Raw genomic sequence first — 144,179 nt, 5'->3', positions numbered from 1 at the left:
TGGCCATTCGACCCCCAAAGGGGTCGCGACCCCCAGGTTGAGAACCACTGATCTAGATTATACAATTATTTATTAGAATTCAATAGGGCGGAAGAGGTAGTAAAAGAGCCAATGATAGCGTGGGCCAAAAATATTGGACATAATATAAATTTGGATGAATGGGAGATGATTTGGAATAGTAACTATAAATTAACAAAAGCGGCAACATACAAAGAAAGCCAATATAAAATGCTATACAGATGGCACCTAGCACCTGCGAGATTAGCAAAAATCTATCCAAATGTAAGCCCCAAATGTTGGAAATGTGGATGTCACCAAGGTACCTTCTTTCACATGTGGTGGTCCTGTCCCGAAGTGATGAGGTATTGGAGAAAAATTCAAAATTGGCTATAAGAATCAACCAATGAAAAAATCAAATTGTACCTGAAACATTCCTCCTGGGAATACTAAAGACAAAATATCGGGGGGGGGAGATATCTAATCATACATATATTCACTGCAGCAAGAATAGCGTATGCCCAATATTGGAAAGGAAAGGACACACCACCAGAGGAACATATTATTTAGAATTACATTATATTACGATGAAAAGTAAAAGAATCAATCTAACCTGTGTAGAAAAATAACACTGTCTGACTGATTGTACTGTATTGTATTATAATAAATTTCAATAAATTTTTTTTAAAAAAGATTTAAGGAATTAGATCTGGTAGACAGAGTGCCTAAAGAACTATGGACAGAGGTTTGCAACATTGTACAAGAGGTAGCAACTCCATCCCAAAGAAAAAGAAATGCAAGAAAGCATTTCTGAGGAAGCTTTGCAAATACAGTAGCTGAGGAAAGAAGGAAAGCGAAAGGCAAGGGAGAAAAAGAAAGATACACCAAATTGAATGCAGAATTCCAGATAATAGCTAGAAGAGATGAGAATGCCTTCTTAGATGAACAGTGCAAAGAAATAGAAGTAAACAATAGAATAGGGAGGACCAGAGATTTCTTCAAGAAAATTGGAGATATGAAGGGAACGTTTCATGCAAAGATGGGCTTGATAAAGGACCAAAATGCCAGGGACCTAAAAGGAGTCAGAAGAGATTAAGAAGAGCTGGCAAAATTACACAGAAAAACTATACAAGAATGAGTTTAATGTCCCTGATAACCACGATGGGGTGGTCACTGACCTCGAGCCAGACATCCTGGAATGTGAAGTCAAATGGGCCTTAGGAAGTCTGAGCAGCAATAAAGCTAGTGGAGGTGACAGTATTCCAGCTGAGCTATTCAAAAAATAAATTTATAACAAAAACTTGAAAGATGATGCAATAAAAATGCTATACTCAATTTGCCAGCAAATCTGGAAAACTCAACAGTGGCCACAGGATTGGAAAAGGTCAGTTTACATTTCAATTCCAAAGAAGGGCAATGCCAAAGAATGTTCAAACTACCGCACCATTGCACTCATTTCACATGCTAGCAAAGTTATGCTCAAAATCCTACAAGCTAGGCTCCAGCAGTATGTGGACCAAGAGCTACCAGAAGTACAGGCAGGATTTCGAAGAGGCAGAAGAAATAGAGATCAAATTGCCAACATACGCTGGATCATGGAGAAAGCTAGGGAGTTCCAGAAAAACATCTGCTTCTGCTTCATTGACTATGCTAAAGCCTTTGACTGTGTGAATCACAAAAATTGTGGCAAGTTCTTAAAGAGATGGGAGTACCAGACCATCTTATTTGTCTCTTGAGAAACCTATATGTGGGTCAAGAAGCAACAGTGAGAACTGGACACAGAATCACTGATTGGTTCAAAATTGGGAAAGGAGTTCGGCAAGGGTGTATATTGCCACCCTGTCTATTTAACTTATATGCAGAGCACATCATGAGAAAGGTGGGGCTAGATGAATCACAAATTGGAATTAAGATTTCTGGAAGAAATATCAACAACTTCAGATATGCAGATGATACCATTCTAATGACAGAAAGTGAAGAGGAACTAAAGAGCCTCTTGATGCGGGTAAAGGAGGAGAGTGCAAAAGTTGGCTTGAAACTCAACATTAAGAAAACTAAGATCATGGCATCCAGCCAGTGGTGGGATTCTGGGGGTTCTAGGGGGTTCAGCCGAACCCTTTGTTAAATTGCTGGCTCGCCCCGCCCCTTGCCTCGCCCCTCCGCACTACTATTTATTCCCAATAAATGGGGCGAGCGAGCCAGCAATTTAACAAACGGTTCGGTGTTTTTTTTGTAATTTATTGGCCCCACAGCACACCGAACCATTTGTTAAATTGCTGGCTCGCCCGCCCCTTGCCCCGCCCCGCCTCCCACCCATGCGGGCCAGCCTACCATAGCCAGGGGTAGGCAATTGTGGCTCTTTTACAACCTGTGGACTTCAGCTTGGCTGTCTCAGGAATTCTGGGAGTTGAAGGCCACAGGTTGTAAAAGAGCCACAATTGCCCACCCCTTCCCTAGCCTGAGTTCCGCTGCCTGGGATCCACGTGGGCTGCCACGTGGTTCCCCACCGGCTCCGGAGGCAAGAGAGCAGGATGGAGAAAGCAGCTTGCCGGAGAAGGGCTCCATGTTGTTGTGGAAGAAGGAATTTAAAGAAACATCCCTTCAAGGCAGACAGAATCAGTTTATTTATTTATTGCAATAAAGGATCAGACCTGGTATCGTTACCAAAGGAAGTCTGAACGAAAGCATGAAACGAACATCTCAGTTTTTATACATGGTCAGACAAAGGATTCTGTGAAGTCAGCATTTCTTATTATCACAAGACATTTGTTACACAAAATGACATACCTTAATTACTGAGTTTGTTACTATCTTTGCCAAACAGTTATAATTCTTTTTAGAAGTTACTGAAGCATAGATTTAAATTATCTTCTTGTTGAAACAATAATATGGTCATCTCCGTTTCTCTGACCTTCAAAGTGTAAATCAGCAGACTGTCTTTATCTGTGACAACTGAGGGGCCACTGAGGGGCCTCTCCTCACTGATTCTACATCAAAAAAGGAATGTGTCTGCCTTTTATTTCAACTGGATACATTTGCAAGCACAATTTCTCTTCTACAATACTATGAACAAAGAGGGCCCATCAATGATCATCTAGTTGGACCCGCTTTTACTTTATTTATTACTTTATTTATTACTTTACTACTTTAATGTGGTCTGCAAGTCAGTGGCTGCTGCTTCTGTCCCCTGCTGCTTCTTGCCTGGGAGAGAAAAACTTCCAGAGCATTAAACAAAGGTAAAAGGGAAGCAGGGGAGGGGGGGAGAGAAGGAGAGAAAGAGGCTTTAATTTGCTTCACATCGGAGGCTGGAGGCACTGTGTGTTCCTCTTTCATGCAAAAAAAAAAACAAAAACCGATCTGATCTGGAGCCGAATGTCATTAGAAGCAATGCTGTCAGCTTGGAGCATTTCATTTCAGTCTTCCAACCGGGCAATGAATTGAACCTCCTCCCCTAAAACAGATGCAATGTGGGTTGTTTGTTTCTTTTAGCAACGTGGATTGTTTTCCTAGGGCAGGGGTTTCCAACCTTGGCAACTTTAAGATTTGTGGACTTCAACTCCCAGAGTTCCTCAGCCAGCTTTGGTTTGCTTTGCTTTGCTGGCTGAGGATTTCTGGGAGTTGAAGTCCACAAGTCTAAAAGTTGCCAAGATTGGGGACCTCTGCCCTAGACCATTTTAGGAGCAAAGTAGTGGGTTTTGCTGGCATTTAAGGAGGAAAGGAGGGAGGAAGAGAGAGAGAGAAAAAGAAAGAAAAAGAAAGAAAGGAAGGAAGGAAGGAGGGAAGAAAGGAAGGAAGGAGTGAGAAAGAAAGAAAGAAAGAAAGAAAGAAAGAAAGAAAGAAAGAAAGAAAGAAAGAAAGAAAGAAAGAAAGAAAGAAAGAAAGAAAGAAGAGAAAGGCAGGAAGGAAGGACCACAAACCATGGCACTAGACGTGGTTTCAGAAGATGCTTTGAAACAGGATAGCAATCTAGGGCTGGAAGGGACCTTGGAGGCCATCTAGTCCAACCCCCTGCTCCAGCAGGAAACCTTATATCATCTAGATTGTTTTGGTGCCTCCAACAGAGAGGAAAATTGCCAGAAAGGAAAAGGAGTTTACTAGGACAAGGCTGCCATGCGGAGGAAGGCAGAGATAGTCCTTGACTTATGACCACAATTGAGCACAAAATTTTCGTTGCTAAACAAGAGCGTTGTTAAGTGAGTTTCACCACATTTTACTCAATCCATGACCTCTCCTGGCTCTAACAGTCATGTGCAAGCTAGATAGGGAAGAATATCTGAAGGTATGTGTAATGTTCTAAATGTATAGAAGTTATAGTTAAATGTGTGGCAGAAAGTGGATTCTGGGTGTGTTTTTCCAAATGTAGGCATGCCCACCCAGTCACATTACCCACAGAACCGGTAGTAAATGGACTACTCAGGGGCTGAAAAAGTTATTTTTGACCAGTCCTCGCACTTTTGACCAGTCCTTGAACTTACGACTGTCCTCACATTTTACATTTTGCGCCCTATCTTGTCACCGTGGTGAAGAGAAGTAGTGGTGAAATGACTGACACGGTTGTTAAGAATGCTGCACGGGCATAAATGTGAGGATGGTCATAAGTGTGAGGACCAGTCAGAAATGACTTTTTTCAGCCCTCTGAGTAGTCCCTATGCACATAGCCATGCCCACCCGGTCACATGACCAGTTAGCCATGCCTACACAGTCACATGACCAGCTAGACATGCCCACCCAGTCACATGATTGCTAAGTCACACCCCCAACTAAGCCACGCCCACAGAACCTGTTGTTAAAAAAATTGAATCCCACCACTGCATCCAGCCCTCTCAATTCATGGCAAATGGATGGGGAAAAAATGGAGGTAGTGACAGATTTTATTTTCCTGGGCTCCAAAATCACCACAGATGGGGACTACAGCCAAGAAATTAAAAGACGTTTGCTCATGGGGAGGAAAGCTATGACAAATCTAGACAGCATGCTAAAAAGCAGACATCACTCTGCCAACAAAAGTGTGTATAATCAAGGCTTTGGTTGTATTATTTACAATGCTTTTGTGATGTCCTCCCTTCTAAATTGCATTGTTAGTTAAAAATAATTCAATAAATAAATAATATATACAAAAATGGTCACTTCTGAAGGCACACTTACTGCCATGAAAGAACAAACCAAAGCTATTCTATTTCTTCCTCAGAACTCTTTGAATTTTTTAAAATGTTTAATTCAGAAAGATGGACTAAGTGAAAAAAAAATTACAATTAGAACTACAACCAGGTACTTAAGCAGGATTCATATGCAGAACATTTGATTTGATTCTATCAGACTTATAAGTGACTTTTTATTACTCTGCAGCTGATAGTTTCCAAATTATTATTATCTGGGGAGAAGAATAAAATTAGTCTTACAGCAAAAGACATCTGTTTTCTCAGAGAGATTGCATTATTGAACCTCCCCCCCAAAAACCCTTCAATCTTCTTGCAACTTCTAGTCATATTAAATTTCACAGCAGCAAACAGTCAAATGAAGTAAATGTGTTTCATGACTTCTCTACCTGCTGGGCTGCTGGCATATTGTTCAAAGTCAGTTCAAAAGAAAAAGTCCTCTTATGCTATTAAACTTTTCTGGTTTTTTAAAAAATATTTTTCCTACAAATATGTATTATTGTATTTAAAACAATAAACCAGTGGTAGACTTCAATTATGTATATTTAAATTGATGTGATCATATTTTAAAAACAAAAATATGCAAGTGGTTGTTCTGAAACACCTGGAAATGTCATACACTACTTAATATGTAATACCTATGCTCCAGACACTTGAAGTTGCCAAAAAAGCTTCAAAGTCTCCAGAAACTACATATTGGAGATATCTATAAGGAAATTAATAGAACAATGGTCAAGAGAAAAAGTTAGATATTGCTAAAACGTAAGCTTGGGAACCTAATCCTATGAGGCAAAAACAGCTCTTAGTACATATTGAAAAATGGTTTTGAACTAAGAGATCTGTCCATTAATACCAGCTCCATTTTAACAACTTTATTATCAACTTATTAGCTTTACTTACTCTCATTACCTTTCACATCTGAATCTAACAATGAAGGACAACAGAGTTAGATATACTTGACCCACTGATGACATACCACAGGATATTCTTCTTCTCTTGTAAAATTTCAGCCACACAGAAACAAAACATAATAATGTTGAACACAATAACACACATTCATGAACATTATTATCTCTTGGTTCCTCTTTCAGAAACTAATCAACTTAAGAAAATTTAGACCTTTGGTCATATTTGTATTAAATTTCTATCAAATCCCACTGAAAATAATTGATCCAGTAGTAGCATATTTTATATGGTTAACTGACCAGAGAATTTCTTAAGGCACATTTTCCTTGTCTATTTCCTAGCCCAAGTTATTTATAAGATTGATTAGAGAAATTATTGAGAGAGGTTTGATGTTCATACCAAAAGGTCAGTGATATAATTTCTTACATATAGACATTCTCAAATGTTGGCAATAGACAGATATATCTTGAAGAATTATAGAATACCATCTAAATTTCTGATTTTTTTTTTTTACTCTTTATAATTTATTCAGTAAAATATTTGAAGGAACAGAATTAATAACTGCAAAAAAGAAGAAAAATAGACTTCATGGGTAAATATTAAAATATTAGTCAATGAATATGAAGTTTACAATTATACCAAATTATAAATGAAATTATTTCATTAAAGGTTTCTGATTCTCAATAGTGTCAGTAGAGACACTAAAATGATTCTTTATCCCCACACAAGCAATGTTCCTAAATGATATGGCTACCATAAAGAAACCCTGAATATCCACATAGATGACATTTTGATTCAAGAAATTAATTGATAAGGAAAGATTCAACCAGCCCCACTCAAAGATAACAATATATGAGGACAACATCAACATGCTGGAAATGCAACCACCAGAAAGGCACCTATTACCATATGTGGTGGACCTGCCCAATGGCGAAACAATATTGGCAAAGGATCAAAATACAAATAGAGGAAATAACACACCAAAAGATAGAACTAAGACCAGAAAGCTTCTTACTAGGCATAGTGAATGGATACTACGAAAAAGAAACAACATATTTAATTATACATATGATAACAGCAGCACGAATATTATACGCACAACACTGAAAGAGTAGTGATATACCAACACCAGATAAAGTAATCAATAAAATTATGGAATGTGCGGAATTAGATAGACTCACAAAGGAATTACAAAATAGGGAAGAACATGACTTTTACTTAGTATGGGAAAAGTGGTATAGTTGGTTGAAAGATAGGAAAGAGATGAAGCAATAGGAAGTAAACAAAACGACCAAATATATTATGATGGAAACAAAGAACAGACATAGGTCAACAAAGATCAATAGTAGATAGACAAAAGAGAAGGACCAAATAAGGAAGAGTCAAAATACAAAGAGAAATGTATATTACAGTTGCGACAAACTGGAAATGTATTGAAATGGATGTTTATATGTTTTTATATTTTGTACGTTTCATTGTTCTGTTTAGTTTGTACTTATAAATAAAAATTAAATAAATAAAATAAAAAAAAAATAAAAGCAAAAAAAAAAACAACCCAATATATGAGGACAAATGGAGATTGGGACTTGCAATCCTGCTTTTTGGTCATTTGGTTGGTTCTACCTCTTTGTGATTTTAGAAGCATCATTTTGAAGACTGTCTGTCATTAAATAGCTTCTTTAAATTCTTGTAAATTTATCTGAATAATAGCTTCTGTCTTCTGTTGGTAAAGACAGTTTGCCTTAATTTTTTCCATATGTTAGAGTCTTCTCAAATAACTCTAGCTTTCTCACTATATATTCAAAATATGTATCCTTTAGGTAAATGTACTTCAAGCTTTCATTATTATATCTGGCTGTGTTAGAAATGAAGCATATATTCATGATATTTTTTTTAAAAAAAAACATGGAGTTGGTAATATATATTTCATGTGGAACCCAGGTCTGGATTAGGACTATTAATGTATAATACAGATTCTACTACAGTATCCTACTCTTATAAGACTTTACCTATTTATTTTAAAGTAAGGGAGAAAAATGCACCTAGCTATATTTTAATATCTTTGATGTTGAATGTATGTATTTAGTAAGAAACTATACTTCATTAATTTCACCCTGATGTCTTGTCATTCTTCTTTAAATTATTTACCAATAATTTTTCAAATATTTTATTACTCTGATTTTCAATTTATATTTGGACATTTTGCTTTCTTGTATAAACCTGTGAGGTGAAATTATAGCAGGTAGTTTACATTTGACATTTGGTCAATGCATAATTCAATTTGATCAAAAAGAATAGAAAAGGGTTTCGCCATTGACTAAACATTTGCCAAATATTTTAGTCATTGCAGTCATTGATTTACAAAGGGGAAAGAACTACAATGAAAAATATAAAATCAACCTTAGTCTTCTTTAAGACTTAACTATTCTATACTGTTGATTTAACTCTTGTTTTGAAAGCTCACTTATTAGAGTTCTTGGAGCATGAAGATTTCTTTATTTTTATGTTATTTAGTGCTTTTGATATTTAATAATGTTAATTCTGTTTTGGAGGAACTAACAGGATGCAAGTCCAGCAGAGGGCATTGGTATATAGTTCTTCTGTATGAAAACTTCCAATTTTTTGGCTCTATGAAAGCTATTTCAACAAAGACTAAATGCTGATTTTATTTTTCAGAGGACAAACAAAATAAAATTTTCCGTAGTGCTATTTCTATCATTATCTTCAAGAAACTTCATTACTAGCACAGCAGTTGTATGAAATATCATTTTCCCCATCTCTTATGTTTTATTTGATGTACAGAATCTAGGAATTCATTATTAAGATGAAGTAAATGGAGAAGAACAAGTACTGTTAATGATTCATAACAAATACATGTATGAGTGATAAAAGCTTTTCAATTATAGTGCTTTTGTTCTACCATTGTGCTGAATATTAAGAAGTATGTCCTAATAAATATAAAAGGTGATCCTTGATATGGCTTAAAAAAATTAACAAAATGTAACTGCCACACAACCAATATCTACTATAGCTAACTTTGGAAAAATCCAAGCATACTCAAGTCTGTCAAAGTGGCTTTTTCAGCAATTGTTGGGATAATGGCTAGACTTCCTGTGTCCATTATAGCAGCGGTTCTCAACCTGGGGGTCGTGACCCCTTTGGGGGTCGAACGGCCATTTCCCAGGGGTCGCCAAAGCCCTCTCTCACCCCCCCCCCCCGCCTTCACTCACCCTCTGCCTCTGCTGGATCGCCCGGTCGCCGTTCGCTTACCCCGCCCACTCCCAATCTATTGCTGCTCCGGAGTCCCAGCTGGTGGCTAGAGGGAAAAAAACTTGAAATTCTTGCCGCGGGGCTTCAAAGAGCTAGCTGCAAAGAGGTAAATTCTTGGAGCAAGTTTTTTTCCCCCTAGCTATACTGAAAAGAGAAAGCGAAAGCAGGGTCTTAGCTGCAACGTGACAAAATGAGGCAGAGAGGTTTCTTTTTCTTTTTCCTCACCAAAAAAGGTAGGTACAAAACTGCAAACAATGGGAAATTTAGGGCAAGAGGAGGTTCAAGATTTTAAAACACAAAAGAAAAAAAGCTCTATTTAACTAGGAAATTGTAATAATTGAGATACTATTAATTGTATATTGTGTTGAAAGCAGAAATGGTTAAGTTGTGGTTTGGAGGAATATATGGGGGAAATTATTTGGTTTATTATTATTGGTAAATATAATTAATTGATTTGTAAGAAATTGGATTGCATGGAAATAATTGGAATATTCATGTTCATATTGATAAATATACAAAAAAGATAGTTATATAACTAATTGATTTATATTAAAATGTTGAATTTGTATTAAACAACTGTATTACATAATTAACCAATGTGAGGATGGATATAAAAATAGATGACAATGCAAAGGGGTATAATATAGAATAGAAGGGAAAAATTGAATTTGATTAAGATTAGAGATGAGGATGAAGGGTAATATTGGTTTTTTTAAAAAATAGTTGAGGAATAAATATGGTAAAAAGGAAATATAGAAATTGTAAATTTAATTGAAATGACTAAATACTGTGTTGGAAGAAATATCCTTCTGGGTTCTGCTCCAAGTGGGGAAAAAGACACTGGAAACATGGAGACTGTTTGGAAAGATGTTTTAATAGTGGACAGGATCACATGGCTTGATGGGGCCCATTGTGTTAGTTTCTGTTGCTATTGTGTTGCAAATGTCCTTTGACAAAGGATTGACTTTCTGCCTCTGGCCCATTAACAAAGGGTGGGGGGCAGGAAGGTGGGAGCTGCTTTGTCTGTAAAATATGCTTCTCCATTTCTCATCCAGGGAAATATAATATTCTGCCTTTTTAATATTTCCCATTAGAGATTAGAGATGAGGATGAAGGGTAATATTGGTTTTTTAAAAAAATAGATGAGGAATAAATATGGCAAAAAGGAAATATAGAAATTGTAAATTTAATTGAAATGACTAAACACTGTTTAAATTTGTGGACCGGCCAAATACTCTGTTCAAAGAAAATATGTTGTATGTTTGTATGTGTGTTTCTAATTATTGCTATTTATTCCTATTTGTTCTCTTTTATTCTTTAAAGTTTAACAATTCATTCTTTATCTTAATATCTTTATATTTGTTTGGGGTTGGCTTTCTTCCCTTTCATCTTTTTTATTGTACAGCAATCTTTCTCCTCAAACCTACCACCTTTGTCTTTTCTTTCTTACTTACGTTCTCTTCCCCCCCTCTTCTTCTTCTCCCTACTTCCTCTTTCTCCTTCTCCTCCTCTCTTCCTCCCTCTCTTACCTTCACTCCTATTCTAATTTCCCTTCCCTTCCTTCATCCCTCTCTATTGCTGTATCCTTTTATGCATATGGACTACTCAGAGGGCTGAAAAAGTTATTTTTGACTGGTTCTCGCACTTTTGACCAGTCCTCGAACTTACGACTGTCCTCACATTTTACGTTTTTGCCCTATCTTGTCACCATGGTGAAGAGAAGCAGTTGTGAAATGAGTGACATGGTTGTTAAGAATGCTACAATGGGCATAAATGATGACCAGTCATAAGTGCGAAGACCGGTCAAAAGTGCGAGGACCTGTCAGAAATCACATTTTTCAGCCCTCTGGGTAGTCCTTTTGTGCACAGGGACTACTCAGAGGGCTGAAAAAGTTATTTTTGACTGGTCCTCACACTTTTGACCAGTCCTCGAATTTACGACTGTCCTCACATTTTACATTTTTTGCCCTATCTTATACCATGTTGAAGAGAAGCAGTTGTGAAATGAGTGACATGGTTGTTAAGAATGCTGCACAGGCATAAATGTGAGGATGGTCATAAGTGTGAGGACCAGTCAAAAGTGCGAGGATCTGTCAGAAATGACTTTTTTTCAGCCCTCTGAGTAGTCCCTATACACATAGCCATGGCCACCCGGTCACATGACCAGCTAGCCACGCCCACTCAGTCACATGACCTCCAAGCCACGCCCACAAAATAAGCCACGCCCACAGAACCGGTAGTAAAAAAAATTTAGAACCCACCCCTGGTTGGGGGTCACCACAACATGAGGAACTGTATTAAAGGGTCGCGGCATTAGGAAGGTTGAGAACCACTGCATTATAGGCATCCATGAGTTGAGCAACGCAGGCAAATAATAAAATGCATGTCACAACACAACCAAATGATTTAGGTTCATGTGTCTGACATCAAAACACACCTATGAAACTCTGCGGTTTTGTATTGTGTGTCACAATTCATGTTTTAGTTATTTCAATATCATAATTTGTATCATATGCTTTGCCTGAAAGAATGAACATAGTAAACATGTTCATTCATTGTTTTGCTGGCAAGAATGAACATAGTAAAACATAAAGTCAAGTGTAACATTGTAAACTACTCTTTTACTGATGAGTACTATTGCTTCATCCAATTGATCCCCAGAGTTCATTTGTACCTTTTATGTGAGAAAATAAGAAGTTGGTTGTCTGGTTATATCTAGTGGAAAGTTGCTAAAGCAACTGGCACTTTCAGTGCTTTATGGAGCAGAACATGATAACCTGAGAGTTTCTATAAATGAAAGATCCTAAGGAGCATCTACAGTGGCCAGCTCCAAAACTGGCAACTGTAAATGTAAATATCCTAAGGCAGAACTGCTATGAGGTCCTCCATGGCAAATGAAAGAGTTAGTCATAGATTAAACAAAATCCATGATAAAATGTACATTTCATAACTGAAAGAAGAAAGCACATAGTTTTACAAGGATTAAAAACTACCTCATATATTTATTATTTTATTTCTTAGCTTGTTTATGTATTTATTTTAGTTCAAATACTGCCAATCTGACACATAGTGATTTACAATGGTATACAACTGTAACCTCCAAATTGTAGGCCAGTACTCGGAGCTCAGAAGGTACCCCATAACTTTTTTTGGCCCCAAGGCATGTAGTTCTATTGATTATTTTTGTGTCTCTCACAGCCTAGTAGCAGAGGCAACTTCGGTCTTGACGTTACCAAGGCCAGAAAGTGATCACCTTCCGATTGTGACGTCCCTGGCAATCCCTTCAGATTTAAGGAAAAGGAATCAAACAATCCAACAAATAGGCCTCAACTTTGAAATAGCTCAAGAGAGAAGATTAACATGGAAGAGGGTTGATAGCAAAGCAGTGACTGAATTCATGATTTCACCATGTATGGAAGCCTTAGCGCATATATGCGCAAACAGTACGGGTAAACACGAGCCTATAGTTTGTTTTGCGGAAATATGCCATAAATTGAAGCATTTTTCCATGACTACCAAGCCAATGGGCCAGTCTGATTCTAGTAACTCAACATGGTTTGACAATGACTGTAAGGAAAAGAAAAAACAGCTTAGGAAATCACTTAGGAGATACTTAAGCAGCCCAAACATGGAACTACAGAAGGAGTATATTACCATAAGGCATAAATATAAGCAGCTACTGAAGAGAAAAAAGGCCTCCTATATCAACAATTTATGGGCTGGTCTAGAACAGGCAGCAAAGCTGGCCTCACCCACACTATTCTGGTTGGAGGTCTCAAAAATTATTAGAGATAGAAAACTAATAAGTGACCCAAACATTAGTGCAGAAAGATGGGAGAAGCATTTGGCCATGCCAGCAGCAGCGGAAAGCTCTGATGAGCTTATATCCTCTCCGAGCTTGATACAGGAATATGAAGCCTTACCGCAGTGGGAAGAAGTGTCAATCACGGAGGTGAGGAGTTTAATCTCCTCCCTGAAGACAAACAAAGCTCCAGGACAGGATGCGCTCCCGGCTTCATTATTTAAAGATAACATAGCCTGGTGGGCGCCCATCCTGGTGGGTCTCTTTACTTTTATCAATAGAACAGGGCAAATTCCTGCTAGTTGGCGTTCATCAATAATTATCCCCTTACATAAAAAAGACTCTAGAGATAACCCAGATAATTTTTGATTAATTAGTCTAATCGATATTTCAGCAAAAATTTATGCTAAGCACTTGCTCCATAAATTAGAGGATTGGATAATGAGAAATAACATTTTAGCTGAAGGGCAGTCAGGTTTCAGGAGCGGAAGATCTACTATGGATAATTGTTTTGTGCTGGACCATCTAATAACAAAGTTTAAATTTTGGAAAAAACCTCTGTATGTGGCATTCATAGATTTGAAGGCAGCCTTTGATACAATTGATAGAAAAATTTTATGGGATAAATTAGAGGCTATGGGAATAGAAAAGAAATTGTTATATTTAATTCAACTGTTATACACGGAAACCCAAGTAAGAGTTCGAGTGAATAGGTCAGGATCAGTAACAAATGCAATCCCATTAAAAAAGGGCGTCAGACAAGGTTGCATTTTAGCCCCAATACTTTTTAACTTATATTTAAATGACCTCCCAAAATGTCTGGAAGATACATCACTCCATGGGCCTAGTATAGGAACAAGACAGGTCAATTGCTTGTTATATGCCGATAATATAATTTTGTCGGCCTCACAGGTGGGGCTACGAAGGTCACTTGGGAGGTTGGCAGCATATTGTATAAAAAATATTGCACAGGTAACAGCAGTAAAAGTTTGCCCCTGGTTATCAGCCAATAAACAAATTTTCAAAATAGAAAAATATTTAGCTGTGCCTTTGTTTCCCGTCCTGAGAAGATTCTTTACAAAATTGAGATTGGATCAACTTGGAACAAATATGCTCTGGGGTAGATATAAAGGTATTCCTGTAAGGGAAAGGGTCTGTCTATGTGGGACGGGGGAAGTCGAAACAACGTCCCACGTAATTTTTGATTGCCCCCTATATTCAGACCTGAGGGAACATCAACTGGGCAGGATCTTTTATACCAGCACCTCTAAGTCTAAAGAGCACTTTTTGCGATATTGTTTGTTAGGTTCCAACTTGCAGTTGATAAAATGGATTGCTAAATTTGTGGTAAAGTTGATGGGAAGGAGGACAAAGTTGGTGCAGCAAAATGTGGTAGATTGTAAGAATGACCACTTGATCTAACAATGTAATTTTAATAGCAGTTAACACTGATTGGGTAGATGCAGGGGCGACATTATAATATAATTTAAATTATATTTAAATGGTACTTTAAATTATTGTATTTTATCCCAATTTTATTTTAGATCGTATTTTATTCTAATTGTATTTTAATTGCGAGTTATTTCAATCTTACTTAATTTGTTTTACCAAACCTTCGTAATGATTTGTCTTTGTAATTCTGCACTTGATATGGCCCAAAGGGCTAATCAATAAATAAAATTAAAAAAAAAAACATAGTGATTTACAGTAATAAATTAAAGCAAAAGCTATATAAAAGTCAAAATCAATAAGAGACAATATAGATATAATTCAATAAAAGCATTATCAAATCCAGCCATATCTGCTCTGTACCATGAGGGTAAAAGACCTTAAATCCTTGAAATTCTATGAAACACCATAATTTTCACTGCTATGCAAAATGATGCTAAATGTACAATGTTATAGCTTGGGGGGAAGAGCAGGAACAGCTGTGGGGAGCAATGTGGGGGGGGGGCAAAATTGAGAGAGAGCACCCTGGGTCCCCACTGACATAACTTCTTTGGCACTGAACATAGAGAGTCTTCCCAGCTCAGATGAGATCATTGGATAGGATGCATTTACTCAGAGAAGTAATCTATGCCTAGTTAAAAGGTCAAAACCATCCTGAATTTATTCAGATTCAATTGACAACCAATAAAGTACTTCAATATAGATATAATATGACTGAAGTGACTTCACTGACCAGCATACAGAGAGCTTAATTTTGCACTTTGATAGTAGTTCTCAAAGGCAGCCCTATGAATTAAACATTGCAGCAGTTTCTTTTGCTGGTGTTAAAAATTTGAGTTCCTGTTATAAGCCTTCTCAGCTCAGATAGGACTCCAACTGGAATGCCAGCTGAAGCAGGATGAAGGTCCTCCTGGCTATGACCTTTAATTGCCCAGAATTTTTAAAGGCAGTCATGGGTCCAGGATATCGTCAAAACTGAAAACCTACTTCTGAGGAATTTGCTATAATATCTAAGGTTAAAGTGGAATAGAAAATCAGTTGGGGTTTGTACAAACTTCAACCCAGAGCATCACACAACTGGCCAAGAGTTCCACAGCATCTTTGGCTCAACCTGCAATGGCAATTACTGATGTCTGCATACAATAACAGCAAGATACATCGTGATTGATAGATAAATGAATACAAACCTAAGCATCATCACTAAATAACAGATTACAGTTCCCAGAGTTTGGGGGAGAAGAGAGAATAAAACCTTGTGAAACTTCAGAAGGAAGATCCTGTTGAACCAAGCTCACCTTCCTATTACAACCTCTTGGAATTGCCTTTCAGGAAGAAGTGGAACTATTGTTAAGTAACTATTGGGAATTTCATCTGTGAAAGACGTTGGATCCATGATTTCTCTCTAATTCATTGAGATGTATCTTAATTTGTCTCTCTAGCTCTCTAACTCTCTCTAACTCTCAGTAAAGCCCAGAAATCTAGTTTATAATCAATTGGATAATGAGTGCATTAGTGTAACATAGAGGAAGAAGGGGGTAAAAGAACAAAAGAACACTCCATGGCTTAGGGCCCGGGTATTTACGAGACCGCCTTCTGCTACCAATAGCCTCCCACCGGCCAGTACGCTTGCACAGAGTGGGCCTCCTCAGGGTGCCGTCCGCCAGACAGTGTCAGCTGGCGACCCCCAGGGGGAGAGCCTTCTCTGTGGCAGCGCCCGCCCTCTGGAACAACCTCCCCCCAGAGATACGTACAATATCAGACCTCCGGATTTTTCATTGGGCCCTCAAAACTTATTTATTTCAACTAGCCGGGCTGGCTTGATCCCACAGTTTTGGGTTAAATTTAATTGATTTTAAATTGGGTTTGTTTTAAACTGCGGCCAAAAATATTTAATTATTTTAAATTGTTTTTAAATTTTGTATGTTCTGTTTTTATTCTGGCTGTTCACCGCCCTGAGTCCTGTTGGAGAAGGGCGGTATACAAATTGAAACAAATAAATAAAATAAGTAACTTCTACTCAAGAATGAGCCACCTAATTCTGATCTGTATCATTTAAGAAGCTAGTTGCATTAACTTCAAAAGGAAGACTTTACCACAAGAGGGCACTGATGCTTATTAAATATGTTTTGTCATAATGCTAGTGTCAGCGTTCCAAATTAGGCTTTCTTCCAGCGCTGACATAACAAGTTGAAGCAGAAAGAGCGGAAGCTTGATTTATTGCTGAGATGAACTTTTACCTAGTTTTGTATGTATAGATAGGGTTTCCTGGGAGACGAGGATGGGGGCTGCATTCCTGTGAAAAGAACGTGCCGGGATGTAGAGATGGATCTGTATGATGGCCAATGGGACGTTGGGGTTGGAGAGCGGAAGAGGAGGGGGTTGGAAGGAGGGGCCAGTTTGGCTGCAATTTGAGTCAGAAATGTCGGATTCTGCTATTCTTAAAAATAAAATGATTCACTAGACAGCTTGCGCTTGAGAATGAAGTTTATTCAAGATAGCACCGAAACCTGACAGACAGCCAAACTCTCCTCCAAATCCAGGCTGGCTGCGTTTAAATCATCCCATTCCCTCCCAGACATCTGGTCCGAGGGACTATGGCTGAAGCCAAGCTATCGGAGGAAAGCCTGCTTCAAGAAACGGGAGGAGCAGAAGCGGTCGTGATTCCAGCCAACTTGGAAAATACAAAGGTTCAACTTTCTTCACCTTCCCTCCCCGCAGAACTTCAAGCAAAGAAACGTGAAGCAGATAAGTACCTGGGGACTGTGCCAAAAGCTTTAGAGACGGAATCCCCTTTTGCAAAGGTAAAAGATAAAGAAAAACCCCTAAGTGAATTGGGAAGGGCGAGCTGGGGATGGGAATGGCAGCGAAGCCCAGACAAGGCAGCACCTCCCCACCCCAGGATGAGAGACGAGGCAGAGGACTATCAACACCAGGGCTGGCCCTCCAGAGCTCAGCACAGAGAGGAGAGGGCAGAGAGGGAGGAGCCACCCCAGTTCAGAGGGAAGTTCGATGGTGACCCAGACAACCTCGCCCAATTCCTCGATTCAGCTGAGATATACATAGAGCGGTTCGGACACCTCTACCCTTTCCCCAGAGCCCTAGTGAATGCTATCTCGGAAGGGCTGGAGGGAGAAGCAAAGAGGTGGTCAGCATCACTCTACAAATACAGGGCTCCCCAGCTACAAAATGCGGATGGGTTCTTGCAACTATTGAGAGCCCGTTATGAGGAGGAGGAGGACGACCCCTATGTGGAAGACGAGCTTAGAAACCTAATGCAGAGGGGGAAGCCTATCAGAGAGCATATCCGTGAATTCAGGAGAGTCATTGGGACACTGCCTCCCCTACCAGAGCGATTGCTGGTGTATTTTTTTAGAACAAGCCTAGATAAAAGAATTTCCCAAGTGACTGCCTATCGTGACATCCCAAACCGACTCGCTGAATGGTTCCGGGTAGCGATAAAAGTCGACAGAGGGCTGCGGGCGAGTGACACGTCAAAACCACCAGAGGAAAAGGAGAGAGGCCGACCAGACCAGGGGCCACTCAACAGACGAGAAACCCCAACATCACAGCCCTCCTACAGACCAACTGCCCCACGGAGCCCACTGAAATGCTACAGATGTGGAGGAAGCGGCCACATAGCAGCAAGGTGTAGAACGCCTAGACCGGGACCAGCTCCACCGCCCAAAGCACGACCGGAACGAGGGCCCAAGCGCGTCACCCACGTACCGCAGGAAGCTCCCCAAATCCCTGAGTTTTTCGCTCATCTGACCGAAACCAGAGGAATCCCAGATGAGGGAGATCAGTTCCCTGAACCCTATGACACGGAAGACGAAGGCGAGGATGACCCGATGGTGAGTGGACCCGTCCATCCTTTTCTTTTCCCCATACGCCTAACAGCCCCCAAAACAGGGGCCCAAGAGACTTTCCAAGCCCTAATAGACTCGGGTAGCACACGGTGCCTAATCAACCTACCCACAGTTCTAAAATTGGGAATCCGAACTAAACAGCTCAAACAACCAATTCGCTTTGAGCAAGTTGATGGGTCCCTAGTGGGAGGAACGTACGCCACACACTTGACTGAACCCGTGAGACTAGAACTCGCAGATCACTGGGAGACAATCCGCTTCATAATAGCCCCCAAGATGACAGAACCAGTCATATTGGGACTCTCATGGCTCGACAAATGGGGCCCAATCATTTGGTGGCAAGAGGGAACCCGCAGGCTGAGAATAGCAAAGGGGCCCCAACCCCTGCCGCCCCGACCAGAAGAATTCCCTCCCATGCTGAAACCCCAAAGCAGCCCTCCACTACAGAAGAAAACACCACCAACACAAGGGTCCCTCCCAGAAGGTGCAGCAAAGCAATTGGCAGCCGCACCCACCACCGCTTGTAACGCAAACCAGATCCCAAGGGAGTACCAAGACCTTGCAGGGGTATTCAGCGAGGCCGAGTGTGACATTCTGCCCCCCCACCGTGAGACCGATTGTGCCATCGAGATTATCCCAGGAGCGAAACTACCCAAACCTAAAATGTATGCCATGACGCCCCGAGAAATGCAGGAAATGCGGGACTACATAGACAAAAACTTACAAAGGGGATTTATTGAGCCAGTGAAACCAAGGGTAGCAGCGCCGGTCATGTTTAAAGAGAAAAAGGACGGCTCCATGAGACTGGTGGTCGACTTTCGAAGTATCAACGCTGTTTGCGTACACAACTTGTACCCCCTTCCCCTCATGAAAGACATGTTAGCCCACCTAGCTAAAGGGAAGGTTTTCACCAAACTAGACCTTCGAGAAGCTTATTACCGAGTACGCATAAGGGCAGGAGATGAATGGAAAACAGCATTCAACTGCCCCCTGGGTAGTTTCCAGTTTAAAGTAATGCCTTTTGGATTGCAAGGAGCCCCGGCAGTGTTCATGCAGTTAATAAACGAAGTCTTACATGAACACCTTTACAAAGGGGTCCTCGTCTACCTGGACGACATTCTTATCTACACGGAGACCATAGACGAACATATACCCCTCATCCGCCAAGTACTGGAAAAACTGCTACGGGCAAACCTATATGTCAAACTGCCAAAATGCGATTTCCACCAATCACGGCTAGACTACCTGGGCTACCGAGTATCAAATGAGGGGATAGAGATGGACCCAGCCAAGGTCCAATCAGTTCTACAATGGCAGCCCCCTCGCACCCGCAGACAACTGCAAAGTTTTCTAGGCTTTGCGAATTTCTACAGACAATTCATCCCCTCGTTCGCGAAGATTGCCAAACCTTTGACAGATCTCCTAAAGACAGGAAGCCCAGCGATGAAACCTCGCCCGGGACAACCCCTACAGTGGGACCTGACCTGCCAACAGGCATTTGAGACGCTAAAAGGACTGTTCGCAAAAGAACCTGTCTTAAGACACCCGGATCCAGAACAGCCTTTTGTCATCCAAGCAGATGCAAGTGATGTGGCAGTAGGAGCCGTGTTACTCCAAAAGAACAACCAAGGTGATCTACAACCCTGCGCCTACACTGCGCATAAACTCACCGATACGGAGAGGCGATGGGCAGCGTGGGAGAAGGAAGCGTTTGCAGTAAGGTGGGCCTTGTTGACCTGGCGGCACCTTCTAGAGGGAGGCCAGAAACCATTTGAAGTCTGGACTGATCATAAAAACCTAGAGGCCCTAAAAACCCCACGAAAACTGTCGCCCAGGCAAGTGCGGTGGGCACAATACTTCAATCGTTTCAATTTCGAGCTTAAGCACATCCCAGGTGGGAGAAATTTCCTGGCTGATGCCCTCTCCCGGATGCCCCAATACAACAGTGAGCGGGAGCAGGTAGTGAATGCCATCATCCCCTCCACCCAAGCTGCGGCCCAAGTGGTAACCAGACGGCAACGACGTGACCAGCAAGGCCAACTTGCAAGTGACTTAACTGCGAAATTAAAAAATGAAATGCTGACAGACCCCTGGTATCGGGACAATCAACATCTCTTGACAAAAAGAGATGAACTAGCATGGAGGGGGACAAAGCTCTATGTCCCACAGAGTTTACGCATCCTGATTCTCAAGAGGAGCCACGATGTTAAACCAGCAGGACACTTCGGGTTCCTAAAGACTCTGCACCTAGTACGAAGGCAGTTCTGGTGGCCACATATGAGAAAGGACATAGACAGTTATGTAAAAAGCTGCACCATTTGTGCCACGATGAAGACAAGGCCAGGGTGCCCGCCTGGATTGTTGCAACCAGTAGCTGAGCCAACAAGACCATGGGAGGAGATTGCAATGGACTTTATAGTAGACCTACCGAGGAGCAGTGGAAATACAGTGATCTGGACTGTAATAGACTTATTCTCCAAACAGGCACACTTCATTCCTTGTAGTGGACTGCCTTCAGCCTGTCAGTTATCCAAACTGTTCCTGAAACACATTTACCGCCTACATGGAGTCCCCAGGAGAATCATTTCCGACAGAGGGGTCCAGTTCACAGCAAAGTTCTGGAGGGAGTTTCTACGGTCCATAGGTTCATCCCAAGGGCTCAGCTCAGCATTTCACCCGAGCACCAATGGGGGGGCAGAAAGACTGAACGCTATGATAGAACAGTATTTAAGATGCTACGTCGACTACCAGCAGTCCAATTGGGCAGACCTCCTATCTTTTGCGGAGGTTGCATATAATAATGCTGTCCACAGCAGCACAGGGCTAACCCCGTTCAAAATAGTGAGTGGCATGGATTTTGTTCCCATGCCAGAATACCCGAGGGAGCCCCCTTCCTCAGTCAGTCTGACCGACTGGATGGCAATGTTGAGACAAACTTGGGAAAATGTTAAGAGGGCGCTGGCAAAGGCGGCTCAATCTTATAAGGACCAAGCAGACAAGCACCGAACTCCCCAAAGACCATTTCAGCTGGGAGAGAAAGTTTACCTCTCCACCAAGTACCTGAGGCTTAGACTCCCGAGCAGGAAATTGGGCCCAAAATTTATAGGACCATTTCCTATAATAAAAATAATCAACCCCGTTACAGTGCAATTGCAGTTGCCACGGCTTTTGGGGAAAATTCACCCCGTTTTTCACAGTAGCCTTCTAAAACCTGTAGTGGGGTCTACTTTAAGGCCAACGCCACATGAACCCCCTGGGCCCCTGGTTGTTGGGGGCCAAACGCACTACGAAGTGCAGCGGATTCTTGATTCAAGATGGCACAGGGGGCGCCTTCAGTACTTAATTAAATGGAAGGGTTACCAATTGTCAGAGGCTTCCTGGGTGAAGAGCGCAAACATCCAAGCTGATCGCCTTATAGCAAAATTCCATGCAGACCACCCGGGAAAGCCGGGAGGGGGGGTGCACAGCCAGGGAGGGGCTGATGAGACTAATCTTGTTGTGTTTTCCCTATGGAATAGGTGATGTCGCAGAAGTGAAGGGAGAGGGGCCGGATGTCAGCGTTCCAAATTAGGCTTTCTTCCAGCGCTGACATAACAAGTTGAAGCAGAAAGAGCGGAAGCTTGATTTATTGCTGAGATGAACTTTTACCTAGTTTTATATGTATAGATAGGGTTTCCTGGGAGACGAGGATGGGGGCTGCATTCCTGTGAAAAGAACGTGCCGGGATGTAGAGATGGATCTGTATGATGGCCAATGGGACGTTGGGGTTGGAGAGCGGAAGAGGAGGGGGTTGGAAGGAGGGGCCAGTTTGGCTGCAATTTGAGTCAGAAATGTCGGATTCTGCTATTCTTAAAAATAAAATGATTCACTAGACAGCTTGCGCTTGAGAATGAAGTTTATTCAAGATAGCACCGAAACCTGACAGCTAGGATAGTGATGGCTAACCTTTTTGCCATCGCGTGCCAGGAGAGGGGGGGGCGGGGGAGGGTCATGCGCGCACCTGCCCATGCGCATGTGTGCACAACCCCCTCCCCCTCCCCCCACTCCTGGCACATGATGGCATGGTAGGCCCGTTTTTCTTTCTTACCTGGTTCCAGATCCTCTCTGTGTATCTGGGAACGGCGAAAACAGCCTTTCCCACTCCCTTGGAGGCCCTACGGAGGCTGAAAAAGCCCATTTCCCAACTCCCGGTGGGGCAGGAAGTGACATTTTTTGCTGTCCCCAGCCTCCAGAACCTCTCTAGGAGTCTGTAGGAGCCTCTCTAGGAGTCTCTGGAGGCTGGGGACAGGAAGAAACGTCACTTCCTGTCCCACCGGGAGTGGGGAAATGGGCCCTTTGAGCCTCCATAGGGCCTCCAAGGAAGTGGGAAAGGCTGTTTTCGCCATTCCCAGATACACAGAGAGGATCTGGAGCCAGGTAAGAAAAAAAAAACGGGCCTTCCCCACCCCCCCAGGCCCTCCAGAGGCAGGAAACAGCCTGTTTCCCTACTTCTGGTGGGCCCAGAAGGCCCGAAAATCAGCTGGCCGGCGCGCGCATGCACCCCAGAGCTGAGCTGGCGTGCCCACTAATATGGCTCCGCGTGCCACCTGTGGCACGCGTGCCATAGGTTCGCCATCACGGTGCTAGGATTTTCTTTCAAGAAAATCTTACTTTTGCACACATAAATGCATGCATTTTCTATCATTTCTTGCTTTATCACACATTATTTTTTCTTCTTCTGATGAATCATGTCTTATTCTCGGAGGTTAATTGGACACTCCTCTGTAGTTTTCTTGCAAGGTTTTTCAGTAGTTATCTGCCATTGCTATCTTTCTAGGCCTGAGAGAAAATGACAAGAGAAAAGTCACCCAGTTGGCTTTTATCCAAGGCAGGACTAGAACTCACAGAATCTCAATTTCTAGCCTGATGCTTTAACCACTACACCAAACTGGCTGTCAATTTTTTTGTTACATTACTGTAAAGTATAAGCAACATTATGCAAAATGTAAGAAAAGGAGAATAATAAATAAGGTTATTAAATTATACCAACCCCATATTCTAACCTTGCAAACCGTTCTTGCTTCAAACATTACATCATATATTGCTTTTGCTTTTGACTTCTCTTTCTGAGAAGTAAAAAGGATCTCATCAACTCCATCCAATGATTTTTCTTGGTCATTCCTTATTATCTACCCATTTACTCTTTCTTTATGTAATTGCTTTGCAATTGGTTCCACATTCATTCTCTCTATATGACGAAACTGCTTCAACATAATTCTTTCATACAGAATTCAATACTTTTGAATTCAATCTTCCTGTTAATTTTCTATCAGTTCTTGCTTTATCACACATTCTTTTTAAGTAACCCATTTCCACTGCATTCATGGTACAATTTTAATATACATAATGAATTATTTCTTCTTTATAGCAAAATGAGCAAAAGCACGCTCTTATGTGTGACTATTTTAATATCTGTTGACAAACATGCATTTTTGTCAATAGGCCACAGGCCACATTGTATCATTTCTCATTTTTATTTAGTAAACAGTCTATCAAAGTACACAGATTCAAATCCTTGTCTTAATTTTTCCCATGTGCAATCATTCACTTTTGTTGCTAGATCCAACTATTTTAGCCTTTAATGCATTCCATTTCAGATATGCATATATTTCTCATTATATTATACAATGTATCTAACAAGAAATGTGGTGATGCAATGGTTAGAATGCAGTAATTCTGCTGATTGCCGGCTGCCAGTAGTTCAGCAGTTTGACTCTTACCAGCTCACAGTTGACTCAGCCTTCCATTCTTCCAAGGTCAGTAAAATGAGGACCCAGATTGTTGGGGCAATATGCTGATTCTGTAAACCACTAAGAGAGGGCTATAAAGCACTGTGAAGTGGTATATTGTGTTTCTCTGAAAATAAGACCCAGTCATATTTTTTTTTGCTCCAAAAGATGCATTGGGCCTTATTTTCAGGAAAACACAGTATCAGGGTGATCAGCCCGGCTGTGGGCCTCATCCCCCAAGCATGCACACAAGAGGCGGCGAGCGCATGGGGGCTGATAGTGTCCAGCAGCAGCTGCAGCCCACCAGCACTTTGGCCGGCGCACTCTGGGATTGTGCAGCCCACACAGCACAGGTGAGTCCAAATGCTGCAACTGCTGTGCTGTTCTTCCAAGCAGAGGCAGAGGCATGGGGGAAGAGAGGCACATGATCTGGCCTGCTGGACTTTCTGCCACCTGCCCCATCATGGCAGTGGGCAAGCAAAGACAAACAGTGGGGTGGAATGGGCAGGCAGCCATGGGAAGCTCATCTCGCATGTGTGGCGGAGCTGAAGGATTGTTGTGACTCTGATCCCCGAGCCCGTCTTATTGGAGGGAGAAGTCTCCGAAAATGAAGGAGAGGAGTTGGCCAGGCCTCCCTCTCCAGGGCCCTCCTCTCTGGCAATGCCTCAGGTGTCTCCTGAAGGAGAAGAGATTGGCCAGGAGCCAGGTATCACCGAGCAGTCACAGTCGGACAGTGACGAAGATAAGTCTTGGCTGGATCCAGCGTCGGAGAGACAAGCACACGCAGCAGAAAAGGAGGCGTGCCAGAGATTAAGCTGAGTCACTGGACCACAGTGTGGTGGCCATTCAGGCTCTGTGACGGACAAAACTAAACAACTAGTGAGTCTCATTGTATCTCTGAAACTACGTTATCTGCCTGCCTTGGATTTAATACGGACTGGACTTGACAATTCTGTGGCTTTCTGTATTTGTTTTGATTCTCTGTGAGTAAAGTTCTTGGCAAGCAGCTACTGGGTTGCTGCCAATCCTGTTATCGAAGGAATTTATTGTCTGCAAGTTTTATTTAACTCCTGGCTGACTGTTTGTGTGCGTGTGTGAGACGGGGACAGAACAAGGATGACTTTGGAAGGCAGGGGCTGAATGCGCAGAAGCCATGGCATGGCATCATCCCCGCCCCGCTACTTGCTTCATGTCGGGGCACGAGCAGCAGGTGGAGATAGTGGCACAGGGGGAGGCACGTGATCCAGCAAGCCGGATGCACTGCATGGCCGCCTGCGTGTTGCAGCTGCAGGCAAGCAAAGAGGAAAGGCGCTGTTGGATATAACCACTCAGCAATAGGGGTTTCCTGCTCCTGTGCTGAGTTGCCAGCACAGCCATGGGGAATATTATAGAGGTGACTTCATTTTACAGGCTGTCTCTCCCCCTTCCTCTCTCTCTCCAGGAATGCAGTTTCTGCCCTTCAATACAAGCAACAGGCTGATGTACAGGATCTCCCTGCTTCTCCCTGGAGCAGTTCCCTTTCATTGTTAAAACTGGGAAACCACCCACTCCCCCCTCTTGCCCACCTCCACAGCCTCCAATTGGCTCACCACCACCACCCCACAAGGCTTCAAGAGGGGTTGCAGGGTTGCAAAAGTGGGGTGGGGGTGGTGCCATACCACAACCCCTGTGACCTGGTCCCCCACCATCTGGGGTTGTCCTACAGCTCCACTGCATATGCAGGATGAGCCTCATGTGGCTGCCCACCCACTCTGTCCCATCATCTGTCTTTGGTTGCCTGCAGTTGTTACAGGGTAGGTGGCTGCACAGCGCATTTGGTGGGCTGGATCATGTGTCTGCCCCCATGCCTCTGCCTTTGCCTGCTGCTTAGAGGGCCAACCTGGTGGTCGCAGCCCTCGGACTCCCCTGCGCTGTGTGGGCTGTGGCTCTTGCCGGACACCATCGGCCTACATGCTTGCCACCTCCTCTGCTGGTGACACCTCCCCCCCAGGGCTGATTATCTTAACTGGGGTATTAGTTAATATTATTATGAATATGAGTATCAACATTTACTAGTATCAACTTGATCCTTGAAAATCAACATTGACCACAGAACAGAACAGAATCATCAGAACAGAAACTGATGATTAGTGATTTAGTGATTATCCAATCTCTTTTATATAATGTTCCATTCATAAACATATCAGAAATGAATGTAATATAAATGAATTTTTAAAAATGTGTAATAAATATGAGTTATTTGATACAGAGTAATCAAACCATACACTTTTCTAAGTATCTTATCTCATTAGGTTCATATTTTGTGTTGGAAGTTCAGATCAATCACCATCCTAGCTCATCAGCATCTAATGATCTACAGACCACAAAAGGGCTACAAGGTAGAGAGAAACTTAATGATTTCCTCTGTATTCTTTCTTTGTCTATTATTTTGCCTACTCTTTATCTAACAGATTGCTAATCTGAGGATATTTCTTATGACTTGTTCCTAAACACTTGGCCTTTCTCCTTGTAGCTGCTAAGTTTTGTCTGTGCACACATGATGTAATTCATGTAAATAAATCTCCTTTTTGTTATAATTATGCAATCTTATTTACTAATTCTTGTTCAAGTTAAATTCTAGGAATCCTCATATGCACACATGAAATGCTTCAGTCTCTAACACATTGGGTTAAGACAAAATATGCTTTGATTTGGCTTTTTATGTGAATCCACTCTGGTGCTCAGTCCAGTTTAATAAAAGAAGAAAATAACCATGGAGCAGCATATCTACTGTATCTCTCCAAAACTATTCCACTGAAAGTATTCTGAATTTTCAGCTGCCAAATCAGTTGATGATCTGCAAGCTCTAATTAGCAATACATTCAGAAGACATCAGATTATGGAGTGACATAGAAATATAATAAAGAGTGACATAGAAATATAATAAAAAGAGTTATTTGAACTTCTATTTTATTACCCTGAAGAGATATTCAAGATTAGCCTTGCTTGGTAATTCAGTGCATATAGTGAATAAAAAAAAGCTTTTCTTTACTACAGTGCATGTAGTACATGTAGTGAAAAAAGAATGAGGTATTTTGCACACACTTCTAAAATCTATTCAACAAACTGGAATGAGCTGTCAGCTTTTTAAAAGGTATAAGTGGCATTTATTGTATTTGTTATTTTTTCTTAGTGTAAAGTTAGTATGGGGAAGCTGATATAGATTGGGAACCTTTAGCCTCATGTTTAAACAGCATACCATCTGGCCATCTATTACAATCCAGAATTCTGTGCCACACTATATCATGGTTCACTTAATTATGATTAATTAAACACAATTACACATGCCAAACAAACCATACCATACAATGATTAGGATTATACTAGAAAAATAGGACTTTGTGTGTAGGGTGTAGAAGCAATGTAACCTGCCTCAGTTAAGCAACATCTGCAGGATTTTCTCATCTTGTACAACTCAGTATTCAGGCTAACTTTATGCACTGTGTTGGGATAATGTGCTTAGTTTTGTTTCAACTCAGTGTGTGACCCATGCACTGTGACTAATAAACTATGTCCTGTGCCTTGAAGTACTCTATGAACCCAACCAACCATGCCTTATTCAACAAATCATGACTAAAAAACATGGTTTCACATGTTATGACATCCAATCTGGAATTTTGATCAGTGATGTTCCCAGCATGGATATGAATAGGAGCTCCCATTGGATCTTTCTATTTGATGGGGGCATCTCAGGATAAAGCTAACAAGGAAAGGAGGATTTGGGACTACATTAAGGTGGGTAGATTATTTGGGAACAATTAGACTTTTATTACACAAATAAGTTCCATGTCTTTGTATTCTAACATAGTTTGGATTGAATTGTAACATTAGTTGAATCTGAACACTGGAGACTGGGCTACACCAAATACTGCAAAGACAAGTTCCAGGTTATTACTAAAATGAAATATATTGATGTGGAAAGACTTCAGTTAACTCATAAACAATTTAGAAACTTAAGTATACAGTAGAGTATGATTAAAGGTTTAAACTTTTATATTCATTTGGCAATACAATGTTTCAGTGTTCCCAAAATTATATTTTTTTAAAAAAAATTGAAATGTACATGGTAAGTGTTGTGCAAAAATCCCAATCTTTTTACAGTTTTACAATCTTACACGTCTACTATTTTCATATTAAAACCCACTGAATGGACCAAGATTTGCTTCTAGATATAAGGCTGCAATCTCAGCCAATTAAAACTGCAAATTACATTCTTCAGGGTATCTGTTGTGTGTTATATTTTAAGGTTCACATTTTATTCTAGCATCAATTTCTTTTACCAGAACAGAAATACTTCAATGTGTTGGTAAATCCATTGACAGACAAATTAAGATTAATATGAATAATGATAAAAAATAATTATGGCTAACTGAGCTAACAACCAAACACTGGTTTTACAATTATTTTCCATTTGTTATGCCAATTTGCTGCATATGAAACTTTGCAATTATCACTAATGGGAAGAATAGTGTTAATTAAAATGAACATAGTACCAAGAATCTTGTTTTTTTCCCAAACAATACCGATAAAGTTGGAGAAAAAATATTTTGAGAATTTGAACAAAAGGATGTGGAAATATGTATGGCAAGGGAAAAAAGCAAGAATTAAACTTAAACTGCTTCAAGATTCTAGAACTAGAGGCAGGTTTGGACTACTAAATTGGGAACTATACTATCAAGTGGTGACGTTAACCTGGGTTAAAGAAAGGATTTTATTGAGAAATATGAGAATATTGACTCTGGAAGGACATGATTTGCAACTAGGGTGGCATGCTTTTCTTTGGTATGGAAAACATAGGATACATGGGTATTTTCAGAGACATTACATAAGGAATGGTTTGCTAACAACATGGGAAAGAGTGAAAGAAAGACATTATATGAAGATACCAATGTAGCTTTCAACAATAGAAGCTTTGACACATCCAAATATTATTAACATGAAAAATATTGTGAGATATAAGGATATTTCAACAGAGAAGGGAGAACTAAAACAGAAACAAGAACTAGAAAAACAAGGGATTGAGACAGATTGGTATATATGACTGCAAATACAATCAAGATATGATAAAGATTTGAAACAGTATGGTTTTAATTTGGAAAAATCATAATTGGACAAGATATTGACTGGGACAGATGAAAAAATGATTAAGAAATTGTATAATTATTTATTGCAAATCAGATTAGAAGAGGAAGAAATAAAAGACAATGATAACATGGGCAAAAAACTTTGGTTATATGATAGAACTAGAGATATGGCAACAACTATGGGAAAGGAATGATAAATTAACAATGGCAACTGCATATAAAGAAAATTTATATAAAATATTTTATAGATGGCATATGTCACCAGAAAGATTAGCAAAAATGTTTAAGGATAAATCAGCTAAATGTTGGAAATGTTTTCAATTGCCGGGATAGTGTTATCATATGTAGTGGACATGTACAGAAGCAAAAAATTATTGGGTTAGAATACAGGCATGGTTAGAAGAAATGTTGCACCAGCGTATAGAGTTAAAACCAGAGGCATTTTTATTGGGTACCGGGAAAATATAGCAAAGAAGATACATATTTGATTATTCATATAATAACAGTGGCAAGAATTGTATTTGCACAAAAGTGGAACACAGAAAAAATCCCATCAGAAGGAGAGGTAATAAAGAAGATTTTAGAATGTGCAGAAATGAATCAGTTAACATTGAGAATAAAAGATAAAGAAGGATCGGTGTATTTCAAGACATGAGGATGATTTTATGTATGGTTAGAAAAGAAATATGAATAAAAGATTATAGAGAAATAAATTAGATAAGGTATGAGTAAATGAGTAAATGAGAGACAAAAAAGAAATAGAAACCCAACCCTGTGTAAATGGAAAAGGGGAAAAGGGGGGGGGGAGAGAAGGAAAATGTTATTATATAAATGTACATTTATGATGATATGTGTGAATTTAGTAAAATGAAAAAGTAATTGAAAAGAAAGTAAAAAATCGAGATTACTTGAATACCACCTTGGAAAATATTAAATTGAAAATGAATACAACAATAGAGAGAGAATGGAGAGGGATAGAGGAGAGGAGAGAGAATGGAGAGAGAGGGAAAGAAGAAAGGGAAAAGGAGATGAAGAAAGAGAGGGGAAACAAGAGTAGGAGAGAAGGTTAGAAGGAAGGAAGAAGGAGGTGTAGGGGAAAGGAAGAGGAAGTACAGAAGAAAAAGGAGAGGAGGAAAGAAGAAAGTAGGAAAGTAGATGGAAGAAGGGAGGGAAAGGAAAGAGAGGTGAGGGAGAAGAAGGATTGTTGTAAAACAAGGGAGATGAAATGGTAGAAGAGCAACCCCGAATATAATTAAATTGTTTAGGATGAAGATTGTATTAGTATGAAAGTTAAAATAAAATATGTATGTTAGATAAGAAATTGTACATTTAAGATATGTTTATGAGAAAAATAAAAAATAAAAAAACTTTTTCAAAAAAAACCCCCTCTGAGACAAAAAAAAAGACCCCTTGGAAAATGAATTACTGTAAGCACATGGAATTTCCATTGTATTATGGAATAAAAATATTAAGACTGACCACCTTGGAAGGCATGAAATATCTTCTTTGTTATTATGTTCATTATTTGTACTGACTTAGTCCAGCAATATGGGCTTTCATTGGCATTCCATGAAATGATGAACAATTCAATGTATTTTTACAGAATATTTTATAACATTCATTACTGAATGATTCCAAGTTAAGTAAAATATTATGGGCATATACTGTATATGGTCCAGCACAGAAGAGTAGATCTAAGTATCCTTTCTCACATCATAAAAAAGGAGAATGAAAAAAAAATATTCCCTACTCATTTGTCTACCCACAAAATTATTGACTATTCCTATAATAATTTATCTTCCTGGCATTATAAATGCAGTCCCTTATACCCTCACTTGAATTCAGTGTGATGGTAGAAAATGGTTAATTCAAATAAAGTTTAAACAATTTTTGAAGTGAGGTTGTATCATTTACATCAGCCACTTTTGTTATCTTAACTAGATTTTGAGATAGGTAATAAAGTAATCTGCCTGAATTACTATGTGTTCTTTCTTAAGATTTTGAAATTTCAGGTATGTTGTTGTCAGGTATATATATAATTAAATCTGTTCCTTCTCTATATTTGCATTTATAAATATTTCTTGGCACGTATTTGAATCAAGAAATTAATGGGGATATTACATACGATGAAGAATGGTTCTGAACTACTGAGTTAGCTTTGCTATTCATTTAAATTAAATCTGTATAATGTTTACTTTGTAAGATGCATTATGAAATGCCTAGATCCATGATGGTGAACCTATGGCATGGGTGCCACAGGTGGCACATGGAGCCATATTGGTGGACATGAGAACTCAGCTCTGGCACGCATGCGTGACCCAGCCAGTTGATTTTCAAGCCTTCTTGGCCCACCAGAAGTCAGGAAACACGTGTTTCCAGCCTCCGGAGGGCCTCGGGAGGGGGGAGGCCATTTTTGCCCTCCCCAGGCTCCTAGAAAGGCTCTGGAGCCTGGGGAGAGTGAAAAATGGGCCGACTGGGCCTACCGTGCCATCGTGTGCCAAAACCAGAGGGAGCATGGGGGGGGGGGTGCATAGAATTATGAACATGGGCACACATGCATGTGACACTCCCCCCACGCTCCCCTCGCTTTTGGCACGCGATGGCAAAAAGTTTAGCCATCACTGGCCTAGATCCTGAACTCACCTGTAATAAATAGGTGTATTAAACAGGATCCAATTAAGTTTTTTTTATCCCAGATTCCATTCTTTACACAGGTTTAGAGAAGTTTGTTGCATATTTTAAATTAGATCTTCAATTGTATATACACTTGTCCTTCCTGTACTACCATTCCAAAATGGTTGTACAAGCTGCAACCTACAAAATATGAGAAATGAATTGCATTATGATGACTGAGTTCATGCATTGTCTTAAACTATGGTTTGTTAACTATGGTTTGTTTATTTTATTTTATTTTATTTTATTTATTTGTTTAGGGAATTTATATGACTGCCCACTCACTTACAGTGACTCTATTTTTGCTTTTATTGTAGAATAAAATATTTTGTTTGTTTATTGTAGAAAGTATAACAGCTTATTTCAGCTATAGTCCAATGCTAAGATGTAAAGCATGATCACTAATCACAGCAGTTAGCAGATATTACTCTATCAAAATCCAAACCAACCATCTAACATGTAGCTCCTTTTCACTTTGAGCTCTGGCATTTAGATTGCTGAACAAAATCATATTGCTGTTTCTAAAAGGAAATCAGTTCTAACATAAATGTGCATTATTATAGGACAAAGAAACAAACCATAACATGAGTACAGAAAACTGGAAATTCCTATTGTTTGCTGCTCCTTATTTAAGGACTGAGTCAGTCTTGATTCCTGCCTTGACCCCAAACTTTTCTTGGCAGTATTTTCAGAAATGAGTTGTTCTTGCCTGCTCCCCAAGACTGAGAGAGAAGCTCTAAGTCACCCAGCTGGTTTCATAGCTAAAGTAGGGATCTAGCCCTGTGCCTTAACCACTATACCAAACTGGCTCTTTTGAGGACTTGATATGGATGTATAAAATTAAAGGTTTATTTTAGCCCAGGACTAATCCCAAGTCTTAGATCATCTTATGTTTTGTTTCTTGTTGCTAAGCAATCTGCCCCAACCCTGACTTTGCAGATGAAGACACAGAAGCAGTACCTCCAACATTTCATTTCTGCTCCAAGTTTGCATTACATTCTAATACTGGGTGGCCATTGTGTAGCCGCTAGAATTTACTGGACCATCATTCTTTACTACTGATACTTTAACCTCGTGTCATTTGACATTCAACAGCTATAGGATTGCTCTTATTTATGAAAGCTGTATCTTAATCTTCCTTCCTTCCTTCCTTCCTTCCTTCCTTCCTTCCTTCCTTCCTTCCTTCCTTCCTTCCTTCCAGAAGCCTTTCCTTTCCTTTCCTTTCCTTTCCTTTCCTTTCCTTTCCTTTCCTTTCCTTTCCTTGACATATTGCTAATATTGTTTTTCTCAGGAGGAATAGCCCAGGCAGGTTTGCAATTTGCTAAATCATTTTTCAGGAGACCACAGAAATATGTTAATGATGTACACATCACATATCTCTGGATTAAGTTGAGCTTCATGACAGAGCCAGAGTAGATTAACAAGACCATCTGCTGAAAAGCTTTCCATATTTCTGAACCAAGCAAAAGTTTAATTAGGGTTAATGAGTACATTCCCATGGCATGAACTATTAAGCACTAAAAATGTTCTTCTCCTTGTGGGCTTGCAACATCTGATACCACCTCATTTTGTTCATCTTGGTGAAATGCCTTTTTATTAGAGAACAAAACAAATATTGGCAATGTTAATACTTTTTGCTTTGTGATGGTGAACAAACACAGTTGTTATTTGATGGTGCTTTCCAAATAAATATGTCTAGAGACTATTGAAGAGACAGAATTAGATGTTTCATGTTCTGGCACCAAGCAAATTTCACAAAATCATCCTTTTTAAAGAAGGTTTATCTGGTTTGCTGGTTCTCATTGCCTTTTTTAATGGCTCAGGAAATTATAGCTATTATTTTTTTTTAAGTTTAGAATTTCCCCAAAGCCTTATTTTTCTCAGTTTTCAGCCATTTCAAATCTTGTTAGTAAATACTCTAAAGTATGAGATACATGGAAATCTGGGGCTGTAGATTCTGAATTTGATTTTTGCACTTCTCTTGAATGTCTTTGATGGTGCTATTTTAAAGTGGAAAATGCAATGAAATAATCCTAAAATAAATTTGCTACATTTTTAAAAACAAAGTAAAATTCTGTAATACTCCACAATCTTCCTAAAGGAACCAATAAATCTAACCATGTTTTATTTTACTTTGCTTCATTGCTTGGTTCATCATCACTATAAAAAAATTGAAAGCCTGCTTCTGTAAGCATTTGTAAAAATGCCCAGCATAGATTTGAAAAGCAGTCATTTGAAGTACAGGTAGTCCTCGAATTACAAATGTAATGGAGCCTGCCCATTCCATTCGTAACCCAAGAATTCGTAGGAGTGAATTGCATAAGTTGAACACAATCACTCCCTCCTTTTACCCACGCATTTGCTACTCAAATGCATGGCTCGCTAAGTGCACATGTGGTATCAGGATGGGGAAGGCCATGGGGGGCCTAGTGATGGAACAGGTCACCTGCTTCAGAACACCCAAAGCCTCCTCTGACCCACTGAGATACCTCATTTTCCCTCCACTGGGGTTCCCATGATTGCTCCCCCTCCATCCTGCCACACCAGATCACTTACCTTGTGAAGATCTGTCTCCTCTCCAGCCTCTCTGTTGCTTTGCCTGCTTCCAGCAAGCAGAGAGAGCAGAGGGAGAGCAGGATGAGCACGCCAAGGCTGCCTGCCACTTCTGGAGCAGTGGGCAGCCTCAGTGAGTCTCCTTCAAAGGCTTCCGGGATTGGCGTGGAAAAGCGTTTTCATATGAAGGGAGGTTTGGGGCAGCAAAATCACATTGCTTCAAGCTTCCCATTGGCAAACACTTTTAGTGCACAGACTGGAAACTTCTGGATTCCCTAATCTCATGAGACTTCAGGCACCCATTCTCTGCAAAAGCAGATGGGTGCCTGAAGTTGCAAGAGATCATGACTCCTAGAAGCCTTTGGCCTCTGGCCAAAAAGTGTTTATGTGCCTATGGGGTACCACTTCAAATAACCCTATAGGTAAGGTGACCAGAGGTCCCGCTTTTGGCGGGACAGTCCCGATTTTTAGCAATTTGTCCTGCGTCCTGTGGCGTTTTAAAAAAGTCCCGATTTTTCATTCTGCCTCCTGAGTCTGGGCTGCCTCCTGAGTCCCAGCTGATGGCTACAGGAAAAAAAACTGTTTAAACTCTTGCCGCGGGGCTTCAAAGGGCCGACCTACAGCTGATCAGTGTTAAAAGAAAACACCCATGCCTGCAAAAATAGAAAAAAAAGCCCCTTACAGCTTCCGCATAGGTTAATTGGCTGCAAAGAGTTCCTGGAGCAGATTTTTTTCCCCCTAGCTAAACTGAAAAAGCGAAAGCGAAAGTAAAGCTGCAACGTGACAAAATGAGGCAGAGAGAGATTTCTTTTTCTTCATCAAAAAAGGTAGGTGTAAACAATGGGAAATTTAGGGCAAAAGAGGAGAGTTCAAGATTTTAAAACACAAAAGAGAAAAAGCTCTATTTAACTAGGGAATTGTAATAATTGAGATACTATTAATAATTGTATATTGTGTTGAAAGCAGAAATGGTTAAGTTGTGGTTTGGAGGAATATATGGGGAAATTATTTGGTTTATTATTATTGGTAAATATAATTAATTGATTTGTAAGAAATTGGATTGCATGGAAATAATTGGAATATTCATGTTCATATTGATTAATATACAAAAAAGATAGTTATATAACTAATTGATTTATATTAAAATGCTGAATTTGTATTAAACAACTGTATTACATAATTACATAATTAAACAATGTGAGGATAGATATAAAAATAGATGACAATGGGAAGGGGTATAATATAGAATAGAAGGGAAAAATTGAATTTGATTAAGATTAGAGATGAGGATGAAGGGTAATATTGGTTTTTTAAAAAAATAGATGAGGAATAAATATGGCAAAAAGGAAATATAGAAATTGTAAATTTAATTGAAATGACTAAACACTGTTTAAATTTGTGAACCAGCCAAATATTCTGTTCAAAGAAAATACATTGTATGTTTGTATGTGTGTTTCTAATTATTGCTATTTATTTATATTTGTTCTCTTTTATTTTTTAAAGTTTAACAATTCATTCTTTATCTTAATATCTTTATATTTGCTTGGGGTTGGCTTTCTTCCCTTTCATCTTTTTTATTGTACAGCAATCTTTCTCCTCAAACGTACCACCTCTCTCTTTTCTTTCCTTCTTACTTTCTCTTCCCTCCCTCTTCTTCTTCCTACTTCCTCTTTCTTTCTCCTTCTCCTCCTCTCTTCCTCCCTCTCTTACCCTCACTCCTACTCTAATTTCCCTTCCCTTCCTTCATCCCTCTCTATTGCTGTATCCTTTAATGCATATGGACTACTCAGAGGGTTGAAAAAGTTATTTTTGACTGGTCCTCGCACTTTTGACCAGTCCTCAAACTTACGACTGTCCTTACATTTTTTGCCCTATCTTATCACCATGGTGAAGAGAAGCAGTTGTGAAATGAGTGACATGGTTGTTAAGAATGCTGCACGGGCATAAATGTGAGGATGGGCATAAATGTGAGGACCAGTCAAAAGTGCGAGGACCATCAGAAATGACTTTTTTCAGCCCTCTGGTTAGTCCTTTTGCGCATATGGACTACTCAGAGGGCTGAAAAAGTTATTTTTGACTGGTCCTCGCACTTTTGACCAGTCCTCAAACTTACGACTGTCCTCACATTTTACATTTTTGCCCTATCTTGTCATCATGGTGAAGAGAAGCAGTTGTGAAATGAGTAGCATGGTTGTTAAGAATGCTGCACAGGCATAAATGTGAGGATGGTCATAAGTGTAAGGACCAGTCAAAAGTGCGAGGACCTGTCAGAAATGACTTTTTTCAGCCCTCTGAGTAGTCCCTATACACATAGCCATGGCCACCCGGTCACATGACCAGCTAGCCACGCCCACCAGTCACATGACCTCCAAGCCACGCCCACAAAATAAGCCATGCCCACAATGGTGTCCCTCTTTACCAATGTTAAAATCTGGTCACCTTACCTATAGGGCTTGAGGAGGTTTTGCTGAAGAGAATGGTGTCCCCGGAGGGAGCACATGCCACTCCAGGGCTCCATTTTCGCCAGGAAAGGCCTTTCGTCAAGGTCTTTCCCAAAGAGAATGGAGCCCCCAGAGGGAGTGCGCATCGCTCTGGGGCTGTTTTTGCCAGGAAAGGCCTTTCCTCAAGGCCTTTTCCAAAGAGAATGGAGCCCCTGGAAGGAGTGCACGGAGCAAAAACGGAGCCCCAGAATGACATGCGCTCCCTCCAGGGGCTCCCTTCTGTTCAGCAAAAGCCTTGAGGAAAGGCCGTTCCAGGCAAAAATGGAGTCCCAGTGCAATGCATATGACCGTCCCTGCCTAAGTTCTCTGCAGCAAAGGCTTTTTGCAAAGATGGCAAAAGGCTTTGCAAACAGAGAGAAAGTTTCAATGTTTCAGACCTTCTCTCCATTTGTAAACTCTTTTGCTGCAGATCTCGCCCAGGCCTCCATTTAAAGTGCCATGAGATCACATGAGATCAGTAGTACGAGATCTCATGCTAGTGATCTCGCTGTCAGGGTTCCAAGGAACACCCCCAACAAAATAAAGCTCTGAGGCCTGAGGTTCCTCAAAGTTCCAATTTATTAGAGATGTCATGTTGGCACATCTGGGAAAACCTGAATCTGAAAGCTTCCAGGTTTCCATCCCCAAGCTAAGAGTTCACAGCCCTGCCCCACACCCACAAGTTCATCACATTGTCCAATCAACTCTTCACACTCCACTGGATACAATCTTCATGCAGTCTACATCAGAGGCAGGCAAAAGTCCTTGAGTACAGAATGTTGTTATGACTAACTTTCTACTGCTCCAACAACAACCCCCTCCCAACTTCCCCAGCTAAAATATTTGGCAGTTTAGAAGCAAAAATAAAATTGTCTTCCAAAACTGACACTCGCATCATCTTACGGTACTTTAGGCCTCCAGTCTCTGCATATATACCGAAGACTTGAAGTGCTGAAACAGACCAAGAAAACGAAGGCTCTCTAGATCTTCGCAAGATGAGTAACCACAGGCCTGGTGCCTATGGAGACCCAGCGTGAGGGAGGGGAAATAGGCAGGGCAAATGTTGTAGAGCCTCTGCAGTCATTCGTAGGGGCAAACAACTGCCATGGAGATGCAACATTCATAATTTCGGAACTTGTTCATAAACACAAGGGGGCATTTATCATGTAACTTAGAACATTCACTAATAACTAATAACTAATAACTATGGACCTTTGGTCCAAAAAATAAAAGAAGATTTGTAAAAATGGGGGAAATTAAAATTGTAATTGTTGGGGAGAATCACAGCGATAAAATCAAATATACTGCCAAAACTCCTTTATTTATTCCAAACAATCCCAATAAAATTAAATAAGAAATTCTTTAGTAATTTGGACAAAATAACTACAAAATTTGTGTGGGAGGGGGAAAAAAATCAAGAATTAAATTAAGTATACTACAAGACGACAAAACTAGAGGCAGATTTGGACTCCCGGCATGGGAAAAATATTATAAAGCCTCAAGCTTAACATGGATTAGAGAATGGGTAACCCTGGAAAATCAAAGATTATTACATTTAGAAGGTCACGATTTAATGAAGGGATGGCATGCCTTTTTATGGAGCCCTAGAAATAAAATATACAAACATTTTAATAACCATATTATTAGGAAATCATTAATTGGCATATGGCAAGAGATAAAAAGCAAACACTACATGAAAGTTCCCGGCTGATTATCAATGATAGAAGCAATAACATACCCCAACATATTAGCAAAACAAAAACAGTTAAGATACAGAGAAATATTAGATTCACAAGGAGTATTGAAAACAAGGGAAGAACTCAATGAACAAGGAATATCAATAGACTGGTGGCCCTATTCACAAATAAAAATAAGATACAGAAAAGATCAAGAGGAGGGAGGAATAGACCCAAAACCAAACAGATTAACAAATTATTAGAATCCAAAGAAGGAAAACTAATTTCAAAAATTTATAGATACTTACTAGAATTTGATTTGGCAGAAAAACTGGTTAAAGGACAGATGATAGCATGGGCAAAGAACATCGGGCACAGCATACAGATAGAAGAATGGGAAAGGGTATGGGAAAACAATTACAGTATGACAAAATTGGTAGCATATAAGGAGAATCATTATAAGATGTGGTACAGATGGTATCTGGCTCCTTCGAGGCTAGAGAAAATGTACCTGAATGTAAATCCTGTTTGTTGGAAATGTAAACCAGCCCAGGGTACTTTCTTCCATGCTTGGTGGCTTTGCCCAGAAATAAAAAAATATTGGAAAAAAATAAAAACATGGATAGTAGAAATAATAGACCAAGAAATTGAATTAGAACCAGAAGTTTTCTTATTAGGCATGATTAAAGGGAATATTAGAAAAGACGTAAAATATTTAACACTACATATAATTATGGCAGCTAGACTGGCACTAGCACAATTGTGGAAAATAGATCGTTTGCCAACAGATCAGGAAGTAATTCAAAAAATTTATACATGTGCAGAAATGGATAAATTAACTTTAGAATTAAAAGACAAGGAAGACTCAAAATATTTTGTAGTATGGAATAGATGGTACAAGTGGATAAATCAAAGGAAAAAAGGGTAAAGACAAAAATTAGGGGAAATTAACGTAACAAAGAAGCACCGTCAAATAAATAGAATAGGTAATAAGTCACTGTTTGTTTATATGTGTATATATAATCACATATATTTAGTTTGTTTGTGGTGTTGTGTATTGATTATGTAATTTTATGATTGAGAAAATTTGTATATTTTTTTCTTTTTTAATATTTTTAAATTTAATAAAGTTTGTTTTTAAAATTAAAAAAAAAGAACATTCACTAAAGGAAAGTTCGTAACTTTGGGATTACCTGTATAATAAATAAAATGGCTTCAAGCAACTAAGTAGACCAGACAAATAAATTGAGATTAGAGAATGACTATCAAAGTCAGCTATTTTATAAACATGTTCTATATACTTGCCAATATTCATCTTTATTGTTGTCCATTTTTCACATATCTGTTAAATAAATTTTAAGCACAAACAAGACAATATTAATAAATGGAATGTTCTTTAAATAACTCTGGAGAAATTATTTGGTTAAATAAAGTGATTGTACAGTGTTTCAAATTCTAAGGTAAGTTGTGGGACTCCAAGAAAAAAAATAAAGTTGCCTTAAGAAGTTAAAGGCAGCAGCTTTGTTTGTCCACTCCAAAGCCTATGATTTCATAGGTAGAAGAAATACAGATGAAACAATTTCACCTTTGAATCCAAAGGGCTGCAGAGACTAGTGATGAAGTCAGAGAGGAACAGCACAAAAAATATGATGCTAGATAGATTCCTTGTGTTATCTGCAAATCAGAGGTGGGTTGCTACCGGTTCAGACCGGTTCAGGAGAACCGTCAGTGGAAATTTGGCACATTTTCCTGAACCGTTAGTGACCTTTGGCTGGCCACGCCCCTGAATTGGTTCCTGCTCACTCACCCTGCCCGCCTGATGCTCGCCCGCCCTGCCCAACCACTACTTGCAGAATCTTCATACCCCCATACTTCTGCTCATCGCTGCTGGCAAAGATAAGGCTGAAGGGCATGGGTGGCCAGGGGAGAGAGAGCTGGTGGAGGGTGATGCACGCGCAGGGAGGGAGGGGAATGCACGGGAGATCGCAGCATCACAGCTCTTCCCATGCGTTTCCCCCAACCGGCCTGGCCTACGAGGGAAGCATGTGGAGATCCTAGTTGCAGTTTACTCATGAGCAACATTGACTGGGAGAGGCAGGGAGAAAGGCCAATGGTGCTCACGAGTAAACTGAGGCTCCTAAGAGGGGGTCGAATCTCCCCGCCCACAACATCTTCACCTGAGGGCATCGCTGGCAGCCACTTCCTGCGCCTCCCATCCTGTGCTCTTCCTGTTGCTGCTCAGCCTCCTCGATGCATGGAGGCAGTAGGCAGCAGTTTCTTTTGCTGCCTGTGAGCTGCTGGCTGTCTCTAATCTGCAGTTTACTCATGAGCGTGGTGCTCACGAGTAAACTGCAGATTACAGGAAGCCGGCAGATCACTGGCTTACTCGCTCTGCTGCTCACCTGGCAGAGTGCAGACTGTCAACTCCAGGTCATCTCTCAGCCGTTGTGTGCAGGGAAAAACCTTGCAAAGTAAAGGAAAACTTCTCCTGAGTGCAAGAATTAATTGCCTTGCACTCCCTGCATTCAATGGCTGAGAGATACCCAGAGCTGCCACTCTCCGGTAAAATGTGCATCTCAAAGTGGGGCGCAATTTGGGGTGGCAGGTGGGCAGCGGATGGTGGGGAGCTCGGCAAGCTTTGCTTTGCTTTGCTTTGCTCCTCTCTCCCTGCCAGTCAGTGGCATCGCATGCAGCCATTGCACTGGGACTGATAGGGGCAGCAGCAGCCCTCTCCTGTCTTTCTCCAGTTGGGTGGAGAAAAAAAGGAGGGGGACTTCACAAATAAAAGTGAATTCCCTCTTTTGGCACCGGAGCCAAAGCTAAAAGAAACTGGTGGGGAGAAAAAGAGGGAGGGTAGGAACAGGTGAAGGGCATTTTTTTTCATTGTTTTAACTCCGTAGCAACATCCTTCCCAGCTACTGCTTTCTCTGCTCAGCAGCAGAGCTTTCTTTTTTGTTTAAAGTTAGTCCCCTTCTTCCTGGGAGAGAGAAGAGCGGGGGCAGGGAAAGAAAAAGAGGCAGTGTGGGATGGTGGAGGGTGGGGGCGGGGGTCTTCTTAGTCCTGGCTGGATGCTGCTTCCTTGGGTCCCCTCAACTTTTCAGTCTCAGAAAGTGGCTGAAAAATGCCCTCCTGTTTTGCAGCCATGCACCATTTTCTGTCCTTGCCTCCTTCCCATTTTTATTTGGTTTTCCCTCCCACCCTGAAAGGAGTTTCAAGCAAAAGAAAGCGGGGGGGGGGGGGGGAGAAGAAAGATCCAGGAGTGGAAAGGGAAGGGATTGGGAAGAATGAGAATAAAGAGGGCTTCCCAGCTCAGGAAAGGCTTGGAGTCTGGAATCCAGAGTGTGCCTTTCCCCTTTTCTCTTGCTGCGCTTTTATTTCCAAAGCCCCCCCACCAGTCCACTCTCTTTCCCTAAAAATGGAGCTCTTGATCTGAAGCGGGCAGTGTGTAACAAAAGCAAAATTTAAAGGAAAGCTAGTTTGTAAGGAAAACAAGTACTGTCAAGGTTCAGTGCAAGCCATACTAGTATTCCAAACTAATGAGTCTTAATGTCTGTTTAAAAGGCGAGGCACCCCTTGACGTGAGTGACATTGAGTTGGCTATGCCCAGCCAGTCATATGACCATCAAGCCACGCCCACTGTCACATGACCATCAAGCCATGCCCACAAAATAAGCCATGCCCACAGAACTGGTAGTAAAAGAAATTAGAACCCATCCCTGCTGTAAATGTGATTAATAGTATCCCACTGCTTGTCTCAATGAGGCAATTTACACTATTGAAATAATATGACTCTTCCCTGGGAAGAAGGTGACATGGTTCTTGTGGACAAGATATTGTGACTACTCTTCCAGGTATGGAACTTTTGGAGGAAAGCTCAGAAAAAATATGGAGTCAGACAATTCCTTTACTTTAGAAATTAGATCATGCTGGTTTTATAAAGCTTATTTGTTTATTTGAATTGATTAGTTCAAAGTAATTTAATTTGAACGGTTTCATGATATAACATTTTTTGAAATTCAAGTAGCCTTTGAAACAGGCCTATGAAGCCATCCATCTGCATCCTCACTTTTTAAAAAAAGCAGCTAAGTTTTGCTGGGTAGAGTCTTGAATGATCTTCCATCTAAAATCTTCTTCCAAAGTTTCATATAAAGCTATTAAGGCGTGGTCTTCTAGATTTGCCTAATAATAGAATTGTTTCATCTCTATTTTACCTACCTGTCAAATGAAAAGCAACATGTTTGGAAAAGCTTTGCAAAATCAATGTATACAGTACATCTAAAATGTCCCTGTGCTCTGCCATGTCAGTAATTGAGAAAGAGAAGAATAGTGTTGATATATTATTTTCTAAATGAGATGATAAAATGCAGCATAGTATAAGCTACCACAATATAAGTGGAAGAGGCTGAGATTTTCTGTTTTCTGTTAGTTTGGGTTCATCTCTTTTTCAAAACTACATTGTGACTATTATAGGGCATAACTACATTTTTATTCTGTTTCCTTTCTTTAGTGTCAGTTTCAGCAACCATAGTCAGAGATAGCATGGGGAACTATAGAAATGGATCCAAGAGTCATATATGGAATTGTGGCTACCACTTTATGTGTTTTAGTTGCTCACTGTGTAACATTAATATCAGTCATACAATAGAAATTTAGCTCATATTTAGCTTACAAGGTGATTGGAGATACCAGATCTAAACTGCAGAAATCTAGTGGATTACCATTAGATGTTGACAAAGAGTTAGAATAATTGTTCAATGTCATGAATTGATTGTTCAGATTTTTGCAGCCCAGATCTGGTAGCTCTGGGGTAGATATCTTTTTATTTCATCGTTGGTTGATATCAGTCTTGTAAGGTAGACCAGACTAAGAATCAGGCACTGTGTAGACTTTTATTTATTAGAATATCTATAATAACATGATCTTGAAAGTCTGAATATGCGTCCCTTCCTCCCTATCTTCAGCTAGGGTTAGAGATTGTCTGGAACATTTTTACAAAGTACTTTCTTGGCCTATGTCCAAGCTTCATTTATTTGATTGTTGCCTTGGTAACAAATCTCTCTGTCCTTCAAAGCCATCCTCCATATTCACTACAACTAATAAGTAAGGTTGATATGTAGCTCTCTATGTAAAGATATATTAAAGACAACTGCAGCTCTGAAGACAAGGCTAAATCTAGCAAAAGCAAAGTTACAAAATTTCAGAGAAAATACAAATGCACGCAAGATCCAGATTCACAATTCATAATATTTCTTACATTAATTAAGTCTATATAAACTATAAACCAGGCGTGAAATTCAGCAGGTTCTGACAGGTTCTGGAGAACCAGTAGCGGAAATTTTGAATAGTTTGGAGAACCGGCAAATACCACCTCTAGCTGGGCCCAGAATGGGGTGGGAATGGAGATTTTGCAATATCCTACCCCCAGGAGTGGGGAGGGAATGGGGATTTTGCAGTATCCTTCCCCTGGAGTGGGGTGGGAATGGAGATTTTGCAGTATCCTTCCCCTGGAGCGGGGTGGGAATGGAGATTTTGCAGTATCCTTCTTCTGCCATGCCCACCAAGCCACACCCACTAAGCCACACCACGTCCACCAAGCCATACCCATAGAACCAGTAGTAAAAAAAAATGAATTTCACCACTGTTATAAACTATGTTGGGAATATGAACAGTAGCTTTGAGCTTGTTCTACCTCTAGATATTCAACATTGCTAGATTTTATTATACCATCAGTGCAAATCCAAATGTTTTAAAAGTACTATTCAATGTATATTTTAGTTAGATAGTAATACTGACATAATTTTAAAGTTAGGGACAGTAAAGTTTGGCCTCAATGTTTATCCCTAGAACTTAAAATATCCATCAAGCTATACTGCTGAAAGAGCATTTTAAAGAACTTCCTTCCTTCCTTCCTTCCTTCCTTCCTTCCTTCCTTCCTTCCTTCCTTCCTTCCTTCCTTCCTTCCTTCCTTCCTTCCTTTTCTACATCTGTTTAGTGTAAAATTATAAATGATGGTAATTCATGTTGTCAGATTTTCCTGACATATTCTAGGAGTCAGGAGAATCTAAACACAGCACAGTTGTTCCAGTATTTTTGCCTGGAGCAAATTTTCTTCAAGGGTTTGGACTGGTATCTCTGAACTGGCTTGCAGCTACTATCAATCAACAGCAAGTTCTATGTCAACTGACTTATTTAACTTTGTAGCTTTTCTGGACATCTAGTAATGAAATTCGGTACTGAAATTACTCGCTTATAAAAAAATAATCTCATAACTGCATGAAAAGTAAAAATATAGGTAGAAAACTATAACATTTATACTACTAATGTTCTGTTTATTTGTTTAAGAAAGAACCAGGCACTTTCCAGCCAAGGATGTCTGCAGAGAAAGAGTGCTTGAAAAAAATCTAAGATGACAGCTATAACTATGCAATTGAACTGAAGTTCTGCCCCTTCTATTTTCTGCTTTATGGGCCTGGGCTTTGGTTGTACTGTTGCACCCAGCATCTTGGCGTGTTTTATCTCTCTAGGTGCCCCTATATCCAGCCTCTGTGTGTCATATGATCCCAGTATTTCATTGATCTGAAGGCCAGTAATACAGTATTATAATAATTAGTGGCAAATATATAAATTACAGTAGCACAATTTTCATATTTTTACGTTATTAAAAGATATACTGAAAAAAAAATAAGCTAAACTGCAAAAATTACAGTCAGTTACATATATACGGTCTGGTGATGCTAATCTATCAAAATAAATGTCAGGTATAAATGCCTTGCCTCAGATTCAGGGTTAGAGGCAGAGGGGCTGGACAAGCCAGCCCCCAAGGTTCACCCTAACCCAATAACCCCTCCTTACCTTAGCCACGCCCAGGGGGTACTTAAGGGTCAGCCATGCGGTCCTGCTTCAGTTCCAGACTTGTACCTGTAATGATAAGATGCTTAATTAATAAACAATATCTGATTTAATGAATACCTGCTTATGGAGTTATTGGGCACGATCCTTGAACACATTTAACAATAAATCTGTTCATGTTTTTGTTTTTTTCTATTTGATTTATATGCCGCCCTTCTCCGGAGACTCAGGGCGGCTTACAATGTGCTAAGCAATAGCCTTCATCCTTTTGTATATTTATACAAAGTCAGCTTATTGCCCCCACAACTGGGTCCTCAATTTACCTACCTTAGAAAGGATGGAAGGCTGAGTCAATCTTGAGCCTGGCAAGATTCGAACCTGCAGTAATTGCAGGCAGCTGGTCTTAATAACAGGGTGCTTTAGACCACTATACTACCAAGGCTCCTAATGTTGTACCTAGATTTGTGGGGTTCTTTGATACAATCTGTAAACATTGATTATATATTCTTTTAAAACATGTATTGTTAGTATCAGTGTTAACAAGATTATATTTCTGTAATTTGGAATAATTGACCCCCAGATAACTCATGACATTTCAAATTCTTCAAATTTCAAATTCTTACCCCAAATAACTTTTGAATATATTATTTCTCCTCCCCTACCTCGTAGAGTTGCCAGGTGTCCACTATTTGAGCGGACAGTCCACTTTTTTCACATTATGTTCACTATTTTTTTTCACAAAATAGTGGACATATTTTTTATTCAAAAGCTTTATGATGAAATGGTACGTAATCTAAAGCTGTACAGTCTAAGAGAATAAGGATAGGAGAATCGTGTTTTGTCTTTTTTTTCATAAATTAGAATGAGACAAAGATCGAATATCCAATAGTTAATGGTAGTCTCACAGAAACTTTTAAAATTGAGAAAGGAACAAGACAGGGATGTCCCTTGTCTCCACTATTGTTTATTTTAACTTTGGAAGTATTGCTGAATAAAATACGGGACTCGGATAACATACAGGGTATTAAGATCAGGCAACATGATTATAGATTACGAGCATTTATTTATTTATTTATTTGTTTCAATTTGTATATCGCCCTTCTCCAACAGGACTCAGGGCAGTGAACAGCCAAAATAAAAGCAAAACATACAAAATTTAAAAAAACAGTTTAAAATAATTAAATATTTTTGGCCGCAATTTAAAACAAACCCAATTTAAAATCAATTAAAATTTAACCCAAAACTGTGGGATCAAGCCAGCCCGGCTAGTTGAAATAAATAAGTTTTCAGGGCCCAACGAAAAATCCGGAGGTCTGATATTGTACGTATCTCTGGGGGAGGTTGTTCCAGAGGGCGGGCGCCGCCACATAGAAGGCTCTCCCCCTGGGGGTCGCCAGCCGACATTGTCTGGCGGACGGCACCCTGAGGAGGCCCACTCTGTGTGAGCGTACTGGCCGGTGGGAGGCTATTGGTGGCAGAAGGCGGTCTCGTAGATACCCCGGCCCTAAGCCATGGAGCGCTTTAAAGGTGGTCACCAACACCTTGAAGCGCACCCGGAATACCACAGGGAGCCAGTGTAGCTCGCGCAGGAGAGGTGTCACATGGGAGCGCCCCGTCACTCCCATAATCCCCCGCACGGCCGCATTCTGGACCAGCTGGAGCCTCCGGGTGCACCCCAGGGGGAGCCCCATGTAGAGAGCGTTGCAGTAGTCCAGGCGGGAGGTGACGAGTGCCTGAGTGACCGTGCATAGGGAGTCCCGATCTAGAAAGGGGCACAACTGGCATATCAGGTGAACCTGATAAAAAGCCCCCCTGGCCACGGCCGTCAAATGATCTTCTAAAGACAGCCGTGCATCCAGGAGGACGCCCAAGTTGCAAGCCCTCTCCGTGGGGGCGAGTGATTCGCCCCCAATAGCCAGCGATGGCACCAGCTAGCTATATTGGGACGCCGGAAGCCACAGCCACTCGGTCTTGGAAGGGTTGAGTCGGAGCCTGTTTCTCCCCATCCAGGCCCGCATGGCCTCCAGGCACCGGGACATCACTTCAAGGGCATCATTGGGGTGGCCTGGGGTGGAGATGTACAGCTGGGTGTCGTCAGCGTACTGATGGAACTCCACCCCGAAGCCACGGATGATCTCACCCAGCGGCTTTACATAAATGTTGAACAGAAGGGGCGAGAAGACCGACCCTTGTGGCACCCCACAAGCAAGGTGCCTCGGGGTCGACCGCTGCCCCCTGTCAACACAGATTGTGACTGGTCAGAGAAGTAGGAGGAGAACCACCGCAGAACGGTGCCCCCCACCCCCAGCCCCTCCAACCGGTGCAACATGATACCATGGTCGATGGTATCAAAAGCCGCTGAGAGATCTAACAGGACCAGGATAGAGGAGCAACCCCTATCCCGAGCCCTCCAGAGATCATCCACCAACGCGACCAATGCCGTTTCCATGCTGTGCCCAGGCCGGAAGCCGGACTGGAGCGGGTCTAGATAGACAGCTTCATCCAGGTACCGGGGAAGCTGCTGCTCCAACACACTCTCAACAACCTTCGCAATGAAGCGAAGGTTGGAGACTGGATGATAGTTAGCCAAAACAGCCGGATCCAGAGAGGGCTTCTTGAGGAGGGGCCTCACCACCGCTTCTTTCAAAGCGGCCGGCAGGACCCCCTCACTCAGAGAAGCATTAACAATCCTCTGGAGCCAGCCTTGTGTAACCTCCCGGGAAGCCCATTTGAAGATGATTTGGTTGTAACTTTAACCCAACCAGTAAACTCAGTTACAGGTTTGATGGATATAATCAGGCAATATGGTCAAGTGTCAGGGTTTAAAATAAATACAGGGAAAACAAAGATGATAGCTAAGAATATGAATACAAATCAAAAAGAAGAATTGGAAAGAGTAATAGGATGCAAGATAGTGAAAAAGGTTAAGTACTTAGGAATCTTTATTACAATGTCAAATGGGAAATTATACAAGTATAATTATGAATTGTTATAGCATAAAATACAGATAGAGATGGATAAATGGAAAAAATTACAACTGTCTTTGTTGGGAAGAATAGCAGCAGCTAAAATGAATGTTCTGCCCAAGTTTCTATTTCTCTTTCAAATGATACCAATACTTAAAAAGGATGCAAATTTGGAGGAATGGCAGAAAGGCATTAATAACTTTGTTTGGGTAGGGAAGAGACCGAGAGTTAAATTAAAAATAATGCAGGATATACGTGAAAGAGGAGGTTTGAAATTGCCCAATCTAAAATTGTACTATGAAGCAGCTATTTTGTCAGCAATTAGTGACTGGATTAATTTAACAGATGAAAGAATATTGAATATTGAAGGATATGATTTGCTATATGGTTGGCATGCCTACTTAGTTTATGAGAAGAAGGTGGATAGGACTTTTAAAAGTCACATATTAAGGAATGCCCTCCTGCGTGTTTGGAAAAAATACCAATATAAATTGAATGGCAAGATACCCATGTGGGTAGTACCCAGACATGCGATAAAAAATATAACTATAGAACAAAGATTACTTGAATGGAATGGATCTAGATATGTTGTTTCATCCAGGTACTGGGGGAGCTGTCTCACAACCACACTCTCAACAACCTTCGCCACAAAGCGAAGATTGGAGACTGGATGATAGTTAGCCAATACTGCTGGGTCCAGGGAAGGCTTCTTGAGGAGAGGTCTCACCACCACCTCTTTCAAGGTGGCGGGAAAGACACCCTCACCCAATGAAGCATTTATAATCCCCTGGAGCCAGGGACATCACCTCCCGGGAAGCCAGCACTAACCAGGAGGGGCACGGGTCCAACAAACATTCAGTCTACCCAGAATCCTGTCCACGTCCTCAGGGGTCACAGGATCAAACTCATCCCAGATAACATTCTCAGGACCTGCCTCCGTCATCCCCGCTGGACCTACCCAGTCGGAGTCCAGATCTTCCCGAATCTGAGTTATTTTGTCATACAGATACTGAACAAAATCCTCGGCTCTTACCTCCAAGGGGTCCTCCCTAGCTTCCTGGTGGAGCAGGGAGCGGGTCACCCTAAACAGGGCAGCCGGGCGATTATCCGATGATGAAATAAGAGCAGTGAAATGGGTGTATTTTGTTGCTTTTATCGCCACTAGGTAATTCTTAATATGAGATCTTACCAGTGTCCGGCCAGATTCAGCACGACTGGCCCTCCAACTACTCTCTAGGCATCTTTTCCGGTGCTTCATCTCCCTCAGCTCCTCGGTGAACCAAGGAGCCAGGTGAGATCAGCGCCAGGTCAGAGGCCGCAAAGGCACAACTCGATCCAGAGCTCCAGCGGCCGCCCTATCCCAGGTGGCCACTAGGTCTCCAGTCGAGGCGTGAGCCAGAACCTCGGGGATTGGCCCAAGATCCATCTGGAACCTATCAGGTTCCATCAGGTGCCTGGGGTGGTACCATCTTATTGGTTCTGCCTCCCTGTGGTGGGGTGCAGCGGTTCGAAGGTCAAGGCGAAGGAGAGAGTGATCCAACCATGACAAGGGCTCAATGACTATATCCCCTATCTCGAGATCACTCAGCCACTGTCCAGAGACAAAAACCAAGTCCAGTGTGTGTGCCCCCATGTGCATAGGGCCATGAATTAGCTGGGTCAGGTCCATAGCCGTCATGGAAGCCATGAACTCCCGAGCCACCTCAGACGCCTCACCCACGGACGGCAGGTTAAAATCCCCCATGACCATAAGTCTGGGGGTATCAACCACCACCACGGCGATAACATTGAGTAGCTCGGACAGGGCTGCTGCCACGTGGCAGGATCAGCAAACCCATCTGAACCCCATGACCCCACTTCAAAAGGAGGGTCTCACAGCCGGCTGTCTGAGGAACAATGGCCTTCCTCGGCCTAAGGCTTTCTCTAATAATAACCACTACTCCCCCGCACCTCCCCTGTGACCTCAGCTGATGGAATGCCTGGAAGCCTGGTGGGCACATTTCTACCAGAGGGACCCCTCCTTCCGGGCCCAACCAGGTCTCTGTAATACCCGCCAGGTCCGCTCCCCCCTCCTGAACAAGATCACAGATGAGGGGGGCTTTATTTACTACTGACCTGGCGTTGCACAACATCAGTCGAAGGCCTGGGCCCTGAGGGTCTGTGCAACCTGGAAAACGAGTGGAGCTTTGGGGGCCAGAGCACGGTACCGCTTGAAGACAGGGGGTGCGCGCTCCCTTAACATGATATGGCCCCCTGCTTCCGCCATATCTACCCCTCCCACTCACAGTACCGATGGTAAAAACACAATCTGGACAAGCTCAACCCCCCCATTACCTCTGGATTCCCCACCCCCTCCACCGCGCATAGTGGCCAGGCCCGACCCTCACCTTGGTGAGTTATCCCCCAAACCCACGATCCTAATTCCAATTTTACCCTTCCCCCGGGACCCCTTAAAAGTTTAACCAAAAATTTACATTAAAAAACCCCTCAACCCCCTCTTCGCAGCATGAATGATCAGAGATTTTATAAAGTACTTAAATTTAGTTTAGTAAAAGGGAAGTTAAAAGTTCAAGAGGGGGATAGGAGGCTATAGATAATTAGCTTATGTTAGCTTATGATTGTCAAATGTTATACCCTGTATTTTGCTCTGGGAAGTGGGGGGGGGAGGGAGGGGAAGGGGAGGAGGTAGGGGGAAGGGGAAATGTCTGTAAAACTTTTTAAAACTTTTCAATAAAAAAAAAAGTAATGGCTGAAATGCCACTACAGACTACAAACGATAATCTCTCTACTGTCCCCAGAACAGCTAGTTCAAGACATGATTTGGGAAATAGGAATAGAAATCTCCAACACCAAGGATTTCCCCCATTGTTACCTTTGTGAATAGCAAATAAACCTTTGTAATCACTAAATCCAACTCTTTCCTTGATGCAGCTATTATATGTCACTTATGGCTATTATATATCACTTATGGCTATTCAGACTTTGCTGAAATGTAAGTATCTTTATCAGAGAAGAATACAGGTAGTCCTCGACTTACAACAGTTCATTTAGTGACTGTTCAAAGTTACAACAGCACGGAAATATGTGATTTATGACTGTTTTTCACGGTTACGACCTTTACAGCATCCTCATGATCATCTGATCAAAATTCAGATGCTTGACAACTGGTTCATACTTATGACCATTGCTGTGTCCCAAGGTTATATGATCACCTTTTGCGACCTCACAAGCAAAGTCAATGGGGAAGCCAGGTTCACTTAACAACCGGGTTACTAACTTATCAGCTGCACTGATTCAATTAACAACTATGGCAAGAAAAGTCGTAAAATGGGCAAAACTCAGTTAACAAATGTCTCACTTAGCAACAGAACTTTTGGGCTCAATTGTGGTCATAAGTTGAGGACTACTTGTACACCAACTCCTGCTTTATAACTGACTCCACTAGGATGTTGATCATATGTTCATTGAGATGGAAGAAATCATTTATTTCTATTTTTCTTCTTGTCAAAATATTTTCTTGTCTTAATTATTTCAATGATATAGGCCATTCTTCCTAACTGTGTGTCATGGGTTCATCTATATAAATAAAAATGTAAATGTCCGTTTGTACATAACCGCACATCTCCGAAAGTTCTTCACCGATTGCTTTCAAATTTGGACACAATGTTGCATTCGACTACGGGCGTGTTTTTATATACCTATATTATATACATGTCATACCTGTGACAGGTAAAAACATGAAAAACATTGGAAAACATTGAAAGACAGTGACATTGAAAAACTTGAAAAACAGTGCCATCTGCTGGATGTAAAACCAACATGGCAGCCTCCCAGCCCTGATTACGCTCAACAGATTTCTGCTGCTTATATTTAGACTCCATATTACTTCCAAGAAATTGCACATTTGGAAGGCAGAGACGCCTGAGGGCCATATCCTGCCACCAGGCTCACCCAGCCCGACCTCCCCCTTCCCCGGCCACCCCATGAACTAGACTCTCCCGCCGCTGCTGCCCATCTCCCTCGCCAGCCGAGATCGGAGCTCCCTCCAAAGAACACCTGGCAACGAGGCTGCCTGGGTCCGCCAAGCGGGAACCCTCCGTCCCTTACCTGGCCCGAATCACACCTGGCCCAATGCTACCATGGGCCCCGAGGTCAGAAAGACCAGCCGCTAACCGGCGCTATGCGAATCCGGTCGATGAGCGGGAGATGGAGGCAACTGGAGCCTCGGGGTCACCTTTGACCAGCATTGCTTTGATTCCCAGGTGATCGCTCTGGCAGTTCATGGAGCCTACACGAAAATTTCGGCCTCTGGCAGAAAGGGGGCTCCGGGGAGACTTCGGGAGGTGGAAACGGGCAGGAGGGAGGATGGCCGGCCCTCCTTCGTTTCGCCTGGAAGAGTGGGGGATTTAATCATTCCTCTGCCCTTGGCAGGTGGGGGAGGAGAACTGCACAGCAGGGGTCCAGTGGGATGTGCGTGGCTCCTGGCTTTGCCACTTTCTTCCTTTGGGCAGGAAGCCCCAACCCAGCCTTGAGCCCCTGCCGCACCCCCTCCCTCCCTCCCTTCCCTTCCCTTCCCTGCTATGTGTCTCCCCATCGAACCCCCAGAGAACATCTGTAGGGAGGATGGAAGGGGCCCCGAGTTTCTGCTGTGGTGCGGAGAGCTGCGAAGGCCTGGCCTGAAAAGGTAAGGGCGATGGCGGGAGATGCAGAAGAGGCCAGGCCAGAGACAGAGATAAACAGAGAGAGAGGGAGAGAGAGACATAGAGAAATACAGAGAGATGGGGGGAGAGAGACACATACAGAGATACAGAGAGAGAGGGTGGGAGAGAGAGAGAGAGAGAGAGCAATACAGAGAGAGGGGGGAGAGAGAGACATAGAGATACAGAGAGGGGGAGAGAGAGAGAGACATAGAGAGATACGGGGGGAGAGAGAAAGACAGAGAGATATAGAGAGAGGGGGAGAGAGAGACACATAGAGAGATACAGAGGGGGGAGAGAGAGACATAGAGAGATACAGAAGGGGGAGAGAGAGACATAGAGAGACACAGACGAGGGGAGAGAGACATAGAGAGATACAAAGAGAGATGGGGAGACAGAGAGGGAGGATTTTGTGGTTCCCATTGTTTTTTAGCAACCGGTTCTCTGCCCTAATCACCAGCTGGGTAAGCATGGCTCGGGGGTTGTCATGTGACTGATGAAAGTGAGTGACGTCGAGTTGGCCACGCCCACCAAATGTTCGTGGAGACTTTGGAACTTCAGCTTCGCTCTTTTAGCCCAGCACCAGACTGGGCCACAGCAATGCGTGGCCGGGTACAGCTAGTATTTAAATAAATTTCTAGGAAATCCTTTTTTGTGTTTCTTATTATAGACATAATTGACTCTATTTCTTGGGGCACTCATCATAATTGCATTAATGTTTCTTCAGTCCTTTTTGAGAGTATTATTGAGCAATAGATGGACTTTGTCGTCACTGATTAGTGCTAAGAATCACTATCATTTTACTTTCCCTGCAGTTTTCCAGGACACCTGACAATAGCACTACTTTGGATCATTATGGGAAATATAAAATGTGACTATACCTATCTACCACAGAAGCACAGAGCCACTGACTACACCAGTGAACTTTGCCAGAAGAAATAATGCCACAAGACACATTATGTGTAATAAATGTATGTGACAATCCAGGCCAATGAGTTTAATAATTTTCCAATTAATTGGCAGTCTGCACAAGCAGAAAGAAGTCCAGTTTGGAAGGATGATTATTAAAAGGATCTGGAGTGAACGGTATATTTAATCCCTTCCTTTCTCTGTGCTTGTAAAAAGCAATGTTTTCTGATGCTTGTACTTTCAGACTACTTTCCAGTTCAGAAGAAAACACGGAAACTGAAAATTACTTTGTATTGATTCATTTGGCCTATCAACCATTTGTCTCAGGTCTTTGAGACAAATTTTTTGAGACAATTTGTCTTGAGACAAATGTTGACAATTAAGGCTATGTAAAACTTTGAAGGAGTATTTTACTTCAATGAAGATTTTATTAAAGCACACCCTCAAAGCTGTTCCACAAAAGGATATGGCCTTGCTTCTAAGAACAAAGTTATGAGACCACTTAATTTTGTTTTCCTCCACAGCACTACAGTTCCATTTTTTTTCCAGTTCCAGTTTTGAGGAGGGCTCACTGGGGAATGCAGAGGGGAACTGCTGGGCATATTCTCTGATCAGCCTTCTCTAGCAGCATTTGCCAAAGTTAGAAGACTTGGCCTTTAGTAAAGCACTAATTCAGAAGCTTCTGCAACTAACAGTAGGATATTGAGCAGCTGAGATAATTACTTTGTTAGTTTTCTGAAAAAACTAACAGTCTCCTCCATGGCATGACCACTGAACCAAATTTGAGTCATTTCACATGGGTGTGTTGTCTCTCTTGACATACCTGGTCAAAGGCAGAGATTTTTTCAGCCACACCTGGAAATACCAGAGATAGAAATAACATATTTCTACTTATAATAATGGGCTGCAGAACATTCAAAGGTAATTAATTATTGATCCATATAAGTTAGTATAATATATTAGCCATGCTGGGGGTGCTTCAGGTTGGGAAAACTGGTCTTTGGTACCCATGTAGCAGCTCTCCCACATTTTATACAGGAGTCTTTTCCAGCTCTTTTTCATGCATTCATCATTACTATCTTTCCTAACTCAAAACTATATAACTGAATAATTCATTTCTCTCATATGCCTTTGTCTTCAGCAATAATATTCCAGTTTTAGTTGCTTCCAAACTAATTGCCTAGTCTGTACTTTTATCATATCAAATCTAGAATTACATCCATGCTGCTTGGGTCAAAATCTATTTTGCTCAGTATTTAAGAATGCCTTTAAAGAATAGAACAACATTACTAACCATGGAATATTCCCTTCACTTAGAATTCTTTAAAACATTTCACTAAATATAAGTAAATGCATTGGAATTATGTAAATTCCAGTTTTTTAGGGAGACTCTTGCACAACATTTATTGCACAGCATGGATTGAACTGAAATAATAAAGTGTGAATACATTTTTCATAGAGTGCTTTTCTCCCTTCATGGCTTCATGTGGTGTCATGTTGCAAAACAAGAGAACATGCTGTGACCCAGCATGAGAGACAAGAAGATAATGCATCATAAATGAGAAATAAAACTGCTTCAAAATGTGCTATGTTCATATAGATAGTTTGTATCTACTGTGACAATGCTGCCATTGATCTTCCGCCCCAGTTATTTTGGAGAAGTGCAAAACTGTTTTTCCTAGCTTTTTCTGTTCCTTTTCCTTACTCTGCCATTTTTCAGCCCCAAAATGTCTTGTTTTAATTTCTCTTACATAGAAGTAAATAGTTTTCTTATCACATTAACCATATTAACAATAACAGCAGAACTTGGTTATTGTCAGATTGGCTTCAACTACTCCCTAGGAAAGAAGGACCCTTGACTCCAGAGGTTTCAGAGAAAATGTACTTTTACTAGAGATGCTGAGTGCAACGTGGATGAGACAAGCTCTGAAGAAAAACTGCACAAAAATCATATATTGAAAGCAATCCCCAATGTCCCAAACCCTCCCCCCTGGAAGAGCAGTCCAATCAGATCTTGCTCCAATGTTTTGGGAACTTGGTGCCTCAGGAGCTGGTGTAAATTCCTTTCCCAGGACTGGTGTCCTTGAAACTCAGCAGATGGCTCAGTTTGGCACCTCTGGTTCCTGTTAGTGTCCATACTCCCCAAATTCCCATAACTTTCTTTCATACCTCTAGCAGTCTTCCCTCCCAGATGCCCCTTCCCCCATGGTTATGGCAGTTGCTAACAAACTTAAAGAAAGTGAAGCAGCTGACATTTGGGGGGGGGCTTTGCAAAGGTGTTAGCCCTAAAAAAGAAAAGAAAAGAGAAGTTTAAGTATTCAATTGAGGTCTGATATTTCTTTCACCTCAAAGTGTTGTTCCCCTTCTATGAAAATAGGAAGGGGTGATGTGCGAGGAGATGGCCAAAGGGGAGAAGTTACAGGCCATAATGAAATACAGGTGAATTATTTTTAGATTTTTGGGCAATTCCAGTTGTACCATGACTGAGTTGATAATTTTGTTAATTGGGAAGAAACCAATGTATTTAGGGCCCAGTTTTTTGGATTGTTGGGTACACTGTGTGTATTTTGTAGAGAGGTATACTCTGTCTCCCACTTTAAATTCCTTTGTTTTGGCACTTGTTTTTTTATCGCCTGCCATTTGTAGGCTTCCAACAATTGATAACAAAAAATAAGCAAAAAATCCATAAAGTGGAAGAAAAAGCAGAACAAATAGAAAAAAAAGTAGAGGATATATATTATAAATTGATGCAAGCAAATAAAGAGCTAGAAAATACCGTGATAATGTTGGAATCAGAAAAAGCTGCCCATTACCTGAGATTCCAGAACATAGAAGAGGAGAAAGGAGATGACTTACTAGAGATAATGGAAGAGTTGCTGGCGAAGGTGCTAGGAATAGACAAGCAGGAAATGGAAATAGAAATCGATGAAACTTTAAAAATTTACCCAAACTATGCAAGAAGATGTAAACTGCGTAGAGAAGTACACATAAGGTTTGTAAAAAAAATTGATAAGAGACAAGATACTCAACAAGGCGAGAGATGAACCATTGGAATATAAGGGGAAACAATTGGTTGTCTTGAAACAGACTTCTAGGAGAGTAAGGGAACTTCGAAAAAAATACCATTTCTTGACTACTGTGCTGATCAAATACAATGTAAACTTCAGATAGTTGATACCTGAAGGCGTATTAGTTACCTGGCAGGAAAAAAGACATAGACTAGACTCACTTGACAAAACAATGGAATTTTATGATAACTACTTTAACTCGGAAGAGGAACAGGAAATAAGAGGAGAAATAGTGCAGAAAGGCCAAGAAGTACCAATGGCAGTGTCACTGCGTTAAGTGTTTGCCAGCTGAGCTTCCATTCTAAGATTTATGGTAGCCTGGCCAGAGAACAGAGGTTTTCTTTCTTTGAGAAAATACACCATGGAAAACAAGATCCATTCATCTCTAATTAATTACAGTTTCCCCAGGGGGCGAATGAGGCTGATTCATGCTTCGACAAGCAGAAGGAAAATATTTACAGCAAGATGAGAGTGGAAAGGAGAAAAAAAAACGTACAGAACAAGAAGGAGCAATAGCAAAAGAACCCAGAGAAATAAGAGCAACTAGGAGTATAAGACCTAGATATAAGTAAAGGAATGCAAGAAGAAATAAAGATATTATCAGTCAATATAAACAGGCTGAACTCCCCTATGAAAATAAAAATATATTTTCAAAACTACAAAGACAAAAATTGGACATAATATCACTTCAAGAAGTACATATTAAGAAATACCATTATAAACTACTGGAATATCCTAAACTGGGAAAATTATTTCATTCACTATCGCAACAAAAAAGAAGAGGGGTGGTACTATATGTTAAAGAGACATATAGTAAACATATATTTATTGGCAATAAATGCCAAACAAATCTTCAGAGATGAAGAACAGAAAATTTTGATGCTGAAGATGACTTTAAATCAAAAACAGACACTCTTTTTAGTACTTCTAATTTTTTGGGCTAGTTCTTCTTTTTCCAGTAACTCCATTTTATGTTTTATTGTATCCATTTTCATTTTGACATCTTTTTTATGTGGACATTTCTGGAGGTCTTTTTCAAATCTCTTATAATCATCTTCCAATATTTTATATGTTTGTCTTTTCCTGATATTTCTCTTCCTTGTATAGTCCATTATCAAACCTCTAGCATAGGCCTTCATCGTATCCCAAAGATTTTGCATCGATGTCTCCTCTTTCCTATTCTTCTTGAAAAAGAAAGCCAATTCTTTCTCCATTTTCTGCACAAAGTCCTTTTCTTTTAATATAGTGTTATTTAAAGTCCATCTAAATCTTCTCCTTTGTCCTTTCCATTTCACTGTCACTGGATTATGATCTGCCCACATATTTGCTTTTATCTCAATTTTTTCTATATTCAAAGTCCATTGTTGTCCATATCATATCTAATCTAGACCAAGATGAATGTCTGTCAGAATAAAAAGTATATTGTCTGTTTTTTCCATTTCTATCTCTCCACGCATCTTTTAAATTTACTTCCTCAGTCATCTTAAAAAAAGACTTCGGTAGTATCTTTCTGCTGTGCCTTATTGTTTTATGTGTTTTATAGTCAATTTCTCATCCACTATACCACTAAAAACTCCCATCATACAGATATTATCATATTCCAATTCAATTATTTTCATGTGCAATTTTCGGTAGAAGTCACCTTGGTTGTTATTTGGAGCATATAGTGCTACTAAAAGGATTTTCATATTATTATCTGTTATTTCCACCATCAGAATTCTTCCTTCATCATCTGCATATATTTGCTCCGCTGGTATTGCATTTCTAATATATAAGACAACTGCTCTTTTTTTTTTACATTGTGGCAATGATGTAAAAATTTTCCCTAATTTTGAATGCGCCAATAACTGTTCATGTTGCTTTTTAATATGTACCTCTTGTAAACAAATTATATCAAATTTTAATTTGTGAAATACCTTTCTTTTTTTAACAGCTGAATTAAGTCCATTTATGTATATTGAAATCAATTTTTTCTCTTCCATGTTCATACTTTATAGGTAGGATTTGCTGCTCCAGTTGTTCTCGGTTCACGCTGTTCTTTGTACTCCACAATCCCACCTATTGCTCCTTCTGTTTTTTCAATCATTGGTCTTCTTCTTGCAGTTCTATTGGTACTACTGTCGTTTGCAGTTCCATTTCCATTTCCTTCTGTTTAAAGAATTCTGCATAAAATGTTTTAGCTTTGTCTATTGTATCTATTCTGTATCTTTGCAGTTGCCACGTTAACACTAATCCTTCTGGAATCAGCCATCTATAGTTCACACCTTTATGAAGTAGTATTTTAGTCAGAAATTGGTATTCTCTCCTCATCTCCCTCACTTTTCTTGGTATTTGCTTCAGAACCACAATTTCTTTCTCCTTGTACTTCAATGCTTTTTCTCTGGCAATCTGCAGTACTTGTGCTTTGATCGATTTCTTAGTAAACCTTATATGTACTTCTCGTGGTAGTTTGTTGCGCATTGCATACCTAGTATAAACTTGATATATTTCATCAATGGCATCCATCATCTTCTCCTTGGTAATTTCCAGTGCTTCTGCCAAAATTCCTATCATTATTTCTGTCAAATTCTCACCTTTCTCTTCTTCTACATTTTGAAATCTAAGATAAAATTCTGATCTGTCCATCTCCCATCCAATTAATCCACTCCTGTCACGTTCAACTTCTCCCAATCTAAAATAAAATCGGGATAAAATACAATAATTAAAAGTACCATTTAAATATAATTTAAATTATATTATAATGTCGCCCCTGCATCTACCCAATCAGTGTTAACTGCTATTAAAATTACATTGTTAGATCAAGTGGTCATTCTTACAATCTACCGCATTTTGCTGCACCAACTTTGTCCTCCTTCCCATCAACTTTACCACAAATTTAGCAATCCATTTTACCAACTGCAAGTTGGAACCTAACAAACAATATCGCAAAAAGTGCTCTTTAGACTTAGGGGTGCTGGTATAAAAGATCCTGCCCAGTTGATGTTCCCTCAGGTCTGAATATAGGGGGCAATCCAAAATTACGTGGGACGTTGTTTCGACTTCCCCCGTCCCACATAGACAGACCCTTTCCCTTTTTTTTTTTAATTTGATTTATATGCCGCCCTTCTCCGGAGACTCAGGGTGGCTTACAATGCGTTAAGCAATAGCCTTCATTCTTTTGTATATTTTATACAAAGTCAGCTTATTGCCCCCACAATCTGGGTCCTCATTTCACCTACCTTAGAAAGGATGGAAGGCTGAGTCAACCTTGAGCCTTGGAGAGATTCGAACCAGCAGAAATTGCAGGCAGCTGTGTTAATAACAGGGTGCACTAAACCCCTGTACTATCAAGGCTCTTACAGGAATACCCTTATATCTACCCCAGAGCTTATTTGTTCCAAGTTGGTCCAACCTCAATTTTGTAAAGAATCTTCTCAGGATGGGAAACAAAGGCACAGCTAAATATTTTTCTATTTTGAAAATTTGTTTATTGGCTGATAACCAGGGGCAAACTTTTACTGCTGTTACCTGTGCAATATCCGATTGGGCACTTATGTCCTTAAATCTCTGTGCAATCCAATTTCGGATCTGCCTATAGTCGTACTGCTGCCAATTTAAAGAGATACCAGAGCTAGATACTTGCTTCAGAACTCTTGATAACCAGTTATTTTTATTACTTGAGATAATCTGCTCCATTAGCACTAATTTTGGTAACCTCCCTTCCTCCATCTCGATTATTCTCAACCAATAATAAACAGTCTTCAACAAGGCCCTAGTGCCAGTCGCATGGACTCCTGTTTCTGCCCTTACTACACATGCTGGGGTTCCGGGGGACACTGCCAAAATTCTCCTCAGGAACTTATTTTGATGGGTTTCCAGCCCAGGCAGCTTAACTGACCCCCTTATTTCTGCCCCATAGGTAAGTACTGGTTCGATTTTCGCCTGGAAGACCTTTAGCACTGGGATTAATGAAGATGGAGTTTTCTCTAAAATAAGTTTGTTTAATTGAGCCATCCGAGCCATGGCCTTCCGAGCTCTGGCTTTTACCTGTTTATTCCATTTGCCATTTGTCTGAAATACTAGCCCTAAATAGGTAAATGACTGAACTTGTTCTATTCTTCATTTAAAACCCATCTCCTTATATTTTGTTGCCTGCTAAATATCATTACCTTTTATTTCTCTATATTAATTGTCAGGCAATTTTTTATACAATATGCTGCCAACCTCCCAAGTGACCTTCGTAGCCCCACCTATGAGGCCGACAACAAAATTATATCATCGGCATATTACAAGCAATTGACCTGTCTTGTTCCTATACTAGGCCCATGGAGTGATGTATCTTCCAGACATTTTGGGAGGTCATTTAAATATAAGTTAAAAAGTGTTGGGGCTAAAATGCAACCTTATCTGACGCCCTTTTTTTTTTAATTGAAAAAGTTTTTCAAGTACAATTTTTCCCCCTTTCCCCCCCGCTCCCTAACCCCCCTCCCCCTCCCCTCCCCCCATAGCTTCTACAAGATGAAATCCAAATTAATATCACATTATATAATACTTTACCACCCTTTTACACCACCCCCTATGTGCTAAACATTTATTTCTAACATTATTATTATGTCCCCCATATACTATATGTTTCAAAACAACATTTGGCTATGAAGCTATATAATAAATCCTAATTTGGCATTTATTCTACTCATAATCTACCCCCATACGTATATCTCTTAATTCAAATCTTTTAAGTATATTAATTTCTAGACATAACATCCCTTTTGCTAAACTAAGCAATCAGTAACGTTACCTATCACCTTGTACCATATCAATTTTATTTCACCCACTTTCCTACAGGTCTACCATACATAATATATTTAATATCTTTATTCTTCTGCCCATATCACTAAAAGATATTTCCATATATAGGTAAAACCCTCAAATGACTTTAAATTTGTATTCCATGTAGTATCTTCTGTAATGTCTTTCAACTAGATTGTTAATTCCATCGACCATGTTAGGGTAACATCAAGTCGTGCTCCAACATTCAGTATCTCATTCAGTATCTTCAATTACCATCTGCCCCCATCATTAATAAGTATTTCTGTATATGAACCCCCCCCCGAGTGACTTTATATTTATATTCCATATGGTATCTTCTGTAATGCCTTTTATCTAGATTATTAATTCTGACAACCATGTTAGGGTAACAACCAGATCATCTGCATGCCCCAATTCCATAGTTCTCTTGCCTTATAGCTCCACATATACATAATCCATTTTTCAGAGAGTCCAAAATAGAAAGTTCCAATCCGCTCAATTACAGGCCATCTTCCACATCCCAAAAACACCAGCACTGCAGAGATCTGTTATTCTTCTCAAAATAGTATAAGTCTGTAATTTGCCTCAGCTATATTTTCATGTATCAGCCTTCTATAAATCCCGCTTATTATATTTAATCGTCTCTTAAATAACTGGCATTAATCTGTTGGCTAAAAAAGAATTGTAGTTTAAAATTTTTTAGTTTTGTAGAACCTGCTTCTTCTTTTCTTAACTTGTTGTGGTTTAGATCTCCACCCTGGTTGCCTTTCTAGGACTTGTATATCAGCTGATTGAGTTACATGCTGGTCTTTAACTTGATAAGACATCAAATCGAGATCCAAAGCCGCCTCTCTTATATTTATAGGTGATCCAGCTATAGCCTCTGAAGGAGAATCCAAAAGCGGCTCATCCAAAAAGCCCTCTATAACTTGTCGTTTTTCCATTACCTCCGTTTCCATCTGCTTAGCCTGAGTTTCAATCTCTTGTTCATTTTGCTTTTCTTTATCCCCCTCCTGTATTCCTGACACTGATGACATACGTGGAGATGTTGGACCCATTTTAAAAACCTTGTAGTAAAATTCTTCCGCTTTTTCAACAGTGTTTAATTGATATCTTTCTCCTTGATATCTCAATATTATACCAACTGGAGCATCCCACCTAAATGGGATGTTTTGTTTCTTTAGCTCAGTCACCAAAAATCCAAAGTCCTTTCTATCTTTTAACATCTTGGACGGCAGCTCTTTATATATCCAGATCTTCATTCCATTCATTTCTAGAGTGGAGTTAAAAGTCTTTTGCACAATCTCATTTCTTATTCCTTTATCAGTAAAATAAATCACCACATCGCTAGGCAATTGTCTTTGCTTTGCCACCCAAGAATTCACTCTGTAGGCCTTATCAATCTTACAGAATACTTCTTCAGAGTGACCTTTAAAATCACAGCCAGAACTTCAGCAGACATCTTTCTCAAGTCCTCACTGTTGTTTTCCTGTATTCCTCTCATTCTGATTGCAAATTCCATGGATCTAAATTGCATCATTGTAACTTCATTTTCAATCCTTTGCTTTATATTATCTGCATTGTAAGTCTTGTGATCAGCTTCCTTCATTTTAGACTCTACTTCTGAGCTATTTTCTTGAATCATTGTCAAATCATTTTCAATTCTTTGTATTTTATTATCCAGATTATGAATCTTATAATCAGCTTCCTTCATTTTGGACTCTATTTCTAAATTAATATCTTTATCCATCTTTAGAGTTACTTCTGAGAAGCTTTTCAAAGCTGTTACAATATATCGCTTCAGGTTATCATACTTTTGTTGAACCAACTCTTTAATTTCCTGTCTAAATTTTTCAAGATTCTGGTTCATAATCTCATCATGTCTTGCCAACTCCTCCACAACAAATTCCTTTAAATCAAAACCATTCTTCTGCATCTGTGAGCTCAAAAATTGCTCTTGTGATTTATAAATGGGGGAGCCCCCCCCCCACAGCTTGGTTGTCTGGCTTTGTCAGTTTTAACGCCATCCTGCCACACAAACAGACTCTTTTTAAAGAAAAAGTCTTCTCTCCACACAATATCAATATCAAATCTCTAAGAAAGGAAGAAGCATGAAACAGAAATTTTTCTCTTCTCTTGTAGCCAGCGCTATTGCTTCAGATACTTTGTAACATATTAAACCATTCAAATGGAAAGACTTTCGCTTTCAGCTTTCTTCTCAAGCCTCAGCCAGCCGCCATTTTAAACTTTTTTTTCCCTTTTCACTCTTTCTTCATTCTTAAAATCAATCATAGGGTTGTTACAAATACTTGCGATTTAGAGTCCCAAATCCGGATTTCATCCTGCTTATTCAAGCAATCTGTTAGTTTTCGCTAATTAGGTTGGTCACATCGTCTAGCTCTGCAAAGTGCAGAGTTCTCCCGAAGCCCGGAGCAGTGGCGAACTGGATAGGGAGCCTCATCCTGCTTCCTCCTCAAGAGTAAAAAAAAAACTCTGGGGACTTCACAGAGGGCTCTACCTGCTCTCGCCGGCTCACCTCACATTTCCTTAAGGAAACAGAGTTTTTCGAGCTGCCTCCCAGCTGTAGGGGCGGCTCTTTACGGGCGGCGGGGGTGGCGGTCCCAAAAGACCATCTAGCGACGACAGAAGCCAAACCGGAAGCCTCTGACGCCCTTTTTTTAATGGGATTGCATTTGTTACCGATCCTGACCTATTCACTCGAACTCTTACTTGGGTTTCTGTGTATAACAGTCGAATTAAATATAACAATTTCTTTTCTATTCCCATAGCCTCTAATTTATCCCATAAAATTTTTCTATCAATTGTATCAAAGGCTGCCTTCAAATCTATGAATGCCACATACAGAGATTTTTTCCAAGACTTAAACTTTGTTATTAGATGGTCCAGCACAAAACAATTATCCATAGTAGATCTTCCGCTCCTGAAACCTGACTGCTCTTCAGCTAAAATGTTATTTCTCATTATCCAATCCTCTAATTTATGGAGCAAGTGCTTAGCATAAATTTTTGCTGAAATATCGATTAAACTAATTAATCGAAAATTTGGGTTATCTCTAGAGCCTTTTTTATGTAAGGGGATAATTATTGATGAATGCCAACTAGCAGGAATTTGCCCTGTTCTATTGATAAAAGTAAAGAGACCCACCAGGATGGGCACCCACCAGGCTATGTTATCTTTAAATAACGAAGCCGGGAGCGCATCCTGTCCTGGAGCTTTGTTTGTCTTCAGGGAGGAGATTAAACTCCTCACCTCCATGATTGACACTTCTTCCCACTGCGGTAAGGCTTCATATTCCTGTATCAAGTTCGGAGAGGATATAAGCTCATCAGAGCTTTCCGCTGCTGCTGGCATGGCCAAATGCTTCTCCCATCTTTCTGCACTAATGTTTGGGTCACTTATTAGTTTTCTATCTCTAATAATTTTTGAGACCTCCAACCAGAATAGTGTGGGTGAGGCCAGCTTTGCTGCCTGTTCTAGACCAGCCCATAAGTTGTTGATATAGGAGGCCTTTTTTCTCTTCAGTAGCTGCTTATATTTATGCCTTATGGTAATATACTCCTTCTGTAGTTCCATGTTTGGGCTGCTTAAGTATCTCCTAAGTGATTTCCTAAGCTGTTTTTTCTTTTCCTTACAGTCATTGCCAAACCATGTTGAGTAACTAGAATCAGACTGGCCCATTGGCTTGGTAGTCATGGAAAAATGCTTCAATTTATGGCATATTTCCACAAAACAAACTATAGGCTCTTGTTCACCCGTACTGTTTGCGCATATATGTGCTAAGGCTTCCATACATGGTGAAATCATGAATTCAGTCACTGATTTGCTATCAACCCTCTTCCATGTTAGTCTTCTCTCATGGGCTATTTCTAAATTGAGGCCTATTTGTTGGATTGTTTGATTCCTTTTCCTTAAATCGGAAGGGATTGCCCGGGACGTCGCAATCGGAAGATGATCACTTTCTGGCCTTGGTAACGTCAAGACCGAAGTTGCCCCTGCTACTAGGCTGTGAGAAACACAAAAATAATCAATAGAACTACATGCCTTGGGGCCAAAAAAAGTTATGGGGTACCTTCTGAGCTCCGAATACTGGCCTACAATTTGAAGGTTTCAGTTGTATACCATTGTTAGAAATTTCCCCCCATCTTCGTTCTTTTTCCTGTCTTGGGAGACCCATGATCGTTGGTTATGTAAATATCCATCTGGAATTGTACCGTTTTCAATAAAAGGTTCCAACGAGGGACCCACATGTGCATTAAAGTCTCCTGCCAAAATTAGAGGTGTTTTTGTAAATTTTTTACGTATATCTAATATTTTTACCTCTAGAGCCTCCCACAAATCACCCATTGCTGGATTGACATACACATTTGCAAATATCATTGACTTCCCTTCATATGCCAAATGGATTGCTTGAAAAAATAGAGGGCCGTAATCCAAGCATAATCTCATTTCCCTTCCATCCTAGTTCGGCTTTTACCAAGATGCCCAATCCTCCAGAGGCTCTTCCTTTTTTAGCTACTCTCTTTGCTGGCAGCTGCCAAATATTAAACCCAGGGAGCTCAATTGGGGGTCTCATCGCTGCTAACCCATGCCTCCTGCAAGGCAATTACCTGGTACCTGTTTAAAAATTTAATACAATCATCTGTGCGCCAACTTCCTCTCCATCCTGCCACATTCCAAGAGAGGAAGTGCACTCTTGAAGGAAGTGATTGCTTGCTATTTCCTAGTCAGGCTTCTTGGATAATCTCTCCTACCCCTCCTCCCTCATTTACACACACACACACCCATTTAATCGCCTGAGTTCAATAGAAGTCTGTTTGGGTGTCATTGCACTACCTGTTACTTTTGGACTTGCAGGTCCATGGGCTCTATTAATCTCTGCCTCCATGGTAAATGATTTTGCATGAGGCACCGCATTTGTGTCATTTCTTGGTATCATCTTTGCCACTAAGGGGGATTGGGGGATTCCTTCCTGGGTGCCTTCCATCTCCGATGTTTGTCCCACAACACTTTGCATTATCAAATCTACTGTCTCTGGTACCTTGTGCTGTATAGACGTGGGCATCAGGCTTCCTGGGTTTATAGGCTGCTGACTCTCCGGAGCTGCATCATGCCTTGAAGCGGGTAGAGCTATCGACGCTAAAGGAGCGGCAGAGGAAATAGTCTGCTTCAGCAGCTTCCTCATCTCTTTAAGTTTTTTAAGTACTTCTTGCTGCTCCATTTGTGAAAGTGAGGAAAAAGTTTCCAAACAGGCAGAATCGAATGTCTCATCTTGTACCAAGACAATTGAAGGAAGTTTCACTTCAGCTGGGTCCAAAACCCTAACTGACATTTCCTCTGTAACGCTAAATCTCCTCCCTACCTCAGCCAGCCTGCTTTCCCTATTCAGTCCACTTTCCCAAACAGCTGTTCCATGCACTGCCACACTCTCCCTAGGGGCGCTCTGAATTAGTGGGATGACCTCACCACTAGAAAAAACTCGGGTAGGTAAAATTTGATAATAAGCCAAGAATCCTCTCATTCGCATAAGCAGGCTTGGGAAGAGCTGTTGTTTGAACTTAAAAAGAATTCTGAAATAATTATCACGTTGTAGAAGATGTTCATATGCTGCCAAATCAACTGCCCCCTTGTCACACCGAGTAAGCTGTGACAAAGAGGTCACTATCTGTCTTTTTGAAGACCATCTACCCGCATTTATCTCAGAATTATATATATTCAATACAATCTGCTCCTTCAATAATCGCCTGTTTCCCCCCCCACACACACACACTCCTATACCATGGGATTTCAGGTCCAACCAGCTCACCATCTCTTGCTTTTTTTCCATGCTTACAGTCAATATATTGTCCGCTTGTTCTTTCCCTCAGTTGCACCATCTGGCCGGGTCGTTCTGTCTGACAGCCAGTTGAACATACCTGCAGCTTTTTCGTCTGTGCGGCAGCAATACAATTGATCACAGAGTCCAACTTTAAACGCACCTCTGCAAATTGGTCAAAAATGGCCAAGACTGTCTGAGAAGTGAGCATACTGTGTCGGCTAATGAAATCCCTTGTACTAACATTTAGCTGGTTTTCAAGTCCTAAAGCTAATTCACTATGGTTGTAAAACTCCGACTCTAAGCACTTGTCCCGGCCTGGAGCCAATTCACCCAAAGTTGCTGAGTCATTTGTCATCAAATTATGCAGAGGGGTTCGCAAGCTTCCCAGCTGACTTCCTGATTGATTCTCCTCTGCCTGCAATTCCCACTCCAGGGGAGAATCCCCAAACAATGCCAAAACATCACGGCTAACCGGCAGGGAAAGGGGGGAGGATGCACGACCCACTGTTGAGTGCAAAGGCTGGCAAAATCCGTCAATCTTCTGTTGCTTTTGAGGATTGGTTCCACCTTCCTTACTGTTTGGAGAGCAATATGCCGTCTTTCTTTTCTTCCCCTTGGGAGAGGCCATCCGGACTCCAGTCAAACACAGCTGCAAAGGTTCTTCCCTGGGGCAAATCAGTCGCTATATGAATAAACCACAGTCAGGATCTTAGGTTGTCTGAGCACTGGATGGCTGCCATGGATATCTGGTTTGCTTAGTAGGGAAGACTCACTTCCTCTCATTCACTAAATGTTTCACCAGCTGGAGTAAAAGCTGAGGTAAAAAGCCGGGATAAAAAGTGAACCTTTCGAATAGTAAAATTGATAGCTAAAAGTTAAAAAGTTAAAAATTAAAAATTAAAATTGAGAGTTAAAAATTAAAAATAAAAATAGAGAATAAAAAGTAAAAAGGGGAAATAAAGGTTAAAATTGATTTAAAAGTTAAAAGAGTATTTTAAAAGGATTTAAAAGGGATAAAAATAGAGAGTAAAAAGGAGAGCAGGCACAAAGCTGCTACTCACTCATCTAGTCAACTCGGTATCAATCTCTATCAAGTAGTCACCAGTAGCCAAAAGAAAAAAAAAAGAAAAATCCAAGAAAAAAGAGAATAAAAGAAAAAAGGAAGAAAGAAAAAATTAACAATTCTTCAGGTTCTTCAGTACCCTAATCCACTTTTAAAAAGGCTTAATTTAATCCCAATGTCAATAAAATATCATCAAAATCAATAATAATAATAAAAAATAGAAAGGAAAACAAAACTGAAAAATGAAAGGCCAAAAAGCCAACCAAAAATTTTTAAAAAAAATCAAAAATCAAAATCAAAAATCAATCTTCAGGCACTTGTACACCTTAATCCAATTCAGTTATATATTGGGGGGGGGGAGAGGAAAAATTCCATAAGTCCATTGAAAATGTTTAAGCAAGGAAAGAATACAGAGAATAATCACTTAGCAGGAAAAAAAATGATGAAAGGTGAAAGAAGAAAAGATTCCATTTTTTTCTACAATTCTCCCTCCCAAACAACAACAAATCACTCTTGTTCAGTCTCAGACTCCTACTTCTGATAGTTCCCCGAAGAACACCTGAATAAACAATACAGATAATTCCAACTTCCTCAGATGTACTTCCAACTATCTTATCTGCAAGAAAGTTCAGAGTCCTTGAGTTGTAACTAGTATAACACAATTGTTTCAACTTACTACTTAAATAAAAAAGTAACAAAGTTTCCAGTCCAGTAAAAAAAAAAAGTAGATGGCAGTATTACACACTGTCCTTTCTTCCCCGCTCTTGTAATCCAAAAGTTCTTTGTCAATAAAATGGAGAATTAAAACAATCCTCAGAGAGAGAAGAAGAAATTAAATCCCAAAAAGAAAAAAGAAAAAAAGAGTATTTTCAATAAAAGGCACAAAAGCTTAAAAATGTAAGGCAGCTCTCAGTTCTATTAGTCCTTTTCAATCCAGACCCGGTCAAAAACAAAACAATGATTTATACCTCCATCAGTGCAAATGGTTTGAAAATAAGAAATAAATCCATGTACAGTATAATTTGTGAGCAGTGTGGGGAAAAGAAAAAAAAAGAAATAAATCCAGATTAATTTCGCCACTTAATTTCCTTTTATCTCCAATTTAATTTCCACTTCAGTCTCAGGGTGTTCTTTTATATTGATTTAAATTGAAAGTCTCTCACCACATCTACTCACTGTCCTAATCTTCTTTCAGAGCTGTCCCAACTTCAGCAGCTACAATGGCTGCCGCCTCGCCGCTAGAAAAAGGGCTTCTCCTGGATCAACCAGGGATTTTGCGGTGTCCCTGGGATCATCAGGATGTGCTCTCCACTATCACAGTCAAAATGAGACTGTGAGGTCCAAAAAGGATGTCGAGCGGTGGGGTTCTCGGTGGTGATCCTGGAGCCCAGGAATCCTCCGACCATTCCATCGTGACGTCAGCTCCTCCCCCCCACCAAAAAAAACCCAGACACTCTTGGTTGCCATATATGCAACCAAATAATGGACAAGAAGAATTTTACAAAAACTTCACAAGAAGATACTCAAAAGAGAATATGAAAATATTTGTCTTATGGGAGATTTTAATGCAATAATTGATTCAAAACTTGACTACAAAAGTAGTAAAGTAAATAATAAAAACAAGAAGGACCTTACCCAGAACCTTTGTTAAAATGATAGAAGAACTATTGTTACAAGACACATGGAGAGAAATGAATCCAGGGAAAAATCAGTATACATTTTATTCTAATGTGCATCAATCTGGGCCCAGAATAGACATGATTTGGATGACTCCAGAACTAAGTGTAAGCATGCAAGAGGTAGAAATAGAAACAAATTTATGGGTCGATCATAATCCAGTTAAAATTAGCTGGAAAGGACAAAAGAGAAAAGCAAGGTGGACCTTAAACTAATCTATAACAAAAGAATTTATACAGATGATGGAAAGAGAACTGAGGTTCTTCTTTAAAGAGAATAGAAAAGAGGAAACTTCACTACAGAATATGTGGGATACAGCAAAAGCATATATCAGAGGATTAGCTATAATTTATATAGCGAAGAAAAATAAGAAAAAGAAACAATATCAAAAGACTTTGGAAGAAGAATATAAAAGACTTGAAATAGAGTTACAAAAAGAACCACACAAGGTATGCTTAAAAAATCAAATGGGGATGATTAAACATAAGTTAAATACCATGGCAAAAGACGAATTGGCACAACAAATAAAAAGAGCAAAACAATTTTTTTTTGAAAATGCTAATAAACCTGGAAGATGGTTAGCCTATAAACTGAAGAAAGAAAAAGAGAAGAGATGTATAAGTAAATTTCAGGATGAGGAAGGCACACTACAATATCAAATGGAAAAGAAAAAAGATATAATACAGGATTTATATAAGAAGCTATATGATCATGAAAAAATACCAGAGGAAAAAATAATACAATATTTGGATAAAGCTAACTTACCAAAAATTCCGGAAACAGTGAAGAACATGTTGAACGAAAGAATATCAATGGCAGAATTAACAGAAGTGATCAATAAACAAAAAAAAATAACAAAACACCAGGTCCAGATGGTTTACCAGCAGAAATTTATAAAGACCTCCAAGATACATTGAGTTTGCCAATGTTAGAGATGTATAATGAGGTCCTATTAGACGCCAAGATACTAGATACATGGACAGAAGCTTATATTACTTTGATCCCTAAAGAAGACTCAGATGCAACACAATTTTTTTTTATATGATTTATATGCCACCCTTCTCCGAAGACTCAGGGCGGCTTACAGTGCGTTAAGCAATAGCCTTCATACTTTTGTATTTTTATACAAAGTCAGCTTATTGTCCCCACAATCTGGGTCCTCATTTTACCTACCTTAGAAAGGATGGAAGGCTGAGTCAACCTTGAGCCTGGTGAGATTTGAACTTGCAGTAATTGCAGGCAGCTGATGTTAATAACAGTGCTTTAGTCTGCTGTGCTACCAGGGCTCCTAATAAAGAACTACAGGCCAATATCACTATTAAATGCAGACTACAAAATATTTGCTTCAATAATCACTGAAAGATTAAAAAGATTCCTCATTGAGTTTATACATTCTGATCAAAACAGGCAAATTAGAAACAATGTTAGAATAATCTTGAATATATTGGAGTATTATGAAATACATAGTGAATAACAATTAGCACTATTTTTTTTGGATGCCCAGAAAGCATTTGATAACATAAATTGGCAGTTTATGTTGCAACAATTAAAATACACGGACTTTGGTGAGGAATTTACAAACATGATAAAGGCAATTTATACACATCAGAGAGCTAAAGTGATGATGAATGGAGATGTCACAGAAAGTTTCAATATAAAAAAAGGAACAAGACAAGGCTGTCTGCTATCTCCATTATTATTTGTATTAACATTAGAAGTCTTAACCAGAAGTATCAGACAAGATTCAGAAATAAATAAATCCAGAAATAAAGGGAATGGAAATCAAAAAGAAAAATATAAATTACAAGCATTTGCAGACGATTTAGTTTTTATATTAGAAGAACCACTAGAAACTGGTCCTAAATTGATAGAGAAAATTGAGGAATATGGAGAAGTGGCAGGGCTGAAAATAAATAAAGAAAAAAACCAAAGTAATACAGATAAACAAAAAAGAGATTTGACAGAGAAAATTGATCTGCAGATAGTAAAGAAGGTTAAATATTTAGACATCTATTTAACAGCAAGATGCGCAAAAATTAAATATGACAACTATATAAAATTAATACAACAAATTAAGCTGGATCTAGAGAGATGGAATAATTTACAACTATCTTTGATAGGGAGAATAGCCTCCATAAAAATGAATATGTTACTGAAATTACTTTTTCTATTCCAAATGATACCGATAAAATTAGGAAAAAAAATACTTTGAAGAACTAAATAGAATAATTTTGAAGTACATATGGCAAGGCAAAAAAGCAAGAATAAAATTGAAAATGCTACAGGAATCTAAAAGCAATGGGAGCTTTGGACTACCAGACTGGGAGCTATACTATCAGGCATAGGTACTCACATGGGCAAAAGAATGGATAAATTTGAAACAAAGACGACTGCTGTTATTAGAGGGACATGATCTTCAACTAGAATGGCATGCTTTCCTATCGTACGGAAGGAGTACGGTGCATAGATACTTTCAAAGACACTATGTGAGGAATGCTTTGCTTCATGTATGGGAAAAAATTAAATGACAAAATTATATGAAAATACCAGTCTGGCTCTCCACAATGGAAGCATTGATATATGGAAGCAAATCTCATTAACTTGGAAAAAATTGTATCCTATAAAAATATTTTAAATGAGAATGGTGAACTTAAAACTAGACAACAATTACAAAATCAAGGGGTGGACTTGGCTTGGTGGCCGTATTTGCACATACATTCAAGATACGAAAAAGACATTAAAACATGGGTCTTTATAAAGAACCAACAATATTTGATAAGATCTTATTAGGGAAAGATGAATATATATATATACATATATATGTTTTCTGAGGTTTTCACGGGTATTTCTATGTAGGTCTTTGGTTATTCAGGTTTTCTCCTGCATAAAATTGAAAGTGTCTCAGCTTCGTGCTTCTAGGAGCAATGTGTGATCGCAGCTGTTTCTTCCTTTTATCTGTTAGTGAGGGTGTGAACTGATTGGATGGAAGCTTGGCTGTGTTCTAATTGGGTGGAGGTGTGTTCTGATTGGTTGGGGGGTTGGCTGTGCTCTGATTGGATGGGGGGTTGGCTGTGCTCTGATTGGATGGGGGTGTGTTCTGTTTGGGTGGGGGCTTGGTTGTGCTTGGGTTAGTCTGAGTTGCAGGGGGATTTGAGCTGGTGAGCTGCACTGCTGTTGTTTGGCTTTGCGTTCGTGGTCGTGCCACATCTTCATGGTGGGTGTCAGTCTGCTTCATGTATGGATTGGAGGGGTTTAAAGTGGTTAATGATGCAGCTGTGGTCTGGCTTCTGGTCCGTGGTCATGCCTCATCATTGGTGTGGGTTTGAGTCTGCTTTCTGCGTGAATATGTGGCCCTCGTGAGTGTGGGTCTGGTGTCATTCCTCATGTTAGGGACTCGTTTGTCAATAAGGGCGGGTTTCCAAATGGCTGGTAGACGGGAGGTATCATCTCGTTTATTCATGCTGTGTGGGCATTTTTCTATCTCGATGGCTTCTCTGATTATTCTGTTGTTAAAGTATTCAGTTTGGGTGATAGTTCTGGTCTTTTTAAAGTCAATTTCATGTCCTGTGGCTTTAAGATGTTGGACCAGGGAAGAAGTTGGTTCCTCTTTTCTGACTGAATTCTGGTGTTCTTCAATGCGTGCACTTATTCTTCTGTTGGTTTGTCCGATGTATGTGGTGGGGCAGGGGTTTCTTAGGATGGTGGATATTTTTCGGTTTGTGCAGAATGCTATCTTGATGTTGTGTTTGTGGAGGATCTTGCTGATTCTGTCTGTGGTGCCTTTTATGTATGGGAGGAGGGCTTTGTCATTTTCTTGTTCTCTGTCTTGGATTTTAGTGGGGGTTTCTTTTTGGATTAGGTTGGTAATCTTATTTCTTTGGAATCCATTGGATGTTAGTATATTAGTGAGAGTGTGTAGTTCGGTTTTTAGGTGTTGTTCGTCAGCTAAGCGTTTTGTTCTGGAGATGAGTGTCTTGGCTACGGAGTTGATCTGTGCTGGGTGGTGGTGTGACAGTGTGTGCAGATAGCGGTTTGTGTGTGTTTTCTTCTGGTAGAAGAAGTTTGTGTCCTAGGGAGCCATTGGATTTCCTGTAGACTAAGACATCCAGGAAGGGAAGTTGGTTGTTAGCTTCTGTTTCCATGGTGAGCTGTATTTTGGGGTGTAGGCTGTTGAGGTGTGTGAGGAAGTTGTCCAGTTTTTCTTTCCCGTGTGGCCAGATTATGAAGGTGTCGTCTACGTATCTGAACCAGAGTTTGGGTTTGTGATCAGATTTTTCTAGAGCTTGGGTTTCCAAGTGTTCCATGTAGAGGTTTGCGATGACAGGTGAGAGGGGTGATCCCATGGATGCTCCTTCTATTTGTTTGTATTTTTGTCTGTTATAGATGAAGTCTGTGTTGGATAGGCAGTGGTTGGTCAGATCTAGGATGTGCTTGGTGTGCTCAGATCTATGATGTGCTTGATGTGCTCAGCCTTACCAAAATCAACCCCGACGATGCTAACAGAATCAGACTCAAAATCACCAACATCCTCTGCACCAGCAAGCCACCCAAAAGCAACTTATCCAAAGAGGAACAGACAACACTATTTAACCTGAAAGAAGACACCAGCATAATAATCCTACCAGCAGACAAGGGAAACGCCACGGTGGTTATCAGATGAACACATCTGATAACCAAACCAAATTAACCAACCTACTCCAAGACTCCACATACAAACCCCTAAACACTGACCCCACCACCTACCTGGAAAAAACCACTAGATCCAAAATAAAAGCCTCCCCCATCAGCGAAGAGATCCAGCAAAGAATCATTCCTAGAGAGAAATCATCCAGATGCCCTAAACTCTATGGTCTCCCCAAGATACACAAAGAAGGAACCCCACTTAGACCCATAGTCAGCTCCATAGGCTCACCTCTACAAAACCTAGCCAAATTTCTCGCCAAACAACTACAACTACTTTGAAAAAGAGAAGGCCAATTTCACTTCTGAATACTGATTATAAGATTTTTGCTAAGATATTAGCTAATAGATTAATGCCAGTTATGCAACAAATAATTCATAATGATCAATCAGGGTATATAAAAGGGAAACAAATGAGATATAATGTTAGACAAATTGTAAACTTACTGGAATATTTGGAAAAAAATAATCAAGTCCCTGCAGCGTTTATATTTTTGGATGCAGAGAAGGCATTTGATCGTTTGAACTGGCAATTTTTGTTTAAAATAATAGAGAAAATGCACTTTGGGGAATATTTCACACAATCAATTAGAGCGATATATCAGCAGCAAACAGCACAAATTATAGTTAATGGAAGTTTAACAGAGGCCTTTAAAATTGAGAAAGGAACAAGGCAGGGGTGTCCTCTGTCCCCACTACTTTTTATTTTGACTTTGGAGGTACTATTGAATAAGATACGTGACTCAGAAAAATTGAAGGGTATTGTAATTAGACAACAAGATTATAGATTAAGAGCATTTGCAGATGACTTGGTTATTACCTTATCCCAACCTATAGAGTCGGCTCCATATATATTGGATATAATTGATCAATACGGGAAAGTATCAGGATTTAAAGTTAATTCACATAAGACAAAGATGATAGTTAAAAATATGACTATACTTGAAAGAGATAAATTAGCAAGATTAACAGATTTTGAAACAGTTAAAAAGGTTAAATATCTAGGGGTATACATAGCAGCTTCAAATACAAAATTATACAAAAACAATTATGAGGTTCTTTGGCAGAAGGTACAGAAGGATATGGAAAATTGGAAAAAATTACAGTTGTCCTTATTGGGAAGAATTGCAGCAATTAAAATGAATGTCTTACCTAGATTTTTATTTTTGTTCCAAATGATACCTGTGCTTAAGAAAGATGAAAATCTGAGAGAATGGCAGAAAGGTGTTAATACTTTCATTTGGGCTGGGAAAAAAACCCAGAATAAAAATGAAAATTATACAAGATACACGTGAAAGAGGGGGTCTCAAAATGCCTAATTTAAGATTATATTATGAAGCAGCGGTTTTATCACAAATTAGTGATTGGTTTAATTTAACTGAGGGGAGAATTTTGAATTTAGAAGGTTATGATTTGTTATATGGATGGCATGCCTATTTGTTATATGACAAAAAAGTGGATAAAGTATTTAAGGCTCATATATTAAGAAATGCTTTGTTGAGGGTTTGGAAAAAATATCAATATAAGTTAAATTATAAGATACCTGTATGGGCACATCCTAGACATGCAATAGAAAATATAAGTATAGAACAAAAACAGGAGGTGATTACCTATAAAGAGCTTCTTATTATGGAAAGGGGGGTAATGTATTTGAAATCTTTAGATACACTGAGAGAAGAAGGTATAATTTATACATGGTTTCAGTACGGTCAACTTCAAGCTAGATGGAAGGAAGATCAAAAAACTGGCTTTGTGCAAAATGAGAAGAATTTGGTAAAACAAATTAGAGATCAAAAGCAAATGCATATTAAAAGGTTGTATAATGCTTTATTGGAAATAGATTCTGAGACGGAATTGGTTAAAGACTGTATGATTAAATGGGCACAAAATTTTCAACAGCCAGTAATGATGGAGACTTGGGAAAAGATTTGGATTAGAAATGTGAAATTTACACAAGCACAAAATTTAAGAGAAAATTTTTATAAAATGTTTTATAGATGGCACTTAGATCCCAAAAAATTATCATGTATGTATCCTAATGTGCAAGCTAAATGTTGGAGATGTGACTGTGATGATGCAACTTATTATCATATATGGTGGACTTGTAGAAAAATCAAAGCATTTTGGATAAAGATTTGGTGGGTGATGCAGAATATTCTTAAAAAGAGACTGAAATTTACTCCACAGTTGTTCTTTTTTTTTTTTTATTGCAAAAGTTTTACAATTACATTTTCACCCCTTTCCCCCCCCTCAACCCACCCCAAACTTCCCAACCTCCCTAACCCTCCCTAACCCTCCCCTCCCCCCGGACTTCCACACAATATACTCATATCAGGTAAAAAAAAACCTTAGTATAAAACTTATATAAAACTTGAACCCCTCCCTCCCCCTTATAATTTTTTTATCTTCATTACATTAAAATATTTCTATCTTGATATATCATTTTCAAATGAAAGCTATTTGATACTTCCTAGTTTGATATTTGTTCTGAACATAATCTATCCACTTTTTCCATTCCCATTCATAAGTCCCTTGTGAACAATCTTTTAAGTATGCTGAAATCTTCGCCATCTCTGCAAAACTGGCCATCTTCAAAGTCCATTCCTCGATAGTGGGCAAAGCTTCATTTTTCCAGTATTTACCTATCAACAATCTTGCTGCTGTTATCATATACAATATCAATTTTGTTTCACCCAATGTAAAACCCTTAACTATACCCAATAAAAACAGTTGTGGAGAAAATTGAATTTTTTTCTTCAAAACATTCTGCATGACCCACCAAATTTTTATCCAAAAAGCCTTAACTTTCCTACAAGTCCACCAAACATGATAATATGTAGCATCTAAACAATCACATCTCCAACATTTTGGCTGAACATTAGGGTACATACACGACAACTTTTTGGGGTCTAAGTGCCATCTATAAAACATTTTATAAAAATTTTCCCTCAAATTCTGCGACTGTGTAAATTTAACGTTCTGAACCCAAATCTTTTCCCATGTTTCCAACATCACTGGTTCTTCAAAATTTTGTGCCCACTTAATCATACAATCTTTAACTAATTCAGTTTCTGAATCCCTTTCTAACAAAACATTTTAAAGCCTTTTAATATGCATTGGACCTTTCTCTTTTATGTGTCTAACCAATTCTTCCTCATGCAACATAATACCAGTTTTTTGGTCCTCTTTCCATCTCAATTATAGTTGATTATATTGTAACCAAGTTAAATTAATCCCTTCATCCAACAGTGTCTGTAATGTCTTCAACTGCCATCTGCCTGCATCTGTAAAAAGAACCTCTTTATATAAAAACCCCCCGAGTGACATTATATTTGTATTCCACATAATATGACCAAGATCCAGCCATAGTGGTATTTTATAATCCCATTTGAATCGGTGCTTCTTCCAAACTCTCATCAAAGAGTCTCGACTCCACAGTTGTTCTTACTGGGTATAACTACGGACTGTACAGTTGCAGAGACTAAACTGATTTTGAACTTGATAACAGCAGCAAGATTGTTGGTAGCACAACACTGGAAGAAGGACTTTTTGCCTACTATTGATGATTGGATATTGAAAGTAACTAATTTAGCTGAAATGGCTAAAATTTCAGCATATCTGAAGGATCACACACAAGAAAGGTATATACAGGACTGGAGAAGATGGATTGATTATATACAAAATAAGTATCAGACCAAAAAATATCAAATAGCTTATGAATGATCTCTTTTATTTGTATAAGCGCTATATAAGTGATATTAGAAGTATTATGTTTAAGAAATAGGATTTTATATATGGGGGGTTAAGAATTTTTTTTTAGGGGGTGTTAGTTTAATAATAATAATAATAATAATAATAATAATAATTTTATTTCTATACCGCCCTTCTCCCGAAGGACTCAGGGCGGTGTACAGCCAGTTTAAAACACAATGATTGGTTATGCAATTTAGTTTATTGTTAAAGGTCAATAGAAATACCTTGTGTTCTGCTCTGGGAAGTCGGGGAGGGGGAGGGGGGGTTGGGAGGGAGGGTTGTGGGGAAATTGTGTTTGTTTTAAAACTTTTTCAATAAAAAAAAAGAAAAAGAAAAAGAGAAGAGATGTATAAGTAAATTTCAGGATGAGGAAGGCACATTACAATACCAAATGGAAAAGAAAAAAGATATAATACAGGATTTATATAGGAATTTTTGGCAACGCTATAGAATTAGACAAATGGCAAAAACTTTGGGATAGGAACTATAAATTGACAATGGCTATGGCATATAAGGAAAACCTTTATAAAATGTTTTACAGGTGGCATTTGCCACCGGCAAGACTGGCAAAATGTTTAGTAATCTGTCTGCTAAATGCTGGAAATGCAATCAAACCCCAGGTACTTACTATCATATGTGGTGGGCTCAAGAAAATATTGGAAGACAATACACATCTGGTTAGAAAAGATGATTAAGCAATGTATAGACCTGAAACCAGAAATATTTCTGTTAGGAATAATACTGGAGGGTTATGATAAAGGGACCACATACCGTATTTTCTGGCATATAAGACGACTGGGAGTATAAGATGACCCCTGAATTTTCCTGTTAAAATATAGGGTTTGGGCTATACTCGCCGTATAAGACTACCCCTCTTCCAACGCACACCAAATAAAAATTAAAAAAACATCAACTGGCTCACCCACAATGTAAAAGCAGCTGTGCTAGACCCAAAATGGCCCCTGAAACAAGCAGGAACCTCACACAGCCACAAAAAGCCCAAAAACCCAACTTTCACACTTTACACACACAAAATTCCACATACAGCTTTGTGAGATTTTGTGTGTTTGTGTAGTTAGAGTGAAACACTACAAAAACACACTAAATCTCAGAAAGCTGCACAAATATTATTTTATTTTATTTTTATTTTTATATGAAAGCTAAATTTAAAACTTCCTAAACTTTAAATGGCTAGGTCTAAAAAAGAACAACTAAAAAAAAAACCCAATTAACTATTTTTTTTAAAGATCCCAAAGGGGAAAAAACTTACCCAATAGAACAGGGGTCCCCAACCTTGGCAACTTTAAGACTTGCAGACTTCAACTCCCAGAATTCCTCAGCCAGCTTTGTTTTGCAGGCAGGGAGTTGCTTGCTGATGGAATGGATTCAGGCAAGCGAAGCAAGGCAAGCAGCTAAGGCAGTGGTTCTCAACCTTCCTAATGCCGCGACCCTTTAATACAGTTCCTCATGTTCGTTCCTCAACGATAAAGTTATTCCTAAAACCATCAAAAATATGTGTTTTCCGATGGTCTTAGGCCAGGGGTCCCCAACCTTTTGGACCTCAGGGACCACCAACTTCATAATTTTAAATTTCGTGGTTCAGACAATAATGATTTTATTCAGTCAACAAAGTACACTGTACTTATATCCTTCCTCATCCATTTTCTTAAAAAAGAGGGGGAAAAACACTTCTAAGGTTTTACTAAAAACAGTTTCCAATTACATAGTATTGGCATAAAGCCTGGTTAAAGCAAACATGCTTAGTCATAAAGACTTGAGGCAAGCCATTCTGCTTAAGGTTTAAATTGAACTTAAGTGCATTATCCGGTATAATGCAGATTACTTCTGGCTGAAATACCATAAATTGGGCATCTTAACCATAAACCAGGGATATGAATTTTTTTTTTTTGTATGGGTGCTGAAGGCTATAGTAAGTACAACATGTTGGAGCCTGCACTGCAATAGGGGACAGAAACATATAAAAGCTTTAAAAATATAGGAAGATTAAATATTGTTACTGTTAATGTAATCATCTGGACTCCCAGTACAGGATGGGGTCCTTCAGGCACTCTCCCTCCTCTCTGTCTCTCTCTCTCTGTCTCCCACTCTTTCTCTCTCATTTCGCTTTCTCTCTCTCTCTCCCTCTCTTTCTTTCTCTCCCACTCTTTCTCATTCCCTCTTTCTCTCTCCCCCCTCTCTCTCTCCCCCACTCTCTCATTCTCTCTTTCTCTCTCTCTCCCACTCTTTCTCTCATTCTTTCTCCACCCTCTTTATTTCACTTTCTCCCACTCTCTTTCTCTTTTTCTCTCTCCCCTTCTCTCTCCCCCCACTCTCTCATTCTCTCTTTCATTCTTTGTCTCTTTCTCTCTCTGTCTCATTCTGATTCTCTCTCTTTCTCTCTCATTTTCTCTCTCTCTCATCTCAATGGCCAGCCAGTGTCTTGGGGCTGAGAGGAAGTCAAGCATCTCCCTGAGAGACTGAGGGCCGGAAGAAGTGTGGGAGCGAAGCACTACTTGAACTTGTGCGGCATGAGCATTCGCATTGGTATATTTGCGCCAGCCGATGGCAAAGGCAGTCCTCATCTCTCTGCTGAAAGTGCAGCATCAGGATTCTGCCTTGATATATTTGCGGCGCAAGGCAGCCTTCGTTTCCTGATGCTTGGGACTCAGAGCGGTAAATGGTGACTGGTCCGGGGAGCAGCTGGATTTTGCTCTCCATTGCGGACGCCAGATCAGCCCCTTGCAAGATCTCATCTTTCGAGAAGCGCTCCCTGAAGTGGCACTGGAAACTTTGGTCGGGCTCCTCCAGAGACAAGAGCTTGCAGGGGGCCGATCTGGTGTCTGCAATGGAAAGCAAAATCCAGCTTCTTCTCTCTGCTGTGAATCTCCACGTAGAAACCAGCTGTTTCCAGCATTGAGCAGCATGCGGCCTTGACGAGATCAGCACAGCTTCCCGAATCTGAGTTGCTGGCGCTGACCGATGATGCTACGGGAGCACCAACAACATTGGGGGCCTTCGCACAGGTCCGTCTTGTGCGCCAGTTGCGCCCGTTCCTAGACCGGGATGCCGGGATGCCCTCGCCACGGTCACTCACGCCCTTGTTACCTCTAGGTTGGACTACTGTAACACCCTCTACATGGGGCTGCCCTTGGGATGTGTCCGGAGGCTTCAGCTAGTCCAAAATGCAGCCGTGCGGGTAGTTACGGGGGCGTCTAGATACTTCCGTGTAACACCTCTCCTGCGTGAGCTGCACTGGCTACCGGTGGCACTCCGGATACGTTTCAAGGTGCTGGTGCTCACCTATAAAGCCCTTCATGGCTTAGGCCCGGGGTACTTGCAGGACCATCTCCAGCCGTTCTCCCATCGTCCTGTGCGCTCTCACAGAGTCGGCCTCCTCAGGGTGCCGTCGGCCAAACAATGTCGGCTGACGACCCCCAGGGGGAGGCGTTCTCTGTGGGAGCCCCGACCCTCTGGAATGGATTGCCCACTGAGCTCAGGACAGCCCCCGAGCTTCTTTCCTTCCGTCGTGAGCTGAAGACGTGGCTCTTCCGCCAATTAAACTGATCCGTTTGGGGGTACACTGGTATAATTTTAAACCATTTTTAATTGGGTTACTGATTTTAATTTGGTATTGTATTGTGATTTGTATTGAAGTTGTCATTTTGTAAGCCGCCTTGAGTCCCTAGGGAGAAAGGCGGCATATAAATCGCAATAAATAAATAAATAAATAAATAAAACAACATTGAGGGGAAGCTGTGCCGATCTCGTCAAGGCTGCATGCCGCTCAATGCTGGACCCAGCTGGTTGCTGAGCAGAGCTTCCCCCGCTGTCCCAGGCATCCAGGGGGATATTACCAATGCGCCAACTTCCCCAGCTGACCCCCAGTGATGGCGAGCCCTACCTGTCTGGGGAAGTCGGAGCATTGGTAATATCCCCCTGAATGCCTGGGACGGCGGGGGAAGCTCTGCTTAGCAACCAGCTGGGTCTAGCATTCAGCGGCATGCAGCCTTGACGAGATCGGCACAGCTTCCCCTCAATGTTGTCGGTACTCCCGTAGAGTCATCGGTCAGCACCAGCAACTCAGATTCAGGTACCCAGCGTATAAGACGATCCCCGACTTTTGAGATGATTTTCCTGTGTTAAACAGTCGTCTTGTACGCCGGAAAATACGGTATTTAGTTTTGCATGTATTGACAGCAGCAAGGATCATATTTGCAAAATATTGGAAAAATGAGCATACTCCACCAGATGAGGATATAATTCAGAAAATGTTAGATTGTGCTGAGATGGACAGACTGGCTTTAAAAATAAAAAACAAGAATGACACAGAATATTACTTGATATGGAATAGATTTCATGAGTGCTTAGAGATAAGAGGTAGAAATTAGAGGAAGGAAGATTATTGTTATATATGATAAAGATGGTTTATAACTATAAGTATGTCAATATATTTAACAGAATTATAAATAAGCCAATATAAAGAGAAGTTTAGCTAAATTACTCTGTTACATTATTACTACTGTTACCAATATATGTATTAATACTTTTTAATGCCTTTTCTTTGTTTTTCTTTTGAAAATGATATACTCTGACAATACACTATTCAAAATGTTTATGAATAAAAAATAAAAAAGTATTTTAAAAATCTCCAAGGATTCATGGAAGCATTGGCTCTCTTTTATGAATACCAACCATATATCCACTAGCTGTGCTTAAGGCAATTGCTTCAAGGGGCTTCATAAAAGCATCAGTGTGCATAAGCCAAACAGATTTCCTTTTCTGTTGGAGTTAACCTACGAGTATACCGTATGTCACCAGTGTGTATGTTGCTTCTGTATGGGCTAAAGCATAGGTGAGCATAAATCTGTTGAGAATATGTCTAGACAGAAATCAGTATGCTATTTTTGTTTTATTTCCTAATAAATTGTGAGAGGCATATTATAAAAGGGACTGAATTGGGACAAACTAGCTATGATGCAACCCTAGCAAGACGGAGTGGTTGTTGAGTTTTTGCCATCCATAATCAGGAGAAATGACACCTTTGACTTTGGATAGTGTAATCTTCTCCCAGACAAAACTGGTGCTTAATTTGCAGATCCTCCTGAACTCTTGGTTCCTATTAGAAGTGCAGGTAACAGCCATGGTCAGGAGGACCTTTGCTCAAGGTCCATCTTGTGTACCATCTTGTTTATTTGTTTATGTACTGCCCTTATTATTTTTATAAATATCTCAAGGAGGTGAACATTCCTATATATACATTCCCTAATGATGGTATTACTGTGGTTGGCTAGAAACTGAATATAAATCAGCAGTGCAAGATGGATCAACAAGTACAACATTAGGGTCTAACAGTACTTTTTAAATAATGGAAAATAATGTACTTTTTTCTATTGGTATTCCAGCTATAGTAGTATGTCCAATCCTAGGCTTCCCATTATAAGGATTAATAAAAACTGATTCAAAGAAGGACAACAGGATGAAAAGATACAAAAAACTAAGCCTATGCATATTGGCAAAGTTGAGCATGAGACAATTGAAAAGCTATGGCAGCATTTTCAAATGATGTGATGTTCTTTATATAATTTTATAATGTTATAGGAAAGCAAATTTTTACTGTATATTCATAAGATCTTCCTAACAACATGTCAGCAGTGGAACTTGTTATCAAAAGGGTAGGTCCTCTTCACTGAATGTAATTACCATATTTTCCGGCGTATAAGACGACTTTTTAACACAGGAAAATCATCTCAAAAGTCGGGGGTCGTCTTATACGCCGGGTACCCGAATCTGAGTTGCTGGCGCTGACCGATGACGCTACGGGAGCGCCGACAACATTGACAGGAAGCTGTGCCGATCTCGTCAAGGCTGCATGCCGCTGAATGCTGGACCCAGCTGGTTGCTATGCGGAGCTTCCCCCGCCGTCCCAGGCATCCAGGGGGATATTACCAACGCTCTGACTTCCCCAGACAGGTGGGGCTCGCCATCACTGGGGGTCAGCTGGGGAAGTCGGAGCATCGGTAATATCCCCCTGGATGCCTGGGACGGCGGGGGAAGCTCCGCTCAGCAACCAGCTGGTTTCAGCATTGAGTGGTATGCAGGCTTGACGAGATCGGCACAGCTTCCCCTCAATGTTGTCGGCACTCCCGTAGCATCATCAGTCAGCGCCAGCAACTCAGATGGTGGGGGAAGCTCCGCTCAGCAATCAGCTGGGTCCAGCATTCAGTGGCATGCAGCCTTGACGAGATCGGCACAGCTTCCCCTCAATGTTGTTGGCGCTCCTGTAGCGTCATCGGTCAGCGCCAGCAACTCAGATTCGGGAAGCTGTGCCGATCTCGTCAAGGCCGCATGCCGCTCAGTGCTGGAAACAGCTGGTTTCTACGTGGAGTTTCACAGCAGAGAGAAGAAGCTGGATTTTGCTTTCCATTGCAGACACCAGATCGGCCCCCTGCAAGCTCTTGTCTCTGGAGGAGCCCGACCAAAGTTTCCAGTGCCACTTCAGGGAGCGCTTCTCGAAAGATGAGATCTTGCAAGGGGCTGATCTGGCGTCCGCAATGGAGAGCAAAATCCAGCTGCTCCCCGGACCAGTCACCATTTACCGCTCTGAGTCCCAAGCATCAGGAAACGAAGGCTGCCTTGCGCCGCAAATATATCAAGGCAGAATCCTGATGCTGCACTTTCAGCAGAGAGATGAGGACTGCCTTGGCCATCAGCTGGCGCAAATATACCAATGCGAATGCTCATGCCGCACAAGTTCAAGTAGTGCTTCGCTCCCACACTTCTTCCGGCCCTCAGTCTCTCAGGGAGATGCTTGACTTCCTCTCAGCCCCAAGACACTGGCTGGCCATTGAGATGAGAGAGAGAGAAAATGAGAGAGAAAGAGAGAGAATCAGAATGAGACAGAGAGAGAAAGAGACAAAGAATGAAAGAGAGAATGAGAGAGTGGGGGGAGAGAGAAGGGGAGAGAGAAAAATAGAAAGAGAGTGGGAGAAAGTGAAATAAAGAGGGTGGAGAAAGAATGAGAGAAAGAGTGGGAGAGAGAGAGAAAGAGAGAATGAGAGAGTGGGGGAGAGAGAGAGGGGGGAGAGAGAAAGAGGGAATGAGAAAGAGTGGGAGAGAAAGAAAGAGAGGGAGAGAGAGAGAGAAAGCGAAATGAGAGAGAAAGAGTGGGAGACAGAGAGAGAGAGAGAGAGACAGAGAGGAGGGAGAGTGCCTGAAGGACCCCATCCTGTACTGGGAGTCCAGATGATTACATTAACAGTAACAATATTTAATCTTCCTATATTTTTAAAGCTTTTATATGTTTCTGTCCCCTATTGCAGTGCAGGCTCCAACATGTTGTACTTACTATAGCCTTCAGCACCCATACAAAAAAAAAAAAATTCATATCCCTGGTTTATGGTTAAGATGCCCAATTTATGGTATTTCAGCCAGAAGTAATCTGCATTATACTGGATAATGCACTTAAGTTCAATTTAAACCTTAAGCAGAATGGCTTGCCTCAAGTCTTTATGACTAAGCATGTTTGCTTTAACCAGGCTTTATGCCAATACTATGTAATTGGAAACTGTTTTTAGTAAAACCTTAAAAGTGTTTTTCCCCCTCTTTTTTAAGAAAATGGATGAGGAAGGATATAAGTACAGTGTACTTTGTTGACTGAATAAAATCATTATTGTCTGAACCGCGAAATTTAAAATTATGAAGTTGGTGGTCCCTGAGGTCCAAAAGGTTGGGGACCCCTGGCCTAAGACCATCGGAAAACACATATTTTTGATGGTTTTAGGAATAACTTTATCGTTGAGGAACGAACATGAGGAACTGTATTAAAGGGTCGCGGCATTAGGAAGGTTGAGAACCACTGCCTTAACTGCTTGCCTTGCTTCGCTTGCCTGAATCCATTCCATCAGCAAGCAACTCCCTGCCTGCAATCAAGCAGGCATGGAGTTGTGGACTTCAACTCCCAGAATTCCTCAGCCAGCAAAACAAAGCTGGCTGAGGAATTCTGGGAGTTGAAGTCTACAAGTCTTAAAGTTGCCAAGGTTGGAGACCCCTGTTCTATTGGGTAAGTTTTTTCCCCTTTGGGATCTTTAAAAAAAATAGTTAATTGGGTTTTTTTTTTAGTTGTTCTTTTTTAGACCTAGCCATTTAAAGTTTAGGAAGTTTTAAATTTAGCTTTCATATAAAAATAAAAATAAAATAAAATAATATTTGTGCAGCTTTCTGAGATTTAGTGTGTTTTTGTAGTGTTTCACTCTAACTACACAAACACACAAAATCTCACAAAGCTGTATGTGGAATTTTGTGTGTGTAAAGTGTGAAAGTTGGGTTTTTGGGCTTTTTGTGGCTGTGTGAGGTTCCTGCTTGTTTCAGGGGCCATTTTGGGTCTAGCACAGCTGCTTTTACATTGTGGGTGAGCCAGTTGATGTTTTTTTAATTTTTATTTGGTGTGTGTTGGAAGAGGGGTAGTCTTATACGGCGAGTATAGCCCAAACCCTATATTTTAACAGGAAAATTCGGGGGTCGTCTTATACACCCAGTCGTCTTATACGCCGGAAAATACGGTAAGTGTAAACTAAGCAACCATTTGTTGAGAATGATTTAACTAGGATTTTTCCATAGAGTAATGGATTGGATTTGATGTACTAAATGATCTGATTAAATCCTATGACTGTATGACTGTGTGAATTGGGAGCTATAAATAATAAGTACATAGATAGCCATTCAATTTACCAGCAAGAATCTGGGGCACATTGCATCTCATAGGGGGCAGGGGAGAAGGCATATCATGAAATTTATTATTTCATTATCATTATTAATGGGATTATTTTAATGGGTTTTAATATATGTTTAAATTATATATTTATACATTTATGTATTTTATGTATGCATATTTATGTATTTTATGTTTTATTGGGTTTGTTTTTATTTGTTGTGAGCCGCCCTGAGTCCTACGGAGATAGGGAGGCATACAAATTATATTAAATAAATAAATAAATAAATAAAATGTGTCATGTCATTATGATGCAAACTCAGGAGTTATATATTTGTATCAGACAATAGGCAGAAGAATATAAAGAAAAAATTGAGTCATGTTATCACTGTGTATATGTCATAGTTTGGCATAGTCTGAGTATACTGCAGATAGCTATGGTTATATTCTTTATGGAATATGATTTGCTGCCCAAGTATGCAAATTTGAATTGTCCATAAAACTTGATTGTGCCTCTGACTTGACTTAAATTCTAATTTTCCAGCTATGTTTAATGACAATAGCATTTAGACTTATATACTGCTTCATAGTGTTTTACAGCCCTCTCTAAGCAGTTCACAAGGTCAGCATATTGCCCCCAACAAACTGGGACTCATTTGAGCCAGTCAGGATTGAACTCTTGGCAATGGGCAGAATCAGCCTGCAATATTGCATTCTAATCACTGCCCCACCATGTTGGGCAGTTTATTGGAAATATAACTTATCTGAAATAATGTTGCACCTTGGGAAACATAAAATTTTATTTACTGAATTCAGGCTTCCCCTCCCCAGTTTGTTTTAAAAAGGATGCTGTTTTTGTACTTAATTCAAAATGGTCTAGTGCCTAGATTGGCAGCAAATCACAGACTGTCTCATTTAGGAAGTATTCATCACAAATATTAATGGTAATAATTGAAGAATCAGAATTTGATGTTTCAACACTTTCCCTGAAACTTTAAGTTACATTGTACATTAACGTGTACAATAGCTGAATTCTGTGGCCTTTACAAAAGGCTTTTGGCCAGAAACAAATTTCATTTAGTCACTAAACAAGTGTGTTGCACAAAGTAACAATTTTCATTAAAGAAAACTCAGCCAGAGGCCTGAGATTAGATGCCTGCAAGTTAATATGAACAAAACATAGTTGCCTGAATATTCTCAAGGATAAAAGGCTGCAAATAAGGATAAATTAGAATGTGATTAAGAATCCATAAAGGTGTTCATTAATCTGTCATCCTTTAGTCACTTAACTATATTTAGCAATATGCTGGCAGTTCTTACTAATGAAAATGAAATGGCTTGCCTGACAATTTACAAAGTAACATGCTGGGTTTTTCCCCCTTGTTAGTTCATGAAAATACTTACTTCTTCTCTGATGAACTCTGTTCCAAGATTTGCAGTCTCATCAGCATTACTTGTTCATCCCTCTGTTGTCAAATTAGCATAGAATGATTATTTGACAGCAGCTCTGCTCAGATTTATTCATTTGGCTGGGAAGATAAGAAAGGTTGGAAGATAAAACTATCAAGCCACACATTAACACTTGAACTTCTCTTTTTCCTTTCCCTCCTCCGTGAACAGCTTTCATTAAAAGTTATGCTCTTATCTGAAATGGGTTAGGAAAAATCTGGTTATAGTCTATAGGAAAAGGCTTAGACCTGATGTTTTGAGTTTATTTGCTTTCTTCAAGAAAATATCTGAGTCTTGAATTTCACTTTCACACATATTTATGTACACTAACCCAAATTACTTTGAAAAACAAAAGAATTTACCAGGAATAAGAGCCTTGTAACCCTTTTTTTAAATAAGTTTTTTTATTTTATTTTACATATACATATCAATGCATGAACAGTGTGGCACCTGGGTGTTATGCATTCTAATACAAATAAAACTAGTAGAATTAATCATAGTTATTACATTCAACCATTTTATACATTTCTAATAATAATAAACATTTATATTAAGCTGTAGTTTATCATTATTTAATTATTCCATGTTTTTATATATTGATCTAATGCCACTCACCATATTATCACAATATTATTAAGATATATTTAATAATACCATCATTCCATCAGTTAATATGGCTCTGCACTACATCCTACAACATCTTGAATCTCCAAAGACCTACTCAAGGGTTTTCTTTGTAGACTTTAGTTCAGCTTTCAATATCATGATTCCGGACATTCTTCTAACTAAACTAAATCAGCTACCGGTACCTGAACACACTTGTAAGTGGATCATAAGCTTCCTAACAGACAGGAAGCAGCAGGTGAAGCTAAGCAGCATCACATCAGATATCTGTACAATTAGCACAGGCTCCCACCAAGGATGTGTGCTCTCTCCACTTCTCTTCTCTCTATATACCAATGACTGCATTTCAAACGATCCCTCTGTTAAACTACTGAAGTTTGCAGATGATACAACAGTGATTGGTCTCATTCAAGACAATGATGAATCCACATACAGATGGGAGGTTGAACAACTAGCCTCGTGGTGTGATGACCGGAACAGTCAGGAACTGAACACACTCAAAACTGTAGAAATGTGGTAGACTTTAGGAGAAACACTCCCATATTACCACCTCTTACAATACTATACAACACAGTATCAACAGTACTATCTTCAAATTTCTAGGTTCTATCATATCTCAAGACCTAAAATGGACACCTAACATCAAAAATGTCATCAAAAAAGCACAACAAAGAATGTTCTTTCTACGCCAACTCAGGAAGCTCAAACTGCCCAAGGAACTGCTGATACAGTCTACAGAGGAATTATTGAGTCTGTCATCTGCACCTCTAAAACTGTCTGGTTTGGCTCTGCAACACAACAAGACAGACACAGACTTTAGAGGATAATTAGAACTGCAGAAAAAACAATTACTACCAACCTGCCTTCCATTGAGGACCTGTATACTGCACGAGTCAAAAAGAGGGTTGTGAAAATATTTACAAAGCCCTCGTATCCTGGACATAAATTGTTTCAACTCCTACTCTCAAAATGATGCTGTACACAAATGATACTGCACACCAAAACAACTAGACAAAAGAACATTTTTTTCCCAAATACCATCAATCTGGTAAACAAATAATTCCCTCAACACTGCCAAACTATTCACTAAGACTGCATTACTATTACTTCTCATTGTTCCTATCACCCATCTCCTCCCACTTATGACTGCATGACTGTAATTTTGTTGCTTGTATCCTTACGATTTATATTGATATTGATTGTTTCCTAGTATGATTTGATTGCTTATTTGTACCTTATGACTATCATTAAGTGTTGTACCTTATGATTCTTTTTTTAAAAAAAGTTTTTTTATTAATAATTCAAATTTAAAAACAATGGACATGGTTTGACATCTCCGGTTTCTAACATTTCCGTTTAATTCAAATTAATAAATAATATATTCCTTAATCTATACACAAATTTACATATATCTTACATTACATGTCAAGCGTACTACATAATTCCTCCTAAACAACTATATCCATATCCAATAAACTTATATCACACACACAAGTTCAGTATACATTGACATATATATTTGTAAACATTCACTACACCTTCTTCTTGGCATTCTTCCTCTTGTCTAACTATTCATAAAATTTAGTCCAGATTTCATAATATGTTGATTCACTTTTATTTTTGAGTTCCAAAGTGAGTCTGTCCATATCTGCACAATTGAAGATTTTACATAACACTTCTTCTGAAAGTGTTTCTTTACTCTTCCATTTCTGAGCAAATGCTATTCTTGCAGCTGTTAATATATGTAATATTAGGTAAATTACATTTTTATTATATTTACCACCTGTCCCAATAAGAAAAATTCTGATATGACTTCTATTTTAATTGTTAGAATTTCTTCTAGCCAGCTTTTTATTTGATACCAAAAACTTTTTGCTTTCGAGCACTCCCACCACATATGGTAGTAGGACCCTGGGACCACCTCAAATTTCCAACATCTTGAAGAATATTTGTTACTAATTTTTGCCAATCTTGTGGGTGGGAAGTGCCACCTGTAAAACATTTTATACAGGTTTTCTTTATATGAGGTTGCCAATGTGAAATTTTAATATTTTTTCCCATAGATTCATCCAATTATCCAAATCAATACTATGACCAAAACATTTATTCCAGGTTATCATAGTCTACTTTACTTGTTCTTCAAGCATGTCTTGTTCTAATAGATAGTGGTATAATTTCCTTATGGCCTTACCTTATACTTAGTAAAATTTTATCCAATTCTGTTGATTCTATTTTTATACCCCATTCCTTTTTATCCTTTATAAATTTGGATTGTATTTGTCCACCATTCTAATTCAATTCCCTCTTCCTTTAAATTATTCCTTGATTTCAGTTCTCCCTTCTCATTAAGTAGTTCTTTATATATAACAACAACACCAACTTTAATGAGATTCGGATGCGTGAGCATTTCTACTATCAATATCCAATATTCTATATAGTTACTTCTTTTAGTCTTAATCCAAATATCTAAAAGTGCCCTCCTGATGTAATGCCTTTGGAAGTACTGGTGGATTTTATACTTCTCCTCCTAGAGGATAGCGTGCCACCCTATTTGAAGATCATATCTTTCTAGTGTCAATAATCTTCTATTTTTGAGATGTAACCAATCGCTTACCCACACCAAAATTGCAGCTTGATGATATTTTCCCCAATCTGAAAAGCCAAATCCCCCTCTTTCTTTTGCATCCTGTAGTAATTTTGATTCTTGATTTTTTGCCCTGCCATATAAATTTTGATATAATTCTATTTAAATTTATAAAAAAATCTTTCTTAAACCAAATTGGTATACATTGAAATAAAAATATTTTAGGTAAAACGATCATCTTAATAGTGGCGATCCTCCCCATCAAAGAAAGTTGTAATTTTTTCTAAATCAGTTTTAATTTGTTCAATAAGTTTATCATAATTCTCTTCTTTTAAAGATCTTGGAGTCAAATGGGTTCCTAGGTATCTGATTTTCTTTACGATCTGAATACCAATTTTTCCTACTAATTCTTTTTTCCCCTCTTCGGTCATATTTTTTACTAACATTTTTGTTTTATCTTTATTTATCTTTAGACCTGCTACCTCCCCATATTCCTCCAGTACTTCCATCAGCCATACACCAGACTGCATGGGCTCTTCAATAATAAAGACAAGATCATCCGCAAACGTCTGCACTTTAAAATTTTCATTTCTAATCTTCAAACCACTAACAGTGAGCCTGTAGTACAGTGGACTAATGCACTGTTATTAACATCTGCTGCTTGCAATTACTGCAAGGTCAAATCTCACCAGGCTCAAGGTTGACTCAGCCTTCCATCCTTTCAAAGGAGGTGAACTGAGGACCCAGATTGTGGGGGCAATAAGCTGACTTTGTATAAATATACAAAAGTATGAAGGCTATTGCTTAACACATTGTAAGCTGCCCTGATTCTCCGGAGAAGGGCGGCATATAAATTAAAGCAAAAAAAAAAAATAATCATCTTCTCGAATTACTCTATTCAGAATTTCTAATGATAAAATAAACAGTAGCGGCGATAGTGGACAACCCTGTCTCATACCTTTTTGGATTTGAAAATTCTTTGTTGTTTCCCCATGTATTACCACTTTAGCCTCTTGTTCAGAATAAATTGCTCTATACATCCTTATAAAGTTTTCCCCAGATTCCATATATTTTAATTCATTTAATATGAATTTCCATTTGACATTATCAAAAGCTTTCTGCGCATCAGCAAATATTAGTATCATCTGTTTCTCATTATTAAATTCATAATATTCTATGATATCTAATATAATCCTAATATTATTTTTTATATGTCATCTGGGCAAAAAGCCATTTTGGTCAGAATGGATAAAATTTTCTGAGAATTTCTTTAATTTTTCGGCCATAATTGTCATAAAAGTTTTATAATCCGAATTCAATAGGGATATCAGTCTGTAAGTTTTAAAAATTTTCCTTCAGGACCAATGTAATTGTCGCTTCTTTCCATGATGCTGAGATCTTTGCTTCATTTAACACTTCATTATATATTTCTAATAATATTGGACAATATTTCCTGATGATTTTTATAAATCTCTGACAGAAATCCATCGAGGCCTGGTGTTTTATTAGCTTTTTGTTTCTTAATTGCCTCCAATAATTCAAAGGGTGTTATATCTTCATTTAACATCTCCTTGTATTCTACCGATACTTTAGGCAGTCCCATTTTCTGAAGATATTGCCAGATCTTACCTTCACCTATCTTTTCCTTGTCTTTATACAAATTTCTAAAAAACTCATAGGCTACATTTCTCTTTCCTTCATTTTGGTATATTAATTTGCCCTCCTCATTGTATAATTTATTAATCCATCTAGTATCCCTCTGTTTCTGTAATCTATATGCTAGCCACCGCCCTGGCTTATTCACATTTTCAAAAAAAAATTGTTTGCTACTTTTTATTCGTTGGGCCAAACTCTCCTTCTCAATAATATTTAATTTATGTTTAGTTACATTTATTTGTTGTTTCAACTCTTGTTTTTGTGGTTCCTTTGTAAATCCTTCTCCAATCTACTAAATTCCTCTTCTAACTTTCCTGTCTTTGTCTTTTTTGTTTATTTTGCTGGGCCATATAAGCTATTGCAATTCCTCTCATGAATGCTTTTCCAGTGTCCCATAGATTTTGGTTATTTGTATCTTCTTTTTTATTTTCTTAGAAGAATAAGCACATTTGTTTGTCCATTTTTAATTTAAACTCATTTTGATCCAAGATTGCTTTTTTTAAGGTCCATCTCTTTATCTTCTTTTGTCCTTTCCATTTTATTTCGATAGGGTTATGGTCTGCCCATGAGTTTATCTCAACTTTAATTTCCTCAATTTCTGAATCCAATTCTGTTGATACCCGTGCCATATCAATCCTGGTCCACGTGTTATGTCTATCGAATAATATGCATATTGTTTTTTGTTCCCATTCCTTTCTCTCCAGCTATCTTTAATACACAACTCCTCCACCATTGTAAAGAACGTGTTGGGCAGTATCCTTTTAATCGTTTTCCTTGTTTTAACATATATTGATATTGATTGTTTCCTAGTACGATTTGATTGTTTATTTGTACCTATGACTATCATTAAGTGTTGTATCTTATGATTCTTGATGAATGTATCTTGTCTTTTTATGTACACTGAGAGCATATGCACCAAAGACAATTCTTCGTGTGTCCAATCACACTTGGCCAATAAAGAATTCTATTCTATTCTATTCTATTCTATTCTATTCTATTCTATTCTATTCTATTCTATTCTATTCTATTCTATTCTATTCTATTCTATTCTATTCTATTCTCTAGTTTTCCCATTTTATTGTTACTTTTATTCCATTATATAAAGGTATGTATATACAAATATTTCCCTCTTCTCTTATTTCTACCTAACTTCTAATCATGCCACCATTCTAAAAAAGAAGGGAAAGAAAGAGAAAAAGAAATCAAAACATCAAAGAAAAAAGAGAAACCTTTTCCTTTCTAACATCGTCTCTTGCCCACTTCAGTACTTTAGTTGCTATGCTTTTTTTGACTTGCCTCCCATATTCCTGTTTTGGATCTTTATCTCTGTTTGCATCTACTTCTTGACTATACAATCTAAGTATTTCTCTCATCTCTACCCTCTTCCATTGCCTAGCTTCCAAAGTATCTGCCTATCTCCCATTCAAGAGTATCTTCCTATATTTCCAATTCTCTTTTCAATTCCCTTAAAATATTTTTCCCCTGGTTTAATTCATCAATCACTGTTATTTTTATTATTATCTCCTCCTTGTCTTCTTTTACTCACTGGTTCTTCGGTTCTATCTTTTCCTCCATTCCTTCTGTTAGCTCCTCCCTTTTCTGAGCATCTAGATCTTTACTCATCATCCCTCATATAGCATTTTCCATTTTTTCCGTAGTCTCCTTGAATCCTTTCTCCATGATATTCTTTGTGCTTTGGAAAATCAACGCTATCTCCTTCAAAGTTCCACTCATTTCTTCCTTATGAAGCATCTTATTTTGTTTTTTAAAAGAAAATCCCACTTTTGTCCAGTAGTCCAAGAATCAATAATCAGACCTAAAATTGCACTTCACGAAGTACACTGATCACAGTTCTTTGTATCCCATAGGAAATCAATCAGTTCTGTTTAAATAATCCCAGGCGTTATCAAAAGCCTCTTTACATCCCCTTTACAGGTTCAATCATCTAGCATAACTTTCAGGGGTTACTTTGATTAAATAACTTCCTTCTTCTCATATTTGAGTCTCTAGTAGTCATGGGGCAGGTAGATATAACCCGGTAGATCTTTTCACAATCCTTCATATAAGTATTCCTAGACTTGTATATTTTCCTTCTGTCAGCAGGTGGTGCTTTCAATTTAAATTTCAATGTTGCCACTAGTCAGTCTAATTTTAGTTATTTTGATCATAACTTCAATTGTAATTCAATTATAGAAGCAGGATAAGTTTTTTAAGTAAAAATTTCCAGCATTTTAAAATGCCTTCCTATTACCATGCCTTCCCAGTTTAAGAGTCCAATCTCTGCATTTTTAGAAATTTATTGTTTCCTCTCTTTAGGTCTTTTCCTTCTGGTCTGGTATTTTTCTCAGAATGCTCAATCGCCGCTTTAACAAACAATTCTGAGCAGATAGTTCTAAATTGTTCCTTGGGGTTAGGTTTTAAGTAAAAAGGAATCCTCTCCCCCCAGTTCCAGTTATGTTCACCTACTTTGCTCCAGCACCAGTCTTGGTTGTCCCAGCTTTGTGGCAGCCATCTTTCAGCTGCCTCTTCTCCTCGCTGTGGCTGAGGGGGAAAAAGAACCCTGAGTCAGACAAAAGAGCTGCGACTCTCCGCGACCTCACAGGGCACCCCTCTTTGCTTCACTGCCCTACAGGGTGGCTTTGGCTCCTTTCGGAGCCCACCAACAGGGAGAACTCAGCACAGGAGCTTCTCATGTCCAATCTCACCCTGACATCAACTGGAAGCTTCCTTACAGTAACTCTTAATTACTTTATGCTACTGTATACTTTCTACCATCTTTGCCACCCACATTTCTGAGTAGGATTATTGGGATAGCCAAAATTCCAGAGTAAATCAAGTTATCTGTTCGTAAAGTTGAGATATAGATATATAGGTATATATAGGTGAGTAGATTGTAGGATTCAAATTGTATTTTTAATAAAATCAGGGCCAGTAGGATGCTCCAGAACCACTGCTACAATTACTTAGAATAATACACTAGCCTTAAGGAGCAAGTGTTGTGTTGCAGGGAGCAATCCTAAAATATTGAAAATTTAAAATGACACACACTGATTAATTTTTATTAGTTTACTGCTCCTTACAGTACCAAAAGAAGATGCGCTCCTTTTATTAGATCTATCTAGATCCGCTCCAGTCCGGCTTCAGGCCTGGACACAGCACGGAAACGGCATTGGTCACCTTGGTGGATGATCTTTGGAGGGCTCGGGATAGGGGTTGTTCCTCTATCCTAGTCCTGTTAGATCTCTCAGCGGCTTTTGATACCATCGACCATGGTATCATGCTGCACCGGTTAGAGGGGTGGGGGGGGCGTTCTATGGTGGTTCTCCTCCTATCTCTCTGACTGGTCGCAGTCGGTGTTGGCAGGGGGGCAGAGGTCGACCCCGAGGCATCTTGTTTGTGGGGTGCCGCAGGGGTTGGTCCTCTCACCCCTTCTGTTCAACATTTATGTGAAACCGCTGGGTGAGATCATCTGTGGTTTTGGGGTGGAGTTCCATCAGTACGCTGATGATACTCAGCTGTACATCTCCACCCCAAGCCATCCCAATGATGCCCTTGAAGTGATATCCCCATGCCTGGAGGCTGTGCGGGTCTGGATGTGGAGAAACAGGCTTCGACTCAACCCTTCCAAGACCGAATGGCTGTGGCTTCCAGTGCCCCGATATAGCCAGATGGTGCCATCGCTGGCTATTGGGGGCGAGTTACTGGCCCCCTCAGAGAGGGCTCGCAACTTGGGTGTCCTCTTGGATGCACGGCTGTCTTTAGAAGAGCATATGACGGCCGTGGCCAGGGGGGCTTTTCATCAGGTTCACTTGATTCACCAGTTGCGTCCTTTTCTGGATCGGGACTCCTTATGCACAGTCACTCAGGCTCTCGTCACTTCCCACCTGGACTACTGCAATGCTCTCTACATGGGGCTCTCCTTGAGGAGCACCCGGAGGCTCCAACTGGTGCAGAATGCGGCCGCACGGGGGATTATGGGAGCGATGGGTCGCTCCCATGTGACACCCCTCCTGCGCGAGCTGCATTGGCTCCCAGTGGTCTTCCAGGTGCACTTCAAAGTGTTGGTTACCACATTTAAAGCGGGGCACAGGGCCTGGGTACTTTCGGGACTGCCTTCTGCCACCGATAGCCTCCCACCGGCCAGTACGCTCCCATAGAGAGGGACTCCTCAGGGTGCCATCAGCCAGGCAATGTCGGCTGGCGACCCCCAGGGGGAGGGCCTTCTCTGTGGCAGCACCTGCCCTCTGGAACGACCTGCCCCCAGATCTCCTAGATATTTTAATTGTAACGGATTTTAGTTGGGATGTTTTAAATCTGGGCCAAAATTTGTTTAATTCTTTTAATAATTTTAAATTTTGTATTTGTTGTGTACTGAGCAGGTTCCCTAGTTTGGGCCCCCTGTTGGAGTGTACAGAAGGGGGAAACATTCTGATTGGTTAGCCACGCTGACAGCAAGTATATAAGAGCTGTCAGCAGTTGTTCTCTGTTCTGTTCTGAGGAGAACGTGTTCTGGGTCTCCTGATTGAGTTAATAAAGAAGTTACCTCAGATGTTAATTACCTGTCGTGGAGCCGTCTCTGACAATCAGCTGATATATATTACTGGCGACAAAGGTGGGATTGCCGGACCTGGCAAAATAAGCAGCTGTGAGTGACATAAACTGAGGTAACTGTGAAACGAGACATGGCAGTGTTGCATAATTTCCCTCTGTTCAACCAAGGCAAAGAAACGTGGGACGCTTATGTAGCCCGATTTGAGTGCTTCTTAATAGCCAACGATTACACTAATCTGTCTCCAGAGCGAAAGAGAGCGTACTTCCTTAGTTTTTGCGGCACAGAGATGTTTGATACAGCCACGACCCCAATGGCTCCCCAATCCATACATGCTGGAACTTGGGAGGAATTCATGGCCAAACTCAAAAGACATTATGCGCCGGCTCATTCCAGAATAGCCAGGTGCCAGCATTTCTACCATTGTGATCAAACCCCCGGGGAGTCCATTAACCAATATGTTGCGGCATTGCGTAGGGCTGCACACCATTGCGAATTTGTAAATTTGGATGATTACCTGTTAGACCGCCTTGTCAGCAGAGTGTGCAATCAAAATTTAAAACAGCGACTGATCGCCAACCATGAACTAATTTTCCAGGCGGCATTGGACGAGGCATGCACTGTGGAATTAGCCGCCTTATCCATTGCCGAACTAAACCGGGGTCAGAGCATGCCCACTACAGAAGCAGGAGTAAGCTGCGCTAATGAAATAAAGACTGAGACATATTCTGATTCAGAGGAGGAAATCGAGGTTTGCCGTGTCAGGGAGGCTAAAAATAAGTCTTCGGGAGCTAGAGCATGTCCGGCAGGTCTTTCGAATGCTTCAGCTGTGGGAGTGACCATGTCCGAGCGCAAATTTAAAGAGGCAATATGCAGGAGGTGCGGGCGTCAAGGACACATTGCCAGAGTGTGTCGCTCCGCGCAGTCGCAGACTAGCTCCCGGTTCCCAGTGGAGGGAAATACGCAACTTCGGACTGGCTAGAAATCCACGCATGCGCGGTCACCACAGGGGTTTTCCGCTGTCAACCAAGTGACGCCACCGAAACACACGGGAAACCCGAAAATCACTCTGACAGTTCACATTGAGGGACGCCCCTGTGAAATGGAAGTGGACACGGGCTCCTCCACATCCATAGTCTCCTGGAGCACTATCAAGCGACTAGTGCCAAAGTTGTCAAAACGCCTGCTGGAGCCTTGCCCACTCCTATTGAAAGACTACCAGGGCGTTCCCATTCCGGTTGTGGGGACTGGAACATTTAGAGTAAAATTCCGTGATTTTAATGGCCGTCTATCTCTGGTAATAGTAGATGGCCCTCTTCCAAGCCTCCTCGGCCTTAATTGATTTGCCGCCCTGGGCCTTACAATTCACGGCATCCATGCTATCCGGTCAGCCGAACTTAATACTTTAGTACATGAATTCCCCTCGGTTTTTTCCGACACCTTGGGAAAATACAATGGGACACCGGTATCGTTCAGCCTTGACCCTTCTGACCCACTGAAACGCCTCAAGCCACGCAGGGTGCCCTTTGCCTTGCAGCCTTGGGTGGATGAAGAGCTCGACAAGCTCATTCAACAGGGCGTGTTGGAACTGGTGGATTACGCCAGGTGGGAAACCCCCACGGTCATCGCCATTAAAGCAAATGGAGCTATCCATATTTGCGCTGACTACCAGGCAATGATAAATCATGCATTACAGGATCATGCGTATCCCATCCCAGTGGTCCAACACTTGTTACACTCCCTGGGCTGGGGGTCTGTTTTTGCAAAACTTGATTTATCCCAGGCTTATCAACAATTGCCTGTTGATGATCTGACAGCTGAGGCGCAGACCATCGTTACTCATCGTGGGGCTTTCTGCTGCTGCCGCCTGCAATTCAGGGTCTCTGTAGCCCCAGGGATTTTTCAAAGTTTAATGGAGTGCCTCCACCGTGGCATCCCCAGGGTTGCCCCTTACTTTGATGACGTCATTGTCTCTGCCTCTACTGTTCCGCAATTAATGTCTCATCTCCGCCGCGTTCTCACTGCCTTTCAACAAGCTGGCCTCATCGTCAAAAAGGACAAATGCCTCGTCACAGTCCCAGAGGTGGAATTCCTCGGTTTTCTCATTGACAGCCACGGCATCCACCCAACTCCCGCAAAGACCAAGGCCATACTTGACGCTCCACCCCCGACGTCTAAACCCAAACTACAAGCCTTTCTGGGCTTGCTTAGCTTTTATGCCATTTTTCTGCCTCACAAGGCATCCGTGCCGGAGCCTCTCCATCGATTACTGGACCGTGGGGCCAAATGGACCTGGGATGCTAGGGCATCTTCCACCTTTGCAGCTGTTAAGCGTTTACTAGTTACGAACTCCATCCTCGTTCAATATTCTGAAACTCTCCCTTTAGTACTCACTTGGGACGCCTCGCCCTATGGGGTGGGCGCTGTACTTAGCCATTCTTTCCCTAATGGCAGGGAAGCTCCTGTAGCTTTCTTCTCCCGCACCTTAGCCCCCGTGGAGAGAAATTATTCCCAATTAGATAAGGAAGCGTTAGCCCTAGTGTCAGGGGTTAAAAGGTTTCATGATTACTTATATGGTCGCCATTTCTCCTTAGTAACCAACCATAAATCGTTATTGGGTTTGTTGTCAGGGGACAGGCAAACACCCCAAATACTATCTCCCAGGCTCGCCCGTTGGTCAGTTTTTCTCTCCGCTTATAACTATACACTGACCTATGTGCCAGGTAAGCATTTAGCGGATGCTTTGAGCCGATGCCCTCTTAAATCCCTACTGTGTGGCCCTGCTCCTGTTTCTGCAGTTCTCTTAATTGACGACTCGTCCCTGCCAGTTACAGCCGCAGACATTGCTCAAGCTTTGGGGCAAGACCATGAGGTTTCGATGGTCCTGCAGTGGGTCCTTCGGGGATGGCCTCGAGGGGAGGTGGGCCCTGAGTGGAAGCCGTATACTCTGCGGAAGTCAGAATTGACAACCCTGGAGGGATGTTTATTGTGGGGTCACCGGGTAGTTATCCCCACCCCGCTGAGGGAGTCGGTCCTGGCTACCCTGCATGCAGGCCATCCGGGCATAGTCCGGATGAAGGCCCTAGCTCGCGCGTATCTATGGTGGCCTAAGCTAGACGAATGCATAACTAACTGGGTGTCCACCTGTTCACAGTGTCAAGAAACCCGGCCTATGCCACCTAAAGGGACACCCAGGGTGTGGGAAGATCCTAGGGGGCCATGGTCCCACGTGCATATTGATTTCGCGGGGCCTCTCCAAGGTCAGATGTTCTTAATCCTTGTTGATGCATTTTCTAAATGGGTAGAGGTTATTCCTATGCCCTCAACCTCTGCCGATGCACTTATATGAACCCTACGTACATTATTTGCTACGCATGGCTTGCCTGATGAACTCGTGTCAGACAATGGGCCACAATTAACGGCGGCAGCCTTCGAGATGTTTTTAGCAGGGTTAGGCATTGTCATCAGACATTGTCTTATTTCTCCTTTCCATCCAGCCAGTAATGGCCGGGCTGAGAGGGCCGTCAGATCTACTAAATACACCTTAGGGTGCATGGGCGCAAAAGGTTGGGCCACAAAGGTTGTGGAGTATCTCCTTGTCCAGCATTCAACCCCCTGTCCCCTGACCAACCGCAGCCTGGCGGAGCTTCTTATGGGCCGCCGCCTGCGTACTGTACTAGATAGGCTGCATCCTTGTTATGCTCCAAAGAAGCCATTACACTCTGCAAGTGCTCACTGCGATTTGAAGGATGGTGACTTAGTCTATGCTCGTACCTATGTGGGCCATCCTCTATGGCTACCAGGGGTAATATTAGCTGTTATGGGCCCCTGCTCATATAAAATAGATATGAGATGTGGAAGGGTCTGGAGATGGCATCAGGATCAAGTAAGAGTTAGACGGGTCACTGGAAGCAGGGGAGTGGGGCAAGACGGGGATGGGAATGAAGCAAACCCATTAGACACAACACCCAATGCGACATCTGAGGATGCAGAACGTCCAACCACGCCATGGCCCCATTCATGCATGCAACATAGGTCCCAACAGCCAACAGACGAAGGCCAGAACACGGCCTCACAAAGTGCCGAACAGTCGCCACCAGAAAGCACAACTACCCAAACAAAAGAGCACGAAGAGTACTTACCTTCAGCCGCTGAAGACCGTCCCAGACCTGAAGATGCAGGAGCCGAGGAAAGAGCTGACAAACAAGCAGAACTTGAAGGCCCCCGCCGTTCTGGCCGACTTCGGCATCGGCCAACACACCTTCAGGATTATGCATGCGCGTTCCAGGGATAAAGGGGTGTTGTGTACTGAGCAGGTTCCCTAGTTTGGGCCCCCTGTTGGAGTGTACAGAAGGGGGAAACATTCTGATTGGTTAGCCATGCTGACAGCGAGTATATAAGAGTTGTCAGTGGTTGTTCTCTGTTCTGTTCTGAGGAGAACGTGTTCTGGGTCTCCTGATTGAGTTAATAAAGAAGTTACCTCAGATGTTAATTACCTGTCGTGGAGCCGTCTCTGACAATCAGCTGATATATATTAGTATTGGATGTTTTTTATTCTTGGCTGTTCACCACCCTGAGTCCAGCAGGAGAAGGGCGGTATAAAAATTTAATAAAAATAAAATAAATAAATAAATATTAATATTGAAGAAAGTTGATACAACAGCCAGTCTAGTTTGTTTTTCTACATGGTATGCCAGGAGAGTCAACATTTCTTGGGTCAATCATGAATGGATGTTTAGGTTCCTGCTAGGTTATCTTTTGAATTGCTTATCTGAACTGATGTGTTCTCCCTCTTAGGGGGTTAATAGGGATGTGGTGACATTTTAAAGGAGAAATGAATGCCTGAAATCTTACAAGTCCTCTTAAGAATCTCTTAAAGTCCTGCAAATGCAAAAGTGTTAGCTTGGCTTTTTAAAAAAAGGAAAAATAGAAGGGGTAAAGTAGATGCCTTAAACTTCCTTTTAATGTAGTTCATTATGTTGAAGATTCCTTCTTCAGAAACCAAAAAGTTTGAAAATATCAGTCTTTCTTATGCTGATGGTATGGTCCTGATGATCCACCAGAGGTCATGAGAGATCGAACTAAAAATGCAGCTCACAAGGGGGAAAAAGGTTTTTTCCTTTGCAGTGAAAAGAGATAGCTCTGGTATTAAATAAAATTAAAAACTATAAAAATAAAGATGAGATATTTAAAAATGAAAAGAAGAAAAGGCAGATGGAAAGAATTACACAGAAAGGAGGTATTAGTGCCAGGGCTGAATACATCTAGTCTTCAGCTTCAGAGTCCATCTTAGCTGTACCATTAGGCCAAAAATGTAAACAAATTGTTCATTGTGGAGATTTAAGATTTTTTTTTCAAGTTTAAGAAAAAGGGAGTAGACCTTTGTGTGTGACCACCAGAAAAGTAGCAGCATAATCTTCTGTTTATTGTGATGAAAGACCATTATGTTTTGAAGATCTAGGTTTGAACTGCAGATTTGAACTGCATTATACTCAAGTTTAATAATTTTCTTCCAGAAATCCCACTGATGGTGGCATTATGCAATTTTGAATCTTGCATTTATGCAACAATGGTTTTCTAATGCCAAAATCTTCATCACATCAGTAATCTTTTCACTTTTTTATCTTATTTTATTAAATTGAAAGCCTTAAATTATATTATATACATGGATTGTAATACAGATTTGTATGTTTATATACTACCATGAAGAAAATATCTGAAAGGTGTTTGCTTCCATAAGTTTATTTCTCAGCATCTGGAAGCTGCTGCCACTGTTTTTCCCTCTAGGTAAAGGCATTTCCCTTCTGTGCTATTTCTGGCTTCTGGTGAATATAACTGTCATTTTGTATGGAACTCATGCCTGCAATTAACTGACTGCACAAACATTTTTGCTTTTCAATATAAATACAAAAGTAGTTTTCAGGAAATAATTGAGTCCCTTCTTCTATGTTGCCACAAAGACTCCGTAGGCTGAAGCAAGAACCTTCTCCTCTAATACTGGAGTATAATCTGATGTGTGTTTGTCCTTCTCAACAGGAGAAGGGAATAAGAACTGTAGTATCTTGTGATGGACCTAAATACAAAGAACCCAACCCTTCTGTGTAGACAAATAATCTATCAATTATATTTCTGCTTTCATTTTTCTTGACCTTTAGACACATCTATTGTCAGCATGTGTCAGGTTTGCATGTATTTAGTTATATGTTCATTCCAAATTTTCACATCAAATTAGAAAAAGAATCTTACACAATATTAAAAATATAAAGAGACTCATAAATTGATTTCTTCTCTTGTTTTTTTTTAGATGAGACCTGTACCACCACATTCAGAGAAGTAGGCATACTGAAAGGTAAATACATTCTGGTTTCCACAGTTGAGTGAGAATTTGATTGAGACTAAACAAAATTCTCTGGCATCTCTGTGCTTGGCCTGTGCTCTTGGCCTCTAGATCAACGTATATTAATTACAGCTATCCAGAGATATAGTATCTAGTGATGTGCCAAATGTTCATTTTTATATTTCAGCATCCTAGCTTCAATACCAAAGTTAAAAAAATCAACCCTCGTTTCATATCTAAATATTCTACTCAGGTCCAAGGACTGCAAGCTTCAACTAAGCAGTTCTTCTTCAAATGACACAGACAATGTTATAGTGCCATTTCTTTCAAACATGGTGGTGCTAGACAAGTCTCATGATTTGCCAAGGACCACACACTGTCATTCGAAGAGCCAGGGTGAAAACTTGATCATTCTTTGATCCAAGGACAATCTACTAGAGACAGACTGCCTGTCTACAGCACTTTGTGAAACTTCAGAATTTGTTTCATGGATTTATTACTGTGAAAAATTATATTCTGCAAATATTCTTGATATAATTCCAAAAGGAAATGTTGTTATGCCATATCTGCCAAGATATACAAATATTTTTAAATGGCAAAAAATAGTAACATTCAATCCATTATAAGGATAAGAAGGAAAAAAAATATGAGCAAACATTTAATTCAAATGCTTTTTAAAAAAAGATATGTAAGCAGGAAAATCATCCTGAGCAGCTTCAGAAATAGGAAACAAGGACTATGCCACACACCACTTTGTGCATATTTGCAAATGCAAAAGTTAATTGTTGGCATAAACTCTGTTTTTTTTATTATGCTTTAACTTTCTTTTTAGCAGCATTTATAATCTTATGGTTTTGAAATGCCCACATGAATTAAATGCAAGAAATCTCTCACACTCTTCAGGACCTGAAATCAAAGCTATAGGCTATAGAAAAGAGATTCAGTGAAACCACTGGTAAAATGTGTTAGAAAAATATGTATATTATATTAGTACTAAACAATTTCATATACACATGCACATACATTTATATCAGCAATGGAACTGCTTGCCTTGCTCTATGACTCAGTGTGTGTGTGTGTGTGTGTGTGTGTGTGTGTGTGTGTGTAATAGAATTGCTCTCGGCACCGCTAGACTGAGGGTGCAAAAACGCAGGGAATACACAAGAGCCGAAGCGTGTATCAATCCTGGTTTAATCTCCACAACGCAACAGCAACTACCTGACGCCGGAATGCTAAGGCAAATAAAATCAATGCTGAAAATGGCTGCTATCCAACGCCCTTCTGTCTTCCGTGGTGGACGTGTCTCCACAGGTTTGTATCTGCCGCCACACAATGCAGCCTGGTTGAGGAGATACGATGTTGCTCTTCCAATCGGCGTCGCTGTTGTCCTCTGGCCATTTCCCATCCGATCCACAAATCCCCACGTGACCCTGCTATACCCGTCACCCGTGAACTCCTATTCGTGGGTCCTAACCCCACCACCACCACCCGTGCCATCCGTTTCCCCTACCCCTTATCCAGGGTAACATCCAGGCTTGGTATCGAGGGTTGCTTGATGCTCGACAGGCGGTCCCCCTACCAGGTGTCTGCCTATGGAAAAGAAAAGGAAAAGGTTAGCACATAGGTATGGATTGGGGTTTTTGAGGATAGGTTTTGTGAAACCTGTTTAACAGTTTTGGTGCTTTGATATCTCCTACTTGTACCCAGGATGCATCTGCATCTGGATACCTGCCCATCAGACTAGGTATTGGAGTTTCCCCCTATGACATCTGGAATCAATAATGTCCTTTAATTCTTAATGTGTACCCGCTATAGGCCCGGGATATGTATGTGGGTCCTGTGGTGTTTTAGCCGGTTTTAGTAGGCTAGCATGTAATGCTGGATGTACCTTACCCAATAAAGGAGGTAATTTCAACATCACTGTCACTGGGTTTATTATCTTTGTTATAGTAAAAGGACCGATGTATTTGGGATCCAGTTTCCTACTAGGCATCCGTAACCGGAGGTATTTTGTAGATAGCTATACTTTATCCCCCACCTGGAACAGTGGGCAATCCTCCCTCTTTTTGTTTGCTTGTTGTTTATATTCTTCTGATGCTTTTTCCAATGCCTTTTTTACGTGGGGCCAGAGTTTTTGTATGCTATCTGACCACTCGGAGGGTGTGGTGGTTTCTGGTTTCTGGAGGTCCAGATCGGGGATGGCTGGAAACTCTTTCCTGGTCACTATTTTAAATGGGGTATACCCCATACTACAGTATACCAAATTGTTATATGCTGCTTCTGCAAAGGGTAAGAAGTTGGACCAGTCCTTTTGTTGATATGATATGTAGGAGCGTAGATATTGTTCAACCATCGCGTTGGCCTGTTCAACAGCTCTATTTGTGCTAGGATGATAAGCAGAACTTAGCCCTTGCATCGACCCGATGCAGTGGAGGAACCCCCTCCAGAACTTGGCTGTAAATTGTACCCCTCTATCTGATATAATCCGTTTGGGCACTCCATGTAATCTGTATATATGGTGAATGAAAAGTTTTACTAGGCGTTGTGCTGAGGGTAGCTCTTTGCATGGAATGAAATGGGCCTGCTTGGAAAACAGATCAAGCACAGTCGTATGTCCTCTACTATCTGGTAAATCCATTATAAAATCCATGGCAACCTCATCCCATGGCCGATTGGGCTCAGCCACCGATTGTAACAACCCTAGCAGTTTGCCTGGTCTAGGTTTAGAGGTTGCACAGATGTGACACCTACAAACGTATTCTTCGATTTCTGTACGCATTTTGGGCCACCAGAACTGCCGTCTGGTGAGGTGTAATGTCTTCAGGAACCCAAAATGTCCTGCAGTCTTAACATCATGGCATTGTTTTAGGACGTCAGTTCTTAATGCTGCAGGGATGTACAGCCTATCCCCCTGCCAGGCCAGTCCCTCCCGATGGGTCACCGTTGTTTGATTGTCCAGCAACCATGCATCAGATGCTAATTCCTTCTTTAAGGTTGTCAGCTATTCCTGCTTTGGTTGTGGCTCTACAGCTCGTGCTCCTGTTTGTGTGGGTGGTATTAAAGCCTGAAGCGTCTCGTCCCATCTACTATTGTATTGGGGCATACGGGATAGGACATCAGCCAGGAACATTTTCCGTTCTGGCACGTACTTGAGAAAGAAGCGAAAGCGCTGGAAATATTGTGCCCACCTGACCTGTTTTGGAGACAGCTTACAGCGTGTTTGGAGTGCTTCTAAATTCTTATGGTCTGTCCAGACGTCAAAAGGGTTTTCACTGCCCTCCAAGAGGTGTAGCTAGGTCTGTAGTGCCCATTTCACAGCAAATGCCTCTTTCTCCCAAACCGCCCGATTTCTTTCGGTCGACGTGAACTTGTGTGATGTATAGACACACGGGCGTAGGTTGTTGTCTGCATCTTGTTGCAGTAGCACTGCTCCGACAGCCACATCACTAGCATCAGCCTGTATGACAAAAGGCTTTGACATATCTGGGTGTTTGAGAACAGGATCTCTAGCGAATAGCTGTTTGAGGTGTTCAAAAGCCTTTTGGCATACAGGGGTCCAATTCAGTAATTGTCCTGGTTTAGGCTTAGTGGTGGACAGTGTTTTCGTGTGTAATAGATCTGTCAATGGTAATGCCGTTTTGGCAAATGAAGGGATGAAATGTCTGTAAAAATTAGCAAAACCAAGGAAATTCTGTAGTTGTTTCCTGGACTTCGGTGCTTGCCATTCTAGGACTGCCTCAACCTTTTTTGGATCCATTTGTATCCCTTCTCCGGTTATCCAGAACCCAAGTTAATCTATTTCCATGAAATGGAATTCGCATTTTGAAATTTTTACGAAGAGGCGTGCCTCCAATAGTTGGTCAGCACCTGACTGACTAATTGGATGTGTTCCTCGAGAGAGTTCGAGTAGATCAGGATATCGTCGAGGTATACCAACACCCCTCTATACAAATATTCATGCAACACGCCATTGATGAGTTGCATGAAGACGGCTGGGGCGCTTTGCACTCCGAAAGGCATCACCTGAAATTGATAACTTCCCAGGGGACAATTGAATGTGGTCTTCCATTCATCCCCTGGGTGAATATGCACCTGGTAGTAAGCCTCATGTAGATTGAGCTTTGTGAAGACCTTACTGGTCGCTAGAGTTGTCAACAGATCAGTCATCAGAGGCAGGGGATATAATGGTTCAATACACACAGCGTTAAGGTCCCGGTAATCTACACATTAATGCAAACTGCCATCCTTTTTCTCTTGGAAAAGTACTGGAGCCACCAGATGTGATCTACTCGGCCGGATGAATCCCCTGGCTAGTTTTTTATCAATGTAGTTCCTCAACTCTGTAAATTCTCTTGGGGTCATAGAATACATACAGGGTTTGGGTAATTTAACTCCCGGTACCAACTCGATGGTGCAATCAATGTCCCAGTGTGGTGGTAAGACCTCACATTCGTCTTCACTGAATACTTGAGCTAAATCCTCGTATACAGTAGGGTAATGACAATTGGCTGTTGGCACTGGTTTTTCTGCTCCCCGCTCACTGTGTTGGAGCCCAACACATGGTTCTGGTCCCACTGAAAATCTCAATCTCTGAAAACCCCCTTCCTACCAGATGGTCGGCTCCCACTTATCAAGCCATGCAAGACCAAGAATGACCGGTTCAATCATCTGCTTTATTACCACAAACCTGGGATATGTTCCCAGTGTTCTATTGTTAGAATAACCGGCTCAGTCATGTGGGTTGCTGGTTTACCCCCCAAGGTCGACCCATCCATTTGTTCAAACGTTATGGGTTTTCATAATTTGATGATGCATAGACCTAACTCCTCCACTATTGACCGATGGATAAGACACCAAGTGGAACCAGAGTAAATTAATGCTCCTTGTTTGCTTTTTTCCCCCATACACGAGTGTTTCAAGGTTATTGGGATTAGAAGAGTCATATAGGATCACTTACCATAGGATCTTGGACCTCCTCCTCTTCATCGCTGATTCCAGTAGTCTCAGGAATGCGGGCTGTCCCAGTAGGGCCTCCGACATCGGTGCATATGGTTGTGTCTATCATGGAGGTTTGGGTTGCAACTCTGGAATGTTCAGGAGTTCTCAGAGATCAGACCTTTGGCATACTGCTAGAACCCTGTATCCTTGGAGTAGATAGATGGGGTGGTGGTAAAGGGCACTCAACCACCCTATGCCCCTCCGGGTTACAACGGTAACAGCGGAATGGCCTTTTAATCTGGGCAATGCTCCCAGGCCCAGGGGCCAGGAACGGTCATACCATATTTCGGTTGGTGAACTGTCACAACCTTCCTCGCCTTGGCTGGCCCTGACTCAGGGGCCATGTCCTAAACTCTTGCAAATCAACATCTAGTTTCACCGCTGCCTTATACTAGTCCGCTAAGCAAGGCACCAGTCCCCGGTAGACACATGCCTGTCGTATATCCCTATCAAGGCCCATTTGGAACTGATGTATAAGAAGCCTCTCTGGCCATGACTGTAGCCTCCCGGCTAGTTTCTGGAATTCCTTCACATACACTTTAGCCAGCCTTCCACATTGTTTCAGGGCTACCAGTTCCCCTTCAGTTATTTGAGTTCAAGTTTCATCCTCAAAACAGCCGCGCAAAGCCTCCAGGAACAAGCTGAGATTTGTTAACTCACGGGCGTGGTCACTATGCAGGTCAACCACCCAGTCTGCTGCCTCGCTGGATAAATAAAATAAAAAGGTGCTGGATAGCAGCTGTTTTCAGCGTTGATTTCCTCTCGGCACCGCTAGGCTGAGGGTGTGAAAATGCAGGGAATGGTGCCAAGGGTTGCTTGATGCTCGACAATTGCTTAGGTTGTTCTTTGAGCCACTATACCAGTATTGCAACCATAAGGAACAAATTGCAAGAAAGACCTACAAGTGTGATCTCTGCAAATTACAACACATACTTTGCATGTAATGGATGCTCATTGTGAGTAAACACTAAAAGAAGACAAAAGATTGACAAAGCAGTTGAGTGGGGATTTTTTTTAACAAATCCTTTTTCTTTCATTTTTTTTTTCTAGTCCTAACCTAAAAATACAATTCCTGGATACTACAAGCAGACAAGTAAGTATTGTATGGAAATTGGCAATATCAGTCAGCAGAAGAAGCACCAAGCAATGGGGACAGTGTGGAAAGCTTTGTTGTGATTTTCAAGGAGTAGGCAATGCTGATTTTCTTGCTTCAGTTTCCTAGAGCATGGTCTGCATTACCTACATGAAGAGCTACTGGCAAAGGATGGAGTGAACCTCACAAGAACTGGAAAAAATATATTTGGAAAACGTTTGGCTCATCTTATCAGAAGGGCTTTAAACTAAAATTGAGGGAGTAGGTGGAGCAATCTTCAAGACCTTTAGAACCTAATTCCAAGCAAAAACCACTAGATAACCAATCATATAAGGAGGTAGGGAATAAAGAGAAAGAAGAAGAAAAAGGAAAAACATAATGAAATAGAGAGTGATGGAAAGGATGGAAAATCCAGTTACAAAGTAGGAGATATGAGAAACATACCCAAGACCCACAAAGGACTCAAAAACCTATACAGAATGCTCAAAGTTTAGGGAACAAACAGGGTGAACTTGAAGTAATAGTACATGAAAGTAAATATGATGTAGTTACCATTATTAAAACATGGTGAAATGAAACTCATGACTGACATGTACTGATGGAAGGATACAAACTATTCAAAAGAAAAAGACCTAACAAAAGATGAGATGGAGTTGCATTATATATAAAAGATCACTACATCTCTACAGAAATACACAAAACCAAGGATGAAAACCTAGAATCCATATGGGTCAATATAAAAGGAAAAAAAGAATGATATTGCTATAAGCATATATTATAGGCCACCCAACCAAGCAGAAGAAATAGATAAACCTTTTACTAAATAGCTAACAAATGTTTAGTTTAGTTTAGTTTAGTTTTATTGAATTTGTATACCGCCCTACTCTCGAAGGACTCAGGGCGGTGAACAGCCATAGAATAAAATAATATAAATACAAAATTTAAAATAGAATAAAATGAATTAAATAATTTGGCTGAACAAATTTAAAACCCCAATACTTTAAAACCAAATTTAAAATTTCCATTTAAAAAGGGGAAAGACTTAGGACAGGACAGCCTGATGAAACAAAAAAGTCTTGAGCGCGCGATGGAAGGTATGCAGATCTTGGATCCTCCGTATCTCCAGGGGGAGCTCGTTCCAGATAGTAGGTGCCCCCACAGAGAAGGCTCTCCCCCTGGGGGCTGCCAGTCGACAATTATTTGGCCGACGGCACCTGGAGGAGCCCCTCTCTATGGGAGCGTACTGGTCGGTGGGAGGCTATTGGTGGTAGCAAGCGGTCCTGTAAATAACCAGGTCCTAAGCCATGGAGCGCTCTAAAGGTGATAACCAAAACCTTGAAGCGTACCTGGAAGACCCTCAGGAGCCAGTGCAGCTCGCGCAGGAGAGGTGTTACATGGGAGTGCCATGTCGCTCCCATCACCACCCGTGCGGCCGCATCCTGCACCAGTTGGAGCCTCCGAGTGCTCCTCAAGGGGAGCCCATGTAGAGAGCATTACAATAGTCCAGACAGGAGGTGACGAGGGCGTGAGTGACCGTGCGTAACGAGTCCTGATCTAGAAAGGGACGCAACTGGCGGATCAGGCGAACCTGATGAAAAATCCTCCCGGCCATGGCCATCAAGTGCTCTTCTAAAGACAGCCGTGAATCCAGGAGGACACCCAAGTTGTGAGCCCTTTCCATGGGGGCCAATGATTCTTCCCCAATAGTCAGCGATGGCACCAGCTGACTATATCGGGATGTCGGAAACCACAACCACTTGGTCTTGGATGGGTTGAGCCTGAGCCTCTTTCTCCCCATCCAGATCCATATGGCCTCCAGGCACCGGGACATCACTTCAAGGGCATCGTTGGGGTGGTCTGGGCTGGAGATGTACAGCTGGGTGTCGTCAGCGTACTGATGGTACTCCACCCCAAAACCACGGATGATCTCGCCCAGCAGCTTTACATAAATGTTGAACAAAAGGGGCAAGAGGACCGATCCTTGTGGCACCCCACATATAAGAGGCCTCGGGGTCGACCTCTGCCCCCCTGTCAACACAGACTGCGACCGGTCAGAAAGAAAGGAGGAGAACCACCGGTGCCTCCCACCCCCAACTCTTCCAACCGGTGCAGCATGATACCATGGTCGATGGTATCAAAAGCCGCTGAGAGATCTAACAGGACCAGGACAGAGGAGCACCCCCTGTCCTGAGCCCTCCAGAGATCATCCACCAACGTGACCAATGCCGTTTCCATGCTGTACCCAGGCCTGAAGCCCAACTGGAACGGATCTAGATACGTCGTTTCATCCAGGTACTGGGGGAGCTGTTGTGCAACCACACTCTCAACAACCTTCGCCACAAAGCGAAGATTGGAGACTGGACGATAGTTAGCCAATACTGCTGGGTCCAAGGAAGGCTTCTTGAGGAGAGGTCTCACCACCGCCTCTTTCAAGGCGGCGGGAAAGACACCCTTGCCCAATGAAGCATTTATAATCCCCTGGAGCCAGCATCGCGTCACCTCCCGGGAAGCCAGCACTAACCATGGCATGGGTCCAACAACATGTGGTCGCGTTCAGTCTACCCAGAATCCTGTCCACGTCCTCAGGGGTCACAGGATCAAACTCATCCCAGATAACATTCTCAGGACCTCCCTCCGTCATCCCCGCTGGATCTACACAGTCGGAGTCCAGATCTTCCCGAATCTGAGTGATTTTGTCATACAGATACTGAACAAAATCCTCAGCTCTTCCCTCCAAGGGGTCTTCCCTCGCTTCCTGGTGGTGCAGGGAGTGGGTCACCCTAAACAGGGCAGCCAGGCGATTATCTGATGATGCAATAAGAGCAGCGAAATGGGTGCATTTCGCTGCTTTTATCGCCACTAGGTAATTCTTAATATGAGATCTTACCAGTGTCCGGTCAGATTCAGCACGACTGGCCCTCCAACTACTCTCTAGGCATCTTTTCCAGCGTTTCATCTCCCTCAGCTCCTCAGTGAACCAAGGAGCCAGGTGAGATCGGCGCCAGATCAGAGGCCGCAAAGGCACAACTCGATCCAGAGCTCCAGCAGCCACCCTATCCCAGGTGGCCACTAGGTCTCCAGTCGAGGCATGAGCCAGAACCTCGGGGATTGGCCCAAGCTCCATCTGGAACCTATCAGGTTCCATCAGGCACCTGGGGTGGTACCATCTTATCAATTCCACCTCCCTGCAGCGGGGTGCAGCAGTTCGAAGGTCAAGGTGAAGGAGAGAGTGATCCGACCATGACAAGGGATCGATGACTATATCCCCTATCTCGAGATCACTCAGCAACTGTCCAGAGACAAAAACCAAGTCCAGTGTGTTTTCCCCCATGTGCGTAGGGCCATGAATTAGTTGGGTCAGGTCCATAGCCATCATGGAAGCCATGAACTCCCGAGCCACCTCAGACGCCTCACCCACGGACGGCAGGTTAAAATCCCTCATGACCATAAGTCTGGGGGTATCAACCGCCACCACGGCGATAACGTTGAGTAGCTCGGGCAGGGCTGCTGCCACGTGGCAGGGAGCCAGGTACGTGGTCAGCAAACCCATCTGAACCCCATGACCCCACTTCACAAGGAGGGTCAAACAGCCGGCCGTCTGAGGAACAGTGGCCTTCCTCGGCCTAAGGCCTTCTCTAATAATGACCGCTACTCCCCCGCCCCTCCCCCGTGACCTTGGCTGATGGAATGCCTGGAAGCCTGGTGGGCACATTTCTACCAGAGGGACCCCTCCCTCCGGGCCCAACCAGCTCTCCGTAATACCCGCCAGGTCCGCTCCCCCTTCCTGCACAAGATCTCAAATGAGGGGGGCTTTATTTACTACAACGACCTGGCGTTGCACAACATCAGTCGAAGGCCCGGGCCCCGAGGGTCTGTGCAATCTGGAGAATGAGAAGAGCCTTGGGGGCCAGAGCATGCTACCACTCGAAGACAGTCGGTGCGCGCTCCCTTAACATGATATGGCCCCCTGCTCCCGCCATATCTACCCCTCCCACTCACAGTACTGATGGTAAAAACACAATCTGGACAAGCTCGACCCCCCCATTACCTCTGGATCCCCCACCCCCTCCGCCGCACATAGTGGCCAGGCCCGACCCTCCCCTTAGTGGGTTATCCCCCAAACCCATGACCCTAGTTCCAATGTTACCCTCCTCCTGGGACCCCTTAAAAGTTTAACCAAAAATTTACATTAAAAAACCCTCAACCCCCTCTTCACAGCATGCAACCTCTCTGGGTTCCAGGACCTTTCATTGAGGTAGGCCCTCGATAACGCGGGGGGCCAGGCTTGCGAGAGGGGGGAGTCTCGCAGGGCAAGAAGCTGTGACCTTAAATACATCTAAAGCTCTGAGGTAGTGATAAGGTATGGCCAAGGGCTCCACTATGATAGTCCAAAATGTCCTAAAAGAAACAAGGCAGGTTGACCATAAACGGGAGAGTCTCCACTGTCCTCTCCTGGCAGTGGGGGAGTCCAATGTTCCAACCAACTCGGGGGTAATCATCCAACCAGCCTCTCATGATGGTTGGCCAACTGGCCATGGGGAAGATGGTACATCCCATCGGTGGTGAAACAATGATAGAAACCGGCTCCGTTCATCCTCCCGTAAGCTGCCATTTTCCATACAGCCAGTGTGCTGGATAACAAACAGAGCCAGGTCCAAAGTTTCCAGAAGGAAATAAGCTGTCCACAATGTTCATACAGGCAGTGTACAGATGGATAGAACAGGCAAGAAGATAGATGGAAAATAGGTGGGAACCACCTCCATCAAAGAGAAACTGGCAGGGCAAGCATGTTAGGTCATAGGGCCTAATAGTGGCCCAACTAGAGAGGGGGGAGGGTTGACCGGGGCTATGCAATAACTCCAACAGCCTCTCAACCCACGTTATCCCCCTCTGGGTCCTCCAGGTCTTCCAACCACCCTATCCATGCCCGGTCTTAGCCCCCCAAGATGGTTATGAAGGAGGCCTCACCATAGGAGCTAAAATTTGGGAATTATCCCAAGGCCCTATGGCGGCCCGAAGTTGCCAAGGTTTAAGAATTCAGCGATGGAGGCTCCCACCTCATGTTCTTTCTTGGCTACAGGACTCCAGCCATCCCAACAGCTGGCTGCTGCAACGGCGTCGGCGGAGGTGCTGGCATCATCGCGGGCACCACCCACAGCCACGTCTTCCATTCGCCCTCGCCTCCTTTGATGCCCACTTCCTTCCCCCCGACGTCTAACTCCACTGCTCCAACATGGGGGGGTGCAGTCCGCGACAACGCCAGCGTCCCCACCACAGCCGGCGCACCAGCCATCCTGACATAGCCGAAGCTGGCCGTTTCAATTGCCTCTGCTGCCGCCGCCGCCGCCATAGACCAGGAACGCTGCCCTTCTTGCACCGCCCTTCTTGCAGCGGCTGTGGGACAGCTGTTCTTCAGAGCATCGGTGCCACACTGTTATCGGCACCTTAGAGAGCACCTTAGAGAGCACAGAAGCTCTCAGCCAACTGGCCACAAGTGATGTTTGCTGGGCAGGGGGTCAGACCCCCGGAGGCCCTCATCAGCCAAAACACCCCATCTTTACCGCAGTGAGCCTAGATCCTGATCGCCATCTTGGAGCATGCGCTGAGGTGAAATGTATGTAGGAAATATACCATAGTACCGTAGGAATGGGAGACTTTAACTACCTTGATATCAACTGGGAGACAAACTCTGAAGCAAGTGGGAGATCAAATAGATTCCTAACCAACCATCTTAGCCCCAGTACACTTCAATAAACATAAACAGTTTGGATGAGGGAATAGAAGGGGGAACTCATCAAATTTGTAGATGACACTAAACTGGAAGGAATAGCCAGCCCAGAAGTCAAGCTCAGGATCCAAAAAGACCTTGGGCCCTATCCAACAAAATGAAATTTAATGTGGAGAAAAGCAAGGTTTTACACTTAGGCAGGAAAAACCAAAGGTACATGTATAGATTAGGAGAAACCTGGCTCAAAAACAGTAACTGTGAGAGGGAGCTTGGAGTTCTAGTGGACAATCACTTAAATATGAGTCAGCAGTGTGCGGCAGCAGCCAAAAAAACTAATACAATCCTTGGTTGTATAAACAGAGGCATAGAATCAAAATCACATAAAATATTAGTACCATTTTATAAATCTTTAGTAAGGCCACACCAGAAATACTGTGTCCAGTTTTGGTCACCACATTACAAAAAAGATGTTGAGACTCTGGAAAAAGTTCAAAGAAAAGCAACTAAGTTGATTAAAGGACTGGAAACTAAAACATATGAAGAACGGTTGCAGGATTTGGGTTTGACTAGTCTAGAGAAAAGAAGAACTAGGGGAGACATGATAGCAGCATTCCAGTATTTGAGAGGTTTCCACAAGGAGTCAACTTATTTTTCAAAGCACCAGAGAGCAGAACAGGAAACAATGGGTGGAAACTAATTAAGGAGAGAAGCAATCTGGAGTTAAGGAGAAACTTCCTAACAGTGAGGACAATTAACAAGTGGAACAGCTTACCATCAGAAATTGTGGGTGCTTCATCACTGGAGGTTTTTAAGAAGAGACTGAACAGTCACTTGTCTGAAATGGTATAGGATCTCCTGCTTGAGCAGGGGGTTGGACTAGAAGACTTCCAAGATCCCTTCAAACTCTATTTTAATTGACTTGCTCCAAGGACAGGTTTGTGTCTTAGGGTTAGGATGAAAGTGAAAGTGTTAAGGAGAAAATTTCCGCACTTGGGAACTTTGCATTGGGGAAGATAAACAGTTCCTGGCAGGTCAGCTTTATGAGAAGCAGAGAATGAAAATAACATGAGAAACCAAGGGAAAAAATTCTTTGATGGAAATAATTAATAGAACCAAATTACTAAAAGAAGTAGGAGAATTAAAAGATATTCAGTCCTTGAGATGTCAGGAACAGATATCAGGTTCTCTTTCTAGAAAATAATGAACATCAACCCAAGTAAATCTCACCATGGACTACTGTAGAAGATACTTTGGCTGAAGAGTGGCAATTTTTTTTCCCAAAAATGATATAATGAAGGCACAACAATTCCTTTAAGTAGGAATAATAGGATAATTTTCAAGAGGCAAATGCTGAAGAGAAAATGGGCATGCAAAGTAAAGAGGGTCATGTAACCAAAGAGGTCTACATGTTAGTCTATAGTAATTATGTCAGGAATGAGATAAAGCTTGCAATTACCAAAACCAATTCCCTATCCCCCAAAAAACAACTTTCAGATATTTGTGAAGCAAAAGGAAAGCCAAAGATTGTGTAGGTCCATTGTGAGGAGAAAATAATGAAGTGCTAATGAATGACGGGAAACATATTTTCTTAACACTTATTTTACATCTGCCTCACTTCAAAAAGGAAATAGAGCTCTAAATTGCTAAAATATGGTATAGGTGAAACTCTTGTTACAGGGACTTTCAGTCAGTTCAATGTTTGCATCAAAAAAGTGCTCATTAAGGGCTTTACTTCAGTTTTGATGGGACATCATTTTGGATATGTTAATTCTAAAAGCCTGACTTTCTGAGGTAATATCTTTCTCATTCTGAAACTCTCTAGATTCTAATTTGCAAGTCAGTCCTTTTTTGAAGATGCTGCTGCTCTCAACTGAATGCTTGATGACTACATGGGTCTTCTCTTCTGTCTTCTTTGATTGTTGAGAGATATTCACTTAGTCTTTTCTACTGAGCATTAACTTCCATTTTTTTTCTTGTTCAGGACAATTTCAATCATTCATTTAGGATGGCATGACTCTTTGTAAATATTTACTGGAACAAATAATATTGATGCCTGCCTGTTTCTAATGACTTTTTTTTTTTTAGCTCTCCCTGATTGGAACAATCAAGATTCACCCATTTGATTGACCACACACAGTAACTGTTCTGACCAGTCTGGAATAGTTGTCTGTTACAGTGTCAAGATATAATCATCAAAAAGAGAGATCCTCTGAAAAAGTGCTCTCACTTTGTGAAACTCGTTTTTTGAGCGCACACAAGAAGGCCCTCTGTTCTGATTTTCTTAAGCTTATGGAGTTCACTAAGTCAGGAGGTGCACTGAGATCTTTTCTTTTGATGTGAAGCATATTTTTTTAAATCATGCTTCTTCAGCTTGAATTAACTTTACCTAACTAATGCTTATAATTGTGTTTATGAAATACTATTTCAAGTGCTTATGTTTATAGTTTATTATTACCTGTTTTGACAGACCTGTGGATACAGAAGTTCAAGGAATCATATAAATAAAAATAAATGGATAGGTAAAACCAATTTTCTTCATGTAGTGCTGCATCCAGAAACTAACTGATAGTATTTTAGTTCCTTATATACAGTATTTATTAGCAACAAATCTTGTTTTTTTTCATAGATATTAAATGTATAGCACTTTGTCCTCTGATTTTTCTACACCAACCCTGTAGAGTGGCTTCTGCTGACAGTTACTTAGTGCCCAAAGTCATCCACTTGGAATTCCTAGTGCTTGTGCTACAACATACTGTTTAGCATGTTGTGCGAACCCAATGTAGTGTAAACTCATGAGGTTAATTTATGGTTCAGGACATGGTGCCATCTTAGAAAACAGAGGTTAATTAAATAAACATCAATGGTGTTGTGCAACCCAGGCTGATAAATTCTTTTTCCAAAATTATCAGACCTCTGCTGATTTGAAGCATGGTCTGCTGTAGTCACTCCTATCTGAAACCATATTTTTATTCTTGTAACCTGCAAGATTTTGTCCAATGCCACATTGCCATATTTTCAGGAAAAGATTATCATTTGTTTCATCAAAAGACATAGGATGGTTAGCTGGAACACAAACTGCATTCAGAAGCATTCAGTGAGTCAACATTTCACTTAATTGGATGCTCCTCATCTCCAAGCTTAGCAGTGCACATTTATATGCAAAGCAGATTTTTCAAAAAGGTTGCAACATCAGAATCAAAAACTGATGTGACCTACATAAAAGAAGTGCTCTAATTCCTAATTAAAGCAAGCTGTGGCTGCACGCTTGGCTAACAGTCGCCAAAGGAATTATGCGATAAATCTTCTGATTGTCCTCTAGGAATGTGGAAAGGAGATGGTGGTGAGAAGGACCACAACCTGGAAAAGAGTAGGGGGAAAGAACAACAGTGTCCCTGCTCATCACAAGAAGGTTCATATAAACATACAAGATGATTCTACAGAACATCTTGCAAGAGTATGTATCTAGTGCACATATACAGACACATATATGCAGACTGAATGTTTTAACAGCTGGTTTTTAAACCATTTTTAAAAATTGTTTTCCTGAGGATCCTTTTTCTTTCTGAAAGGGTGGGCTTAGTGCATGCCAAGATGTTAGCAGGGAATGTTTATTCTGAGAAGCCCAGGGATGCTTCCCCTCTCTCCTCAACTAATTTGCTTTTTAGGAAAAGGAGCAAAAACTTATTTCAATGTTCCTTTACCCTTTGGAAAATGTGTTAATTTGGGAGATTGAGGGATGTCCAGACACTGCTGAACCACATTTCCTAATCAATGAACTATCAAGAATGATGGTAGACTCTAGCACTATGACTTACACCACCCACAAATTAAAATAAAAAGATACATCTTTACATATTTATCACTTTTCAAACCCTGAGTGTCTCGGTTTTAAGATGAAGAGGGTATATAGAAATAGAATTTCTATCCTTAGCAATCATATTAGCAATTAGCTGCAACCCATTATGGAGTGATGAAGAATAAAAGAAAGGGTATATGGTTTATTTCTTTAGTCATAACTTTCATTGATTTTATTTTCCAGTAACTTAAACCATGCTAATTTTATTTTTTAAGTTTAGATTTTCCATTGCTGCCAATGGAAATTTAGTAGGTTTTCTGCTGCCATTAACTTCTGTATTTTCCATCCCAATAGCATAATTTTCCAGGCATACTATTTTTGCCTTCTTCTAAAAGATCAAACTGTACATTTTGGTTTTAATTAATACTGTGACTAAATTTTCCACTTCTCTGAAAGTTTATTTCTCTTTAAAGAAGTGTTTTGTTGGAGTATGGCTATGTCATGATGACGTTCATTGAAAAAGAATCAGGGAGCTTGCAGAGCCCTGAAGTGATTTCCTCTTTTCCCTTGTTCTTTCACAATGATAGTAATAGTAGTAATAAGAGGAGGAGGAGGAGGAGGAGGAGGAGGAGGAGGAGGAGGAGGAGAAGGAGGAGGAGGAGGGGGAGGAGGAAATACAATAAGAAATACTATGTTGTTGTGGTTAATTACTGAACTAAGACCCAGGAGATTCATGTTGAAACCCATTGTTAAAAGAAGTTGATAGCTTACCTTTATGCAATAGAATTTAACATGTTATCCATAAAGACTTGATTTTCTATCTGGTCTCTGAACATTGCCTTTGTTTCATCCCCAGCCCACAACTTTGACAACTTAAAGTTGTTCACAGTTTTAAAACTATGATTTCCACATCTTCTGACACATTTCACATTGAAATGTGAACACTGATGTGGTCAGGGATGGGATCTGACCAACTCCAACTGGTCAATTTAAGAGCAGTAGTCCCATCTATGTTACATAGATGACTGATTTAACTGAGAAAAAGAGCCAAGTTCTTATAGTGTGAAAGTGTTGGACTTGTCACTATTTGGGTGCATTATAGGTTTTATTCTGCTGACACCAACAAGGAATTCATATGACCATTTTCTATGTTTTTGCTGTCAGGATTCCGACGGATGCCCTAATTAAATCATGAGCTTCGAGCCAAGCTTCAAAAGAAATTCAATTATTTATTAGGAGCTTCATGTCAGCATGTTCCAAGTGAAGCCAACTCCGACCCCATGTAATTTATGGCCCAGCCTTGACCCTGTTTCCCCCCTCCCCCCAGGGTGTGTCATCAGTCACATTCGCCAATGGAGCAATTTCGCTGGCTGTAGAGATCATTCCTCTCCAGCCACTGTGGGTAACCCTGGGAGACAGCCTTGAGAGAGATATGTCTGGAATGTGCTTTTGTTTTTGGCTGCTGTGCTGCTTCACTGTTTTCCCATCCCCCTTCTAACTCGAGAGCAAGCCAGGGATGCTTTGCGAGTTGACATTTATTAGTTTGGGTGCATAACCCCATTTACCCTATTAATTAAGGTTTCATAGGCATCGACAAGCTAATCCTAACTGCAGGAATGGATTCCGCACTAGTACTACCAATCACTTGTAGCACTTGCTGCTGCTGATGTTTAATAAATGTCAGATATTCAACACATTTAAAACCATTGCTACATGATCTGCCTTGGCTGCCAGCATATTTCTGGATGTAAATAAGATTCAGGTTGTCACCTTTAAAGCCCTTAATTGCTAGAGACTGGGTTATCTATGGCCTCCCAGTCATTCCACTCATCTAATGTCAGCCAAATAATATTGGCTGGGGCGGACTAGGCCTCTGGAACATTTTCCCTTCAGAGATTAAGATGATCCTTATCATGACCCTATTGGCTTTTCATAAGACTATGAAGTTCTAGTTATGTGCCCAGACCTGGGGCACCAAATGTGTTAAGAGCCAGTTTCTTGGTTATATTAACTATTAAGGCAATAGTTTTATTGACAACCATATATATTTATGTTGTATTGTTTTAATTGTTTTATATTTTTATGATTTACATTGCCCAGAGTCATTTGTTGAGATGAACAGCTATAGAAATGAAATGAAATCAAATAATTAATGTGTTTTTATACCACTTCAATCTAATGAGAAAGCCAGCCCAATTGTCCTTTATATTGGGGAGGCTTTTATTTATTTATTTGTTTAAATTTCTATACCGCCCTTCTCCAATATAGGACTCAGGGCGGTGAACAGCCAAAGTAAAAACAAGACATACATACAAAACATACAAAATCTAAAAAACTGATTAAAATAATTAAATATCTTGGCCATAATTAAAACTGTTCCAATTTAAAATTACTTTAAAATTTGACTCAAGCCAGCCCAGCTAGTTGAAATAAATGGGTTTTCAGGGCCCGACGAAAAATCCGGAGGTCTGTTATTGTACGTAACTCTGGGGGGAGGTTGTTCCAGAGGGTGGGCGCCACCACAGAGAAGGCTCTCCCCCTGGGGGTCGCCAGCCGACATTGTCTGGCGGACGGCACCCTGAGGAGGCCTGCTCTGTGTGAGTGTACTGGCCGGTGGGAGGCTATTGGTGGCAGAAGGCGGTCTCGTAAGTACCCCGGCCCTAAGCCATGGAGCGCTTTAAAGGTGGTCACCAACACCTTGAAGCGCACCCGGAAGACCACCGGGAGCCAGTGCAGCTCGCGCAGGAGAGGTGTCACATGGGAGCGCCTCGTCGCCCCCATAATCCCCCGCGCGGCCGCATTCTGGACCAGCTGGAGCCTCTGGGTGCACCCCAGGGGGAGCCCCATGTAGAGAGCGTTGCAGTAGTCCAGGCGGGAAGTGACGAGTGCCTGAGTGACTGTGCGTAGGGAGTCCCGATCTAGAAAGGGACGCAACTGGCGTATCAGGCGAACCTGATAGAAAGCCCCCCTGGCCACGGCCGCCAAATGATCTTCTAAAGACAGCCGTGCATCCAGGAGGACGCCCAAGTTACGAGCCCTCTCCGTGGGGGCGAGTAATTCACCCCCAATAGCCAGCGATGGCATCAGCTGGCTATATCGGGACGCCGGAAGCCACAGCCACTCGGTCTTGGAGGGGTTGAGTCGGAGCCTGTTTCTCCCCATCCAGGCCCGCACGGCCTCCAGGCACTGGGACATCACTTCAAGGGCATCATTGGGGTGGCTTTGCAGAAGAGAAGAATATTGAAGGAAAAAAAGGAGGAAAAAGAAAGAAAAAAGGGAGTGATTTATAGTGAGGGGACATCAGCAACAAGGAGGGACAAGTATGCTGTCTACCATATGAGGGTCCAGTGCATTGGCATCTTCAGGAAGTGGGCCAAGCTCTGAACAGCTCCAGAATGAAGTACCAATACCTCAACAATTCTTCTAGAAGCCAGTCAGCTATAGTGTTGTGGCTTGTCAGCCGCTGGCCCCTCCAGCAGCCAAATCAGTGGAGGAGGAAGCATGGGAGTCAGGGTCAGCATCAAGGCAACCCGAGAGCTCTGAGGATGAAGAGGGAATAGAGCTGGCAGAGAGAGAGAGAGAGAGGTGAAGCCTGGGCTGTCCATCAGCCCTCAGATGGAGTGTCAACCGCCCCCAGGTCTGGGGAAGAAGAAGAGGAACAGCTAGGTCCAGTGCCTGATGCAGGGCTGTGCAGAAGGCAAAGAGGAGAGCAGTGGAAAGCCATGGGCCAATCCTGGAGAAGGAAGAGCCACTGTTGCTAGTGCGGCCACACCCTAGCTCTGGAGATAAAAGGCAGGGGGCGGAGATGAATAGATGTCGCAGACAACTATTCATCTTCCAGCTGGATGGACTTGTTCGCCTGCGAGAAAAACTTTTTGCCAGGGCTGCCAGCATTCCTAATAAAGGAATCTTTTCAGTTCACTTCAGAGGGTTTGTCATGTTTGGGGAGCTGCGTTAGAACATATAGTAAGTTATACAAGTGACAATGGGACAACAGGTTCAGGGGTCTAAGGCTAGGGTAAAGTTTGGTGTAGTGGTTAAGATGCTGGCCTAGAAATCAGGAGAATGTGTATTCTAGTCCCATTGTAGGTATAAAACTGGCTTAGTGACCTTGGCCAGTCATTCTCTCTCAGCTCAGCCCAACTCACAGAGTTGCTGTTATGAAGAAAATAGGAGCAGGGAATATTATGTGTATTTGCCATCTTATCTATAAAATAATAAAGGCAGAATAAAAATCTAATAAATAAATAAAGTCTGTCAGATCTTGCAAAAAAACAAAACAAAACCACAGAGTGATACAATATAGAAATCTAATATGTGAATAGGGGAACTATTCTTCTACCTATTTCTGGGTGCCTCTTTTTTTCCATTTAATAGTACTTCTTATTTCCCATTTGTATTTTTCCTTACTTCTTCTATCTTGGCTTCAGTCCTGTAACTTTCCTCATTTACTAAGTTTCAAAATACCCTTTATTTAAGCTGTCATACTCTCTTCTTCTTTTTCAAAAGGCTTTTTTGAGATTTGGCTTTTTTCCCCATTCATAGAATATCTCCGTACAAATCTGTTATAATTTAAAGTAAGATTTATTGGCTGGTTGGAGATCTTAAGTATAATTTTGCACTGTAAGAATCAAGCAGGACAGCTACATGATGCTGTGTGGTCTTTGGTTTGAGGGGTGTGTTCAAACTCTTGAGTTCTGGAAAACAGCTGTACAACGTATGTTTTGGAACAGACAAGATCTTCTGTGCTTCATGGAGAAAAGAGAAAAATCATAATATAAACTTGAGCTTTGAATTTTCAACTTTCCAGCCCATCCCTTTTCAGCCCTATTACACACAAATGCAGAAGTACTGACCACTTACATAAATCTTCTGAGATAAAATTTACCTCTTCTGCTATGGAGTACCAATTTTTATTCCATATTTGTTTAAAATATGGAATAAAAGGCAGACTGAATAGTCTGAATAGACTGAATTTGGAAACCCACATTTGGATAATATGTTTTTTTAGAAAGTTCCAAAGATATCAGGTTTATTAACACTAAATAAATAGTAGACAAAAATCTTTCATCAATAGATTTCCAGCCTATATTCAGGCATTCAACATATCCTTGTATTCTTAGAATGTATCTTTAATATAATCAGTCCTTCTTACAAAAAATGTATTTTTGTTAGCAGTTTTGTCATCTAATATTGATTAGTGAATATTAATAACCTTCCAATTAAGGAAAGAAAGCCATTTGATAAAATGGTTATGGCATTGAGCTAAAAACTGTGAGTTTATGAGTTCTGGTCCTGCCTTAGGCACAACCTGGGTAACCTGGGGCCCAGGGGTGAAATCCAGAAGGTTCTGACAGGTTCTGGAGAGCTGGTAGTGGAAATTTTGAGTAGTTCGGAGAACTGGCAAATACCACCTTTGGCTGGCCCCAGAGTGGGGTGGGAATGGAGATTTTGCAGTATCCTTCCCCTGGAGTGGGGCATGGCTTGATGACCATGGTTGGGGAAGGATACTGCAAAGTCTCCATTCCCATCTAGAGTGGAGTGGGAATGGAGATTTTGCAGTATCCTTCCCCTGCCATGTCCACCAAGCCACGCCCTACTCCACGCTCACCAAGCCATGCCTACAGAACCTGTAGTAAAAAAATTTGGATTTCACCACTGCTGGAGCCAGTCACTTTTTCTCAGCCCTAGAAAAGAGGAATGGCAAACCACTCCTGAAAAACCTTGTCAAGAAAACTGTCGAGGCAGTCTCCTAGAATTGGACAAGAAAACAAAATTACAAGAACCATTGATCAATAATACCTCAAGGATTTTACAGCCTGATATGTATACTAAGAATTCAAGATACAAATCTGACCTATGCTGATTATCCTGCCCAATTTGACTTCTGAGGAATTTTGACTTTCTTAAAAAACAGATGTCACTATTTTCCTGAATTTCCTGACACATCCTATTTTGTTCCTTTGAATAATTTAATATTTTTGTCAATAATCCTTTATTCATGTCAGCTTTTAGAAAAATAAAAAAGGACGTAATGAATACTCAGAAAGTGAAGACACCATTTTTAATGGAATCCAAGATCAGTGAAAGCCAACCATCTCACAGAAACTGCCTGTTATACTATTCAATGGCAAACCGCTCCATTTATGATAACAATGGCATAACAAGAAATAATAAATATTGATCATTTGTTAAAATAATGTGCATTAGCTAATTCAGGTTTATCTCCCTAAGAAAAGTATAAGCCTTCCAATTGTAGGGAAAAACAATATTCTCAAATATATCCTTATTATATCTACCATGACTTTGAGGGGAAAGTCAGTGACATGGTGAAAAATCCCATTCCTTGTCCGCTGAGAATGATGACAGAATTTTAATCTTCTGAATCCAGTTCATTTGTTCATTGAGTATTAGAGATAAAGAGAATGTTGTATTACTTGAAACAATAAACGGCAGAAGGATAAACTAAATTACAAACATTAAAGTTAAAAGTGAAATAAAATTTCTGCAGTTATACCAATTTGGCATAGTAATAACAACCAAGAGAAGGATACAATCTTTTATCAGTAAAATTACTTGGTTCAGGATTAGAAACAGATCATGCAGGAATGTCATTTTATATAATCCATTTATTTCATAGATTGTCTATCTCTTTACTATATACAGTATATGGCCACTGAACTAAACAAATGCATTATGATGATTCAAGCAATTAATAAAACATTAAACATTAATAATACAATTATTTCATTTACCCTGGGCCTAGATGAATTATTATGCCAGCTGCAAACCATTTATACAGCTAGGGGATGCCGGCAAGCTGAGTTCTGAAACACACGTTCTTCAGCCCAGCTGCAAAATGTAATAATTCTCACTATTTTTTAAAAAAAACTTTTTCACCCTCCCAGCCATGTTTCTCTTTCTTTGAATTAAAGTTTCTGGTTAATTTGTACATTGTAAGTTTTTGGGGATTAGAGTGGGGGAAGGATATAGAAATAAATGTGAAATTTGCATAAATAGAAAGCAAACCAAATTAAAACCTATTCAAATTATTCAATAATAGTTTTGAAATACTTAAAAAGGAAAAACAAGGGAAGAAGTGTAATCGCCAGGCACACAGTTACTTTCTGGCAGAGCTGCAGTGCTGGTGGTCTGCCACCATTCATGTTGTCAATGTTGGCAGAAGCAAGAACATACCATCCATATGATTAATATAGACAGTATTTACTTGCACAAGGTAGTTATGACTATGGTATATACAGTATGAGACAATGTCACGATGATTAAAGGTTCTCACCACCTGTAATAAAGTGTTGTAGATGACTATACAGACCTAAATAGCACTGGCATCATATATTTATTAATGACCGCCAAGTAGCGAGTAAGCTTTCAAGTTTACTGGGATTCTTTTTTGTCCTGGATAAATTACTGTTTAGGGCTATGCAAAGCTTTTAGCTGCTCCATATATTATTGTAAAATATACAAGGCTTCTTTAAACATTGAAAAAGAAGAACTCTGTGTTTGTGCACATTCAAATTGCCTCCTTTGAATGAATTACAAATCCTTGTTACTATTGGTCATAAAATATCATTATGAAGATGTATTCACCGATAACGCCTAGGATAATAATTAGCTTATTAATGTATGCCAGCTGGAGTTATAATTCCCCTAATTTAAGCTTACTTAGAAGCCCAAAGTAGATTGAAAATCTGTACAAACCAATAGATCCACAAACATCAAATAGAATATCTCCCATGGTCTTTAGATCTCTCTCTACATGACAGTAACATTTACACTGTAGATGCTGATTCATTTTCATCAACCTAGATGTTTTCTAGATGTATAGCTTTAAATTCCCAGATTTATCCCACCAAAGCATTTATTACTGAGATTTCTGGGAGTTGATACCTGCAGTTTTGGAGGATGCCAAGACTGGGCAATGCTGGTCACATCTTTTTCTCTGGTGATTATTTATTTATTTATTACATGTATTTATATGTTGCCATTCTCCCAAAGGACTCAAGGTGGCGAACACAAATTAAGAAACAAGTACAATAAAATCCCATTTTAATCCAAATAATTAATTAATAGTAAATAATAAAACCTGGAATCAGAGTCAGCCTATTTGTTTGAACAGCCAAGTCTTCAAGTCCCGATGGAAGGAACGGAGATCAGGAGCCGTCCGGAGCTCAGTAGGTAATTCATTCCAGAGGGTGGGAGCACCCACAGAGAACACCCTACCCCTGGGCACAGCAAGACGACATTGGCTCACCGTCGGAACCCTGACAATAATAATTGACAATAATAGCCTCCCAAATCTCCTCAGCATATTATAATAACTGCTTTAACATCTATATATACATCTTCTTGAATATTATTAAAAATAAGATGAAATTAGAAGACTTCTTGATTTATCCATATCTTCTACATAGAACAAGAATAAGATCACTGTCAGTATTCTAAGTAATGCACCCATAGAAATCAGAACTCCGAGGCAGGCAGGTTCCTGAAAGAACAATTTTATTGGGTAGATCATATTGGCACAACTGGTGAAAGCCAACTCTAAAGTTCCCACAGCTCTCACCTAATTAAAAGTAAAAGTTTTCCCTTTCACCCCCAAGTCACTGGTCACACTGTCCAATCCAGGAGCTGGCTGGTTGCTTGGTTACTTCGCCCCTCCTGTGGCCAGCCACCTGTTGGAATGTCCTTGGGTTCCCACAGGAAAGTTTTATTGTTTTGGCTACAAATCCCATCTAACTATTTCTCCCCTCCCTCTATTGTGTGGCAACCCTGGTGGCTCAGCAGACTGATAGCATTGTGATTAACATCAGCTGTCTGCAATTACTGTAAGTTCGAATCTCACCAGGCTCAAGGTTGACTCAGCCTTCCATCCTTTCAAAGGTAGGTAAAATGAGGACCCAGATTGTGGGGGCAATAAGCTGACTTTGTATAAATATACAAAAGTATGAAGGCTATTGCTTAACACATTGTAAGCCTCCCTGAGTCTTTAATTAATAAATCAAATTAAAAAAAAAAAAAAAAAAAACCCTGAAGCCTCCAAGATGACCTCGGCTATGATCACTTCAGGATTGACAACCACAGTTTGGCTTTTTTAAGCATAGGAGACAAATAACTTGGGTCAAGCCAGTATGATATATCACCTGAGGTATCATCTTTGATCATCCATGGCTTTCTTGCCAGTGCCATATGATTTAGCTTTAATCAAATTAAGTTTCAGGCACATAAAAGGCCACAATTTCAGAGTGGCATTTAGGTTCTATTCAAGAAGTAGGGTGAAGCTTTTTTCACTATATATAACAAAGGCAGTTTGGTCTAATGGTTCAGTACCAGGCTAGAAACAGGGAGATTGTGAATTCAGGTCCCACCTTAGCCATGAAAATCAACTGGATGATCTTGGGCCAGTTACTCTCTCTAAATCCAACCCACATCACATAATTGTTGTTGTAGGAAAAATAGGAGGAGGAAGGTGTACTGGATATCTTCGCCATCTTGACATTTGTAAAAATAATAAAGGCAGGATACAAATAAATGAATACATAAAAATAAGAGATTCCAGGAGAGCAAAAGAGAATAAGCACAGAGGAAACCTAGAGGGAAAAACCCAATTAGCTAGGCAAGTGGAATCATGGTGGTGTGACTTTTCAGGTGCTAAGTAAGATTTTTGCTTATAAGTACTAGGATAGATCTTTGTGTTGCTTGGAGTTTTAAATGTCTATGGAGATTCTCAGTCATCAAGGTCAGGTTGTCTGAAAGGTGCTTTATTTCAAGAGGTAACTGGACTTCCTTGTTTTTCTTTGAAGACGTTTTCCTTCTCATCCAAGAAGCTTCTTCAGCTCTGACTGGATGGTGGGGAAGTTATTTATCCATAATGGAAGTTATATATCCAATACACTGTAAAAATAAAATTACTATTACCTTTTTAACAATAGAGATAGGTCTTTTCCTCTGGTCCTTTGAACATTAAAATATATTATTTAGGATTTTTGTAGCTATTATTTTGATTACAATAAAACAAAACATGATTTTCAAAGTGGAATTGTCTCATTATTGCAAAGGCAGTACCAAAAATAGGTTAGCCTGATGAATAATGACTTAGCTTTTCCTATTACTAGGGAAGATCAATGACCCAACATCCAAAGGAAGAGAATAGAAACTAAGAGAAATGGGCACTCTTAATATGCTACTGGCACTTTATTAAAATATGTTCTGAAACATTAAGAACAGACGATTGTGTTTCCCACACTTGTCCCATTAAATAAATAACTACAGGTAGTCCTCAACTTACGACTTCAATTGAGCCCAACATTTCTGTTGTGAGACATTTGTTAAGTGAGTTTTGCCCCATTTTATGACCTTTCTAGCCACAGTTGTTAAGCGAATCACTGTAGTTGTTAAGTTAGTAACATGTTTGTTAAGTAAATCTGGCTTCCCCATTGACTTTGCTTGTCAGAAGGTTGCAAAAGGTGATCACATGACTCCTGGACACTGTAGCTGTGATAAATATGAGTCAGTTGCCATGTATCTGAATTTTGATCACGTGGCCATGGGGATGCTGCAATGGTTGTAAATGTGAAAAATGGTCATAAGCAGTGGTGGGATTCAAATAATTTAACAACCGGTTCTCTGCCCTAATGATTTCTTCCAACAACCAGTTCACCAAACTGCTCAGAAAGTTAACAACCGGTTCTCCCGAAGTGGTGCGAACTGGCTGAATCCCACCACTGGTCATAAGTCACTTTTCTCAGTGCAATTGTAACTTTGATTGGTCTAGGACTATCTGTACTTGCAATTGGGTTTAGAAAAAATACATTTCTTGGTAAATTACTAAAGTTACATATGCTTCTAGAACAAAAAGTTATTATAATGTTACAGGTGTCTTGGCTGCAAACAAAATGTACATGTACATTTGTATGCAGATGATGCTGTTTGGATTTCACATATTTTTTGTTCCCTAATTAATATTGAATAATTTTCTAATGTTTTCTTTATTCTCATGTTTACTTCCATTATAAATCACTCTATCACTTTTAGCATTTATTGCCTCCATACTCAACATAAAACATTTCATAATTCTGATCTGTTCATGTTATCATATGCTTTCTCCAACAAAGAATAAAGTTTCTCATTCATTCACATACATTTCAGTGCCAGATTCAGTGCCAGAAAACAAGGCTTTCTTAAAGTGTTCATTATCACTTCCCTTATCTTTTCAACCAGAATTCTACCAAATGTTTTCCTGGGCACTTATAGTCCATTAATTCCCTTGTAATTTTTGCATTCACTCATGCTCTATTTTCCTTTCTATGGGGAAACAATAATAGCATTTTTCCAGTGTCAGGCACAGATGTAGCCTTGTCACATGTTAAACTGTTTACATAGTCATTTAATAAGTGAACTACATTTGTATGCTAATAGTTCTGGAATTACACTATCTATACCTGCAGCCATGCCACTTTTCAATAATTAGTAGTGCCAATAATTGACTATTTAACTGTTATCCAAGAAAACAGAATAACTACCGAAGCAATTAACTTCATTGTTACATAGTTCTTCTGTTTGGAATGTTTATTCTAATGCTAGGCAAAATTCGCTTCCCTATAATTATCACTCTTTGATTCTATGCCTATTTGCTGGAGCTACAAGGAACATATTTTCTATGTCTTTTCAAGGACAATGTTACCTATATTTTTCTAGGCAGCTATTATTGTATATTCGCCCTTGGGGTTTTTTTTTCTGCATTGTTAAATGTACCCAGTCATATTTTAAATATTTACAAGCTAAAGTTGTCCAAATAAGTTATTTTGGAATCTGTTGAATACCTGAAGTTCACAGCTTTCCATAACCTGATATGCAATAGATCCTGAACTATTACTAGACATGTTAATTTCAGTAGACCAAAAATTTAAAACCAAATCAAACCAAGATAAACAATTATAACAATGAAGTTACAATTTCTCATTTAATTCTTGTCCATATTTCTATTGCTACACTTGCTAGCTTTAAAACAGCAATTATTGATCTGAAATGGGTTGTAATGAGTAATGGCTAATAGAAGCATTGTTGAATCTAGCTGAATAAAAATATTTTTTTGGATTCTGCTGTATGAAATCTAGAGTTGAATATATTTTATTTTATTATTGATGAAAAAAATCCATTAGATAATATTTAACTTTGAACAATGAAAATTCATTGTTTACCTTAAGGAACGTTTTCCATTACAAACTGTGCTGTATGTGAGACAGGCAATGATAAAGCTACTAGAGATCTATTTTTCTAGAAACAATGCTTAAAAGCAGTTTAATTATTTTGTTCTTCTTTAAATCTCTTTGCCAAGAGTCCTTACTGGATTATGTATTCAATACCAAGAGATTAAAGATGTATATCCCTATAGCTACTACTGAACATTTCGCCACATAATCACTGGGATTATATTTCTAAAAAAGTAGATCAAAGCTGTGTTTTCTTGTGGGTATCAGATAATAAAGGCCAAACTAAACCAAACTCTCATCACTTTTACATCTATTCCCCCAGCTATTAGTACAAAACCAATGTGCATAAAAGAGCTAGTGGCAAATTCTTAATTCCTATACAATTTCTGTATGCAGCAAACCAATTTAAGGAGACTGCAGGAGAGATGACAGTTGCAAGAAAATATTTAAGAGAACATAAAGAAAACCAATTAATAGTTTGCAAATGTCTTTAAAAGGAAAAATATAAAAATCTAAAGCAACCTATATTGCTTATAACTTGCTATGGTAGATAATTTTATTTGCATTTATTGGAATTTATTTCAAATAACACATTTAAAAAATTCAAAAATATGATTTTGGAGAATACAGAGCACATCTGCATATTCAATAATTGACTAAATTTGCAGTTTCACAAGATAACAATGCCTTCAAAGACCAAGTAGAGGGTCAAGATAGAGTCAAGGGCTTATTTGAATTGAAAGATGGGAAATGGAAAATCTGTTTAGTTTTTGACCTATTATGTATTTTTCTGTCTTTAGGGGAATCCCAAGCTTTTTCCTATGAAGAATTTGGACAATTTTAGCATTAACATTTTCCTCTGTTGTCTTTTAGAAAAATTATATATTGTTTGCCTTTTTTCACTTTCACGCCTATTAAAAATATATGCATTTGTGCTGGCAACATTACAGCCTTTAGTCCCAATCCAGTTAAAACATTTTAGTACTATTGAAATGTGTTCTACACATGGCTATTCTTAAAAGACCCCCAAATTATTGCAATTTATATGCAATGTGGCAGGTAAGTGGTGCAAGATACAGGAATCATATAAGACCCTCCATGAAAAATCTGCATTGGTGGCCATTTGCTTTCTAAACAACATTCAGGGATGTCCTCCATCATGTAGCTATAGAACTGACTTCCTTAGGAGTTGCCTTTGAGTCCTATGTATTTAGACGAGCAATTATTCTGTGGACATTTTGTTGATTAGTTTTTAATATTTATTTTATTTATTTATTTATAAAATTTATAGGCCACCCATCTTACCTCAAGGTAACTCTGGACGGTGTACAGTCCTAAAAGATAACTATGTGAACTAAAATATAAATAAATTAATACAATAGACAAACATGGTGGTCCAATTAAAGATGGGAAGGGCAGGAGTAGGATGTAGGGGGGGAGACTGGGAACTGTTGTTAAACAATCAACTACTTCTACTGAGATGCTCCCCATTGGACTCTCAAGATGACTGGCAGAGCCAGGTCTTTGGGTTCTTATGGAAGGTCAGAAGGGTTGGAGCTGGCCTGACTTTGAGAGGACAAGATGTTCCAGAAGACAAGTACAATGGCAGAGAAGGCCCTTCTCTTGGAATAATCAGGCTGATGGGGCCTACAACATGCTCCTCTGCCAGAACTGGTGGGGCAAGCCAATGTGACGTGAGGTGGGGTGAGATGGTCTCCCAAGTAGCCTGGACCCATGCCATGAAGGGCTTTAAAGATAATCACCAACACCTTGAATTGTACTCTGAAGCAGATGGGCAGCAAATGCAGCTCATGGAGCAGTGGTGTTGCACTCTGCACCAGCTATAGCTTCCGAATGCTCTTCTAGAGTAGCCCCATATAGAGCGCATTGCAGTAGTCTTGTCATGAGATGATTAGGGTTTGAATTACTGAATGCAGGGATTCCTGACCCAGGAAAGGCCATAACTGGCATACAACCTGAAGTTGTATGCCAGTTGTGGCATACAACTGAAGAACCTGAAGGCTCTTCTATCCTAAATATTAACTTTAACATATATGTATTTCAAAAAATCTGTTTTATATTCTTTATTCTAATTGCTGTTAGTTACCGTGACTACTCAATTGACTGTAATTGTAGGATAGAAATATTTAAATAATAATTGTCTTTTGCTTGTTCAGACCTGACACACATAAGTAACTATATAGATATCAATTTAATTATAGGATAGCTAACTTTCCAGTCTGTTCTTTTGCTTATCTTGACAAAATAAGTGCATAGGCTATATCATTTAAAAACTGCATCTTTTTGGATGATTAGGATCTGAGAAAGATGGGCCATTGTTCTTCCTATTTGTGATGTGTTTCTTTAATATTGAAAGCAATGTAGAAAAATGTAGCAATCCAGAAAAAGCAATGTATAAGACTAGTAGCTACTAGTCCAAACTTAGCCATGACACTCATTGGTGAGTTTAAGCTAGTTCTTCTCTCACAGCTCAGTTTACATCTTCTGGATAGAAAGTATTTAGGAGGAGGAGCTCTACATTGTTTCAGGATTTCAGTGACAGGTGACATAGAAGAAACCCTCATGAACCAAATGAAATGTATAAAACCATTTAGGAACTGAAGATATTCCACTAAGAGTTCAAAATCTATCATAAATATAACCACTTGCCAAGAGAACTTGGACTGCATATTAGGTGGCTCAATTTTTAGCTGTTTGTAACAATATTCCTTATTCATTTGCATTAAACTTCACAGGTTTGCCTTATGAAACAATACTGAATAGATGGCAACATATTGGATTCTCTACAATTGTGATAATACAGATATGGTGTAATCATGTTGGAGTAACTTTGCTGATGTAGCAAGTTATATAATGAAGGTATTGAACAAACTTTTTACATTAAACATTTTGCAACTCAGCACAAATCTCAATGTTAAGCAATAACTAACTGTAATAAAACATTGTTATACATTAAGAATTGCATTTATTGTTCACCTGATGAAGGTTTATCTGTGACAATTCTGAATTTTTAAAAAAGGTCAAGTTTTTTAAATATACTTTCTCCTGAACTGCCTGAAGGTTTAAAGATTTTATATTTATAAAATGTAACCTGTGCAAATAAAATTATCTGTAACATTCTATACAATGCTTGTATGAATGTGTGTGTGTGTGTGTGTGTGTGTGTGTGCGTGTGAAAGATGGATGATTCATTGCCATGAAACATATACTGTTCTTTTCAGAAACTAGGGTTGTAAAAATAATAATTTGAATTGACTAAAAAGACAATGGGATATTTTCAGTACATGATGTTGATGTACAAAAGCAATGGTTTTTTTTAAAAAAAATTAACATATTAAGGTTACATTTTCAAAATATGTATTTTAACATATTTTTTTCAGTAATAAACATTGTATCCAAAATACATTCAATAATGTTATTTCACTTTCATGCCCAATAATTGTATTTTAACTTCTGCCATGCACAGAATTTAATTTAAAAATGGTTTATCTTTGTTCTATCTTTCTATATAGAAAACCAATTTGCTGCATTATTATTGATTTGAACACATTTTCTCCTGCAGCAGCCAGGCTTTTCTTCTGGTTGTGTGGAAGGAGGGAGGGAAGAAAGTAGAGATAAAATAAAGACCATAAAATGAATAACTCAGATAAATTTGCCCAGGCTTAGATGAATGACTTCTTGTATTAACTTTTTGGCTTGCAGCCATTGAAAATATTATATGCACATTACCAAATTGTTTAAGTGTCCTTTGCAGTTGTAGGGATTAGTTCTTTCATTCATTTTGGTCTTTAACAGGAGTTTACAACCTTGTAGAATCAGTGGGCACTTCAGAATTTTAATACAATGTCATGAGGTCTTCTTCCAAAATGAATGTTAAATTGGCTTCTTTTCACAAAATAGTTGTGATGTTGGCATGGCCAGTCAAAAAACAAAATGGCCATTTTGATACCACCCCTCTCTATTCCACCAATTTTTGTCTTGTTTTTTCTGGTCAGATGGGGAACATTTAAAATCATGGCGTTTCTAAAAATGCCAATGGAATTTTTGTGAGGCTCAAGTGCATTGTAGGAAGTAAAGATGATGGTTTTGAAGTGTTGTTTTGCTAAAAAACCAAGTTCTCATTCAATTTGTTTTTAGTTGAGACAAGCTTGACGTACAGAAGTCATATAGAGCACAGAACCTGATGGACATCAAAGAATATATTGCTTGAAACTTGCAAGCATTTTATTACATATCCCTCTTTAGCGAATAGTAAAGAGGTGGGTTAAAAATGTTTGTCAGTTATTGTCAGAACAAATAATGCAAGTTATAATCAAGTAGAAATTAATCAAGCACTGAGTTATGAGAGCTTCGTATCTTCCTTCTTGAAGATCTGATCTGTTTAGATCAGAAAAGCTTTAAAGGCATAGATCAGACTGTTAGTTGGCTTAATCCAGGTTTTCAAAAGTTTTGCTTCTGATATTCGAGATAAAGCTTTGAAGAAATGGTATGGAGCAGTCAATCTGTTTTCAAAGGAATCTCTTTGTCCTTTAAGCTTCTTTTGCCCCATCTTGTGGCATATTTAGCCAATAGGATATATGATTTTTAGGATGGGGGTGGGGACAGGGAAGGCAATTACATGAAAAAGCCTTTGTGTAGTTGTCACCAGGAATTAAATTGGCAGTGGAATAGTGTATTTATTCTTTGATGAAAAGTTTATTTCTTTCGGGATTTTTTTAATCCAATGTTTTTCACTTTTACAAAAGCTGATCTCTATCACTTGAAAATCAGTATTCTAGCTTGGGAATCAGAAATGGAAAAAAATAAATTCCTGGGAATTTTTTTAGTAATTTCGACTAAAGCAGCACCAGCAAAATAACAACCAAGCAATTGTGTCTGAATTTATTCATGCTTAATCAAAACTCTAAGCAAAATCACCCATTAATTTATTTTTATTTTTTTTGCTTAATTTATATGCCGCCCTTCTCCGGAGACTCAGGGCGGCTTACAATGCGTTAAGCAATAGCCTTCATACTTTTGTATATTTATACAAAGTCATCTTATTGCCCCCACAATCTGGGTCCTCATTTTACCTACCTTTGAAAGGATGGAAGGTTGAGTCATCCTTGAGCCTGGTGAATGAAAGGTGACTTATTTTAGAATTTGTTTTTAAGTGCTAATCCCATCTAAATAAGTCAAGTACAAATGAGAATAAGAAACAATTAAATTACATTATTTGCTATTAATCAAGAAAGACATTAAAAAGGAACATTTTCTATAACACATGAATAGAAACACAAGGGGTAAAAATGTTGTTCAATCATATCCCCTGCCAGATTTAAGACAATACATTTTTTCTTATGGTGTATACATATATATCTACATGTTCATAAAAGTAACAAAACTGGATTTTCTTTTTCTGGATTTGTTGTGGCTTTCCTTTCATACTGTATGAATAACCTTGTTAAATTGGCCACAGCTGATTCCCTAGGAAAGAAAGACCCTTGATTCCATAGAGAAAAGGTACTTTTACTAGAGATGATGAGTGTAGCATAAGTGAGGCAAGCTCTGAAGAAAAACCACATGAAAATCATATGTTGAAAGCAATCCCCAATGTCCAAACCCTCCCCCCGGAAGAATAGTCCAATCAGTCCTGTTCTGATGTTTTGGGAACCTGATGCCTCTGGCACTGCGGTAAATTCTTTTTCCATACAGAACCTGACAGGGCCTAAAATTACTTGCAAATATCTTTTATATTAATTTTATAAGGAAGAATGATCTGTGGTGTTTAATAAAATCTTAGGAGGTTGCTTAAGCTCTGATCTACATACTTTTGCATGTGATATAAAACTCAATGGAAGGGTTTAGGAAACAGACCACATATTTCTATCCCTCATCATTCCTTCCTGCACATCTGGAAGTTTCCCTCTTGGCCTTCCAGATTCTTTATAACAGTTCAGATAATTAAAAGAGAAGTTAGAGGATTACTCCAGAGAAATAAGAATTTCCGTGCATGTAGCCTGAACAAAACGGAATGGTTTTCTAAAGTGACCATTATCTCCATTGCCTGCATTGGCTTTATAGTAAACCATTCAGACTCAAAATTAAATTAATCATCCTTTCACTTATCTTCTTAACAACACTCACTACTGCATATACTGTGTACTTGTTCTCTATGAATTCATAGGACACTAAGATTTGTCTGCACCCAGAAAATTAAACATGTAAAAAGACACCAAATTTTGCATTAGTAAAGGGAGCAGTTTAGTGTAGTGACAAGGTACTTGGCTAAAAACTAGGGTACTGTGAATTCTACTCATACCTTAGGCACAACACCAACTGGGTGACCTTGGGCCAATCAATCTTCTCAGGCAGCAGGAAATGGCAAACCTCTTCCAAAAACATTGCCAAGAAAACTGCAAGGAATAGTCAAGACAGTTGACAAGAGTCAACATTGATTAGAGGGGGGAAAAGAGGGGGGGAACAAAACAAATGCAGTATTTAGTCCCCTTCTGTGGCATCATTTTATGAAGATTGTCAATTATAGTATACCAATATTTCAATCCTCAGTATAATATAATTTAACAAATCTAGAAGCCCTTGTATCATTGTAAAATCTATTTAGTACAGTTCACATCAGACTTATCCTAACTTGCTACTCTCCCATCATCTGTGTTTTCAATTACATTTCCCAAGATTCTAAACCAGCATAGGGTTTGGCTCTGTTGACTAGCATTTATAAGCACTAACTAGCATTATGTCACAAAGGTACTAGACTGAAAAAAAAAACTTTATTCAAAATACTAATTTCCTGCAAATTTATAAGATGAGTTGTAAGATAATGACTGAGCCAAAGTCAGATCCAATGATCTTCCAGAACACTGTTGCCAGGAGGATAAGGTCTCCTTATTCTAATCTCAAAATTTAACCGCTACATCACACTTCTGCTAGAAGCACTTTAAATATTTATTATTTCCACATTCTGTCTAAACATTTGGAGATAATTGATTGGTAGGAAACTTTAAGGTCTATCACAGAATTGTTTTGATGGTACTGATTAACTGATCAATCAATTGCAATCACTCTTAGTGACTATATTCGATTAGTTTTCCCCATGACAACCTGTTCCTAATTTTGTCATCCAGATCTTCCATTGTATTCTATTGCTATTGTCATTGAACATCTACTTGTTCATCATCCTCTTCTTTTTCCTTTCTCCTTTCCCAGCATTAGAGCCTTCTCCAGAGATCTAGGTCTTCATATAAGGTATCTGAAATAGGGTAATTTGAGCCTAATTCTGTGTGCCTTCAGTGAGAATTCTGACTTGATTTATTTGATGATCTATTTGCTTGCTTCCTTGGCTGTCCATGGTATCATCAGGAGTTTTCTCAATACTAACATTCAAAAGTGTCAATATTCTTTCTATCCTGTTCTACAAATCCCAACTTTTGCTTCCATTTGCTTTCATATGTTCCACAGGGGATGCCATGGCTTGTACTATTCCACTCTTTATGGGCATAGACATATCATGGTATCCGAATATCTTTTCCAGTCTTCATAGCTAGCCTACCAAATACTAATCTGCCGTATATTTCTTGACTGTTTGTTCTTTCACTGTTGATGATTGATTCTAAAAGGCAGAAGCTATCTACCAGTTCAGTATCTTCATTGTAGTTCTAAGACTGGTTGCTGTCATTAGCTTGGTTTCCTATATTTAATTTTAGTCCCATTTTCCCTAGTTTTTTTTACTATGTTTCTTGAGTTTTTTATATTCTTTCTCAATGATCCAGCATGCATTACTAATAATGTCTCATAGTCCCTGGGCTTTTCTAAATCCAGATTGTGGATTATGAAAATATAGTCCAAAACATATGAAATAAAAATATATGTTTGGCATAACTACAAGCTCCTCAAAAGGTATGATAAATTTGCACATTCCTATCCTATGGAGAAAAGTTCAAGACCATTTAGAAAATGCCCAGACACCAGACACCATTAAAAAATGCAAAATATTCTTGGCAGGAGAGAGGCAATCACTACCTATTTCACTCAGCATAATACTTGGCCTACATTATTGCCAAGCACTGCTGAAGCCAACAGATCTCTGCAGATTGTAACTGTTTAAATATTATTGAAGCTAGCCTGGATGGGAAGAAACCAGCTCAGTGCATTTCAGCTTCAGCTTGCAACCATTCTATTCAATAGATAATTTATACATCGTCAGTGCTCTACCAGAGAGTTTGGAAAGTCCAGTCATGAACAGGAAGTAATGGAGACAAAACAGAATTTCTTAGTCAAAGTTCAGATGCAGAACTGCCTTATTGTTGTCATGGCTACAAGTTCCATATTGTTAGAATTATGGGTTTCTAAAAAAAAATGATGCAGTCTCATCATTCTGAAAGCTGACACACACACACACACACACACATATGCCTACCTAATTAGTCTACTATAGTTTGACCTGTTCCATGGCTTACAATGAAATAAATCATATATCTTTTTTTTAACATTTTTTTATTGTTTTTAAAATTCAAACAAACCACTTATCTAATTAAACATTTGTGCAACCCACCCTTCCCTTCCCCCTCCCCTGACTTCCCAGAAGAAAAACAGGGTATAAGTTTTACCAAATATACACTAAAATATGCTAAATTAATGCAAGACATTAAAACTCCCTAGACCCTTAACTCCGCTTCTACAGATTATTCATCAACCTCCCTTTAAACACAAAATAACATATAATCCTTTAGCCCTAAGAATTTTTTTAAAAAACCAATAACAAACACTAATAGATAATACATACTTAATCATTTGGCTATTCCTCCTGCTTTTGTTCTCAATATTCAAATATTTTTAACAATAACTAAACCTTAATAAATCATTAATTGAACTCTCAATTCATTTAGTTAATCATTGTAATTAATCATTAATACATCAATAATTAGACCAGAAAAAATTAATCTTCCCTTCTTCCTTTCTTTCTGTATTTTTTCCAATCTTTCTTCCTCCCTCCTTCATTTATTTTGAGGAGGTTTTGAATTTTAACTGGGGGTTGATGTATCTTTAAGACTTGTCCCTTTCTCAAAATCATTTCCTCTGGTTTAGAGCCCCCATATTGACTCTTCTTGCTTGTATAGACAGTCAGTTCATAGAACAAAGAATTAACTCGGTCAGTTTGCAAAGAAAAATCCAGTTGCTGCATTTCAATTAATTGTGTGAAAGCCTCTGCCAAATCCTCCGAAACCTCGTAGAGCTGATCAGTTTCTTCTTCTTTCTGCTCCAAATTATATTTTTGAAAAGTTCTGTCAGTTAATTCCAAAAGGGCAGGAAGAAAGTTTGAAAATTCTTGAGGGTCAGCCAGTTCCAGCTTCTCTGTCTTGATCAAAATGTCTCCTGCATTGTCATTATGCTTTCCTTCAAAAACATCCTCAGTTGCTTTTTTATCCTCCACCAGTTCTGTAAATTTCTGTTCCATGATTGCTGTAAAGTTATTAATAATTTCAATTTGTTTATTCATGGCTTCCTTTATAAATTCTGCAAGGTCTCTAAAAAAAACCTCCTGGCTCTGTGTTTCAGTTCTTTGTGTCATTTTTGACGCCATTAAGGAGCCTCCACTTTCAGAAACTCCTTCCTTGGAAGCCATATTATTTTAAAAGAATTTTTCTTTTCAGAGCCATAAAGTCTCTCAGCTTTCTCAGATTTATTTGTAGTTTATCAAGCAAGATAGTCTTTTCTGGACCCAGCTCTCAAATCCAGCAGTTTAAATCCAGTCTCTGAGCACAAGTCTATTAACAAGTACTTTCATTTCCTACTTTCACTTTCACCCACAACAAAGACGCCATTTCCAGCTCCAGCTCAGCAAAATCAAATAGAAACAATGTATCCCAGGAGTTAAGCATTTACTTGCAAAAGCTTGTTCTCCTGCTTCCGTTCTGTCTGCTTTTTGAAATCAGTTGATCTTCTTCTTGGCAGCAGAGTTGGTCGCCGGCATCTGGCTCCGTTTAAACGGAGTTGCCATGGATCCGGAGCTTCAGTGGGCTGAACGGGGAGCTCTCACCCTCCAAGCCCCTGGAATTGCTCCAGGGGCTCCCAGGGAGCTCTACCCTCACCCACCGGTTCTCCTCTCCTTCTTCTCCTGAAGGAGAGGTTTTTAAGCTGTCTGACAGCTGATTAGCACTGTCAGAATGGCTTGAATGGAATCGCGGGGCTGGCGGTCCAAGAAGACCGTCCGCGACGCCAGGCGGTGCCAACCGGAAGCCAAAATAAATCATATATCTTGAAATCAATCATGTAACTTAGTTAGACTGCTTTCCTGCAAGTACATCTTTCTTGGAATCTTATTTTTAGCTGATTGTAAATTAAGAAGACAGCTGGGCACAAAATGTAGGTGAACCAATAACGATGGAAACATGGGAAAAGATATGGGTTAGAAATGTAAGATTTACACAAGCACAAAATCTAAGGGAGAATTTTTACAAGATGTTTTATAGATGGCATTTAGATCAAAAAAAACTAGCTTGTATGTATCCAAACTTACAACCCAAGTGTTGGCGATGTGAGTGTGAAGATGCTACATATTTTCATATATGGTGGACATGTAAAAAAATTAAGGCTTTTTGGATAAAAATATGGTGGATTATTCAAAACATTTTGAAGAAAAAAATGAAATTCACACCACAGTTCTTTCTGTTGGGAATAGTTACGGATTGTACTGTAATAGAGACTAAGCTGGTTTTGAACTTAATAACGGCTGCCAGGTTACTGGTGGCACAGTACTGGAAGAAGGAAGATCCACCCACCATTGAGGAATGGACATTAAAAGTTGTGCATTTGGCAGAAATGGCAAAAATTTCATCATATCTTAAAGACCATTCAAATGAGATATATATATCGGAATGGAGAAGATGGATTGATTATATACAGAAGAAATATCCGAACAAGAAGATTCATATAGCTTATGAATGAAATAATTTTAAGTAGTTTATATCTGTTTTTTTTCTGAGTTATAAGGAGTTAAGGACCTAGGGAGAATATGTAATGTAATAATTTGTTAGCATATTCTAGTTTTTGGTTTGTGAATGCTATACCCTGTGCTTGTTCTGGGAAGTCTAGGGAGGGGGGTGGGGGGGAGGGAGGGGAAGGAGGGGTGGGGGGGTGAAAATGTTTGTATTTCTTATAAAACTTTTCAATTAAAAAAAAAAAGACAGAGCTGTTAATCCATAAAAAAATTTTCTGACAATTGAGACGTTCATGATCAAATGGAGACTAAGATGTAAACAAGTTCTTTCTTTGGCCATTTATCTTTTTACAGTTTCATTGAGTAAAGTACACCATGGATCTTTAAAATGCCAAATCTGTGACCCCTTTATTTGTAAGGTCACCTTTGTTGCTGGAGGGAAAGTTAATAAACTGCAACTGACTCC

Source organism: Pituophis catenifer, unplaced genomic scaffold, assembly GCF_029215685.1.
Source record: "Pituophis catenifer annectens isolate HBS135680 unplaced genomic scaffold, rPitCat1.0.hap2 SCAF_7, whole genome shotgun sequence".
Classification (NCBI taxonomy): domain Eukaryota; kingdom Metazoa; phylum Chordata; class Lepidosauria; order Squamata; family Colubridae; genus Pituophis; species Pituophis catenifer.
Note: the sequence above shows the minus strand (reverse complement) of the source record.